Source organism: Sorghum bicolor, chromosome 1, assembly GCF_000003195.3.
Source record: "Sorghum bicolor cultivar BTx623 chromosome 1, Sorghum_bicolor_NCBIv3, whole genome shotgun sequence".
Lineage (NCBI taxonomy): Eukaryota > Viridiplantae > Streptophyta > Magnoliopsida > Poales > Poaceae > Sorghum > Sorghum bicolor.
In genome coordinates, this window is record NC_012870.2 from 19,043,032 (window position 1) to 19,182,838 (window position 139,807).

The 139,807-nt window shown below is 43.6% G+C and overlaps 15 protein-coding genes, 1 long non-coding RNA gene and 1 pseudogene across 21 annotated transcripts; 6 read left to right on the top strand and 11 right to left on the bottom strand.

The window, feature by feature from the left end:
- LOC110431966 lies at positions 1,419-5,075 on the bottom strand. 3 transcript variants are annotated; one of them, XM_021451834.1, is made up of 9 exons: positions 4,924-5,074; positions 3,960-4,263; positions 3,565-3,838; positions 3,372-3,468; positions 3,155-3,285; positions 2,942-3,011; positions 2,742-2,856; positions 2,512-2,666; positions 1,419-2,415 (listed from the first exon to the last, which is right to left on the bottom strand). In XM_021451834.1, exons 2-9 carry the CDS (start codon positions 4,245-4,247, stop codon positions 1,920-1,922), a joined length of 1,626 nt encoding a protein of 541 aa, XP_021307509.1. In that variant the 5' UTR covers positions 4,248-4,263; positions 4,924-5,074; the 3' UTR covers positions 1,419-1,919. The 3 variants fall into 3 exon arrangements, with proteins under 3 accessions (XP_021307509.1, XP_021307510.1, XP_021307511.1); XM_021451835.1 differs by having other exon boundaries at positions 1,534-2,415; positions 3,960-4,250; positions 4,924-5,075; XM_021451836.1 differs by having other exon boundaries at positions 1,534-2,415; positions 3,960-4,266; positions 4,924-5,065.
- On the bottom strand, positions 6,999-14,388 carry LOC8065820 (alpha-galactosidase). The gene is made up of 15 exons (XM_002466975.2): positions 14,061-14,388; positions 12,423-12,481; positions 9,987-10,043; positions 9,869-9,903; positions 9,366-9,469; positions 9,136-9,211; positions 8,961-9,019; positions 8,815-8,880; positions 8,646-8,729; positions 8,500-8,564; positions 8,324-8,406; positions 8,142-8,232; positions 8,013-8,062; positions 7,750-7,890; positions 6,999-7,374 (listed from the first exon to the last, which is right to left on the bottom strand). Exons 1-15 carry the CDS (start codon positions 14,285-14,287, stop codon positions 7,291-7,293), a joined length of 1,281 nt encoding a protein of 426 aa, XP_002467020.1. The 5' UTR covers positions 14,288-14,388; the 3' UTR covers positions 6,999-7,290.
- LOC8065821 (alpha-galactosidase) lies at positions 23,854-26,833 on the bottom strand. 3 transcript variants are annotated; one of them, XM_021451890.1, is made up of 13 exons: positions 26,808-26,833; positions 26,564-26,726; positions 26,389-26,450; positions 26,193-26,249; positions 25,768-26,054; positions 25,593-25,694; positions 25,373-25,438; positions 25,192-25,275; positions 25,004-25,068; positions 24,814-24,896; positions 24,607-24,697; positions 24,270-24,463; positions 23,854-24,184 (listed from the first exon to the last, which is right to left on the bottom strand). In XM_021451890.1, the coding sequence occupies exons 2-13, from the start codon at positions 26,589-26,591 to the stop codon at positions 24,083-24,085; spliced, it is 1,221 nt and encodes a 406-aa protein (XP_021307565.1). In that variant the 5' UTR covers positions 26,592-26,726; positions 26,808-26,833; the 3' UTR covers positions 23,854-24,082. The 3 variants fall into 3 exon arrangements, with proteins under 3 accessions (XP_021307565.1, XP_021307566.1, XP_002467021.1); XM_021451891.1 differs by lacking the exon at positions 26,808-26,833 and having other exon boundaries at positions 25,768-25,843; positions 25,916-26,054; positions 26,564-26,719; XM_002466976.2 differs by lacking the exon at positions 26,808-26,833 and having other exon boundaries at positions 23,919-24,184; positions 25,593-25,651; positions 25,768-25,843; positions 25,916-26,054; positions 26,564-26,741.
- LOC8065822 lies at positions 33,729-37,622 on the top strand. The gene is made up of 6 exons (XM_002464393.2): positions 33,729-34,671; positions 35,370-35,489; positions 35,597-35,650; positions 36,032-36,195; positions 36,871-37,047; positions 37,135-37,622. Exons 1-6 carry the CDS (start codon positions 34,108-34,110, stop codon positions 37,349-37,351), a joined length of 1,296 nt encoding a protein of 431 aa, XP_002464438.1. The 5' UTR covers positions 33,729-34,107; the 3' UTR covers positions 37,352-37,622.
- LOC110431927 lies at positions 39,209-45,027 on the top strand. Its single transcript, XR_002449402.1, has 2 exons — positions 39,209-39,565; positions 44,599-45,027. It is a non-coding gene; the product is annotated as an uncharacterized LOC110431927 (long non-coding RNA).
- Positions 46,075-47,428, bottom strand: LOC8067104 (aquaporin TIP3-1). Its single transcript, XM_002466977.2, has 2 exons — positions 47,115-47,428; positions 46,075-46,996 (listed from the first exon to the last, which is right to left on the bottom strand). The coding sequence occupies exons 1-2, from the start codon at positions 47,260-47,262 to the stop codon at positions 46,344-46,346; spliced, it is 801 nt and encodes a 266-aa protein (XP_002467022.1). The 5' UTR covers positions 47,263-47,428; the 3' UTR covers positions 46,075-46,343.
- LOC110430881 lies at positions 47,441-53,371 on the bottom strand. The gene is made up of 5 exons (XM_021449060.1): positions 53,340-53,371; positions 52,676-53,265; positions 51,417-51,516; positions 47,734-47,815; positions 47,441-47,632 (listed from the first exon to the last, which is right to left on the bottom strand). The coding sequence occupies exons 1-5, from the start codon at positions 53,369-53,371 to the stop codon at positions 47,441-47,443; spliced, it is 996 nt and encodes a 331-aa protein (XP_021304735.1).
- Positions 54,819-57,558, bottom strand: LOC8065823 (probable inactive receptor kinase At2g26730). The gene is made up of 4 exons (XM_021457552.1): positions 57,336-57,558; positions 56,286-57,301; positions 55,795-56,202; positions 54,819-55,710 (listed from the first exon to the last, which is right to left on the bottom strand). Exons 2-4 carry the CDS (start codon positions 57,232-57,234, stop codon positions 55,100-55,102), a joined length of 1,968 nt encoding a protein of 655 aa, XP_021313227.1. The 5' UTR covers positions 57,235-57,301; positions 57,336-57,558; the 3' UTR covers positions 54,819-55,099.
- LOC8065824 (protein TIC110, chloroplastic) lies at positions 65,692-74,300 on the top strand. The gene is made up of 15 exons (XM_021451974.1): positions 65,692-66,322; positions 66,844-66,903; positions 68,194-68,317; positions 68,449-68,517; positions 68,602-68,700; positions 69,051-69,117; positions 69,316-69,380; positions 69,637-69,725; positions 70,608-70,732; positions 70,819-70,919; positions 71,384-71,597; positions 72,078-72,232; positions 72,356-72,478; positions 72,618-73,595; positions 73,697-74,300. Exons 1-15 carry the CDS (start codon positions 65,787-65,789, stop codon positions 73,946-73,948), a joined length of 3,057 nt encoding a protein of 1,018 aa, XP_021307649.1. The 5' UTR covers positions 65,692-65,786; the 3' UTR covers positions 73,949-74,300.
- Positions 74,628-75,377, bottom strand: LOC8067105 (ubiquitin-40S ribosomal protein S27a-1). Its single transcript, XM_002466979.2, has one exon. The coding sequence runs from the start codon at positions 75,206-75,208 to the stop codon at positions 74,726-74,728; it is 483 nt and encodes a 160-aa protein (XP_002467024.2). The 5' UTR covers positions 75,209-75,377; the 3' UTR covers positions 74,628-74,725.
- Positions 75,515-77,386, top strand: LOC8065825 (PIN2/TERF1-interacting telomerase inhibitor 1). 2 transcript variants are annotated; one of them, XM_002464395.2, is made up of 4 exons: positions 75,515-75,687; positions 75,780-75,833; positions 76,472-76,591; positions 76,928-77,386. In XM_002464395.2, the coding sequence occupies exons 1-4, from the start codon at positions 75,652-75,654 to the stop codon at positions 77,060-77,062; spliced, it is 345 nt and encodes a 114-aa protein (XP_002464440.1). In that variant the 5' UTR covers positions 75,515-75,651; the 3' UTR covers positions 77,063-77,386. The 2 variants fall into 2 exon arrangements, with proteins under 2 accessions (XP_002464440.1, XP_021307651.1); XM_021451976.1 differs by having other exon boundaries at positions 76,931-77,386.
- On the bottom strand, positions 78,337-79,196 carry LOC8067106. Its single transcript, XM_002466980.2, has 2 exons — positions 78,819-79,196; positions 78,337-78,733 (listed from the first exon to the last, which is right to left on the bottom strand). The coding sequence occupies exons 1-2, from the start codon at positions 79,158-79,160 to the stop codon at positions 78,386-78,388; spliced, it is 690 nt and encodes a 229-aa protein (XP_002467025.1). The 5' UTR covers positions 79,161-79,196; the 3' UTR covers positions 78,337-78,385.
- On the top strand, positions 81,681-82,871 carry LOC110430903 (rRNA 2'-O-methyltransferase fibrillarin-like). Its single transcript, XM_021449114.1, has 3 exons — positions 81,681-82,044; positions 82,339-82,422; positions 82,537-82,871. Exons 1-3 carry the CDS (start codon positions 81,681-81,683, stop codon positions 82,869-82,871), a joined length of 783 nt encoding a protein of 260 aa, XP_021304789.1.
- Positions 92,831-93,987, bottom strand: LOC8065826. Its single transcript, XM_002466981.2, has 2 exons — positions 93,583-93,987; positions 92,831-93,463 (listed from the first exon to the last, which is right to left on the bottom strand). Exons 1-2 carry the CDS (start codon positions 93,955-93,957, stop codon positions 93,125-93,127), a joined length of 714 nt encoding a protein of 237 aa, XP_002467026.1. The 5' UTR covers positions 93,958-93,987; the 3' UTR covers positions 92,831-93,124.
- On the bottom strand, positions 108,310-109,244 carry LOC8065827. Its single transcript, XM_002466982.2, has 2 exons — positions 108,830-109,244; positions 108,310-108,744 (listed from the first exon to the last, which is right to left on the bottom strand). Exons 1-2 carry the CDS (start codon positions 109,166-109,168, stop codon positions 108,406-108,408), a joined length of 678 nt encoding a protein of 225 aa, XP_002467027.1. The 5' UTR covers positions 109,169-109,244; the 3' UTR covers positions 108,310-108,405.
- On the bottom strand, positions 114,828-115,681 carry LOC8065828 (annotated as a pseudogene).
- On the top strand, positions 138,478-139,071 carry LOC8067108 (putative ripening-related protein 4). Its single transcript, XM_002464398.1, has one exon. The coding sequence runs from the start codon at positions 138,478-138,480 to the stop codon at positions 139,069-139,071; it is 594 nt and encodes a 197-aa protein (XP_002464443.1).

Below are 139,807 nucleotides of genomic sequence, written 5' to 3' on the forward strand. Positions count from 1 at the left end.
GAAGGAATATAAGGAGTGTATCCTCTGCTGCAGCAATTTTATTGAAACAGCATGAGAAAAAAACTAATCGCTCCCCTCCTCTCATTTTATTCAAGAATAATATCTATTTTTAGGTACTACTACATCTGATTAATATTAGCATTAATTGTCTTGCATGTCTCAATGAATAGGCAGTTAGGTACAGTGGTAGAGCGAATAGCCAGGCACATGTGTTAACCAATATTTGGTTGAATCACGTATGTTATATTGTATTTATACTAATATCAGATATAATTATTACAGCCTTAATGGTAAAAGGATCGTATAGGAAAATATACAAGGTTACTTCTCACATGACAAACATGTAAGAATTTTTCTCCACAATTTGTATAATTCACTGTAAATCAAATGATCAAAAATCACTTAATACTTCCACTGTTCCTGAATAAACATATTTCTAGCACAAAAATTATCTAGAGATAGATTAATCTCTAGGAGATTAAATGGTCCATTATCCCATCTTTTTGGAAAAAGTCTACGTAACTCCCCCAACTATTGAGGGTGGACTACTTCACCACCCAAAACTATAAAATCGAATTTTTTTTACCTCTTTAATTTTTCAAAAACAGTCAAATAACACCCCCAAGCGGTTTTGGACAGTAGTTTTGCTAGACGGTGGTTTTGTCTTTTTTAACTTATTTTCGCTGAATCTTTGAAAAAATATAGTACATTATATAAAAATCATAAAATAGAAAATCTAAATTTGTTGGACTCTACATGAGTAGCTCTACACAATGAACATATAAAATGGTATATTTTAGTACCAAGTTTTTTCTGTAGCTTTAAATCTATGAATTATTTTAATTAATTATAGAAAAGCATCGATCAAAAGCTACAACAAAACTTTTATACTAAATCATACTATATTATATGTTCATTGTGTAGATCTACTCATTTAGAGTCTAACGAAATTGGATTGTCTATTTTATATTTTTTTTGTGATTTACTTTAATTTTTTAAAAATTCAGTGAAAATAATAAAAAAGAAAAGAACAAAACCACAGTCTTTGTAGCAAAACCACCATCCAAAACTGCTTAGGGGGGGTTCATTGACCGGTTTTGAAAAGTTCAGAGGTAGAAAATCCGGTTTTATAGTTCAGTGGGTCGAATTAGTCCACACTCAGTAATTTGGGGGTGGACTACTTAGGCCTTGTTTAGTTTGTAAATTTTTTGGTTTTTGGCAACCGTAGCACTTTCGTTTTTATTTGACAAATATTGTCCAATCACGGAGTAAGTAGGCTCAAAAAATTCATCTCACAAATTACATGTAAACTGTCAATTAGCTTTTATTTTCGTCTATATTTAATGCTCCATGCATACGACTAAAGATTCGATGTGACGGGGAATCTTGAAAATTTTTGCGAACTGAACAAGGCCTTAGTAGCAGTAACATGTCCACAAGCAAAAACACTCTGCTAGACTGCTACTGTATAATAATATTTCCGGATTTAAACCATGAGCACCGTGTCGCACAGGCACTAAGAAAGCACGCTACTCAACGAGAACCAGATCTGTTACCTAGCACTGACACCAGATCGATAAACAGAGTTCTTAAACAAGTTAAGGTCTGTTACCTAGCACTGACACCCGATCGAGTCACAGGACATAGCAGTAGATACAATTGTTCCCAGGTACTAGAAGAGAACATGACCCATCCTAGAGGATGCATTAACCTAAAGTACGCTAAATGAGTCACAGTGTCTGAACTCTGAATGTGAATGTGGCCCGACGAGTTAGTTGATCCAGTCATCCCCTCGCAGACGCTTGTTAGGCTTCTGGAGACGAGTGGACTTCAACCTTGCTTCTCCCGTGACAGCGCTGCCCTCAGGGACAGGCTCCTCCTCCTTGCATTGAGTAGTTGTTGGCAGAGGGACTGCAATGTTAACACTGTTCAACGAATGGCTCCTCCTTGCATTCATGTTTCGTGGTTGGAGCAGGGACTACCATGCTAAAAGGCTCCTCCTTGCATGGAGTCATGGTTGGAGCAGGGGCTGCCATGCCAACACTGTCTTCAAGGACAGGCTCCACCTTGCATAGAGTAGTGGCTGGAGAAGGGAATGCAGCGTTAACACTGCCCTCAGGTACACTCTCCTCCTTGCATTGACTAGTGGTTGCAGCAGGGACTGGGACGATATCATCGTCCATGATTGCATATACAGAGAAGCTCCCGCTTAGGTGCTTGTCGAATACTTGGAAGGTGCGGGTCGATCCAAGAAGATCCTCGATTTCTTCTGGCAGGGTGTACCACTCCTCGTCATCCTCGATCTCATCAACGAGCTCCTCTGCAGAGACACCAACCAGCTCCTCTGCCACCTCACAGAAGATCATCAAGGTCATTGTGCCTGTGGCATCTTTCACCGTCGTCTTCAGCTTGTACCTTGCATGCCCAGAACAGCAGTGTGGTAATTAGCGACTTACAAATTGAGCAACAAGTACAAATTGATGATCAATTGAGCAACAAATGGCAGCATACCAGTTAATTGGCCTCTTAATCGGGCCACAACGGCTGCACCTGTACTTTCTTGGGGCCCTGCCCATTGACTTTTGGCAGGTATCGCATCCAAGATAACACCAACCACTGGTGCAATCTATATCTATCAGAGAGACTCTGCACAGAAACGTGGTATCCTACAAGTGAAGACAGGTATGTGAGTAAAACAGATAAGCTTTGCACATCATGATAAGAGCAGCCTCTTAATTAACCTCGTCATAATCCTTTGGATCCAAGCGTTTTATCTGTTCAATTGTTCGCCAACTCTCAGCTAACTTCTGAGCTTCACTTTTTTCTGGAATAGGGTTTTCTAGCTGAATGTGCAGACTGCATGAACACGAACAGTTAGCCATGTACTAATACATCATAGATCAATCATAAATGTAGGTATGAACTTATGAAGTCCACTCACTTCGCACAGAATTCTTGAACCTCTGGTATTTCCAAATCTAGATAGTACTTTGAACATGTTGTAGAGCAAACTATAACGCAAAAGATCATGATTTCAGAACAAATGGCACCAGAATATCTCAGTACACACTATGGTTGCATCAAATGATAGAGATTAACGTTTTACAATAAAACAAAGAAATATAATTTGACAGTATACATGATAGAGATTAACCTGAATGTGAGCTTTCAACACGCATCCCTGCAAAGACAGCAACAACTGAGCCTTTTTGGCCTTTCTTGAGCATATCTTCAGCAAAACCGCAAGCAATATCTCCATATAATGTGACACCCAGTTTCCTTCCACTGTAAACAGTAACTCCAGCAGTGAGGAGCTATCAAGGGACATCAATCATCCGAAAAGGAGAACTGTATAGTCTGTATTCAATTACCTCAAATTCTGAATTGTTACGTTGCAAATTTCTATAGTGCGGGATTTTTTCTCAACCTCCTGCAGATCCCCAACATATACTATGTGGCCCAAGACATCTGCGTAATTTATATCCATGTATGTAAGAGGGGGAAAAGAGATAGAAATGCGGCAGGTCTAACTCTGATCAAATTTGCAGTTCCAAAAGAATCTACCTGTCAATACGCTATTGTCGTCGCACCTAGAACGGAGATTCTTAAAATCAATGAACTCAAAGCTGTGGAGGGGTATCGAATCAATATCTCCTTCTATCTCATTGACCACTGTCTGCCTTCCAAAGTATATAGTGAACTCATTGCTACAGGTCATGTAGCTTTCCCTAGTATCACCAACTGTAAAATCCGACAGGGCATAGACCTTCCCTTCAGTTAGCTGCTCTTCAAACTGGTCTATATCGTCAGGAAGTACACGTGCCTGCATAGTTTCACCCTACAAGTGAAAAACAAGTGGAAAAATCAGTGTATTGAAAACTCAAAGGATGGTAATTAACATTAGTAGCAAGCAATGTGATCAGCCATTTGGTTTTTTAACTTGGTAGGGAATGCATCACCTCATCATCAATCAGAAGACAGTCAAGGCCAAATGATATGTCATTTTTCGGATTGAAGGATTCCCACAGCCGTGAGACGCGCACCCGGACTCTACATTTGTTCTTTCCGACGGTCAACTCAGACAGTCGGGTGAAGTCATCCTCAGATGAATGCTCAGACAGTGAGGTTAAGTTATCCTCAGATGAACCCTCAGACAGAGCGGTGAAGTCATCCTCAGATGAACCCTCAGACAGTGCGGTGAAGTCATCCTCAGATGAACTCATTTTGTCCTTGTTCGCTTGAAGCATATGCTACATATACATTCTGCTGCAAGTTAGCATAGAGACAAAAAAAAGAAATAGTGACCAATCTTTTGTACTATATATACCTGTTAATCCCATCCCATAAATGGATAAGTTTAAAATACCTAATAATAGTTTGCACCATGAATCTGAAAATCTGAAACTTTATGGACTATGGTTGCTTTCCCATCATAAATTGCCGACTAAACAGGTGTTTTAACTTATATATTTTAACTCTGAAATTTCTGAGTTTTGTGTTTTTTGTACTGATGAAACGGCATCAGTTGTAAAGCTATTCGGGATGAAATTTGTTCAATTTTTCGTGTAAATATTGGCATTGATTTCACATCAGATTCTGAGCTACGCAAAGAAGAAAAATGCTAATATGAGTTCAAAAATACTGTTGCCATTTTCTGGTGTACAGAAAAATTGGAAAAACATGATTTTCAATCAACGGATGTCGTTATATTATCTCAATGTGGTACGACATCAACCAGGTACGGACCCAGTAAAAGGACATGGGTGCACACATGTACACCCGAAATTTTTTGGAGAGTACTCGCATAACCGCATAACACATGCATATACACTTTAACTAATCAGATCCGATTGCAAATAGTAAGTTAGGGTTTGGGTGCTCGGTTTCGCACAGCAGGAATAGAAGACCAAGGCGTGGGCATACCTGGTGGTGGCCGTCCCCGGTGAAGGCCCCAAGAAGACCTGGGCAGTCGGCACCCGGCGTACCTAGGTCGGCAGCGACGGCATGCTTGGAAGAAGAAACGGGAAACGGCTGTGTGTCGGCGTATAATAGTCCAGAGCAAACTTAACGAAGAAGTCTACGGGGCTCAACTTTTAGGAAAGTCTCTTTTTCATCCTGAACTTTAAAATCGGGTAAAATACATCCCTCAATTTTTGAAACCATGCATATTACGTCCCTGATATGGTTATGAGCGGTTTTGAAGACAATTTTGTCTTTTTTATTTTTATTTATTTTGGCTGAATATTTTGTAAAATTAGAGTAAATCACATAAAATTCATAAAATAGTAATTCTGATTGTGTTGGACTCCAGATAAGTAGATCTACATAGTGAACATATAATATAGTATGCTTTAGTACAAAATTTTTATTATAGCTTTAGATTTGTGTTTTTCTATAACTAATTAGAATAATTCATAGCTATAGTTTGTATGGTGCAATTGTGGTGAATTTTTTTTATGTTAGACTAATTATTATATGTTTAAACTATGGTAAAAATTTCATACTCATTAGATCATGTATAACTTAGTTATAGATTTATTATAATTTAACAAGCATAAACCTAAATAAATCTATAACTAAGTAATACGTGATTCAATGAGTATAAAATTTTTACTATAACTCAAACATAGAATAATTAGCTCACCATATAAATTTCATCACAATTAGACCATAGAAAGTGTATCTATAATTAGTCTAATTAATTACAAAAAAACATAGATCTAAAGATGCATCAAAAAAATTGTACTAGAACATACTATATTATATATTCAATGTGTAGATCTACTGATCTAAAGTCCAACAAAATTGAGTTTTCTATTTTATGATTTTTATGTAATTTACTGTGATTTTTCAAAAAATTCAGCCAAAATAAATAAAAAGAAAAAGGTAAAACCGCTTTCAAAACAAGGTCAAGGATGTAATGTGCATGATTTTAAAAGTTGAGGGATGTATTTTGTCCGGTTTTAGAGTTTAGGGATGAAAATCAGACTTTCGCGAAAGTTGAGGGACCTAAAGTAGACTTTTTCCCAAACTTAAACCAGGCCATGGTTTGGGCCAAAACCAGTTTGTTATCTTACTGCGCTGATTCGGTTTGGAAGGAAACCGGTTTGTTATCTTACTGGGCCAAAACCGGTTAGAGAGGTTGGCTGATTTGGTTTATGTAATCTGTTTGAAACAAGGTCTTATTTAGGCCTTGTTTAGTTCGTGAAATGAAAAGTTTTCGAACACTGTAGCATTTTTATTTGTTTGTGGCAAATATTATCTAATCATAGATTAACTAGGGTCAAAAAGATTCGTCTCGTAATTTACAGGCAAACTGTGTAATTAGTTTTTGTTTTCGTCTATATTTAATGCTTCATGTGCCGCAAGATTTGATGTGACGGAGAATCTTAAAAACTTTTTGGTTTTTTGGGTGAACTAAACAAGGCTTTAGTTGGTGAAAATTTTTGCAAAGTGTTATCGTATCACTTTCGTTTGTATTTGATAATTATTGTCTAACTATAAATTAATTAGACTTAAAAAAATCATCTCGTAAATTATAGGTGAACTGTAAAATTAGTTATTTTTTATCTATATTTAATACTCTATGTATGTGTCGCAAGATTCAGTGTGATGAATAATTTTCACTATTTTATAAAATGGTTCAGGAACTACCAAGTCATTGTCAAGGCCTGACACAGTGACACTCGCGCGGCCAGGGTTTGGGAGAGGTTCGCGGCCAGCCGCCAGGGAAGCTGCTCGGCGCCGCCCGCTCTCCCACCACCAGCAACGTCCAGATCAAGTATCCTGCGGCTGCGGCGCTGCTCGTCCGGCTTCAGTTTTTGGTATATGCATCGTTTGTTTCTGTTCTGCGTGGAACCTGCCGTTACAGTTTTATAGCGTACGAAAATCCTCCCCTGAATTCAGAATTTCAGGTGACAATGAGCGATGCCTGTGGTGCTTATTGAGTGGGAGAAGAATCATTGAAATCGTGTTGGCATTCCATATTCAACGAAATGGAACTATGATGGGTATATTTCTCCCGCTCTCTGAAATCCGTTAACATGCTCGTAAAGAGAGTGGTGGGCAAGCCAATTTTATTGCTGCAACTTTTGTTGCAAACACTCAGAATACAGGCACCGACATTTGACGGCTCCTTAGATACACTTACAGATTATAAATTATTCCCCCCACCACAACAATGATATTTCGTTTCCTTATCTTAGAATCCTTGCCTGCATACTCATTTTCCTGAATCTTGATCGAATGGTTGCATCCCACACTATGGACTCCGCTCATGTCTTCTATAAGTTAATTTGGTGTCAGGACATACATCTTGCAGTCATGAGGTGCCACTGAAGCTGATAATTGGCCCTGAGCCGAGAATGATGAGTGCTGCACAACAAAATGGAATATGAAATCTCAGTCCAAGGTTCTGAGCAGCAACCTTCATTACTCCCTCCGTCCCAAATTATAAGTCATTCCAAGAATCTTGGAGAGTCAAAGTTTTTCAAGTTTGACCAAATTTATATAACAGAATAATAACATTTTTGGTACCAACCAAGTATCATTAGATTCTTTGTTAGTTATATTTTCATAGTATACCTATTTTATGACATAAATCTTTATATTTCTCTCTATATTTTTGGTGAAACTTAAAAATGCTTTGACTCTTCAAAATTCTTGAAATGACTTATAATTTGGAACCGAGGGAGTACATGATTACGATATGGAGTATGCAATCTGAAGAAAGAAAGAAGGCAAGCGTACCGCCCATAGATCACGAGCAGTGACAGCAGTGGATGAAGCAAGCCCGATGCTCGACCATTGTGCGGTGATGGTTGCCTGGTAGCCCTGCCGGTTCCAGAGCACCACGGCCTTCCTGTTGTTGCTGAGTGGCCCAGCCCAAACCTACAAAAGAACACAGGACTCTCAGCTTCAGAAATCAGAACCATACTAAGCCGTTTCATGGTTTTGCTGTGGAAAAAACTGCTTCATGGAAGGTGCTAATGCTGAGGTTAAGGAATGCTTACCTCCAAGCCATTGTTGGATTGCACTTTCTTTCCTTGGACACCAAGACTATCTGTTCAGGAATCTGTTGCATCAGCACACTGAAACGCCATAAAACCATCATAGTTAAAAATGTGGAAGGGAAGTCTTGCCTTGGTTCACAGCGATGACTTCTGAGTTGCTGAGTATGTCCTTTGTCTGCTGGCTCATCGACCGTACGTCGCATCCGATCAGAAGAGGAGCCTGCATAAGGCAAGACAGGTTTCCAGTGATGAAACTGCAGAACATTTTATATTGCAACAGCACTGTTAACATGCAGAAAAATTCTTAGTACCTTGGCAAGTGCCCAGATGCTGAAGTGAGAGCGGTACTCCGCCTCAGACATACCACCGTTGCCCACTTCAAGCATATCAGGATCTGATGTTCAAACACAAGAGAATCTATTATGCATTGGTAAATTTTCAGAAGTGTTTAGGCACGAACAGAATCGTCTGATGTCTGAACTCTTACCGTTCCACCCACCAGGTCCGGCATAGGAAGCCCATCTGTCATTCTGGTCTGCACGAGATGTCATGCTGAAATATCACGGTAACTGTGATTAGTCCTGTCAATTTCAGTAGCTATCCAAGGGAGACTAAAAATGAAATGAGCAGCACCTGCCCCAGTTGTCAGCGATATCATCAGTTGTTCTCCAGCTGTTTCCCATGCTGCCTGCCCAGGTAGCAGGATTTTCTCTTCCCCTATGTAGTAGAGGCACAGTTGAAGAAATTAGTATCAGTAACATTTCTTTCCTCTGTACAGAAGTGTTGCTAGGAGAAAACTCACCATTCACACAACGAGAAGAAGATGTTCTTTCCATAGGTTTTCATAGCATTGCTCATTTTAGTATATCTGCAATGGCCATAAGAAGTACTCAGCAATCTGGCATGCATCAATCAAGATGTAGTTTTTAAGGTATCGTTCTTGTTTACCTCTCCATTACACTCCTGCCAGCATCATTGCAGTTGTCATATTTCAGATAATCAATACCCTGGAGTTGAGAGAAGAAGAGTTAGAAGAACATCAGAAACTCAATCAGATGTCAACCACTTTTGTCAGTGTTGATTTCGCATCAGTCATCAGGTAAGGAACAGAAAGAGATTTTACCCAAGATGAAAATGTTTTCACATCCTGCTCTTCATGATCAAGTGATCCTGGCATTTTTTGGCTGCATGTTCGTGTCCTGCAATGAACAGTAGCAGTTCAGTTTAAGGTTTTCTGTTACAAATTATTATTTTCCTTGGGCATTGAGGATTACAGTTGCTCTAGGATCAGAATGAACTGGCACTTATATATCATAATAAAACTGATTTTTGATAGCTAGCAGCATAGCATACCCAGCATCACTGTAGATGCCAAGCTTCAGCCCTTTTGCGTGCACATAATCTGCGAGTGCCTTGATGCCAGAAGGGAAGTTTTGTCTATGTGCAACAAAGTTTCCCTGAGAAATAAAAATGCAACTTTGTCAATAGCGACAGACCGACAGTACTAAATTGTAGTCAGGTCATTCTATAAGATGAAAATAAAAGTATAGTATGTTTTGGTCACTGGATCACAAAAGTTTGTAGAAAAACTACAATTACTTATTATAGCTGCAATAGTCCATGTACTAGTTCTGTATTTATTTACTATTTAAATCCTCATCATCGTATATATAAAAACAAAGTTTTAAAGTTCTCTATAAGCTACTTATTGATGAGTTCCCCTCCATTTACTTTTGTGCTTTCCAGAAGTTCCTCTCCACATTTTTCTTTGATTGAACTGATGTTAATGCTGAAAATGATTGGGGTGGTTAGGGGTTAGCGCGTGCTGCAGCTGTAGGCAAATTTGATCTTCTTACCTGGTAGTCCCTGTCAGATTCTGCCCAGCAATCATCTGAAAGAAGATACGGAAAACCTTTCAGCTAAGGACTAATTAATGTATATTAAACGAAATGAGGTTTAGATCATAATCCATACCTATATTAACATACTCATAGCCCAATTTCGCCAGACCAGTGTTGACCAGTGCATCAGCTGAAGAAAAGAAAAACTGTTAGAGCAGAATTGAGGATCTCACACGATCTCTCCAAACCAAACATGTATGTAACCATGGAAGTTTATGAATGAATATTGTTGATAGGAGAAGTTTGACAGCATAACATCTTCTTTGCGTTATTCTAATATACAACAAAGTCATGACGAGGCATTTCTCCTGCTTCAACCACCCATAAACATGGAACTGGTGACTAAGTGGTTCAGTACTAATCACAGTTATAGGTCAATGGAGACAGTCCAAGAGGAGCAGGTGCATGATCCACATCTGCCCCTCTCCTATTAGAAACTGGTTAGGTTAGGCTGCACCAATCCTTGTCTGACCCATCTCTTTGTTGGCCCAGACGTCCCTTTTCTGAATGCTTTCGTCCATCAACAACCACATAGATTTATAGACCATGGTGACACAATGGTCAATTGATTTGCTATCCTATTCATTGGACCACAAAGACCATGATTAATGTATCCGGTCACAAAGACCGCTGTCTAGATTTATTCATAAATACGATATCTAGATTTATTCAGAGATCCGCCAGCACATGTCGTGGGGATCCATGATTCGTTCAGTTTTCAATTCAGGCCTCAAGGGACAAGAGGAGGAGGAATCCGTGAAGCCCTTTTGTCAGTGGATCATGAGCTTTATGGGTATGGGTCGTCATGACTAATGAACATAGAAACCTTCCCAAGGACACTCTCTGCCAATCCCTTTGTAACTCTTCCCTTTTTAATACAAAAATGAAATGTTCTCTGCATGTTTCTGCCACAAATTTTAGCTAGTATTTTGTTTCTCTCGGGTGTCTGAAGTGTGTGTGTGTGTTTATTTATTTCTGGTCTGTGCTCTGAACTTCTGCAGTAATCAAGCTCTCAGCTGAGTCGTTGGGCCAGACCATCTGCGCAGGAGTTAAAGGCGAAAACATCTCTGATCTGATCTGATCCGGTGCCGAAAGAATAAAGATCGGCTAGAGGCTTGGATGTCATGAAGCGCGAAAGAGAGTGAGAGAAGAATCTGGCAATGTGCGGTGCAGCGGATCTGGTATGTTCGTCCTCTCCCTCCATGGCTTGCACTTCGATTGGCTGCTTGCAAGGTGCAAGCTGTAACAAACATCCAACAACTCTGCAGGAAGTCAGGAACTAGTACTAGTAGATAATTTTCGCCGGCCGACATCGGTCGCGCCCCGGCGGTGGTGATTGGCGAACTCTAGTTGTTGCGGTATCCTATGGCCGGTCGGCCGGTCCCCAGTGCACAAGAGCACAAGCACAAGCCTCGGTGGGCATCTATCTCTGCCTGCACAAGCCTTGTGCTCCGCCGCGTTCTGATCGCCTGGTTTTACTACTAACCAGGTCGCGTTTTGGATGGTAATGTAGTTTTTTTAGTTAAAAAAATGGGTAGGCGTACATGAGCTGAAATTGTCCCCCCGGACCTGGAATTCACGTGCCTCCAGCATTTTTTATTTTACCTGTTTGTCAAAACTACTGTAATAGGTGTGGAGCCTACACACGACTACACCTCGTGTGAAATCCGGAAAGGAGATACAAGATTCCCACACGACACACTCCTTGGAGTGTTGTGTGTTTCTGGCTACCCTACACTACACGATCGGTGATGTCGATGCAACTTGCACACAGGTAGCAGCACCATGGTTGACAGAAGCGGATCTAGAATCACCATCTAGGAGGGGCTAATTAGTAAAGAGCTGCTTGGACTGGTTGTAGAATGAGCTATCTTAGGCTACACGTCGGAGATTTTTATAGGCTTCAGAAGACCTACTTATAGGAAATTTAGACTACACAGCCCCCTAGCCCGAGGCCTGGATCTGCCCTGATGGTTGATTTGGTTCTAACCCAGACAAGCTAAAAAAGGTTGCATTGCCTGTCCTTTTTAAAGCAGGAGGACGATTGAATGAAAAGCGGACAGAGACACACCGAAACCCTCTCTTGACTCTTGTGCGCATGCAAGCGCATCGCCGAATTCGGTGACGCTAACATGCCACCCAAACCACACAGGATGCTAATGCTTTGCTACGTACGTGAGAGAGAGCCTAACCGACGCACCGACCGATGTGATGTGCCGAACTCGACCGCATCGCACCCAAAAGCTGAAAGGGAGAGACGCGTCGCGCGGCACGGACTCCACCTCTTGTGCGTTGCCAATAATAATACATTTTCGCCCCGAGAACATGCAGCAGATACGCCCGCGCGTTTCACTCGTATTTTCTTTTTCTGCTCCGCGAGACCGCGATCGAACACGCAAAAGACTACTCCTAGCAAAAGCAAGCGGCCGATCGAGAAAGAAAAGGGCTAGCTGCTTGAGATGGAGATGGAGTGGGTATAGTAGTGGGGGAGGAGCAGCCGTACGCGTACCTGTCTGCTTGATGAGGTTCTCGTTGATCCCGCAGCCGAAGTGGTTCCAGCTATTCCACCTAAACAAACACAGCAGTGCACGCACGCACATTTCGTCACCGGACTGACCGAAAAGTTTAATACGAGTAACTGACAGCAGCAGCAGCAGCAAGGTAAACACGTGATGATATATGCAAGCATACGAGTACACATGTTGCTTTGCTTGACAGTACGTAGTAGCTGAAACGCCTAGCAGACGCGATGGCATCATCGCCTGGTATGCTTACGTGCGTCATGCACGGCAGCGAGAATGGAAAAGTGTTGATTTTTTTTTTTTTCACACACGGACAGTGGCGGCGAGTCGACAACTTGCCTTGTGCAGTTGAATCGTGCCGGTACGGTTGATAGTAGACGGAGCCAGGCACGAAAGCGCGACAGGAGAGTGGAAAACCGCGAAACAAAAAAGCAAAAGAGCGAGAGTCTCTGCCGTCAAAAGCAGCGAAAAATAAAATAAACAAAGGACGGATCCTTTGGCCATTTCCGTGGACGTACGTGCTCCCGACCCTGCCAAATTTCACTTTCACCGTCCCAATAAATAGCTCCATGGGATTTCATTTTTCAACCGTAATCGACATTTAAAGTGAGAGAAATATAACCGATGTGGACAGCCTGTAAATTTCCTTTGCGCGCATTCCATGCATCGGACTTTGCTGGCAATGGATAGAGAATTTTCTTTTTTACAAAAAAAAATGAAAAATTAAGTGCAACAACCACCCCCTCGACCGCGTCCTAGCTAGCTTAGCTGATTATTTACTTCCAAAAAAATTTATAAAATTAACACCATACCACTTTTATTTATAATTGATAAATATTATCTAATTATAAACTAATTATGTTCAAAAGATTCATCTCATAAATTACAGTTAAATTATATAATTAGTTATTTCTTTTATTTATATTTAATATTTTATAAATGTGTTACAAAATTTGATGTGACGAAGAATTTTTAAAAAAAAAATTGTAATTTTTTTTTAAAAACTAAACAAGGCCTAGAGGAGCAGTGGCAAGTAATCCTGCCACTCACGCAAGGAGAAATAAAGAATCTATCGGCCGAGACGCCACGGAAGAAAAGCGTCGCGCGCGTAGGCGGCGCTACTTGAGCCATGCAGGAAGGCAAGGAACAAAAGGGGGGGTCAGCCTCGAGCTGGCCATGATGAAAGCCAACACCAACAACGCCGAGCAAAAAGCTGCTGCTGCGCGCGGAAACGGAAGGGATTCACCCCGCCGGCCGCCCGTCTCGCTTCCGACGCAAGCCAAGGACATGTCCCTTCCCCCTCCCTCCCGCGCCCAAAAAAAGTCACGATTGCGTTTCAGTTTCCCTCGGCGCCTCCGCCCCCCCAAAAAAAGAAAAAAAAAACTTGTTTGGTGTTGTTGGACTGTTTGTTGGTGGTGCCATTCGGTGACCACGCGGGTCGTGCAGACTCAACTGGCAACAACATGCCGATGGCGCGGGCAGAAAAAGCTACCGGGGAAGAAGAAGAAGAAGAAGAAGAGGAGGTGGCCGGGCGGCGGTAATGGCGCCGCCGCCGCGGGGATATTATTATATATACTAGTTGCTAGCACACTACTAGCATCGACGGCGAGTGTATATGTACGTACCCCATCTGCGGCGTACGGCCGAGGCCGTTCTCGAACGTCCGGCGCCGGGAGCGCCACCCGTGCCGCTGCCGGGCTCGCCTCGTCGTCGCGGCCCCGCGCAGCTCCTCCGTCCAGTTGCCGACGGCGGGCACCCTGATCGCCTCCGACGCGGTCACGGCGGCGACGGCGGTGGCCACGATGATGAGCACCAGGACGAGGGGCGACGACCAGCTCGGGGCGCGCGCCATGGCCGGCAGGCGGCCGCTCTGCTGCTGGCTCTGCGGCAGAGTGCAGAGCAGCGACGCGGAGGGCCGGGTTGGGTTGGGGGGCCTTGTTTCTCGGACTGGGGACGCGCTTACTGGGCCGGCCTTTATATATAGCCGCTGCCACGGTCGCGCGGCGGGTCCCACCGTGTCAGTAAATTTTGCTCCTTTTTTATCTCAAGTATAATACTACTAGTTTCAAAAAAAAGTATAATACTACTGGAGTACAGTACAGTATTTATATTGTACTAATACTCTTCAGCTTGACTTGTGTCGCCGGCAGCCCGCCAATTAGCGATTAGAACCAGCTACTACTAGTTGAAAGGAAAATATATATAACTGACAAAATATATTCAAAATATATTGAGGCTTTGTTTTGTTCGCCCAAAAACTTTTCAAGATTTTCCGTCACATCGAATCTTGTGGTACATGCATGAAACATTAAATATAGTTAAAAATAAAAACTAATTACACAATTTGCTTGTAAACCGCGAGATGAATCTTTGAGTCTAGTTAGTCCATGATTGGACAATAATTATCGAATAAAAATAAAAGTGCTACAGTGCTCAAAATCAAAAAAATTGGAAACTAAACAAAGCCTAAGCATATTGTATTGGGTTTTATGGACTGATTATATAGGTATATAGGATTAACATCTCACGTGGGTACACAATATGGTATTATTGCTATTTACTCTAACATCTCCCACAGTCACAGCTGGAGTGTTGCAGGTGGTGAGAGAAAAAGCTGACAAAGCTAACCACCCCCCCCCCCCCCCGCAATCGTAATAGTCAATACGACGTGTATGTTGTAGTTGGAGAATAAACCGACGAGTCCTCATGCAAGACGGTAGCATATTGTGCCAATGTTGAGGTAGCCGAGCATGAGGACGCAACCGTAGTCGAAGAAGTCATGCTAAAGATGACCGAGGTCGACGTAGTTGTGATCGGGTTGCCATGTCAATGGAGTTGCAGGACAAAGATCTTGTGCAAACGGATGGCCCAACAGGGATTGCGCAACACAATTGTTGATGCACGGGTGACGGCGAAGGAGATGCAACGACGAAGCAAACACATAGACGGTAGCGGCGGCCCAGCGATGGCGATGATGTAGGGAAGATCCTGATCTGCTGCTTAACGACGACGACACTGACAGCCAAATCAATAGGATCGGACGGCGTAAGGCGTCCGGTGGGTCAAAGGCGCCGACACAGATCGACATAGTAGAGATAGGCAATCCGCCTGACAGCAGCAACACACCAGATCTGGCTGCCTCCATGGGAGCGTAGGGTCAGGTCTTGTGGCCAGTCCGGGCCGACACCACGGCGGAACGGGACGGAGCAAGATCCATCTACCTTCATGCAACGAAGATCAGGTGTTAACAGCGATGGTGATGACGTAGGAGAGATCCCAATCTGCTGCACGACGACAATGATTAATTAGGCTTGATAAATTTGTCTCGTACTTTTCAAGCAAGCTATATGATTTATTTTTTTATTAATATCTAAACCCCCAATATCCTTGCGACACATCTCATATGATAGCTAAAAATTTTCATTTCGCGAATAAACAAGGCCCAAGTGCGTGTCCAAAAGTTGTTAGACAAAAAGATGGTCATGGTTGTTTAGTGAGTAGGTGGCATCGCTGCACTCCCTCCATCCAAAAAATTAGAGTTGTTATTAGAATTATATTGGTCAATTTTTTTTAATTTTGACTAGATTTATAAAAAAAATGCGTGTGATATTTATATCTTCAAATAAAGTTTGTGCCATAAACATTAATATTTTGTTAAATATATCTGGTCAATATTTAAAATTGTTATTTTTTTGGAAGCCGGAATAACTTTTTTTGACAGAGGGGTAGCTAGTTCACGATTTCTTATGTACTCCCTCCGTTTTAAATTATAATTCATTTCAATAATCTTGAAGAGTCAAAACGTTTTCAAGTTTGACCAAAAATATAGAAAGAAATGTAAAGATTTATGACATAAACTAGGTATACTATAAAAATATAATTGACGAAGAATCTAATGATACTTAGTTGGTACCAAAAATATTATTATTTTGCTATATAAGTTTAGTCAAACTTGAAAAACTTTGACTTGTCAAAATTCTTGCAATGACTATGGAGGGAGTATTTGCCTTCTCGCGAATCTCATGGTTAGTGACCGAGTGCCAGACAGTGCGTGCGTTTGTTGTTAATTCGGGGAATGCAGCGAAAAGGCCACCATTCCTCACCACTCAAAAGCAGCAGCAACGATTTTCCATGTCCTTGTTTATAAAAGTAAAAAAGGACCAACAATTTCTGTCCTTTTTGCTAAAAAAAAACAATTTCTGTCCTTTTTTTCCCTTGCTTTGTGGCGCCATGCATGCACGCCTTTCTCCCTGGCCTTGTTTACTTCCACCTAAAAATACAAAATTTTTCAAGATTTTTCGTCACATCGAATCTTTAGACGTATGCATGGAGTATTAAATATAGACGAAAATAAAAACTAATTGCATAGTTTGGTCGAAATTGACGAGACGAATCTTTTGAACCTAGTTAGTCCATACTTGAACAATAATTATCACAAACAAACGAAAGTGCTACAGTGTCACGAAATGTTTTCGTTCAGGAACTAAACAAGTCCTTGATCTTTTGGAGAGGACAAAGTGGTCCATTAAGATATCCTACTACAGACATTTTATTAGGTCGCTGGATATTCGGGAATCAGAGTACTAGAAAAGTTAACAGAGATGCGATCCAATGGTGTGGTGAGCACGTCCTAACTATTCTCATTTTAGGCCTTGTTTAGTTCGTCAAAATTTTCAAGATTTTCCATCACATCGAATCTTTGATCACATGCATGGAGCATTAAATAAAGATAAAAATAAAAACTAATTACACAGTTTACCTGAAATTTGTGAGATGAATCTTTTGAGCCTAGTTACTCCGTGATTGGACAATGTTTGTCAAATAAAAACGAAAGTGCTACAGTAACTAAAAAAACCAAAATTTTGCCAACTAAACAAGGCCTTAACATGCTCGGGTGGCTATAAAAACGGCTCATACTCGTATCGATACTATTGCTGATTTGTTGTGACAGAAAAACATTCATAGCTAGCTGTAAAATTCTAACTTATATACAAGTGGTTATTAATAAAGACAAAAGTGTTGCGAACAGGACCCCGATTCGTGCAGACTGCAGAGCAGGACCAAAAACCATTGTGGCTGTTCGAGTGGGCATATTCGAGTGGGCATATACGGCGCGGAACATGGGCATGTAGATGTAGAACCGGATGTTGACTCACACCAAAGCGACAAGACCACTCTATCTCCACTCCTTCCAGGCCTCCAGCCATGAATGAACGATGAAATCTGGATCCGACCTGCTAATTGATCCTTGGGAGCGCGTTCAGACTTTCAGACGGTGTAGTGTAGTGTAGTGTAGTGTAGTGTAGTGTAGTGTAGTGTAGTGTAGTGGCCCTGAGAGAAATTGGGAGCTCGGCGCTCGGCGTTATCGGTGGACAAATGCATGATGGGTGGTTTCGTTGGGCACATGCGGCGGCTAGTGGAGTGGACTTGGATAGTGATAAATGATGATCTCTGCCTCTTCCTCCTCTCGTCGCCGTTTTCGTGTGTCATTAGTGGACGATGTCGTCATGTCACCTGATCGCTTGGGCTCTAATTAATCCTTTCGCCATTAACAATTCTAGTAACCATATCGAGTTGCTGCATGATGGTCGTCGTAGTGGCTAGACCCAGGACGAAGGAGTCGGTGTGCCTGACGTGAAAGGAAATGAAATGGACAGATTCGAATAAACAGAAAAAGAAAAAAAAAACAGAGTTGGCCAACAACACCGCGGATAGAATACAGCGTCGTACCACTGGCCTCTGTTGGGAGAGATTGTTGACCTTGTTGCGTAGTGGATCGTTGGATCGGAGGTCCCATCGCCAGCCGCAGAAATTCAGATAAGATAACATCGGATTGGGTGGTTTAATTTTAATTTGTATCCTGATGGAACTGGAAAGATTTGTACTCCATTGGGCAATAGCAAAACTGGGCCAATTGTTTCCTCCTGATAGTGATATATGGTGGTGTGATCAACTCGATCCATATCTATGCATGCTTATCGTCTCCCTCAAAGAAATGCAAAAACAAAAGGCTTGGTGATAACTATATATGTCCCTTTTATGATACACTACTTTAACAAACAGTATTTTCTTCTCATAGCATTTCAGTGTAAGCATCAACATAAGCTCAATTTGAGTGATCTTGTAGATTTGACGATTTCTGAACGCACTTGCACTAACTGCATGGGTCGGCTGGCAGGAGGATGGACAGCGAAACGCGTGATCACCAGCCATTGGAGGGTAGGATCGTTGGCTCCACGATCTGTTCCCCACATAATCCCGGTCCTGATTTTAAGCACCAACAAACAGATACGACGACCGCCCGCAAGAGATGGTAAAATCTGCTGGAAATTGCAGCAACGCCGAAGTGGCGGCCACGCTCGACCAAGAAGGCGGATCTTTATCTTTATTTTCTTGTCATCAAGCTAGAGCGGATCACATTAACCCATTTTCTATATAATCTTCCTTAGACAGGACAGTACTGCATCCGTTCCGTGTGCATTTGAGCTGCACCACATCAGCGTAGAGTATGCAATGCAATCCGGCCGGGAGGGATTAGCTTTATCCCCCGCGAGAGGAGTCAGCTCGCTAGCTGGCGGCCAAACGCAGCCGGGTGACGAAACTGATGCCGGTGACTGGAAGGAGGCTAGCCTTGCTTGCTTGCTCGCACGGAACCTAGAAGTGGCAGGCAGGTGGGACCGTGGGAGAGGCGATCGATTGTTCGTTTAAGCTTATCAACCAAATCTATCAGTATTTAGTATTGTTTGGGCTCCGATCCTGCCGACTAGGTATACGGTGGTGTGCCGGCAGCGCATCGATCGAAACGGCCACCCAAACCCGCCGGGATCCCGCAGTTCACGCGTCGCGCCGGCGCCGCGGCGGACTGGGGACCGGCTGGGGACGACGCATGCACCATGCTCAGGCCTTGTTTAGATACACCCGAAAATCCAAAATTTTATAAGATTTCCCGTCACATCGAATCTTGCAGCACATACATGAAGTATTAAATATAGATAAAAAGAATAACTAATTGTACAGTTTAACTGTAAATCGCGAGACGAATCTTTTAAGTCTAGTTACTCTATAATTAAACAATGTTTGTCAAATAAAAACGAAAATACTATAATGTTAAAATTCAAAAAACTTTTTACATCTAAATAAGGCCTCACTTGACTCGATTCGATTGACTTGTTCGACGCAAGCTCCACATCATCAGTCTAACTCCTCATCGCTAGTACTCCTTATCCACACACAGGCCCGGCCCTGGAGGCGGGCAAGCGGGGCGGCCGCCCTAGGCCCCCAATTAGACAGGGCCCCACCCCCAAATATGCAAACCATACAATAATCTTTAATGTATTTGTATATTTATATGAATTGTTGCATATGAATATTGCTTTTGCATGTAGAGTTAAGTATTTATGAGTATATACAAGTACTATTCTACACCTCCGAACTATTATATTAAACAATGATATTCAACGTTGTTCAATACTATTCAATATTTTTTCTGCTTAGTTTTGGCTTACGATGTAGAATATTTAGGTCCTATTTGGTTTCCCCTGCTAAATTTTAGCCAGCTAAAACTATTTTAGCTACTCTTGGGTGACTTGTGTAACTAAACTATTTTAGCTCTTTTTTAGTCAGTGTGTTTGAAAATTTAGCTATTAAAGTTACTAAAATTTAGCGAGGGGAACCAATCAGAATAACCACAACTACAATCTTGTTAGTTTCTAAAATTTTTTAAGATTTCTCATCACATCGAATTTTTAGACGCATGCATGGAGCACTAAATAAAGATAAAAGAAATAATTAATTACACAGTTTACCTGTAATTTGTGAGACGGATTTTTTGATCCTAGTTAGTCTATAATTGGACAATATATGCCAAATATAAACAAAAGTGCTACAGTAGCTAAAACCAAAAAAATTTCCTTAAGCCTTGTTTAGTTCCTAATTTTTTTTTGTTTTAGGTACTGAAGCACTTTCGTTTTTATTTGGCAATTATTATTCAATCATGGACTAACTAGGCTCAAAAGATTCATTTTGCGATTTACAGGCAAACTGTGTAATTAGTTTTGCTTTTGACTACATTTAGTGTTTTATGCATGTGCCGTAAGATTCGATGTGACGAAAAATTTTAATTTTTTTTTAATTTTTAGGAACTTAATAATGTATAAAGGGCTCCAAATTTTTTTTCCGCCCCGAGCCTCAAAAAATTCAGGGCCGGCACTGTCCACACACACATATTCAACGACTTGGCAAACCGTAGGACGTCGTGCTCGATCGACCTGATGTGCGCGCACTGGTCCCAACCTGGCCTGCCCGCCTCCCTGGCTCCATGCGCCTGCTCCGCGTGGCCCGTATTTACATTTTCAGTGTCGAACACTCTGCACTGCAGCTCGTAGCGGCCTGCCTACCATACCAATCATCAATCATGCGCATATTGCACGTACGGATCCATGTTTCTAGCCCTGCAGAGATGGTTAATTAGTCGGAGCACAGCACCGTCGCCGCGCGACCTACCTCCACACATAAACGTCACAGACAGGCAGTGATCGAGCAGATTGCATGCGTATAGTGACTCGACAACTGTCGACGGACTGTGCGTGTACGTGTAACAGCAGCTGAGCCCATGATTTCATCGCACCGGCCATGGCTCCATGGCCAAGGAACGAAGGATACACGTACACACCTGCGGCGCCACCTCCATGTGACTTTTTTTTTGTGACGCATGATCGGCGGTGACACCGGGGCTGGCTAGTAGTGTCGGCGAACAAACGCTCTTTGGATTGTTCTGGACGACGCTGTTTGGAATGGCTTCGAAGCTGCACTGCACACACCCCCTGTGCTGTAGTCCCTGTCGAGCACAAGGGAACGGAAAAAAAAAGGGTTAAATGATTGATCAACGCCGGCCGTGTCTTCTTCCCCTGCGTCGTCGCTGTCATTCAGCTGCAGAGAGGCTACCTAGGCTACGTAGCAGTAGCAGCAGCGCTGGCATTGCTTGTGACAAGCGATCGGTTATGGATTGATTAAGCTGCTGACAGGAAATCAATTCATCCGTCATATCCGTTCAGTGTGGGTAATTAACTACCCAAGGATAAGTATCATCTTCCTCGGCCAGCAACCGTGATGATTTGACGATATGATCTCTGCATGCACCTACAACCGCTCAAGTGGTGATCAAGGAGGAGGTTTTTTATTCAATAAACCCAGTGCTAACTACAACTGCCTCCTTTTGATTTGACACTAACTGGCCCTTCTGCTCTACTATATATACAATGCACAAGACGCCTAGAGGTTAGGCTACTGGATACATGGAAGAATTGAAGGCACTAACCACCATTGCGTTTGTCTGCCATTGCCATGGAAATGCGGTGGCGCCCAAGGCTGTTCAACGCAACGCATGTCTGTGGTTGTTTACTTGAAAAGCAACGGGGAAGCAGACCAGAGTCCGGAAATCTGCAGCCTGCTGCTTGTATTGGAAAGCATGCGCTGATCAGTGATGTTCCGGCCGGCCGGTATGCCTTCCCTGCTGTACAGGCAGTGGGATTCCTTTTTTTTTTATTCTTTATCTCGGCAACGGATCTAGTGCAAACTCATCTCCCGTGCAAACTGTGCAAACTCTAATCTGGACCGCACGATGTTGATCCAAGGGGGCACATGAGAGAGGTGGAAGGAGAGGTTTGTAAAAGTGTGATTAAGAGCGGGCGGTTAAGTGCAAAATTACCCAATCTATCCGTACCCCTTGCATCAACATCCTGTGGTCCAGATTAGAGTTTTCACAGTTTACACGAGAGATGAGTTTGCACTAGATCCGTTGCCCTTTATCTCACCTCTAATTTGATCTCTTTGCTTAAAATGTCAGGAGCGCCAACACAACAACTTGTCCTGATTGCCTCCCTGCGTTGTCTTTCCACCATCGCGGTGGTTGGCAAGTCACGACGCGGCGCCGTTTGGTAGGAATAGGACCAGCGTTTTCTCTTGGGCTTGTTTAGTTCTTAAAATATTTTGCAAAATTTTTCAGATTTTCCGTCACATCAAATCTTTAGACGTATGCATGAAGTATTAAATATAGACGAAAATAAAAACTAACTGTACAGTTTGGTCGAAATTGACGACACGAATCTTTTGAGTCTAGTTAGTACATGATTAGATAATATTTGTCAAATACAAACGAAAATGGTACTATTTATATTTTGCAAAATTTTTGGGAACTAAACAAGGCCTCATTCAAACACTACTAGCAGTAGTTACTACTGCTGATGTGCTTCATGGTCAGGAGATGGAGGATGATCCATCCATGTGGATGTGGTGGTCCGTGGTCGGCAGCGATCGGACGGTGAACGACCACACGGCCGCCACGTGTCGGATCGAGAGCGCTCGGTCGACGCCATCGCGCTCGCGGTCTCATCGATCGTCTGCGCGTTAGCTAGCTTCCATGCATTTCGCTCGCCTTCGATCCGTATCCCGCTGTGTCGATCGCTTGGGACAACAACGCTGCAAAGGGGACACACATCACCGGGTCGTCTTCAAATCCTCCAGTCTCTATCGTTGAACGTAGCTGACACGGGCTTTTAATTTGCCTGTGACAGGAGATGAACAACAGAGACGACTGGATTGGCTAATCCTATTCCTATCCACGCAATGCAAGATTAGGCCACTGCTGAAGACATGCATGGCCACTACACAGAACTGTTGAAGTGATCAAATCAAGGAGATGAAATTTCCAGTGGGATGCTGCAACTTCCTCCTCCTTCGAAATTTATACCATGCTTTTGCTTGCTTATCAGCTTATGCACGGTAGGCAGCTGACTTAGGCTACCGGACACATGATAGAAGGCACCAACAGACAACACTAGACAGCCCTGTTAGCTTTGGCAGTTGGCTCTGGCACACAAGAGACAGAAAGAGAAATGCGGTGCTCCCCCTCCCCATTGTCTGGTTTAATTTGCAAACGGAACGCAGTGCAATACGCACTTGGTCTGGTATGATGATGATATGAGGGATCAGCAATGACTGATGGCTTTTGTATCTCTGTATCTCAGACCCAACAAAAAAAAGTGATATTCATTATATCTCCTGCCATTAGATTTTCTAGTGGCAGAGCCGGCTAGAGTTGTTTCCTTGATGTTACTACATACTGTACTATCATGCATAGGCATCGTTTGTAGAGTGTAGACTAGTGAAACTGTATCTGTAGTGGACAGTTCAGCTTCAGCATGGTTCGTTTCCTTGACCTTATTAGGGAGTACTACGTAATTCCGACGCTGTGCACGCAATGCGGTTTGGAACTTTGGATGGCAAACCTGCCTGGGCCGGTGCGGTGGATTTCGGTTCCAGTTGGGCTGGGCTGGGCTGGGCTGGGCCGCGTTTTGCTCTCCATTGGTTCGCTACAACATGCCGACAGGCCACCATGAGGGCCCAGTATCTCAGTTTGAGTCGAGAGCATCTTTTTCCCCATTCAGAGAAAACACAAATGCGTGCACGGGCACAACAACAAAAGGAACAGTAAAACACTCTTGGTGATTGATTTTGATTCCACCCATGTGTATGCAATCAGCCTGCAGTGCAAGTGAATCGCCTGCAGGTATGGTATCACCGGTGGTGATGTCGTCGCCATGAAGAGCCGTACGTACGCGCGCGCCCCGGCCGGCGCGGTGTAGCTAGTTCACCGGATGTGGATGTTGGGCTTGAGCACGAACATCCTGCACGAGTGCGGCGCGACGTCGAAGCTCATCGTGTCCGTGAACGTGGCGTCCACCGTCTCGTGCTGCGACGCGTCGACACACACAACAAGTCAAGTCAGTCACGGCTCGCTCGGTCGTTCGCGGACGGCAGCGCGTACGTACACGTACCAGCCAGAGGTCCGTGGCCTCGACGGGCGTGCCGGCGGGGAGGCCGATGTCGTCCCAGTGCGCGGTGATGGTGGCCTGGTCCTTGGCGTGCCGGTTCAGGAGCACCACCGCCGTCCGGTACTCGGAGAGCGGCGCCGCCCAGATCTCGCTGCTGCCCTCCATCCGAACCTTCTTCCCCGGCACGCCCAGCGGGTCTGCAGTACGCGGCAACGCCAACGCCAACGCATGCCGCCGGCCACAAACACAACAACAGAAAACCGTCCATCGTCTCCCCGTCAGTAAACTGAAACTGGGAAGGTGACTGTGAGTGGTCACGCTCGTCAGCGCGCTCTCTCACCTTGGTTGACGGCGATCACCTCCTTGTTCGCCAGGATGTCGTACGTCTCCTGCGACATGTGCCTCACGTCGCAGCCGATGATGAGAGGCGCCTGCATGCACATATTCATTGGACAAGTTCAGGAAAGAAACTCTCTGTCTGTACTGCCTGCAACAAGATGCAGAGAGAGAGCAGGTTACAGGTATGTATGTATGCGTGCAGTCTCACCTTGGAGATCGCCCAGAGGCTGAAGTGCACGACGTACTCGCTGTTGGTCATGCCCCCGTTGCCCACCTCCAGCATGTCCGGATCTGCACGCCAAACCACCATGCATATTGGAGGAGTACGAACATGGAAACACGTTTTCGGAAGACGATTTAGGATCCGGCAAATATTGGTGATGATGCACTGCACAGACCGTTCCAGCCGCCGGGGCGCGCGTACTCCGCCCACACCTCGTTCTGGTCCGCCGTGGCGATCATGCTGGAACAACGCCGGCAACGACAGACGACAGGTATCCCCTTTCAGTGACAATCTAGAACAGGGACAACGGCGGCGACGCCGCAACGCAAGAATGCAGGCAGTGTGAGTGAGAGATGTTGTGACCTGTCCCAAGTGTCGGCGATGTCGTTGGTGGTCCTCCAGCTGTTGCCGTAGGCCGCGCCCCACTTCGCCGGGTGCATGTCGCCCCTAGCGATACCCGATCGATCGCCGGCAAGGCGAGAGAGAGCAGCATGAGTCACTGACTGGTCACGAAACAACCGATCATGGTGATCAAGAGCTGTACCATTCGCAGAGGGAGAAGTAGATCGGCCGCCCCACCTTCATCAGTGCTCTGCTCATCTCCGGGTACCTGTGTTGTTCACGTGAAAACCTGTCAGGTAGGAACATTTTTACTCGGCTGCCTGCAGCACCTGCCTCAGACAGTCACGATGCCGATGCGATCATCGCAGCAGGCAGGGAGGAGACGTTGAGATGGACAGGGAAAGGGCATTTGTGAGCCTGACCTCTCCAGCGGCTTGAGGTCGCCGTTGTTGCAGTTGTCGTACTTGAGGTAATCCACTCCCTGCGTGATGCCAATGAACACATCACAAATCACATGATCTTCCCTTGAAGAAGAAAAAATTGGTATCAGATGGGGGCAGATGCTGCTGCTGCTGCGGCTGCTGCCTTTGAGCTCACCCATGCCGCGAAGGTCTTGGCGTCCTGCTCCTCGTGGCCGAGGGACCCGGGCTGCACCTTGGCGCAGGTCTGGAACCTGCAGAGACAATTTGTTCCCCCGAGTGGTGTGGGCAAGCAGAAGCAGAAGCAGGGTTGTCTTGAATCTCACCCGGCGTCGGAGTAGATCCCGAGCTTGAGCCCCTTGCTGTGGACGTAATCCGCCAGCGCCTTGATCCCCTGCGGGAACGTCTTGGTGTTGGCCACCAGATTCCCCTTAGCATCACGTTTTGGCTCTGCCCAGCAATCATCTGAGAAAGCGAGATAGGAACAAGAACACGTATGATAATCCAGTTCGATTTTCTTTTGGGGGGTTATCGTTCAGAAAAGAAGAGGCATCAAGAAGTAGCTGAAGAAGCCGGGAGACTAGAGCGAGTGAGCTGGCGCACCGATGTTGACGTATCTGTAGCCGAGAGCAGCGAGTCCAGTCGACACGAGTGCGTCAGCTGAGTGAGGACCATCCATGGCATGGGCGGCAACCGAGAAAGAAACAGATAAAAGAGCGAGCTCATCTTCAGCTGCTTTATTCAGTAAGCAAAGCTCGAGTGCTAGAAGGAAACTGAAGAACAGAAGTAGTGAAAGTACCGGTCTCCCTGATGACCACCTCGCCGTTGCCGTCGCACTGGAAGTGGTTCCAGCTGTTCCACCTGCGTTTGCGCGGTCGCTCAGAAATCAAAATCACAAACCAGACACACTTGGCAACATCTCATCACACAAGCTGGGGTGGAAAAACCCCCCAGAAGAGACTGAGTTACCCTACCCCATGGGAGGGGCCGAGCCGAGGCCATTGGCCAGCATGCTCCGCCGGTGCGCCTCCTCCACCTGCACCACCTTGCCGCCGCCACCCACGACCGCCACCGCCATCAGCAGCAGAGCTAGCCTTGCCGGCGACGAACCACCGCCGCCCGCCATTGCGCCGCTCTCTGAACCAAAAAAACCTTCACTCCGATCCGCACGAGACCAATAATTTATAGCCTCATCACGAGTCACGACTGATGTTGTACCTGTTGAACTTTGTTGCCGGTGCACAATTTTTTTTCCAAGCGCAGATGCGGACGGATGTGTCGCGTTCGTCTTGTCGGAGATGGGCACCGGAGCACAGAAGCGCCCAGAACGCCACACTGCCTCTCACTACGTGGTTGGGCGCCACAGGGTCCACGTGGGCATTTAAGCAGCTCTGGGCCCACTCGGCGTGGACACAGCCTCCGCACGAGCGCGGGGGCAGGCCGGCCTGTCAGGCTGTCAGCCAGAGCCTCCCGCCGTGCTGGTCCGCAAGAATTGGCCCACCAGAGAAGCGGCCCGGTACAAAGGACGAATGGAATGGATCGAACCGGATGATTCGCGATTGGCCAATCCGAATATCCCGATCAACGTTATTGACTTTATTTATTTTCCTAGGGTTATCCAGAGGGCGTGACGTGATGTGGACTTGTAGAGCTGGTTAACTTTAATGGAATATACAGTTGTTATTACTAATATTTATTATGGCGTAAACGGTTAACTATCATGTTATTATTAGGCATCTCTTTGACAAGGTCCTCCGATCCGCTCCCAGTCCAGGCAGGTATACTAATCAATTCATTTTTTTGGTGGAATCATATGTTCATTTCTTACTAATTGTTTTCAATGCTGGTTGCTTCCATTTTTTAAAATATTAATGAAGCTTCAACGCATGAAAATAATTTGATTTTTTTTGACTTATCAGTAGTGGAGAATAATTCCATATAATATCTTACAAAAAAAAAAGCAAAGTAAACGGATGTTGACCTAAACTACAAGCATGCTAAAATTTTTATTTGTCTTCCCAAACAAAGTGCACCTATACAAATATAAAAGCACAAGCATGGCAAAATTATGATATATATCATAGAAAAATGCAAAAGTAAACGGACGTTGACCTAAACAATATATATAGAAGTACAAGCATGCTAAAATTTTTATTTGCCTTCCTAGACAAAGTGCTCCTATACAATATAAAAAGCACAAGCATGGCAAAACTTTTACTCCGTTGAGTATTTGCCTTCCCAAACATAGTGCACCACCACTCCGTTGAGTACCTTTTCAGTCAACTCAAACGTCCGATGAACATGCTACTTTAGCCTTTGTTTTATTCGTACAACGTTTCTCTGAAATTAATCTAAATTCAGCAATGCAGGAAATTCTTCCAATGTTTCCTATAACTCTAATCAAAGTTAATCAATTTTATTTTCATAAAATCTTAAGCAACACTCTTTTTAGGACGAAAGGGGTACTCTGTATGCATGAACATGATTTGTTGCTTCATGAAATTACTGGCACATCCCCAAATAAATCAACCTTTTTAAGTTTTCCACCACTATTCTAAGTCAATTTTTATAAGTTTAATCTAGTCTAGGAAAAGAATATTAATATCTGTGATATATAATTGGTATCTTTAGATATCATGAAATATAGTTTTCTTAGTTTACTTATAAAAGTGTGACTTATGATAACTCTGAAAGTTTATTTGGGTACCAAAGAAAGAAGCTATAGTAGTTGCAGAATTCGAACAAAGTAAACATGGCTCAATTGTGATTTTTTTGAAACAGTCAGGGTCCATATCCTCGTGTGCTTGTATTTTATTAGAATTATTTTCACGATTTAGTATTTCTAATCTTTCAATGATAGACAAGGTGCCCTTGATAGCGAGATGTTTTGTGATGATTTTATAAACTTCATGATTTACTAGTCCAATCTTTTATATATGTTCATAGGAATACGGCTTGTACACGTGTTGTACGCATCTATGCTACGTAACCCCTCCGCCCCATAAAAATATCATTCTTGCTTCCAAAAAGTATATATTTTTAATTTTGATTAAATATATATAACAAAAATATTAATATTTATGATAGATAATCAGTATCATTAGATAGACCATTCTATCTATTTTCGTAATAAACTTGTTTGGAGGTACAAATGTTGATATATTTTTTCAAATATAGTTAAATTTAAGAAAGATAATTGCAGAAGTTGAGGAGGTTTGTATTAGGAATACGCAGACAAGGCAGACTGTGAGTGCGTCAAATCACTATCTCGTACGGAATCTTCAAGTCTTTGGGATTGGTGGAATAGCCAAAATAGATCCCCCACCTTTCCTCTCAGGTTTAGTTTAGTCCTTCAACTCTCAAAATTGCCAAACTATTCCCTTATCTTTCGATTTTGGTTTAATTTTGTCCTTATGCAATATGGCGCTCCATGTTGCATATGTTGGTCGTTGTAGTTAGCAAAGCCTAGTGGTGGCCATAGCTTTGGATAGCCTGGCAGCCATACAATGCATTAAAGCTAATTTCACATGAATTGCATTGGTTCTAGCCATGAAATGGAACTTAAAGAAGTTATTCAAATTTTCATTGGATCGATAGCATACCCCTCCTCTAAAAAAAGCATATTCCATCTATTCCGAAATAAATATGGTATTTTGTGTTAGACTTTCTTAAGTTTGACTAGATTTAAGGAAAATATTAATAATATTTGTGTCTCTAAATATGCTTATTGTGAAAATAGACTCAATGAGATATGATATAATGTTGTTCAAACCAAACTGCAATGAACTTGAGTATGAAAGTAGGAAGTAGATTTACCTACACTAGCAATGCCAACTACAGCACTCAGCCTATTTACCAACACAATCACATTTGCTCAATAGGGCTGCTACAATGGACTGCCATGTCAGCACAAAGAACGATTTTGGACAAAAAAAATTAAAGATGAGGTACTGCTTTGGCCAACTTTGAAGTTGAGGGACTAAATTGAGCCTTAGATAAAAGATGAGGGACTAATTTGGCTATTCCACCTAAGATAGCATAAATATAGAGAATTTTTTCAATGTCATGGAATCTATATTATTCTTTCTATGGTGCTGAAAATATATGAGGTTTGGTTTGTATAATTAGCCCATACTTTATGAGATGTTGTATCATGAGTTCACCCATAAATTTTGATAAAATTAATTTATCATCATGCATATACTATTCTACTCCCTTTATCAAAAATTATAAGTGAATTGTAACTTTTCTTGAGAGTCAAAGCATCTAAAGTTTGACTAAATTTTTATATAGTAAATTAATAATATTTATGATACTAAATAAGTACTATTTGATTTTTTATTATCTTTATAGTATATCTATGTGATGTCACAAATCTTTATAATTTTGGTTAAACTTGAGATATTTTGATTGTCTAAGAAAATTAGAATGATTTATAATTTGCCAATCTAATCTATACCTATCTATAAAGAGGGAAAATTTCAGTCTGTCCACTTTTTTTCTGCCGCCACCTAAATCTATGGTAGACTCGGAATCGGCAGTAGCTTCAAACCGGTAGAAGAGAAAAAAAATATAAGTATTCCGGTTTCTAATGCAAAATCAAGGCCACGCCAAAGAGCACCAGGCCGCCGTCCATCTCATCCGCCGCGGCGCCAGACCCAGACCAGCCGCCGCGCCCCGTGCGCTTCGGCATCCTGGGTTGCGCCTCCATCGCGCGCAAGCTGGCGTAAGCCATGCTGCTCGCACCCGGCGCATCTTGACCTCCGGTGTGTACATCTTGATGGAAGGGATGTGTCAGCAACGCTAGCTTGCTGGCTTGCGCGTGGCAGCGATAGCAACGCTAGCTCGCTGGCCGGCGGCCTATCTGGCAGGGGACGTGTCGGCGAGGCCAACGTGGCAACAACGCTGGCTTGCAGGCCTGCCTGGCAGGAGACGTGGCGGCGAGGCTGGCTCGCGAGCCGGCGTTGGCCTGACTCGCAGGGACGTGGCGGCGAGACTGGCTCGCCGCGACGCTGGCTCGCTGGCCGGCGCTGGCCTACCTGTCAGGGGACGTGACGGCGAGGCTGGCTCTCTAGTCGGCGCTGGCCTTTCTCGCAGGGAACATGGTGGCGAGATTGGCTCGCTAGCCGGCGCTGGCCCTAGCTCACGTCGCAAGGGGCGGACTTGGCAGCTTGCGCTGGTCGTGATTTGGAGAAATTGTTCTTTGTTTTTTTTGTTTTTTTTTGCTTTGATCTCTCTATGGCTGTTTATATAAAATATTTGTAGTCCTATTTAGATTTGGACATCTATATTATAGCTATTGTAAATTGTAAAGAATACCTATACGGACTGGAGATTGGCAAAAATCCTATACGGACTGCTAGGACAAAACCTATACGGACTGGAGATTGTGGGACGGGTTGTCCTATACGGACCGGAGATTGTGGGTTGTAAAGAATACCAGATTGGCAAAAATCTTATACGGACTGCTAGGACAAAACCTATATAGACCGGAGATTGTGGGACGGGAAAAATCTATACGGACTGGAGATTGGCACAAAGTGACAAGTGAGAAGACACATAATTGTCGTTGATTTCGATTTTTTTTTTCTTTTTGGCGCCACCGGTGTGAGCGTTTGCTGGGACATCCGACACGGTCGCCGCTGTCTTGCGGAAGGGGCAGCGATGACCGTGTAGGCGTGTAGTACTAGCACACCGCGGTTGCCAACTTTATCCATATCCAAATTATCCAAATAAGATAATGGGCTAGGTCGGGAATTTCGAATCCTAATCTTAAGATTATGATGAATTTATCAGGTTCCTTCACGCTTAGGAAATACAACCGCGCGCAGGCTATCATCACATCAGGACTCGACGACTCGTTCAACGTTTTCCCGGAGTGTTGTAGTCTGTACACGTATCCGGGAGAGTTTGCGGGCAGATCCCGAAGACCCGAACGTATCGGGAATCGTCAGCCTTTTTCCGATAAGATAGGATAAACTATTGCTCGAGTCATTGTGATAAGATAGGATATATAGCCATCGGTTTGGAATACCCAAATTAAGGCCTTATTTAGTTAAATTTTTTTAAATGGATATAGTAGTATTTTCGTTTGTATTTAACAGATATTCAATCATTGATTAACTAGATTTAAAAAATTCGTCTCACAAATTACAGACAAACTATATAATTAGTTATCCTTTTTATCTATATTTAATACTCTATATATGCGTCATAAGATTCGATACGGTGAAAATTTTGAAAAAAATTGTAAAATTTTTGAGAAGTAAACAGCCTAAAGTGGAACACTACCAAAATTTCAAACGCGGTATCACGTGAGCGACTCCCAATACCTGGTGCTGCTGGTGTTCAAGATTCTTTATGCTCGATTCAAAGGCAGTACAAATAAAATAAAATAGAATAATCTTTTAGACAAAAGAACGACTTTAGTGCAAAATCTTTCACAACATTGGACCTACGGAGTATATGTTTCCCTGTTGGTGGATCAAGTTTTTTCTCCCCTCCGAAAGCTCTCATGCTTCTAGAAGCCTTTTTTCGTTAATATTCAAAACAATTATTCTCTTCATTTTAAATATTTGACATTATAGGCATATGATTTTTTTAGAAATGAAAAGATATGATGCGCAGAAAACAAAAATCAGAGGTACAGATATAAGAGATGATCTAGTGCGGAAAGACAAAGATATATTTGGAAGAAATAAATGAGTATTGGAATGTTATAGGATCAAATATTTTGATAACATCTATACCTGTAAGGTCAAATATTTTTGGGACAGGAGTAAACTGATTTGATATAAATCATAATGTTATAAACTACTTTAAATATTTAACCATGAGTATACTTGTAGCTATGTCTCTCACGATTCCACTTTGTCTTTCCCATTTTAAGTTCGATGAGAAAGATCTCGGCATCTTTACTACTTACATGTATATATCTGTATTTATATCTAAAAAAGATTGTAATATCATTGTGTACTCAATAATATCAAATCTGGATCCTTGCTTATGCGTCTGTATCTCATACATTATCCTTTATTTAAAGGTCACAAGTCTATTTGTACTTAATTTCAGTACATAGACTAAGGCCTTGTTTAGTTCGTAAAAATTTTCAAGATTCTCCGTCACATCGAATCTTTAGTCGTATGCATGAAGCATTAAATATAGACGAAAATAAAAACTAATTGCACAGTTTACCTGTAATTTGTGAGATGAATCTTTTGAGCCTAGTTACTCTGGGATTAGATAACGTTTGTCAAATAAAAACGAAAGTGCTACAGTAAACAAAAACCAAAAAATTTACGAACTAAACAAGGCCTAAATCCATATGTCCATGTGGACAATCGTAGCCTCCATGTAACGCCCGAATATATATTCTGTAAAGTTACATAGGTCTTGTCAAAAACTTTTCAAGATTTTCTATCATATTAAATCTTGCGGCATTTGTATGGAGTATTAAATATAGATGGAAACAAAAACTAATTACACAGCTGTAAATCACGAGATAATTTTTTTAAGCCTTTTTACTTCATGATTAAACAATATTCGTTAAATAAAAACAAACAAAAGCGCCACAGTGTTAAAATCTAAAAACTTTTCAACACTAAACAAGGCCATGGACAGAATTTGACAACACGGTAAACGCACCTCCTTCCAGAATCCAGATGTATGGGACTCGCGCACGAGGATGTGAACAAACTCGTGCGGCAATTCAATACTCATGCCAGCCTTGACAGTCTTACATGCCCCTCCAAACAATAATAACCTACAGACAGCCCCCCAAAAAAGGTTTACTTCCTCCGTAGGAAACACGCCCTGTTATTGGCTAAGGCCACGCTTGCAAATTGCACAACGCCTCGTGCCTCGATGGGGTTGGCCCTGGGAGATGGCATTGGCGCCGGCGCCGGCGCCGGGTCCCACACTCCGTCCCCATCCATCCACACCGCTAATCCGGCCCTCCGACGGTTGCCAAGCAAATGACGCCGTGTCAGCGCGCGGTCGCGCCGCGGCGGCAATGATTAAGAGGCCCGCGCCGCGATAACCATCACACGCCCCCCCTAACTATGACCCGGACTATGATTATTTTATTACCATCCACCCCCCGCGCTGTCTCGCCCCCCACCCACCCGTTCCCATCCCATTCCCATTCCCATTCCCATTCCCATCCCCGCGCCGCTGCCGCTGCCACGTCGGCGCCCACCAACTCACCGTCACCGGCGGGCGAGGTTTAGCACGGGAGGACACCCAGCCAGCGCATCTCGCCGCGGCGGATGCCCCCCCGTATATATCCACCACCACCACCGCCCCCTTCCTCTCGCAAATCACCAAACTGCCCCTCGTCGTAAAAGCAAGGAGACGGACGGACGGACGGACGAACGAACGAGGCAGGCACAGGCAGGGGAAAGGGGAGAAGATTTTTCAGATTTTTGCGGCAGCGACCTACCCCAGCTCCGCGAGAGAGACCGACCGCCCGCCCGCCCGCGAGCGGCAGCAGCAGCAGCTACCTTCCCCCGTCCCCGACATGACGCCGCATCTACCCGCCGCCGTCGCCGTCGCCGTCGCCTGCTCCTCCTCCTCCGCCTCCTCCACGCCCACCACCACATCCCGCGCCGCCGCCTACCACCACCACCACCACCACCACCTGCTCGACGCCGCCGCCGCGCCTCCGTCGTCCTCGCCGCAGCACCAGTACCGGAGGCGGAGGCGGCGCCGGGTGCCCGGTTGCCTCCGCCCGTCGCGCCCCTCGCGCGCCGCGTCCGTCCGCTGCTGCGCCGCCGCCGCGCCCGCGCCGCAGGCGGCGCTGCCCGCGGCGGCGCGCGCCGAGGCGGAGGCCACCACGCGGGTCTTCGTCGTCTCCGACCTGCACACGGACTACCCGGAGAACATGGACTGGGTGCGCCGCCTCCCCGCCGAGGTCGGCGCCGGCAAGGGCCACGGCGTCGACGCGCTCGTCGTCGCCGGCGACGTGGCCGAGACCAGGGACAACTTCGCGCGCACCATGGAGGTCCTCAGGGAGCGATTCGCCGCCGTCTTCTACGTGCCAGGGAACCACGATCTCTGGCTGCGCCGCGAGGGCGGACGCTACGTGAGTCCATTTCCTCGCAATCGCATCACCTCCATTTTGTCCCCCCCTCGGTGCATTTTGTTCCGTGTGCTGCAAGCCAGGTGTTTGACGAAATGCCTCGCCGTATCTATTACGGCATATTATGCTGTTTGGTTAGTCCACTCTGCTGGTTTGGGCTAACCCAGTGATTCCACTTAATTTTTTGATCCAATGGTACATTGCAACGCTTGCCTACAGCCTGGTTAGTGTGTCTCCCTGTTTTATTTAGGGGGCCTAATTTTAGACGCACTGCAGTGCAGAGTTTACCAATGAGGTTTTCATTTTGCTCATTGGTTTGTAGCAGCCCCGTCTATCTGAACTGCATTTCAGTTGTAAATGTTGTTTTGTGCTTGTAATATTGTAATTCTACTGTTTCTTGACGGAAGGATTACCATGGCACTCAGATTAGTTGTTGCTGGCTGAGTCCTTATTTAGTAACTTGTGCAAATTATTAGCTGCGTAGAGTCCACACATGCTGCAAAGCGCTGTCTCAACTGAAAAAAAGGGAATGTGGGGTTGTATTGTTAGATAAAGCATAGCATAAGTGACAGTACATCACATTCTTCTTGGAGTACATCATTCAACTTTTCCTTTTTGACGAAATCATTACAGCATTAACCTTATTTTCCAATATATATCATTGGTGAGGCTCTCTCAGTTACTCAAATTATTCCTTCCAGATGGATTCGCTGGAGAAACTGACTGCATTGCTTGATGCGTGTAGTGAGCTGGGTGTGGATACAGGCCCAAGAACAATAGGTGACTTGGGAATCATACCTTTGTTCTCATGGTATCACAAGGTTGTTTATTTTTCTTGTTTCATTAACATTTAATGTTTTGTCTGAATTATAATGCACTACTTTCCTAGAATTATCCCGCTTTCTCATCTTGCTTAATTGTTCTGCAGAGCTTTGACAAGGAGAAGGATGTTAACAGTGTGCGTGTCCCTTCGCTAGAGATGGTAGGTTGGTCTTTCCCTTAATACCTACTTGTTTGCAGAACACCACTGACCACTAGTTACCAAGTACTGTTACTTCGTGCAGTTTAAGATTCCTTGAATTATATACTCCATATGCTCAAGGGGTTTGCTTGTTTTTTTTTGTTGCAAAATTAGATATCTGAATATCAGCTATTTAAATCATGAGCCAAACTAACAAACTAGATCTCCAAACTATAATGTTCAATGAGAAATGTAGCATGCATACAAGCCATAGGCACAAATATTTAGTGGTGTGGACAAGCAAAAACAATCGTGCGCTCTTTCTTATCTTTCTTATGTAGAAAATTGCATGATTCCTCTTGATATCGTTGAACTGATAGGTTTACGGTTTTGTATGATCAGGCCTGTAAAGACTTCCATGCTTGCCAATGGCCTTCAGACCTGACAAATGATGACGAGGCTCTTGCTGTTTACTTTGACAAGCTGAATGACAAGAATCATGATGCTATTGAAGAAGTGAAAAGAAGCAGCAAACAAATATTAACATTTTCACACTTCGTACCAAGGTGCATTTTGCTCCTCCTACCTAGACCTTCCATTTTTCTGAGCTTCTGTTTGACCTTTGGTTTTGGGTATGCTTGACTAAATTACTTGTTGAAATGCAATTAATGATAGCCGCCCAATAAATACCTTTTTTGCTGCTTCCATTCCTCCTATAGCATCCCAGTTTGTCTGTTGCATCTCATTCTTGCTTTGTCAGTATCCTAAAGCATTTATATTAATTATTATTGGTAAGTGTGTTTCATTTCATGTTGCATTTTTATGATAAAAACACCCTCAAAGAGAAACCATCTTATCAATCAAGGTTAAAGGGTGCCAACTTGGAAGCAACGTTTGTATCTTAGTATCTGCACTAGTGACTTAGTATTTGACCCCTTTTTCACCCCCAAAGGAAGATATTTTGTGTGGTTGTGTAGCATTTCAATTGCAAATCACATGGAGGAAAAGTGGAAAACAGTGGTTTTCATACTGGCTGTCTAATTATAAGAAATTGCAGATACACCAGCAATTGTGAATCTGTGATGGAGGCTATCCTTCTTTACCTTACTGGATTGTCTTGCCCCTGCTGTATTTATGTTCTCAGTGTTGTTTTGAAATTGCCCATTAAACATTTAGGATGTCTTAGTACGCATTCATGAAACTTCAAGCCCAAAACTGATGTCTTCTGTATGACACTGCAGGCAAGAGTTGTGTCCGGAGAAACGTATGCTTTATTACCCATACCTTCCTAAGGTCATTGGTTCTGATTTTTTGGAGAGGAGGCTCAGAGATATACACAGCAACAGAAAAGACGGAGCAGCTTGCCATGTTTTTGGGCACACTCATTTCTGTTGGGATTCTGTGGTTGATGAGATCAGGTACTGATCTGGTGGTCTGGCCATTTCTGAGATCAAGATGCATGATGGTTATTCTAACTCTAACGGTATAAAATTCCTCCAATGCAGGTACGTGCAAGCCCCTCTGGCATACCCACGAGAAAGAAAACGCCGGATGAACAGTGAAGGCTGGTTGCCATTTTGTGTATACCGTGATGGTTTCAACCCAGAAATATACCCGGCATTGTGGTCAGACTACTACAACAAGAACAAAAGGGAACCCGAGAACACTCAGCTCGCGCCATGGGTTGCCAGCCATTTCGCGAAGTACCATAAGTTCCACTGACCCTTTCTGAGTTCCCTTGGCTTTTTGCTGGAATGGATGCAGTTCGTCTGTTCAGGATTGTGTTGAAACCTGCATTTACCTGGGGAAAAGGAGATATTGACGTTTTACCTGTACATGATCTTTTTCTTGTTTCCACTCTTACCATAACTTTTGGGCAAGTAAGCGCCAGCTTCTGTTCGTTGTATGTTGCAGAAATCTGAATAATGTGTATAAGATTCTTCAAAGTCTTTCCACAGAGATAGTGAAATATAGCTGATTCTGTTCATCTAACAAGCACCATCTGTCCATTTGGATTCTCTCTACTGGCGGCTGCCTAGCGTGGGGGGGTATAGAAGCAAGAGTTGGGGGGACAGTTCAGAGTTCAGACAGCGAGTGAATGTAAATAAACAGTAGAATAGAATGAACCAACAATGGATTTCATGGATCATAGTTCGATATATAGGGTATGTTTAGTTGACTATATGAGTCAGCTTGGCTCGTGAGGTGCAAGGAGGGGCTATTTGGATGTCTGTATATTGACTTGAACCAGGCAGAGCATATGCAAGATTCTCCATCGACGTAGCTCTGCAGAAATGAGATTGAACTCCGCTTCTTCTGGCCTTGGTTGGCATGATGCAACTTGGCTACTTTTAACATCACTCGCGGAGCCTCTTAGGGGGCACCTCAATGGTATAAGTTAGTTACAGTTTGCAAATTAACTAATTGTAAATTAACTTGCAAATCTAAAAACTTTTCAAGATTTTTCATCATATTAATGCTTCATATATGTGCCGCAAGATTTAATATGATGAAAAATCTTGAAAAGTTTTTAGATTTTGAGACGAACTAAACAAGGCCTAAGATGTGGTTAGGGAAGAGAACGAAACACGACCATACAGGGTGAGAGGAGGTCGCCTAGTTATTTGAACCGGACCGATAATCCAACCGGTAAAAGACCGAACTAGAGCCTCTACCGGTCCGGTCCAGCTTAGAAGACCAGTAAACAATCGAACTGCATAAAACCGGCGAACTGGCGGTTTTTCACAAAAACCAGTATAAAACCGGGTAATGAACCTGTGAAAAACCGAGCAATGTGGAGCAGAGCGGGGGAATTGCAACGTGAAAGGGGGGGAGGAGAGGAAATGAGGATAAATTGTCTAAAAAGGGGTGGCAGGGAATTGAACCCTGGTCTCTTGTGTTTGAACAACATTCCTTACTTTATTTGAACCGATCAAACTGGCGGTTCAACCGGTTAGACCAATTAAACCGTGAACCGACGCCTCAAGTGGTTCGATCTCAGGTCCGGTCCTAATAATTATGATGTACAGTGGTCGTTTGAGATGTGCGACGTACGCTCATGAGTAACTGACCGAGATGCGCCTCTTCTCTTGAAAAACAAACCACATGCACGCGATGGGGATGAGATCATCCTTTTACAAAGGATAATCACAAATATTTGTAACAATCCCCATAGATATAATCAATCAATAAATTGTATTAATCCTTAAATATTAAGTTCTTGTAGGATAAAAATGAGAAAAAAATATCGATAGTTATGTCATTAAGAACTTAGAGAAGTTTATGGAGCACATGATGATTATTACTTATTGTGAACTTATACGAGAAATCTGTTTTAGGTTTTGTTTTGATGTTATCGGATTCACCTCAATCCACATGTTTTGAGACAGATTGGGGTGAAATTTAGTTCAAGTTCTACTACAACACATGCCAAATATAAATGATATGAATCCGATTATGTCCAAACAAAACCTTAGGCAGAACTCATCAATAATAGTTTAGATAACAATACATGTCCTTGATTAATGTGCTGACATATATACAAGTATGATAATATATTATAGTATGTCAACACATACATCCATGTTTCATACTAATTGCATATATAATTCATAATTGATGTGAGCTGACCTGTGAACTACATGAGCTCAGACGGTCTCCAAGAGCTTACCTATAACGTGACCCAAATCCAAATTGCGTCGTTCACAGTGTTTGTGGAGAGAAAAAAACGCTCTCCAACGGACGAGGCAAACAAGATACCCATTTTACGTCTGAGCCAATGCGGTACCCATATATGCGTCTTCTCTCTCTGTCTCTCTCCTCAAGCGAAATATCTGCGGCACAACCGTTTCGTGGGAGACGGAAAGACCAGGAAAGCGCACTCGGCGATAGGGAAGCTTCGCCATCGGCCAGATCTGCACCGAGCAAGCTTGGCAGGTATGGATCTCATTCCAACCTCACCCTTCGTCCCCGCTTTCATCTCTCCTCTCTTCACGGTGGATTTGGCCTCGGCCGCTCGCACCTGGCAAGGCCACATGGCGCCGCACGCTGCACCTAAATCCGGCCACGCCGCTCGCTGAATCCCCCTCTCGCTCCCATCTGCCACTTGCCTCGCTGTCGTTGCCTCAGCCGCTCTGGCGCCTGTTTGCATGCCTGCACGCCCGGCGGCTCCGAACGGCAAGCCGATAAGCCTCATGTGCCTACAGGATGCAGTCGCCCCTCAGGGCTCAGACCTCTGCCTCAGCTCTTGTGCGGTTGAGACCTTGGATTGTGGCTGTTGTGATTTTTGGTTATGGTTGGGGAGGACATGATCGGATTGTTGCAAGAGGATTGATCGGATTGCATATGGATTGGTTCTCTGACAGGAGCGTTTCTGAATGATTTGGAGCATTCGTTCTTGGTCGGGGCGCTCGCGTCGCTCCGGATCCTGGAGCCAGAGCAGGCCACCGTCAAGGCCTCGAGTCCCTTCACGTAGCCAGGGCAGCAAAATAAACACGCCATCGAGGAACCCACACTGCCGCACTAGCTCGCAGCTTCGTTTCCCGCGAAAAAATTCACAGTGCGCCCGCGAAGCAAACTGTCTGTGCTCGGGATTTTGCGTTTGGGCCAGCTGTTGGAGAACGAAAGGTTTGGCTGCCTGACTCTCTGTTCGTGGGTGACCTAAATCAAGAATACATCTCGTGTTTTAGGTGAGGACTGTTGGAGACAGTCGCATGAGCTAATATGCTGGTTTAGAGTCACTTCCGGTGAGTCGGGTGAGCACGAGCCTAATGCTATTTTTTATATATAAAAAAGGCATTTGGATATATGCTATTATACTTATTTTAAAAATATTTGTAGAAGTTCATTTACCTAAGCGGCGCCACAACCATGTAGATGTCACAAACAATAAAGATGAATTTGATCATAAACTATTTGAATCAACACACGATGATTGGGACAGTGATGAAGATACCATGGAAAGCGGACATAGATTGCACAACAAAAACTTATATGGTCAATAAATATGTACAAGGTACTACAACAACATTTATAAGTCATGTTACAAATCCGCTAAAATAAATATGTATTTGCATAGAGCATATTTATGTATTAATTAAATTAATATGATCTCTACAATGTCTCGCCAACAGATCATGATTATGAGTCATATCATGTGCTTCCAGAGGGCCCAGCTGCAATAATGTATAATCATACCACTTTATCAGTGCTCATATATAAGTCTGGGCAAATTACCCGATACTCATTACCCATACCCAAATTACCTAGACCCGAATCCGAATTACCCGAACCCGAGGTACCCAGTCCTAAATTCGGATAGCGATTTTGATTACCTGAAATTAGTTTGAATAATTCGGGTAATATCCCCCGGTACCCGAATTACCCAAACATATATCTATGTCTTTGTATTTATCATGTGTTGTTAGTTAAATATTAGAACTTATCAATTTATTAGAACATAATTCTCTTTGTTTGAACAAGTGATAGTAATATATTATTGTCTACAAAATGCTATTGAAATTCTATACAATTTGCTGCTAAAATTATATATAAATTGCTATTGAAATTTTGTGTACTGTGTTATTTTCTGAAAATTTGGGTAAATCGGGAATACCCGAACCCAAATTATCGGGTATCCAAAATTGCGGGTAGTGTTTTTTCGGAACTAATATCGGGTAACAATTTTTATTACCCGAATTACCCGACCCGAAAAAATCAGGTAACCCGAATGCCCAGGCTTACTCATATGAATATATATTGTTAGACGTGTGCTTCATACTTTTATTTTGGGCATCTTGGTAAACTATTTTATTTTTACGGGTTAATACTTAATGGTTTATCGTTTGTACTATCTAGCTTCAAGTGAATTTTCTTGTACCAAGATCCCTGATATTCATGTCGTCTCCTAGCCTAACAACTAATTTTTATCAGTCCTATTAAGTAAAGCTTTTCTGTGATTTTAATCAGATTTACACATTCGAGTTGATTTCATATTAAAACAATAAAACATATTATTTTATTGTCTTTTAACCTTGTTGTTGTTTGGTTAATTGCCAAAGTAGTTTGTGTTTGCAAACATGGAAGAAGTTTCATTAATTCCTTAAAGATCTCCAAATCGTAATTAAAGACTTAGACAGAACGTAACTTAGATGTTTAATACGAGAAATAATTTTACCATTCATTCTTATGCAAAAGTGTTTTCAGATTGTATACATGTTCAAATACAATTATGTAAAACTTAAAATATAGAACAAAACCATTGATTGTGTTTTATGTGCATCTCTGAAATAAAACTGTGGCATTAACACGGGTATTATACTAGTAATTCATAGTTGATGTGAGCTGACTTGTGAACTACATGAGCACATGAGCTAATATGCTGGTTTAGCTCGTTGAAAAATATAAATGAGCCAAACCGAGCTATTAACGAGTTGAGCTGAGCGGGCTGCCCAGTTTTGTCGATCCCTAAGGACGTGCACTTGGTAGTCGTCCGACACATGCGACGTGCACGATGCACCGTCCCAGACCAGACGTACGATATGTGGGCAACCGGCCGAGACGGGCCTTTTCTCTCGGAAAACACCCGCGCATATACACCGCACGCAGCCGCGGAGATAACACACCCGCAACAACTGTCGGAAGCTGGCTAGCTGCTATTTCTACTGTGGGCCTGTGTATTTGTTGTTGGGCATTCGTTCACTTCACATATGCTTTGCCTAGGCCCAAGGTTACCTTCTTGATTAGGAAAAAGTCTAGTTTAGATCCCTCAACTTTCGCGAAAGTTAGATTTTCATCCCTGAACTCTAAAACCGGACAAAATACATCCCTCAACTTTTAAACCATGCACATTGCATCCTTGACCTGGTTTTGAAAGCGGTTTTACCTTTTTCTTTTTATTTATTTTGGTTGATTTTTTTTTTGAAAAATCATAGTAAATCACATAAAAATCATAAAATAGAAAACTCAATTTGTTGGACTTCAGATCAGTAGATCTACACATTGAATATATAATATAGTATGTTCTAGTACAAATTTTTTTGATACATCTTTAGATCTATGTTTTTCTGTAATTAATTAGACTAATTATAGCTACATTTTCTATGGTCTAATTGTGATGAAATTTATATAGTGAGCTAATTATTCTATGTTTGAGTTATAGTAAAAATATTGAATCATGTATTACTTAGTTATAGATTTATTTAAGTTTATGCTTGTTAAATTATAATAAATCTATAACTAAGTTATACATGATCTAATGAGTATGAATTTTTTACCATAGTTTAAACATATAATAATTAGTCTAACATAAAAAATTCACCACAATTGGACCATACAAACTATAGCTATGAATTATTCTAATTAATTATAGAAAAAACAGTTCTAAAGCTACAATAAAAATTTTGTACTAAAGCATACTATATTATATGTTCACTATGTAGATCTACTTATCTGGAGTCCAACAAAATCAGATTTACTATTTTATGAATTTTATGTGATTTACTATAATTTTACAAATATTCAGCCAAAATAAATAAAAATGAAAAAGATAAAACTGCCTTCAAAACCGCTCATAACCATGTCAGGGACGTAATATGTATGGTTTCAAAAATTGAGGGATGTATTTTACCCGGTTTTAAAGTTTAGGGATGAAAACAGACTTTTTGCGAAAGTTGAGGGACCTAAAGTGGACTTCTTCCAAAGGAAATGATGTGCCGGCACCTTTGACACCACGACGATAGCCCAAGGCCCACGGTTTGGGCGGAAAAGACACCTTACAGCAACGCAACTCCAGCCCACCTCGTAAACAAGTCTCTATTCTAAATCTAGATTTGATTAAAAAAATCAACTTCAACCCGTCTCCTACTTGGGCTCCCATTTTCCATGCCCTCCCAAATTATAGTTTCAGCACCTTACATCGAGAACCCCCTATCCAGTGGGTCCCACCCACTTTCCTCTCCCCACCCATAAATTAAGACAAGAATTACAAATGGTGGAGTTAATGTAGGATTTGTTAATGACAGGTGGATCCCATGTGAGATAAGGACTTGGTCTGTTTTTTCCATTGGAGTTGGGTCTTTATTTGAGCCCCTATTTTTTTTATCATAGCCTGTAAATAAAAGTTTAAGAGCTTAATTTAGGGATTTGGACTGGAGTTGCTCTTAGGCCTTGTTTGGATATATAATCCACATATGTTGAGGTGGATTGGAGTGGAATTTGAACTAAATTCCATCCAATCCACACCAACACACATGGATTGAAGTGAATCCGACAACATACAAACAAGGCCTTAGGGCTCATTCATGTTTCCCAATCCAATGGTGTGTGTGGGTCAATGAGACTTTGACAAGGAGCAATGCACACAAGCTCATTTTATAGTAAACTCAAGGGATAATTAGTTGTAGGGTCCTGGAAAAATTTTGTCTTAGATATATAATTCTTTTTTTCGAATTTGGCTCGGTACCCTTAAAATAAAAAAAACAAAGTTTATTGGTTTATTGTATATATATATATATATACATAACCACACTTTTTTTTGCTAGAGGTAAACGGTCTTTTTACCTCTGACTTAACATCGTTAGCTGTCCAAAACTGAAAGATCATAGAGCCAAATAAATTTTGTTCTGAGACCATAGAGCCAAATTCAAAAAAAAGAGGGTCATATACCTAAGAAAAGTCTTTTCCAGGGCCATACACTAATTCTCCCTAAACTAAACTGTTCTGCTGAAAAAAACTAATTGTAGTTGTTTGAACGTGCTAAAGTAAAAAAAATCTTAATAGAATAATATAACAAATGCATGTATTGAAGTCAGTTCTTATAGCATATTTTGAATAGTTATTTAGGTATGATATAATATAATGTTGGGGGTTTAACCTTGGACAACGTAGTCCTCGAAGTCACTTAATGAATTTTAGCTAATACAACGTCGAATTTGCAACTGTATCTGCTTTTATGATCACCTTTGCGGAAGCATTCAAGATAGGAGAACCTTCAGACAAGAACGATGAAGACCAATGAGTGAAGCTAACAGTAGGTACGAGAAGATGAAGTTAAAGAACACGGGACTGAAGGCGAACGACTCACTTTGGGATATATGGCGAAGAGAAAGCCAGACGAAACGAAGACAACATGAATTTGACTCACAAAGATCCCTCTTGACCAGAAGGTTTACATCATCCGACGAAGCTAGAGGAAGGGTGTAAAAATGTATTTCCCATTGCACAATGGCAAAATTGCCCTTAATTGTAATAGGGGCTAGACTTAGATGTAATAGCAGAACTAGGACTAAAAGCGGGATTGTATAGAGATAGCCAAAGGCTACACTATAAATAACACCCTAACTTGTGCCTTTTTTTCAAACATAAATTTTTTATTCAATCAAGTTAAATCCACTTATTGATGCTTGTGTGATTACTCACCAACATATAATGCAAGTGACAATTTGATAGCCTATCACATGTCCCCAAGAGTTGGACCAGAACCTAATGCTTGGACCCAAGCATGAAGCCTCTCCCTCCCTCTACCTCTCCTCTCCCTCAACCTACATATATCCAAGTCATTTGCACCACAATGCCTACTATCGTAGGGACAACTATCTCGACACCCATCTATGTGCTTTACAACACAAGTATAGGGACATTGTCAAAGAAATCCCTCTAAGAACCTGACACCAACCTTCTTAGAGAAATTTATTCTCCACACCTTAACCCAACCTCACTCGAACTCGAGAAGCCTACTGGAATTAGAGAGAAGGGTAAAGAGACCAAACAATAAATTTTGGGTGTGAAGTAAAGAAAAAACATGACATTACAGAGGACAATTCTAGACAAGAATTGCTAGATGTATGAAAACACATGTAGTGGTGAGATTTCGAGGACAAGTACATAGACGGGTGGTCTAGCTGACATGCGCACTGCAAAGTAAAGTAGCAATGGCTAAATTAAATTCAACAAAATCTGATATGTTCGTGGCGAATTCATTCTTAATGGATCCAACATAATATACGGCCCAACGGCCTAAAATATAGTGACTTAGCAGCACTGGCATTGAAACAAAGATTGAGACCAACTCAGATAAGATTTGTGCATGGGATCATGTCTTTTGAAAATAGACTGATAAGTTTTCTACGAAGTTCTAAAATATGTCCAAATAAGAGCGCGAGTTCTCTTATTTTTCTCTTCTCTATCATTCATAAACAAAATAAGAGTGCACATGTTTTTTTCTCAAAAAAAAAAAGAGTGCACATGTTTCTATTGCCTACATATAAATAGGACACAAGCTTAAAAACGGACTCATCTGATAATTAATTTACATGTTTCCATAGCCTAAATATATACTATCAACGTTTTCGTCATGTTCGTGCTTAGCTAAGCGGACGTCCCATAGCTGAGCCATCGATGTGCTAATGAGAAATGACTATCAAGTAAACGATAATCAGAACTACATATGATACTATACAAGTCCTGCCATTTTTACCTGGAATTTATTACATACACACTAGTAACAAGTTGAGATGTACATCATCTGATTCACCGTCTCCAACGCTGTGGGGCGACCAAACAACACGTATGCCCCCCTTATTAACCACTCCACACGACACCACAAACATAATTTCCGACACGTGCATACATAACAAAACATGACGACAACAGGACGTACTGGGTCCAACTAAGGAGACGACGCCACCGGCGCCGGCCACCCGGCCGACTTGACTAGCTAGTAGTCCTCCGGCGCGAGCGGCTGGTGGTGCGTGCTGTGCGGCGGCGCAGCGTCGGCGGACGGGATGACCAGGTACTCGTACACCAGCCCGGCGAGCCCGGCGCCGAGGAAGGGTCCGAGCCAGTACACCCAGTGGTGCCTCCACCGCCACCCGACGAGCGCGGGGCCGAAGACCCGCGCCGGGTTCATCCCGGCGCCGTCGAACGGCCCTCCGGCCAGCACGTTGGCGCCGAGCATGAACCCCACGGCGAGCGGCGCGATGGTGCCGACGTGGCCGCGCTTCGGGTCGACCACGGTGGCGTAGTAGGCGTACATGAGGCCGAACGTCATGGCGGCCTCCAGCAGCACGGCGTGCCAGTCGCCGACCCCGGACGCCAGCGCGAACCCGGGCGGGCGGGCGCCGCCCGTGGCGAGGCGGAGGAGGAGCGTGGCGGCCACGGCGCCCAGCAGCTGCGCCACCCAGTAGAAGACCGCGCGGACGAGCGAGATCCGGCCGCCGACCAGCGCGCCGAACGTGACGGCCGGGTTCACGTGCCCGCCCGAGACGTTGACGGCCACCGCCACCGCCACGGCCAGTGCCAGCGCGTGCGCCAGCGCCACCGTCACCAGCCCGCTCGCCGTGCTCGCCGTGTCGTGGTAGTACATCTTCCCTGCACACAAACACAACACAACACAGATGAGATGATCGACGAACATGATTCATATGCGAGACTGATCTGATATATGAGGTTGACGCGCGCGCGGGCGGGTCGCGGCGGGCGTACGTACCGAGCGAGAGGACGGAGCCCTCGGCGGCGAAGACGAAGATGGCGGTGGCGATGAACTCGGAGATGGCGGCGCGGATGGTGTCCGGGTGCGTGGCGTCCTCGCTCCGGCCCACCGTGAACCGCCGCCCCGGCCGCGCGCCGGTGCTCATGATGTCGCCGCCGCCAAAAAAAGCTCAAAAAACGCAAGCAAAAACCTGCTGCCTCTTCTTGCAGCCTGTAGTAGCCGCGTGCGTCTTCGTTTCAATCTGCAGCTGCGGCGGTAGCGGCGTTAAAGAGCAGACGACGAGTGTGCAGTCAGGAGGTGCGGCGACGGCCGTCGCGCGTGGCTTATAACGTGGCCGAGCCGGGCGCGGCGCCGCGCCACGTGTGGGCGCAGCGGGCCAGCGGGGCGGCACGTCCCGTCCATGCGTACGCGCCGCTGGACGCTGGTGCGTGCGAGCTCCCGTACGTGCTCATCTCTATCCGTGTTCCAGACTGCCAGGTCACGGGCACATTACGGCCAGTACGTGTACGTTTTCCCTACGGATACATATATGGCATGCATGCGAAATCGCTGTCCTGGCTAGTCAAACAAGCCGAAACTACTCTCTGGCCAAAACAAATCCTTTGCTAGTACAGACCCTGATCGGGATTTGGCAACGGCCCACAGGCCGGTTTTCAATCGGGGGTCCAGTATTGGGTTGGTCTTTGAACTTGTCTGGCCTGCATGCTACAGATTTGTTACAGATCAGCAAACTGTATAGGCAATTCCACGGAATAATCAAATTAGGAAACTAACTGCTCACTATCATCAAAAAGACAAACACTTTAGGTGTATGAACAGTAATGAAAGACATTAGAATTAAGGTATTATTGAAGTTGACAGCATTAGCATTATAGACCGTAGAGTAAGATTTATAATATCTAAGCTCTCAAGTAGTGCTATTCACCAAGGCTAAGTGCTATCACATACAAACCATAATGTTTAGATTTGAATGTAACAATTACCAATCTACCACATAGAATATTTTGTATTTGCAATTTGCATTGCACCGTTTGCACGGAGCTTCCGAATAAATTCAACAAACTCATCAGGTGGAAACTAGCTAGCTAGTTAACTCATCTACTATGCACTAAAACACAGCAAACAAGAGACATGATACTCATATATACACTGAGATGAGAGTGTCAGAGAGCAGAAGTTAGATCGCAACATAGGTTCTTCAACCTAGGAAAAAAACATGGTAAGATTTGTAAATATCGTATAATAACTTATCAATTTGATAAGATTTGTAAATATATGTTTTTTTATGAGACCAAATTGCAAACACAGACGCTCATACACGAGCACATACTCACCCCTATAAACGTACGCACGCACACCCTACCTCTATAAGCACCTCCGAAGAACTAAGTTAGACCGACAAATTTTGAGATTGACGAAGTCACCAAATGCGCCTCACTGTCGGCGGGCACGTCATCTACTAAGCTACCACTGAAAAAAGCATTGTTAAATCTTAGAATAAATCCAGCAAAATATGAACACCCGTATCAAATCAAGGACTTAAATCTGGATAGACAAGTTTCACGACAAGAAACTCAACCAGCTGCTACGCTCAATTCGCTGTAATATACTGTTTTCGTTGATGTATGAGATCGTTTGATGAGTCGAACTAGTTTTTGCGGCTATACGCAACTAGGATCATGTGTCGTGCTCTAGTGGAGTTTGCATATCGCATCTCAACTGAGTTGGTAAAGAGGATCGCACTCAAGTTAGATAGGTTAATTTGGGCCTCGGTCCTTGTCAAAAAGAAATTCAAGGCCTGGTTTAGTTCTAAATTTTTTTATAAAATAGACACTGTAATACTTTCGTTTGTATTTGACAAATATTGTCCAATTATTAACTAACTAAGCTCAAAAGATTCGTCTCACAAATTACAGTAAAACTGTACAATTAGTTATTTTTTTATCTACATTTAATGCTTCATACATGTGCCGTAAGATTTGATGTGCCGGAAAATCTAAAAAAATTTGCAAATTTTTTTAGAACTAAACAGGCCTTGGCATGTCCCTACAACTTCGATAGAAAAAAATACCCCCTTCATCCTGGAATAGAAGACATCCTACGAAATTTAAAACAAATTATTTTTGAAATTTGGTAAAAACAATTGACACATTTATCCTCCCTTAACTGTGAAGATACCATGTGTTTAGCATATTTAGTACTTGTGGTACACGCACAGGTATGCATGTGATTTGTGATTTAAAGAGTTAGTTCAGCTAGGATACTTTATAATTAGACAATGTTTAAATGCTTTATTTATAGACTGAGAAAGTAATGTTCTATAGGAAACCGTAGAGAAAGAAAATCTTTTGGGCCAGCTATATTTCAGGTGCCTATTTTCTGTTCGTTGATCTGAAAAGTCATGGCTAAAATTACTGTTGACTGATTTATTATGAGAGAAAAACACTACTAGCTAGCAGAAAAGTATCGCTGATAAGACAAGCGAAAGGGCTGGATTCCAACAGCAAGAATGTGAGTCATTTCTGTACACAACCAGCCCACACATGGCCTGAACAAAACAACGAATTTAGGCAATTGACATATAGGAAATGTGAAAAACTTTCAATGCAAAATACCTTCTACATCACTACCAAATTAGTAGAATTCTCCTAATATTTTTAATTAGTAATAAAACACTAATACTAGTCATAACACTAGGAAATCTTCACTAGGAGACATTTACTAGCGAACGTTTGTATTAAATTTTGAATGCTAGAACACTAGAAGAAGTCCATATGACTAGGAGAAGTTGAAAATTTTAGTTGTGCATGAAACTAAGGCCTTGTTTAGATCCAAAAACTTTTTGGATTTTGACACTGTAGCGCTTTCGTCTTTATTTGACAAATAGTATCCAATCTTGGAGCAACTAGGCTTAAAAGATTCATCTTGTGATTTACAGGTGTGGCAGAACCACCCTAATTATATGGCCCACATGCACTTGACATTGTCCTTAAGGCCTCTGACTACTGCACATGAGAGTCATATAACTTGGATAGTCTGTCGGGTGCCCTCGGAGGACCCCGAATGATTCACATTTTAACTCATACAGGATCAACATGGAGTTACCACAACATTACCATCTTTGTTACAAAAAGAACTTACATCGGAGTGCGGAAGATTTATAACTTAATTTACAAAATATGATGAAGTACAACCTTAACTAAATTTCCAAAAGGTGTGTAGAGTAGCGGAAGCAACTTAGGTGAAGCTTCTAAGGTAGAAGAGGTGGACAAATCATGTCGTGCCCACCGACATGACCTCCATTAGCAGCATAAGTCAGCACCTGCAATAGGGGTTATAAAACCCTAAGTACAAAAGTACTCAACAAGACTTAACCGACTAGAAAATAGGTGAAGACTCAGGTATGCAGGCTATAGGGATTCAAAGTAAGGCTTTAGCAAGATCAAAGCATTTCTTTTGCATAAAAGTTTATTAAGAGTAAAACCTACTTTCAAGTTTTAACTCAAGATCATCATTTATGACTAACCAAAACTATTATCAAACTTTCATAAGCATACCACCTCTTTCTTATACCAAAGATCCATTTATTACTACGATGATGGGGTGAGGATTGAGGCTCCATATCTGAGGAAACACGACGATTCGAATCGATTAAACCCAGCTGGGGATTCAGTACCACACGACATATGTAGAACTTAATCTTGCATATGTCAACCTATTTCTATAGATCCTCCCATACAAGAACGGGTCCAGCGTCACCCGGGAGTACAGTACACCACCATCCTACAGCCAATCTAGATGTTTCCCGGTCATCTCAGATCCGTAAGGTGGGTACACGCTACTCCCGCCATCTCTCCACTCCCAGTACGCGGTTAGCCGTTCTCAAGTATCGGAATAGCTATAGGTAAGGCTTACCATCGCATGTGGGCTGTACTCAAAGGTCTCAATCACAGCAGGCCATCAACGGAACGGTCCTTAATCGTCACAGTTGGAGACACTACTTTAAGACTCCATTCTTAAAGCAAGTCCACCGACCGGTCTCAAGTTGAAACATTATTGACCGTAAAAGTATTCCACAACAACCCTTCAAACTTTCTCATTTGAAAACCTATCTAATAAGCAGGGCTAAGCATACTAAGCATTTTCATAAACAGGTATCAAAGTTAATATAAGAATCACCAAGGTAGGTAATGCAGCAAATAGGATTCATCCAACTCCTATTTACCTAATGCATCATATTAACTCAAGTGATATAAATAACTTTATGAAAATACAAGGATAGGGTTTAATGTCTGGGGCTTGCCTTGGTGGGAAGGGAAGTCCGGCAACTCAGAAAAACCAGATGGATCCACAAACTCAGAAGCAACCCACTGAGGATCAGATTCCTCCGGAGCGTAGTCTACACGTAGAGGTGCATATGCATGATCAATGAGATACTCATGACATGATAAAGACAGGTTACATGTTCTTGGATGAAAACAACAAACATAACTATCTCGAGTACAACTTACCTTCACGGTATAGAAACAAACTAACTTAGTTATCAAAACATAGATTACTACTAAACAAATTTTATCATCTTCATTAAGTAATGTTGTGTAGCTATTAGACAACAAAGATCATTAATATGAAATAATCCATAACCAGGGAGCATATCATGCCAAGTAACCACTAGTTGTCAATCAATCCCAAAGATCAATCAAAACCTAAAATGATTAGGTTTTCTATTTATCTTATTCAATTCTTAATTAAATATTAATGGCAGTAATTAAGTATTAACATCAAACAATAATTAAGTGCCAAAGGTCATTAAGGTTAATGACCTTAGGTCATCATACAATCCCAAAAGCACTCAAACCCTAATTTGAAAAAATAAGCTAATTAATTTATTTAGGTAAATAGACAAAGTAATAACCATGTATCAAAAGTACACAGTAAATTCTGAGAAAACTACAGCAGCTCATATATGTTCTCCAAAGTCTACTGTATAAATTTCATGCCATTTGGATAAGTATAGCAATTTCCATGAAAAAGATAAATTTCCATCGAAAGAAAGCATGTAACAGCAAGATAAATAAGAAACTCAACATTTTCTACAAACACATAGCTAAATTATGTATCTGTATGATATAACAACCTCATATAAAGGTACAGGAACCATATTTTATATTTATTAATTTTTTTAGTTTAATTATAGACAATTTAATAAGCACTAAACAAGATAAAATAATAACTTAACCATATATCATCCACTAAACATGAAAGTTTTACTGCAACACTCACATAACATCATGAGAACACCATAAAAATTTCAGGCCCAAAGGAGCTACACAGAAAGAGATATGAATTTCTCCTTTTTAAACATAATTAAAAGGCATAAATCATAACCAATTATTTTACTACAAAACATGGTCATTTTCATATTTTTAATAAAAACTAGACAACTCAAGGAGCACAACAAAATTTGGTTCACCAAAATTGGAGTTACCAAACTCCAGATATGAATTTTCAAATATTCAACAAAACATCTACAAACAAGTCCTTATAGCACTATTCACCTGAGTCACAGTCTGTGCAATTAGACCCCTGGAGAACATCAAATTGTCGCTCGAAGTCCCTGGTCGCGAACTGGAAACAGGGGACCTCGCCGGAGATCGTGGTTTCGGCGTTGGAGTGCTCGTCGGCGGCATTGTAGCAGCGGGGAAGCTTGCCTGGACTAGTGCGCACCTGTTGGTGGCCGTAGCTTGTCCCGCAATGGCTCGAGGTGGCCTGGCCGCGCGGGCAGCGGCACCGGAAGCAACGGTACGGTGGCGCAGCGATGGGCCGGCCACCATGATGCAGTAGAGATAAAACTAAAGCTACGAAAAGATTCAGAAGCTCACTTCGAGTCTGCTGAGCCACTTGGCAGCTACGGGGAAAGTTGGAGGAGCTCTGGCCACGGGCGGCGATGCTTCTACCAGAGTTGGGGAAGAAGGGCTCAGCCAGAGCTTTGAGGGAGGTAGGGGATGGTTGGCTGGGTGCTAGGGCAGCGAAAGCGCAAGGCGGAGTTGCTGGGACTCTCAACTTGACTCGGTAGCAAGTGGGTGAGCGGACTTGGGGCAGCCGAGCAAGTTCGCCGGCGTCAAGCCGTGTGCAGAGAAAAAGGCGACTGCAAGTTTAGGACGGTGGACAGGACTGGAGAGAAAAACGCCTTCGACTCGTCCATCTCATGGTGACATCAACTAGGCAAGCAGCTGCGTGCCAGCCATGCCCATGGCAACGTGGGGGAGCAGGGGTGCTGGGCAGGGTCGCGGTGCTCTGTTCCTAAAGCACTGTAGCGTGTTCTTATCCCCTTCTTCCTTATTTACCAAATTACTTTTTATTTTGTGTAAAAACTTAGAATTCTACCAAAACAGGAAATGTGCAGCACAAAATTTACTAAAACATTCCTTTTAGGTTCAAATTCAGATTTTGAAAGGAAAGTGATAAATTTGATCAAAACAGTTTGAATTTCAAATTCCAATTTGGGGAAAAATTCCAATTTGAATTGGGGCAGAATAGAAATTCCAAAATTACTTTTGATTTTTCTGAATAACTTGAAAAAATCCCCAAATAAAAGTTGTCCAAATTGAGGAGCTCTACAACTTTCATGTTGGCCACTTTTCAAGAGTCCAAACAGAATTTGAATTGGGGATTCAAATTGGAAAAGGGGACAATTTCTGGAAATCTGTATTTTCAAAATTACTTTAAATTTTGTGTTGAAACTTCAAAAACTCAAAACACCAAAGTTGTACATATTGACATGATCTACAACTTTGCTTTTTAACTCATCCCCAGGTTTTGCTTAGTTTTTAAGTTACACAAAAAGGGGTAAAAACTAGGGTTAAAATTAGGGGTTTTTCTTAGCTGCCTCCCTACAACCCTCCTTAACTAGGGATTAAACAACCATCACAAGCATCACTTCACAAGATAAACACACTTTAATTCCCTAAGCACAATCAACCAAAATAAACTTATTTTAAGTTGATGCATAATGATGTGCTTAACAAATATGCTTTGCAATGCTTATGATGACATGATCCAGTTTTAGTGTTCGTAACATCAAGGATGTTACAACAGGTAAACTGTGCAATTAGTTATCTTTTTATCTATATTTAATGTTCCATGCATGTGCCGTAAGATTCGATGTGATGGGGAATCTTGTAAAGTTTTGGGTTTTTGGGTGCATGCCTTGCTTAGATGCGAAAAGTTTTTGGATTTCGCTACTGTAGCACTTTCGTTTGTTTGTGGTAAATATTGTCCAATCATAAACTAATTAGGATCAAAAGATTCGTCTCGTGATTTACAGGTAAACTGTGTAATTAGTTTTTGTTTTTATCTATATTTAATACTTCATGCATGTGCCGCAAGATTCGATGTGACGGGAAATCTTGAATTTTTTTTTGTTTTTGGGTGAACTAAACGAGGCCAATCTTCCGCAAGCGTAGCAATTGGATGAGCACAGATAAATCACATCAGCCTAATTCTGTAGCTTGAATGTGCACGACTATGATGCAAGCATGATATCTTTGATCTGATGGTTGATGCACCAGTGTACCTCATGCTAGTTTCATCATCAAGCAAAGAACGTTCTCCTTCGTTCTAGACCTACATACAAAAAATGTCTGGAACTAAAATGCGCACCAGAGCTCACTCATCCCCAGCTAAGCACGAAATTAGAGATGCAACTCTAAGAGCCTCAAATCACCTGAGGTATAAGTTTCAGTGCTAACAGATACGAACTTCACGAGTTCATGGTCCTTTTCTCTGATTGCACCAGAGAAATCGATCAGGGAGCATCGATGCAGTACTTCCTGCTCGATTGCAATGTTACAATTGAAAAGGGAAGAAAAACTGAAAGCGAAACGATTTTGTGTTTTTGACATACAAATCAAATAAATTCGAAACCAAGAAGATCATGTCGACCAGCCCACACCCTGCATCGTCGTAGTCATAGAGCTAGCTCAACGACGATCTAGCTCTGATCCGTCGCCGTCGGCGATCTCGTCGATCATCCTGACGGCGTCCTGCACCTTGGGCCGCCTGTCGGGATCGACGGCGGCGCAGAGGAGAGCGACCTCGGTGAGTCTGAGCATGTCCCCGTGCCGTCCCCGGTCGCCGACGATCTCCACGTCGAGGATGTCCGTGGACCACTCGTGGCTGAGCGCCAGCCGCGCCCACTCCGCCAGGTCGCCGTCTTCCTCCACGGGCACCTTCCCCGTCACCAGCTCCAGCAGCACCAAGCCTAGGCAGTACACGTCGGCGCGGGACGACAGCCGCCTGCCGCCGCGGCGCGCGAACTCGGGGCACTTGGCCGCCGCCAGCCGGTGCGCGTGGTGCGGGAGCAGCGGGTGGAAGCCGTGGTCCGTCAGCTTCGGCACCGCCTGCTTCTGCTGTCCGCCATTGGCAGCCGCCGAGAAGAAGACGAGCACGTTGGACGACTTGAGGTTGCCGTGCGGCGGCCGGTGGAAGTACGGCATCGACTTGTGCAGGTACGCCAGCCCGCGCGCCATGCCCTGCGCTATCGACAGCCGCGCCGGCCACGGCAGCGGCGTCCTCCCCTCGCCTCTGTTTCCTGCAAAACACAACAAAGCAAAGCTTTCTTCATGGCGACCATCATCTCAGCCGACACGACACGCACGCGTCCCGGACGACGTACCATGCAGGAGCTGGAAGAGGCTGCACCCGGGAACGTGCTCGTACACGACCAGCTTCTCCTCCTTGGAGTAGAAGCACGCGACGAGGTCGACGACGTTCTCGTGCCGGAGCTTGCCCAGGAGCTGCATGGTGTGCGTGAAGTCCCTGCGCGGCACGTGCGACATGTTGCGCAGCCGCTTCACGACGACGACGGGGCCGGCCTGGAGGGTCACCCGGTACGTGATCCCCAGCCGCCCCTTGCCGAGCATCTCCGCCGTGGACCGGAAGAGCTCGTCGAGGTCGAAGCTGGCTTGCCCGTCCTCGCGGAAGAACTGCAGCTCGCCCCCCTTGCCGGACTCCGTGCTCCGGCTGCCGCTCCCTCGGCCTTGCTCCACCTCCACCTTGTCCTTGATGTCCTCCGCCGCCGTCACTTTCGCATTGTACAGAGAACAAGTCCCCGTCAGAAACAAGAAGGCCTTTGCAGAGGAAAGAGGAAGTGATCCGAATTGTCACCTGCGGCACTGGCACGGCCGCCGAGACGGACCTCCTGGCTTTTCTTCCTGTGGTGCAGGAAGATGAACACAGCCGCGAACGGCACCAGCGCCGCGATGAGGGCGATCGCCACGACGCTCCACGCCGCCAGCCTGAACCGCGCGTGCTTCCGTGCCGCCCGACCGCCGTCGCCAGCCGGCGGCCTCACGACGACCGGACTGCTGCCGCTGCTTCCATACGCTGGAGCACCGGACGACGTCGTCGGGCCCTCCAGGCACTCGGCGTTCACAACCTCGCCACAGAGCCTGAGGTTGTGGTCGAACGCGCTCGCGGGGAACCGGCGCAGCGCGGCGGTGCCGGGGACCTCGCCCTGGAGGAAGTTGTAGGAGACGTTGAAGACGACGAGGCCGTGCTGCTCGAACGCCGGGAGGGTGCCGCTGAGCAGGTTGTCCTGGAGCTCGAGCCGCGCGAGGTCCCGCAGCGACGTGGCGTACTGGCGCGGGATGGGGCCCGAGAACCGGTTGCTGGACAGGTCGACGGCGCGGAGCCGCGGCAGGCCGTCGAGCCCCGGGAGCGCGCCGTGGAGCGCGTTCCCGCGCAGGGACAGCGCCTCGAGGCGCGACACGGCGCGGAGCGCGCCACGCGGGAGCGTGCCCGTGAGCTGCGCGCCGTCGAGCGCCACGCGGACCACGCGCCCGTCGCCGTCGCACGACACGCCGCGCCACCGGCTACGCTCGCCGTGGCACGGAGGACCCGTCCAGTTGGAGTGCAGGTCCAGCGCCGACCGCAGCGTGTCGCGCAGCACCAGCAGGTCGCGCCGCTCGTCACGGCGCTCCTCCAGGTCCAGCTCCGTCACCTCCGCGGCGCCGCCCCGCTGCAGGAACACCGCTAGAACCCACGAAGCGACGAGCCACCACCGCCATGGCCTCCACTTGCGTCGTCGTCTGATGTCACACTTGCTCCCGTTCATGGCGGGGTCGATAAACTCGCGTCAAGCAGGCAACATGCATGAAAAGAAGTCGATTTTTTTCCACCGATGAGGGTGATAAACAGATGGATCCTTGCTGGAGGATGCTTGCCGAGATGTGCAAGGCAAGGGAGCTAGGCAGTGGGCAGGGGAGAGAACCATGATAAGATACGCGTGGAGACGGAGGGACGCCGGGTGGTAGTAGGCGGCAGTGGTGCGTGCTGGTAGCAGGAGGGCGCTGGATTTTTGGTGGATTCGACGTGAACATCTGGGCAGTTCGGTCGCGGCTGCAGCGACGGGCCAACCGATCCGGATGGACGCAACTGCAGTGTGGGAGAAGAGCTGAGAGCTGTTAAACCCAAGTGGCCGAGTGCTGAATTGGTTGAGACCAGAGAAACTGACGCAACCTACGTGCCCTTTACTCTTTTCTTTACATGACGTCAGATTCACCTTAATCCATATATGTTATGTTAGAGTGGATTGGGGTGAAATTTAGTTCAAGTTTCACTCCAATCCACTCCAACACATGTGGATTGATGCAAATCCGACTATACCCAAACAATACCTTATAAATCAGTATATACATGGCGGTGTTTGATTGCTAGTCACATTTTATCCTAGGCGAGTTTGATCAAATGTAGCATTGGTTATTCACAAATAAATTGAATTAATATTTTTTTTAGTTTTATGTGTCGTAGTGTAAAAAAGCATGATAAAATTTCTTTTGGCATTGTTTTATAGCTTGCCACACTTATAGTTATCCTAGACTATAGCTAGGACCAATACACCCTCATATGTTGTGATGTTGTTTGCTCACAACATGATGTGCATGTATGACATTTCGTTTTTTTACTACTAGTAAATATGTTCGTCCGTTGTAAGGGGATCTAGTACATTTAAAATCAGATGTCGTATTATCACTATGTGTAAGTCATTCTGACACATAAGTAAGTCCCAGTCACAATGGGACATGGAGGGTGTAGAGGTACTTTGGGAATAAAAAACACATGTTGGAAGAAACCTTTATTTTATTATTGATATAGATATAGATATTATTTATTAATAAAGTTTTAGATTTCACTTTGTTTTTTCCCTAACAAATATGATGGCACCTGGTGCAACATGGCTACAGTCTATAGGTGTCAACAGTGGCCTTGCGCTCAATGTAGTTTTTTTAGCTTGTAGCTACATTAGAGCGACATTAGTCAATTTATTTTTAAAGGAAAAATATCTCCAACACTCTATAAACAACTCTATAAATTTAGTAGCTCTTCATCTCACTTTATTTGCTCTCTACTTTTAAATAGTATATCTCTCGCTTCTAGCCTCTTGTGCGGTCGGTGTTTCATGCTTGCATGCTTTGTTAATCGGCTACCCTGCATGTTTTGTTGATTGGATGCTAGTTGATGGAGTGGCACTTTTGAATATGGAGAGTCCTGTTTTTACAGAGTCTGGTGTAGTACTCTAATATTTTTGAGTTAAATATATTTTAGAGAGTAGCTAAATCAGTAAAGTTGGCTAGTTTTCTTAGTCAATCTCTTGGAGATGCTCTTAGATATGCTATATAGCCGCTTTAGAAAAGCAGATGTTATGACTAGATCTAGGCATTTTGCGGGGTAGGATAAAAAAATGATTTTAGACCAAAAATGCTTCCTATGACCATCCTAATACAAAAATCATATGCCAACGACCCAATCGACTTTACGTACAAAATCACCTCATCTCATAACTCAATTCATGAAATAAAAGGTCACTCAAAGGATGCGCAGAAGCCCATGGCCGATGCAAAGTGGACCTAGAACCCGAAGCTAATATTTGAATAAGGCCTTTAGATGAGTTTTTTTTGTCAACATTTGTCAAATACAATTTGGCTCCTTGTTATACAATTAAAGACAATTATTTTCAGTCTACGCCAAAGAATCCAACAAGTCAGGGTTAAGAGTTGATTTAGGCAGCTAGGGTCATATAATAAGAGTGGTGCACTGAGGCTTTCATTACATTTTAAGGTATGTTTGGCTGGTTTAAACATTTTCTGTTTCTCATTTGAATCACCAGAATTGGCTCCAACAGGTTTCTCAGACTAAAAATCTAAAAGGAACTTAATGGTTTCACGTTTTCTTTTTCTAAGCTCAAAACACCGATGGCCTGGTTTCGCACTGTTCCACTCCTCCAACCTTTGGACCTCTCCTCTCTTTTGATGATAATCACAGGTATTGCCACAATATTTTTTGCTCATGGTTGTAAATGCTTTAGTTTGTTTTTTTAGGAAACAGGAGCTGTGCTTTTATTGATATAAACAAAACAGAACAGTACAAATATCTTAAAATGCTTTAGTTTGTCCTGAAGTAACTCAAGAAAAAACTTGCACTTTGGTCTATTCCACCACATTCTTCTCTCTTTCAAAATCGGAATCCAACCAACCAGCTAAATGGTTTGAGGAAGCGATTCTATTTCTCAAAGAAACATTTCTTAGAGAATCTAAAATATGTTATGGATCTCTACTAAACAGACTTTTAGTGGTGTGGCAGTTGCAAGAAAAAATGAATGCATGAGTGAAGAAGACAGAAGTTGCTACTATGTGCTGCTAGAGATGGAAGAAGGAGCCACGATATATGCATTGGAGGGCTAACATATTTGAGTGTTGTGCCTTCTACATCTAGATAGCTTTATAGAGGTCTAGAGTCAAAATGGCAATGGCTACCCGAAACCCGAGTACCCGACGGGTTTTATCCGATAAGAACGCGGGTATGGAATGGATTTTATACCCGCGGGTACGTTATTGGGTGAAATCTTTTACCCATCGGGTATGGCGGGTACGGGTGTGGAATAGTAGTACCCATACATGCGTACCCGTGGGTAAGAAATACCCGCAAAATGATTAAGCAACCTAAGTAATTTAGCCCATATAGCCCGTGAACTGATTGGCTGAACGTGAGAAGTGTTGAGCGACTGATGTGCTACTAGTGCTGCTATTAATTTGCTGGAAGTTGTTATGTTTAATTTCCTAGAAGTTGTGATATTTAACTTGCTGAAAGTTGTTATATTTCTGTTGAACTCGGGTATATTTTCGGGTATGGAATACCCGTCGGGTAAGAATTACCGTCGGGTGCAGGTACGGAATGAATTTCTTACCCGTCTGCTTTCGCGGGTAAACCGATAGAATAGGTTTTGATCATACGAGTGCGAGTACGGGTGGCCAGTACCCATCGGGTACGTACCCGTTGCCATTCCTAGTCTAGAGTCTGAGAATTTTTTATCTATGTGAAAACGAAAACGATCTCTTGTTGACCATTCCACTCTTAGGCGCAGATGGGGGAACATGATTGCTTCGGTACCCTCATGTAAAATATTTACTAAAGATTTCAAGTATTAGTTACAAAGTGGTTAAAAAGAACAAAGATATAAAAAAAGAGGAAATGGGCTTTTGCACTAATTTGAGAGATGATACGTCGTAATCATTAGAAGAGTTTGGCTTTGATACATTTTTTTATGTGGAGGGACCAATATTGAAGTATTCCCTCTATTTTAAATTATAAAATGTTGTGCCTTTTTAGATACATAGCTTTTGTTATGCATCTAAACATATAATATGCCTAAATATATAGTAAAATATACAAATGTCTTAATTTGGAACGAAGGGAGTAGATTACGATGTTTCATGTTAGATTCAATATAATTAATTTGATAGTGTAGATATTAGTGTATTGTTCTATAAATCTAATCAAAATGAAGAAAAACCTAAGACAAAACTAAAGCGGTCTATATTTGCAATGGAGGAATCCTTACAACCACCAAAAAAACATGAGATATTTCAACTGGAGGAATCCTTACAACCACCAAAAAACATGAGAACCAAAGGTCATAGTTGTACCTCGTGCCCATCTAAGACTAAGATGAAGTCTTTGAATTGACGCCCTGCCTCCGAGGCGGCTCTTGGCCCAGACAGCTTTCCCAGGCGGGGTGGTCATAGGCTCATGGCTGCCTTGCCAACAGTTAGTAGAGCAACCAAACACGTCATATGTTTTTTTTTAATACAGCTACTATATGTCAGACACCATGCTCATGAATATTGATGTGCCTACAATAGGTACAATCTTTTGGAGTTGTTCGCAGGAATTTACATATTTATAGAGTTATTTCATAAGGGTGCATCTATGTGCACGAAGGTTTACATCTCTCTTGTGTTTCAAAGAAAAACTTATTGCTTTGATTAATATTTAGTCAACTTTGACCACTCCAGAGTATTGAAATTTTAGTTTGGCAGTATAAATGCTACGTATAAAATTATCACAAAGAGTATTTACTAGTCTCATACATTTATTTAGATGGTATTTCCAAATTACAGATGGAAAATCATAAAAGCTCAACAGCGCAAAATGTTTTGGATAATACGCAGGTTCTCTGGTTGATATATCCCTGGAGAAGATTTAGAGATTAGAGTGAAGCTGCTCACTCGATTGAGCAGTTGCACCAACCGATAGATGGTGGGCCGGAGAAATTGGACGGCTGCGATCTGGTATGAGACCTGGGTAGCTCGTGCTCGACTGACGAGACGCACCGGGACGCCGACCTTTACTCTTTCTGTACAAGCCATCAGCGTGTAAAGAAAGAGGCGAGGCAGCCTTCACACTTTGGTTGTTGGCTGGTGACCAAAGAGTGCAAGGAATCAGAAACCATCTTCGTCTTTATCTTTTTTGCTCTCCTTTTTTTTTTCTTTTCGCAGTCTTGTCATCACTTCTTTAATTGGAGCTTCAAAGAAGCAAACAGGCTCTGTGATTGCGTGGGTCTTGAGCAGTTGAGCTTAAAGGCTTAATAAGCCCCTCAGTCAGAAGATTATTAGGGCGTAACTCACTGTCTGATCTTTAAAAAAATGGGGAAGGAAAAAGAAGATACTGACACGGACACTGACGCGCAGCTGCGCGTCTTGGGTCTGAAGATCGCGAGATCCATGCTGAAAAGATCGAAAACCGGAGATTGCAGGATACAAAAATATGCAGGTTCCACTGACAGCCTCCTTCTGAGCTTAATATCGGTGGCGGAGCTGGGATTTGAAAATCGAGTATTCTATGTCATAAAAAAAGTCAAATTTATAGGTTTAAAATATAGCAAATAGTACTGCAAATCAGCAACTTTAAAAGAATCTAGATTTCTAATTGAAATTCTATTTTTTTTTACCTATTTTAAGCTTAAATGTGAAAAATACTATAAAGTATAGCATTATACATTCATATATATAGTATATACACACATATGTACATAAAAATATACCAAAATAGTTAGGTATTCCCAGAAATACTGGAAAATACCCCTAAATCTGCTCATGCTTAATGTAACATTTTCTTAATTAAAGAATAACAACATTTCAGCCTCCTACACACTCTACCAAGCGGTAGCACACAAAGACACACATGCAACTCTAGAAAATCACTCGTGCCTCAATCCTAAATCGATTTTGTCATCCCAAAGTACCTAAGACTTAAAATACTCTCTCCTCTGTTGTACGACAACCTTCCTTCAATGATAAACTTTGTTATTTGTCAAAAAAATTTGATAAACTTTGTTTCTTTTTATATAATTGTGGGCAGCGCCTGATCCAATATATTATTCTGAAAATACTAATACAAGAACAAATGAGTTATAGTCCTTTATTTAGAATACAACACCATTTCTGCTCAACCACACAACCTTGCAAATAGTCACTCCTACTAATTAAGGTCCTGGAGCTCTAGCTCCGACTGCTCATGTGGAGTTAAAAACATTTGGCAAAAAAGGCTTCAGTGATAATTTTACAATAATTTGTACTAGGTTTTGTGAGGAGGAGATGGGAGAAGCCAAGAAGCCACATTTTTTTTTGCTGTATCTCCTATTTGCAAAAATGACTTCGACTCCTCTGAGTTTGCCAAAATTCAATGGCAAATATTATGATTTGGCAATTCCCTAAAATATATGGCAAGTGAAAAAATGGACTCTCTTCAATAGTTTGCCATTTTAACTTGGTATAATTAAAAAAGAGACCCACAACAGCAGCATGCACGACAATAGCAGCATGTACGGCAACAGCTTATGGCCTCCAGCATGCACGAAGAGATGGATATGTGAGGGAGGCTGATGCCCAGGCGATACGCGCGCGCATATATGCATGTGTGGCTAATTGCCAACCTCATTTGCCAATCCGTTGGAGACTAGAATTTCTTGTTTTGCCAAATTATCAAGGATGACAATCTAATTTGGCAAACTCTTGGAGGTGTTCTGAGGAGCTATTTTTTAATAGACATTTGGTAAGGCTTCTTACAATGAGCTATAGAAGCGAGCTAGAGTCTCGCTAAATGCAACCTAAAATTTGATTTCAAGTTTTGAGATAAGCTTGTCTATCAAAAAACAATAAATATTATATAGTAACATGTGGTTAAATACTAAGTGATAAATACTGCATTCCAAATATATCTTGTAATAAGTAATTCAACAAAATAGTTGTTGAATGGTTTCATCTAATCTACAGAACCAACATTTAGTGCACCAAGTGTAATGTCTTTTAACCAAGTTATCTTTGGTCAAAATAACGCCTACCTTTAAATTCTAAAGGAAAAATGATTTAAAGGTAACTTTGCCTTCCAAATTCAGAACTTCTTTAGCACCCTACCTCTTTGTAAACCGATTGTACCGAGAAAAAGCCATTTCTACTTAAATTCCACACAAACACATCCTCATCCTCATTTAGAGAAATCGACACAACTAGTATAAGGTCCCCAAATGCAATCAAAACACCAATTTCTCACTAGTTAAAGTCCACCTAAATGACTTGTTTAAAGGTACAATACTTAGTAATTGACAAAAAAACAACATTGGTTTTACTAACACCGTCTTGCTCTCACTAACAAATGAACTATTGTGGATGCTGGAAGATATTCCTTTCCTAAAAACTAGAAGATACCCACATATTGATGTGGCATTATGAACAATTTAAAATGAAATTAAGTGAAGATAATATGGATAGTTTGCATTAAGATGTTAGAAGTTAGTGGGATGACATGGCTATTAGAGAAAAGATGATGTAAGGTAGTGGAGAATGATGTGGACTTGTATGTTGAGATAGTCTTCTAGTGAGGATTAATTTCATAAGAGATATACCCATTTCCACTGAAACCGTATTGAATCCCATGACCAGTTTACTTGAAGTTTGCATTACTGAGGAAAAAAAATAGTCATCCAATTTTATTAGATGCCAATGTCTATACATCACAATGCTTGAAATGAAAGGGTTTCGTGCTTTTACATAGATCTAATGATTTTAATCAGTAGCATTTACAAGCTTTTGTAATTGTCCATGCTAATTGACAATTAAGTATCAAATTATTTGATGCATCAACAAGCTCGAGGGATGTAAGAAACAATTGTAAGATGAATAGCTAAGTCCAAGCAAGTAAAGACGATGCCGATAAAAATGAATTAAATACAAAAAAGAAGATGGCTCTACAACGATTTTATATATGAATATAAGATGAGATATAATAAATCCTACATCATACATGACACAAGATGACATTATGATTTAATCAAAATCCTTCCTAGATAAACATACTACATACTTCATCTGTTCCTAAATAAATGAATTTCTAAAATCGGTGCCAGCCAAACCATTTTAAGTTTGACTAACTTTATAGAAAAAAATAACGACATATATAATATAAAATAAATATATTATAAAAATATATATTCTATAATAAATCTAATACTAATTTGATACTATAAATTTTAATGTTTTTTCTAGGGATCTATTTATTTAGGGATAGAGAAAGTAACAATCACCATGCTCATGCCTAGCACATGACTGAGGAAAAAGTTTCATAGAGTTTGGATTTCTAAGTTTCTAACTATTACACTATTAGTAACAACCACCTACCACAATATCAACTAGAGAATGTGCAACTAGCTCAGTCTCATAGAACAATCACACATGCTCATATTCCGCCGAACACACGAAAGTGAATGAAACCAAGAAAACCCCGAAAAACCTCACAGACGCGGACAGGCAATAGTGCAATACATCACACATGTAGATGGCACCGACAGCAACCGCGAGACGCGATAACCTTAGACGCCGGGAAGGAAAGGAATGTCACGGACAGAGAGCCGCGGAACCAGCAAAGCGAGCGAGCAGACGACCGTGTGCCACGGAACGACAGGAGAACGAAGTCGCACGCCTGAAATAGGCGAGACGGATCACGGCGGGACCCGTCCGTGTCCGCGCCCGCGCAACCGGCAAGCGGCAGGCAAGGCAAACCCTTGTTGGTCCAGCCGGCCCTCGCCCCCGCCCCGCCGCACCAATCCCACCACCCCCACCCCCCCCCCCCCCCCCCCCCAACGCTATCCGCTGCTCCTCAGGCTCGCCCGCGCCGCGCCCCCCCTCCCCCTCCTCCTCCTCCACCTCATCCGCCACCCTCCCCCCAATCCATCACATCCCACCCCAACCCGCCGGCCCCGCCGCCCGCCGCCGAGGAGAAGGCGCCCGTCCCCACCCCCGTCCGCAGAGGAGGCAGCAGGTACCTATCTCGGGCATGGAGCTGGCACTCGCCTCCGCGAAGCCCTCGCCTCGGTCGGCGGCGGGGGCCAGCCCGCCGCCACTTCTCTTCTCGCCGCTTAAACCCTTCCCGCTCCTCCGCTTCCCGCCGCGGCCGCGTCGGCCCGCCGCCGCGCGGCTCCGGCTCTGGCTCCGTCTCCGTCTCCGCGCGGCCGCCGCGGGCGGCGAGGCCTCCTCCCCTGGGGGCGAGGCGGTGTTCGGCGCGCGGAGGGAGCTGACGGGCATCCAGCCGCTGGTGGAGGCGCTGCCGCCCGTGGCGCGGACGGCGGCCGAGCTGGCCGTCGCCGCGGCGGCCGTGGCGGCCGGGTACGGCATCGGGCTCCGCGCGGGCGGCGGGTCGCGCGCCGTGGCCGTGGCGGGGGCGGCCGTGCTTGGCGCGGCCAGCGTGGCGGGAGCGGCCGCGGTCAACTCCGTGGTCCCGGAGGTCGCTGCCGTGGGGCTGCACAATTACGTCGCGGGCCACGACGACCCCACCAACCTGGAGAGCGGCGAGGTGGAGGCAATCGCGAACAAGTGAGTTGCTCATTGCTCTCGTGTGTTGCTGCGGCATTGGGTTTTTATTGGTGAAATGGTTCGACCTACTGCTGTGCTGCTCAAATTATAGGGCTAGTCCTGGTAATCATGTTTGCCTCATGGTCTGAACGAATGGTCGTTATTCTTATATTTGGTAGTGACCTACCTGTATCCAATGAAGTGCCCCTTAGTTGAGGTTTTTGTTTTGTTCGTAAACTAAATATTAGTATATTAGTACTCGCAATATAGATAACAGTGATTTGATTATCTCAGGCTTTTATTGTGATATCCACTTTGCCCCAATAGTCTTGCACGCTTGTTTATTTGGTTACTTAGTTTTAAGCCCCCATAGTTGCATTTATTGTTGGAATGCAAGTAAATATGGTTTACCTAGTTATGTATTATGCTAAAAGAAGCTATATATATAATTTCCATATTTTTTTGGGTCTCTTCTGGAGGCTAATTATTGATGCTGCTGTTGCTCCTCTTCATATTCTTATGATGTGCAATTTTAATTTTAGATATGGAGTTAGCACACAGGATGAAGCCTTCAAAGCAGAGCTCTGTGACTTGTATGCCAGGTGAGCTTTTTGTTCTCTTTTTTCCCCCAGCTGGCGCATTGTATGCATTAAGTTTTCTTAAATTCTTAAGGCGTTATCTTGCCTCACGCTTTAGTTGCTTAAGCGTAAGGTGTTAGTCAGTCGTCACCCCTCGCCTTACCGCCTTGATAACCATGGGCATAACTGGTGTTGTGCTACTCACTATTCACTACCTGTTGCCCCCTGCATACTACTCCAGTTGGAGGCATGAAAGTTTCTGCAAACAATTGCAAGAAAAAGGAATAACCACAATCTTCTAGCTGCAATCATACTATTCCTTATATATTAAGGAGCAATTGGTCTCTGGATGTTTCTAATCTATATAAAGGAACTTAGGCAAGCAAATCAACTATTGCTATTAGGCATGGTCACTCAGTTTATTCTGTGTTTTGGGTTCAGTATATTTGGTGAGCAAAAGTTTCAGTTTTCAGAATAGAAAAACTGGAGTTTCTGCCTCAAACCAAAACACCACACATTTCGCTGTTCAGTGCTGTGTTGTGTTTTCCGAAGAAACAACATGGTAGCGAATGCTAAACAAATAAAGGGGAAAAATGACGAGATGATGCATACCTCAGATATGAGGCAAGTTTGATATACACAACTGAGCAAGCAAAGCATTCAGAAAGCTTGGCATGGGGGCCTGGCCATACGCCTCTGTCTGCTTGTGTGTGAGATGGTCATAGTGGCCATGGTCGCATACTTGTCATTGTCCGTGCACTCGCTGAGGTTAGCATGCTGGTGGGTGGCTGTTGTCAACTCATGCGCTCGTCACGGCCGCCTGCATGTCCATGGAGGCGTGTGCCCATGATGTGGAGTGGATTGTGACGCAATGTGGTGTCAGCTGGTCCGGTTAGGGAACAAAGTGTTGTTTTCTGGACAGGGCCAATTCACATGCCTAGTGAGCTTCCTACTAAAGAATCATTAATCCTACATATTCCTCATAAATTTCATTCTTTGACTGGAGCTAATGTGCACAACACAAGCAGATACCAAGCTTGTTTGGTGGTGTTCGTTGTGAAATTTGTATTTGTGCATTTGGGTGGTAACTTTTAATTACAGCCTTTCGATTTCGTGGATGGGTGTCAGCAATCTTGCCTGGATACACCTGAGCTCATGCTTTATTGTTAAAAAACCAAGTAAACTCTATGATACTCACGTAGTCATTTTCATGTATCAGCATTTAGGTCAGAAGAGTATATTATTCCTCAAAGGTCTCACCCTTCTAAATTTCAGTTATTTGCTCATCCTTGTCCTGACCATGCTTTGATGCAGGTATGTTTACTCAGTACTTCCTCCAGGAGATGAAGATCTCAAAGGTACGGAGGTTCAGGCAATTATAAAATTTAAAAGAGCTCTTGGGCTTGATGATGTAGATGCTGCTAACATGCACATGGAGGTATTGCCTCCTGATCCAAACCCTTTTATATTTTGTCATCTATATCCCTCTTATTGTTTTTGTTTCTGTTTTCCGCATTCGCTATGTTTATGCCAATAAGTATACCTTTTCCTCTTTGCTTGTTGTACTAGATTGGTAGACGCATATACAGAGAGAGGCTGGAAACAAGTGATCGTGATGCTGACATGGAACAAAGGCGGGCAAGTGTCTATGCTTAGATATATGAATGAGATACTTAGAACTTTCTGTTGGCCCATATTATAACCATGTCAAATTCTTTGCAGGCATTTCAGAAGTTAATTTATGTGTCCAATCTTGTTTTTGGAGATGCATCTGCATTCCTACTTCCTTGGAAACGTCTTTTTGGGGTGACTGATTCTCAGGTAATTAATTATAAAAATACCTGTTAATTTTCTGCATACCTTCTCTCAGTTTTATGCTTTGATCTCACGGAGAAAGTACTTTGTTCGGAATTTGAAGTTTAGTTTCATCGTTTTCTGGCAATATTGCCTCAATGGATGCGAGAATTATTTTAAAGTATGATGAAATTGTCCTTTGCATAGTTGTCATGCTGCTCTTGATGCAGTTGATATTTCAAATAGTTTGGACAAATGTTCGTAAAGTGTTAAGGTCACTAGTTCACTACTCTGCAGTCCAAATAAGAACGTCTTTTTTATTTACCATTGCCTTAAGTATCATTATTAGATCAATTTGACATTATGTTTGTTTCTAGATTGACATTGCTATGAGGGAAAATGCCAAGAGTTTATACTCAGTGCAGCTCAAGTCTATTGGAAGAGGTACAGCTAGAACACATAGTTTTGTTTAGGTGTTAGTTCAATTCTGAAGTTATACTATTATTAAGATTTGCTTTATCAAGTACATCATGTAGTGTGCTGTAAAGACAGCAATGCCATTTTCTGTTGTTATATTCATTGTTTAATATGTCTCTTATTACATCTCAAGAACATTCTGAACTCAAAATGCTCTCGTTTTAGGTCTTGACACAGGCACGCTCATTGATGTAAGGAGAGCGCAACTTGCATATAAACTATCTGATGAGGTAATTCTTCTTCTAAAAGTCTGTTGCTGCCTATTTGCTTTTTCATCATTTGGGCTGAAATCTACATCAGTACGATAGAACAATGTCATTTTATATGCATGCTATGATGCATATACACTAGTCAAGACTCAAGAGTTTAGACAAAATAAACGGTCACTATATTTATCATTGGTGTTGATCTAAGTTTGCTTGAAAAAGATAAATAGAGTAATCCAAGCATGTTTTGCTGTTAAGTGACATTTTAAATTTCTTGCAGATTGCTGCTGAGATGTTCCGCGAGCACGTGAAGAAGCTAGTTCAAGACAACATTTCATCAGCATTAGACATCTTGAAGTCACGTATTCCGTATGGAACATACTTACCCTTTGAGAACCATGTTACCAGATTTCATTATTAGATGTGCATAGAAACCTGAGTGATGTTCTAAGCTAGATACCCTGTGGTTCAATGGAGAGAGCATAGCCATTTTTCTAAATCCGGATATATTGGTTTGCAATTTGGTAGATATTTTGGCCATATAATGGAGAAAATATACCTTGTAAGTAGCAACAGGTAATAATCTGTCTTTCACACCCCATGTTTAAAACACAAGATGATCCATCATGTATTTATGCGCCAACCTTTCTCACACATGGCCCTGCCATGTTATGGTTGCGGCATTGTCTTGTCTACCATAAGCAATGCCATAACATTATCAAATCTCTATTTAAAATATAAACTTTAACTCCACTCATATAAACTATCAGGTAGGTGTGCCGTTAATAAATTTGATGAGTACTTTTGGTATATAAATATGCTTTTACTACTAGAGGGAGTATTTAACTTCCATTAGTAGCAGCCAAGACACCTGTGCATTTCTGATGGAGCATGAAAAGACCATGATGATGCATACAAAATTCTTGACTTCTGACCAGTAATAATTAGCAAAAGCATGAATCCAGAATGGCGGAGCTTGGCAGCAAGTTCAGCAGACAGACAGAGAAATTGGCTAGATTAATTAAGTAGGAAAGAGCTTGCTATTTTTAAGCTGATAAGTAGACACTTAATGGACATCACAAATGAGCAGGAGGGGCCATGACCCATGTTGGTCTCAATGAAGCTCTGCCCCTGCACGAATCCTTGTGCAGGAATGGTCAATCCTCTGAATGTTGGCATGCTTATAGATTCAGACTGTACCATTTCAGAGCATTGGTGGATTTACCTTACTGCTGAACCATGTGATTGCAGGGATAGTCTAACTCAGGCTGTGGAAGAAGTGAACATTGTTATTAAATTTAATAGTTTGCTTACAACATTAAGCAAACACCCTCAAGCTGATCATTTTGCTCGTGGTCTTGGCCCTATTTCATTAGGTATAAAACGGTTAAATTTTTTGCAATCATACTTTTAGTGAGATCAACCTTGTTTAATAATTTTTTTTGGTGCATGTCATGCATAGCTGGAGAGCATGATCACGATAGGAGAGCTGATGATCTCAAGATACTCTATAAGGCCTATGCTACAGAAGTACTTTCAGATGGAATTGTGGATGATGAGAAGGTGATTTAATTTCTAGTTTACTGATGGTGCTTGTTTGTGTGATGACAAGTTAATATAACCCCTTTCTAGTTCTTTTTTTTGAGGGGAAATACAGTAAGGGAGGCCCCCTACTGTGCATTTTATTAAAAAAAGAATGAAGAGGAGTTACAGAAAATGAAGACAAACCTGCATAGCTGAAAGGTAGAAAAGGCGGCATGCAACAGGCAGCCAAGAGAGAAAGGAACACAAAAACTAGTCAAATCGAGCTTAGCCTTAAATAAATTGAAGATCTGGCAAATTGGAATAGGCCCCATCAGAAAATTTATCTTGATTTTAGCCGATCAGTTCAGTTTTGCATCAAAATAATAGATCACCGTCAGCTTGTACCAGCATCTTGTACTGTCTTTCACATGCCTTCTGACCATAAAGATGCTATTTATTCTGTACTATCTCAACAAAAGTTTTTCTGTGCTTAAAAAATGCAGCTTTCCCCTCTGAATGAACTGAGAAACATATTTGGACTGGGGAAGCGGGAAACAGAAGGAATCTTGTCTGATGTCAAAGCTCACATATACAGAAAGACACTTGCTAAATCATTTAACACTGAATTGGCTTCAGTCCCTAGCAAAGCAGCATTCCTCCAAATTCTTTGCGAGAAGTTACAGTTTGATCCTGAACTGGCTAGCAAGATGCATGAAGGTACCATCTCAGACAATTTTTTTTTCTTCTTGCAACATTTCCACAGCACAGCTGTCTGCTGTGGTAAATAAGAGGTTTTGCTCAATGGCAATCCGTTATACAAGGCATCTTTACACTGTAATCTCTGTGCTGTCATGCTGATACTGCTGCATTGGTGTTTTAGACTATTATGTTGTGTTTTGGAAAGGTAACTTGAGTTTGGTTCATATTGAGTGTATGATTATGGTCGCGGATGAAATTCACCAACAAAAAAGTACGTTACAAATGTTTTGACCAAAAGAAGCCTCACATCTATTTTCATAATACTACTAATAATACTAATGCTAATACTATAAATTGTATGTATAAGTATATTAATACCATGCAAACTAGGCCATTCCGAGTTATGATTTTAGATTTTAATTCAAAAAATTTCTGGCCCTGCCAGTATTCAGTCTGTATTCAGAATATCATGCTTATTAATTCCTCTTCAAACTTCAGAAATTTACAGACAGAAGCTTCAGCAGTTTGTAGCGGATGGAGAGCTGAGCAAGGAGGAAGTGGAAGCTCTGATGGCATTCCAAGTGCGTCTCTGCATCCCTCAAGAAACTGTGGATGCTGTTCATACTGAGATCTGTGGACAACTGTTCGAAAAGGTGACTCTAAACCTTTTTGATTGAACTCCTTTGTAGTTGTTTAGATTTTGTTCCATATCTTGTTCAGGCAAAGCTGATGGCACGTTCTGTATAAGTGCTCTTACATTTGTTAGGACATTTCAGGTTGTCAAGGAAGCCATTGCATCTGTTGATGGATATAATGCTGATAGACGAGAGGCTGTTAGGAAGGCAGCACAAAGTCTAAACCTGAAAACGGAGGCTGCCATGGCGATCTTTAGTAAAGCAGTATGTATATTTCCTTTGAAAAATGATACCACCTTATTTTCTCCTGATCTTCTCTGATATATGTTATGTGTATTCTTTTATATATATTCCTTCAGCAAAGCTAGTTCACTATTCTAAGTTGTCACATTCAAATGATCAGGTACGGAAGTTATTCTTGAGCTACATTCAGAGAGCAAAAGAAGCTGGGAACCGCATTGAAACTGCAAAAGAGCTGAAGAAGTTAATTTCCTTCAACATAGTTGTTGTTAGCGAGCTTTTAGCTGACATTAAAGGAGAGATATCTCCAGTTGCTGAAACTGAAGCATCAAGTGCAGCATCAGAATCTGAGGGAGAGGATGATGAACATGAATGGGAATCATTGGAGACACTGAGAAAGACTAGACCTGAAAAAGAGCTCAAAGAAAAGCTGAGAAAGTCAAGCCAGAAAGAGATAACTCTCAAGGATGACATTCCATTGAGGGATAGGGCTGAGCTGTATGAAACATACTTGATGTTCTGCATCACTGGGGAGACGACTAACGTATCATTTGGAACAGCTATCTCTACAAAGAAAGACGATTCGGAGTTTTTAATGCTAAAGCAATTGGGTGACATACTTGGTTTAACTCGCAAAGAAGCTCAAGATGTTCACATTAAGTTTGCAGAGAAAGCTTTTGTGCAACAGGCGGAAGTAATTCTTGCTGATGGGAAATTAACAGAGGCTAAGGCTGACCAGCTTGCTAAGATTCAAAAGCAGGTTGGTTTGCCTACTGAACATGCACAGAAAATCATTAAGGGTATTACAACTACAAAGTTATCTTCTGCTATTGAAGCCTCTGTTGCTCGGGGTCAGATCGGTATACAGCAGGTTCGAGGATTGAGAGAAGCAAACTTCCAACTGGATAGCTTGATTGGGGAGCCGCAGCGAGAAAGCATTTATAAGAAAACTGTTGAAGAGATCTTTTCTTCAGGTAAAGGGGATTTTGATGAAGAGGAAATGTATGAAAAGATTCCAGCTGATCTCATAATAAGTTCTGAGAAGGCCAAGTCAATTGTTCAGGATATTGCAAAGGTTAGGTTGGAGAACTCCCTTGTTCAGGCTATTGCCTTGCTTCGTCAGAAGAAGAGAGATGATGTGGTATGGTACTAAGTTCCCCTTTATATGCTCTTTGAAAATCCAGTTCTGGAAAACTAATGTAATTTTGGTACGTGCACTAACTATAAAATTTCATATTGCAGGTTTCATCACTGAATGACATGCTTGCATGTGACGCTGCGGTCCCTGCATCAAAACCCTTGTCATGGCCCACACCAGGAGAGCTAGATGATCTATATGCCATCTACCTAAAGAGCATTCCAAGGCCTGAGAAGCTATCAAGGTTGCAGTACCTGCTGGGCATAAGCAACGAGAAGGCCAACAAGATCCGGGACGCCGCCTCAGAGGGATCGCTGCCAATTGCAGCTGAAGAGAAAGAGGAGTTGGCCTTCTAGGAAGGGGCACAGTTTTGTTAGGGTAGCCACCAGAGTTGAGGTCCCTTGCCAATGAACGAACGAACTTGGTGCTGTGGCCAACAGCTGCTATTGTAGCTAGGCGCATACATGTTTTTGGAATAGGAAAGCGACGTGTGATCCTGACATATTGCATAGCTATCTGTATAGACGAGTCAATGACACCAAAATTTGGTGAGTCTTCATTTGCTGCTGCATTCCACCAGACCACACTGAGCCTTTTGTTTTCTGGTTTATTGTTTCTCTTTTCGTTCAACAATGTATCACAGCTATGACTGCAACCCTTGCTTATAACCTGTATTTGTTGTTAACCTACCTGGGATACTTAAGATCAGCCATCTGTTTTGCAGAATGTGAAATGTGCATGGTGTTTCAGCTCGTTAGCCAAACGAGCTGGCTAGCGAAGTTGGACGCATCTATGTAGTGAGGGAAGATGCCACCCGAACACTACAATCACACTCAGAACGACCTGATTTAGGGTGTGTTTGGTTAGCGCTATTAAAGTTTAATGGATACTATAATATTTTTATTTTATTTAGTAATTAGTGTTTAATCATGAACTAATTAGGTTTAAAAAGTTCATCACGCAAATTAAGCTGTGTTTTTAGTTTTATATATCGTCTATATTTAATATTCGTTCAAATATTTGATGTAATGGGAGTTAAAATTTAACAACGCCAATCAAACAAGGCAGTGGTTACCAGATTGAATGTCAGACAATAACAACTATAAAAAATATTTTTTTAAAAAGCCAAGCATTCATAAGAAAAACATATGGTTCTCGACGACGACGTAGGTGAGGCCGCACCTGCCGCAGGCGTGCCTGTCGGCGTGCGCCGCCATGAACACGCCAGGGCCGCACTCCGCGTTGGGGCATTCCTTGCGCAGCCTCTCCACCTTCCCCGTGGCCTCATCGACCCTGTACCGCCCGAGCACGGCGTCGAGCCCGGCGCTCTTGTGCTCGTGCTTGCCCTTCTTGGGGGTGGTGAACGTCTTCTTCTTGCGCTTCTTGCCGCCGCCGAGGAGGCGGAGGCACAGGTTCAGCATATCCTCCTTGTGGACGCTGTAGTCCGCCAGCGTGGGGCCGTCCTTCAGCTCCTTCCCCGCGAAGATGAGCCGCTGCTCGTCCGGCGGGATGCCCTCGATGTCCTGCACCTTGGCCTTCACGGACGCCACCGTGTCCGACGACGGCTCGACCTCCAGCGTGATCGTCCTCGTCAGCGACCTCACGAAGAGCTGCATCTTGGCCCGCGATCCCTGTGACTTCTTCTCCGCTTTCCGCGGCGGCCGGAGTCGATCGAGATCCCGGCGTGCGGCGGCGGTTTTGTGTGAACTTGTTTTTGGTCTGTGGGCCAACAGCCGTGCCGTGACCCGTGCGGCGGATATATATATGGAGGCCGGGATCGGTCTCCTGTGCGGGTGTGCGACGTCCGATCAGAAATGGACGGCCGTGATTTAGTCTGGGAAGATACCGACTCGTGACCCCAGGTCGGCGCACGAGTCTGAGCCGCGCACGGCACGGCAAGGGCCCCGAGCCCGGCCCGGGACGAGGAGACCGGCCTCACACAAACAGGCGCATCGTGGTTGTATCGCACAGGGCAACGAGACGCCTGACGGCCTGACAGAGAGGAGCGCAGCGGCGCGGCGACCCGGGCGCCGGAGTCCGGAGGGGAGGGGAAGAGGCGATGGCGGCAATCGGGTCCTCCAACATCGGATTCCAGGTACGTGCGTCGCCCCATGTCCCGCATGATGGCTGGTAGTTTCGGGCACCCTGCTGCTTTAGGGTTTGATTCGTTTCTTGAATTTGCTTCAGCTGCTGAAGAAGTCTGGTTGGAAGGAGGGCACTGGCCTTGGAGCGCAGGAGCAGGTCTGTGTCTGGATCCTTGATTACTCCCGCGTCACAATTTCATATTTTCATTTCCCCCAAATTTTAATGTCGATCGATTTTAGTGGTATTTGTTATAGTTATGGTTATGGTTATGGCATTGTCATCTGCGTATTGATGCCTCATTTGCCTTTCTGCACACTAATTGCAAAATAGACAGTCTGAATTTTATAGGTTTTTGACAGATGAGTTCAAAGGGCATGGGGAAATAAATGTTGTTTGTGGGTCACATGGATTTTTGTAATTTAATAATTCATCTCCATAGCTGGTAACTCCAAATGTTTAGGGTCTGTTTGGAATTCGGGAAATTCCCTGTTCCTGCGCTTTTCCTGTGAAATTGAACTAATTCCTGTAAAATTCATTTTTGCACGATTCCTGCATGCTTTGAAGGGTCCTGTCATCCTGTGTTAGCTAAGTAGTAGTATAGTTTTGATTGATTCAGTTATCTTCCTCATCAATGCACTTTAATCAAGAGTTACAGTTTGGCGATCTTATTTAAGAAACTGTGTTTATGTGACACACTGACACTTGATCAAGCCAGTGTACAGTGTAGCACAGTTGGTCTATTTTGTTTGTTATTGCTTACTCTGTTACTGACTAGCCTCAACTGTGTGGAACAGGGAAGGTTGGAGCCTGTAGAAACTCGTGTTAAGAATAACAAGCGTGGTTTGGGTTCTAAAGAACCAAAACCAAAGCCTAAGGTTGAGGATGATGTTGAAACAAATCCTCAAAAGCCCAAGGTGAGCTAATGACCCGATTGTTTCAAGTTTCAACCCATTTATTTTTTTTCCTTACTAACAGAGTTGTCCTAATCCGTTTTTTGTTTATCTTGAATTTATGTTTTTTGTAGTCTGCAATACTGCTGACTTCATTGACTTACTGAATGGCTATTTTTTTAATAGACACCTAAGCCCTCCTTTCATTGCCTTGTTTAATATTCGTATGATTTAGTAAATAATAGACATTACTGTTTATTTCTTTATTAAGCCTTTAGATACCTTAAAATGTCTACTTTTAGTCATCACATTGCCTGATGGGGGTTCTAACTTGTTGTTTCATACATGTCACTGTTGCAGCAGGAGGTGCCGTCAAAGAAAAGGGCAAAGTTAGCTGCAAAGAGGATACGAAAGATGCAAGAAGAGGAGAAGCGCTTGAAAGAGAAGGAATTCGAGATGGCTTTTTTCAGGGAATTTTGGCCTGATAATGTGTAAGACAGAAACTTCAAAAATTGACATTGTAGCTGCTGACCTTGCCTGATATGGCGAATGTATGGCTTGCCAAATGCTTAACAAGTTTTGCAACCGTTGTCATACTGTCATCCCAGTTGTGCTGGCCACCAAAATGTAGCCATCCAGTCCGTGGATGATTTCGCACATGATTTGTGGCTAGGTTGGCACATAGCTATTCATCCATGTAATGGACAAATCCAGTGTAGAATTTTTCAGACCATATGATCTTCTAATTTTTGTACATGATAAATGCTGTTCTTTTTTCACAATATTTTGCCTTGCCAATACAAAGTTTTATATGGCTCAGAGATGTTCACTATTCGTTATGGGCTTTTCTTATGTGTACTCCATTACCCATGTTTCGGCCACTATTATGTCGATGCATCCATGGAACTAATTCGCAATATTACGTCAACACATGTTTGGGAAGTTGTTGATCCCCTTATTCTTGAGAGGTCATTTCACCTGTACTCCATGACCTACTCCATCTGTCCCAAAATAGATAGACTTCTATAGTTGTTTCAAGTGAAAACGTAAAAAAGGCTGACTGAATTAGTCATAGATGTTGGTACTCTTCTTTATATAAAAAATAGCATCAATACTTATAATACTAAATTAGTATCAGCTATACAAGGTTAATAAGATTTACAAAGATAACTGTTACACGAAGCCCACTTTTAGTTTTATGAAGTCAAAATCAACGTCACTCAGCTCTATCCGATGAGATATTCAGCCTGTTACAAAACATACTCTAACTTTAACTTCTTATTTTTATAAAAATATTTATGAAAAAGTGGTATAAATATATTTTTATGAAAGTATTTTTTAAGGCAAATCTATCCATATGGTTTTTATATTTTTAAACTCAACAACTTAAAAATTATTTATAATTTATATTCTCAATATTTGACTCAAACCTTTTCCAAAACGACTTTTCTACAAGTATGGACGGAGTATACATGTAGATTGTTTAGGTTTATCCTAAATGAAACTTTCTAGTTTTGATAATAAAGTGTAGAAAAATACTCCCAAATAATTGGCCCTTCAAGACATTTTTTTATTTGAATCTAATAAATACATTTTAGTGATATAAACACTGATGCATTTTTGTATAAACTCATACTAAAACTTAGAACAAATTTTCATTTAGGACAAACTAAAATGGCCTACAATTTAGGAAAAAAGAGGGAGTAGCTCTCTATTATTTATACGTCGTCCATGAAATCAAATTGTACAACAAGGTTAAACTCGTCGGGAGAGCTTTCTTAGCTAAGCAATACTACATATATATATCGAGTCATTCGGTCACTGATGGCCCCCGTATTTGGCCTTGTACTCCTGCCACAGCTCCTGCACGCACTTCCCCAGGATCTGCACGAAGTAATCGTCGCTGTAGCCGTTGATCAGCTTGGCGTTGAGCAAGGCCACGAAGCCCGGCCGGAGCGAGTCGCAGTAGTCCAGGAACCTCGCCGTGACGTCGTACCCTTTCTCCCAGCTGCTCCCCTGCCCTGGCTGCACCCAGTGCGCCGGCGCGTAGCCGGCCCGCAGCCGGACGAAGTCGGCGATCCCCTCGTAGACCCACCAGTACACGTCGTAGTCCTGCAGCCCCCACTGCCACACGTGTACCGACTCGTGGTACAGCACCCCGGTTACCTGCACGCACGCACGCACGCACGGATGTCATGGAGGGGTTGTACGAAGGCATTGTACTTGTACGGTAGGTAGGTAGTCGTCGTACCTCTGTCTTGACGTCGCCGGTGTAGTTGTTGACGTAGCCGGCGTTGAGCACGATGGTGCTGCCGTCGGTGTAGGCGATGCCGTCCATGGCATTGACCACGAGGGTGACGTGGTCGACGGGCCGGCGGTCCGCGGGGCTCGTCTGGTTGAAAACCGCCCAGATGAAGCTGGAGGCGTCGGAGAGGACCTGCGCCGCGTAGCTGACGCCGTAGTCCTGGTCGAAGCGCAGCCCGCCGGGGGTCGTCGTCGCGTTGTTTATCACCTCGAAGGTGACGGCGCCGGCCGTGGCGGCAGCGGCCAGGAGGAGGAGGAGAGAAGCTGTGCCCACTGCGGCGAGCCTCATCTTGTGCTAACGCCTTGTGCTAGGCTAGTAGCGTGCAGCTCACGTGCTTTGTGAGGGAACGTGATAGACTGATATATAGGTGGTCAGGTCAAATTTATAGGCAAGTCATCAGGATCATATTTTGATCTGCATGCCAGAGCTTTGGTATATATACGGTTGTTTTATCTTTTTTGGTTGTTCAAATTCTAGTATCAAGCTTGCATTGGCTCGGCGCCAACACAGCTGAACGAACTGATGCTTACCGTACGCAGCCGACCGATCGTCGTTACATCCGTCGTTTGTCAGTAGTAGATTGTCATTTGCAACATTTATATTATATAAGAAACGCCACAGTGCTTACAAATGTCACGCTGTCCTGGATTTGTCCTGTGGCTCTTGCCGGCAATATGCACCCGTGAATATGTAGATTAGGAGTAAAAATGGGGTTGTTTGGTTGTCTGCATCCGGTGAAAGTAGGCTGGCTATATGCAGGGCAGCCTTGTTTGGTTGCTTGATGACATTGTTTGGCTAGGCTCTGGCAATGCACGAAAGGAGGCCGTGGCCAGGCTTGGCAGGGCCAGGCTCGCTGGCTGTAGGCACTAAACTCGTTAATAATATATTAGTGTATGATTAGTAAATATCAAGTGATATTAATATGTTTTAAAGATGTTTAAGACATAATTAGATAAAACACGAATTTTTAAAGCATATTTGTAACAGAATAAAAATCATAATCATGACTTTTTATATATTTTTATCTCATGTAATATATCTTCATGCAGGTAACGAAACAATATCTCTTCTTAGCCAGACTGAATAGATACAATCAATCAAACACAATTACGTTATATCTCCTCAGCTTGTCCCATATGAGCCTGGCTCTTACATACGAGCCAGGCTCTACTGCTACGTGAACCAAACAAGCCCTATATAACTAAGATAATGTATAAGTTGGTTGTAGATTGCCACGATAAAGTTAACATGTCCCGGGTGAGTGAGGAGGGAAACGAGGAGAGAATGGAAGAAAAATAGATGATCTGCCACCGATCCGCATCTTAATTAGAATGAGAGAATAGAGGTGCTCTAGGTGGACTAGGCAATCAGTTTAAACCAAAAGTTTGATTCGGTTGTCAAAAAATTCAGTTTCACCGCCCATTGATCCACCTTCATCGCCTATCTAGTCGCCACCTCGGTCATCCCTCTAAGGCCGAAGGAGAGCCCCAAAGCTGAAAGCCGGACCCTAACGTAAACCACCTCTGCCTTGGCCTCGACTGCTGCCTGCAATCGGTGGCAAGCTCGCCACGTCGTCTACCTACACACCACCTGCATCGCGCCATCCACCGGCCTCTCATAACGTCGCGGGTCTATTGTTGAAGACGATGACTACAAATCACATCTTGACGTGTGTCTGTGTGTCGCTTCCTCGTCCCGATGCACACATGGCAAATAAGGATTTGGGGTGCAAGATGCAAAGTGATGTGAGGATGGGAACATATGAGATAAGGAAAGACCTATGCGAAGAGATAAGGAGAGAGCATGAGTCCTATGATAAGGTAACCACCAGTTGTCAATTTCTAGTGGCGGTTCTTGGCATCGTGCCCTCTTGGTCTAAGCAACTCATTACCAAGTGCTAGTAAAAATGGTTTCTTAGTCCAGTGATAACTTGATTTGAGTGTAATAACTACTCTGACTCTCGAAAGCACATGGAGAGAACAAAAGAACGTCATTGAGACGATAGTTTTTTTCGATGAAAGACTATGACATAGTGTAATGAGTACCTATATATATAGGGAAAGATCAAAGATACACGACATAGCTAGCATAGATCTTGCTTTATTCTTATTGACTATCCGGCAATCAAATCTCAGCTCCTATTAGAACAAAGGCAGCTTCAGCCCAGCTTTATAGAAAAGCGGTTTTCGAGGATACCATTACACGAAGTGGTCGCCGACTCTACAGCACACCAAAAGTGACAAAAAGCTCTAACAGGATGGGAGTGGGACTAAAGCTCTATCACCATCTATATCTGTTCGGAGGAGGAAGAAGGGACTTGGTCCACCATTTGATAAGAATGGTCGGAATTTTAGTTTTGCTGTTAAGGATGAAAACTTCCCGTTCAGGGAGGTGGAAGAAGATGCTCTGACGCTGAAATTTGCTCCGATCAAACTTTGTTGGCTCAAACGTAGTAATAGCTTGAACAATCTGGGCAGGAGAGTTATCGCAGGCATCCTAGGGCCATGCCCGGGAGTGGGTACACGCGGCATCCATCCGCAAGGTGGTGAGGGGAAAGAGGTGGTTGACCTCGAGTCGAGGCACCCCCCTCTGGGATCCTGATATCTAATCCGAGGCAGAGTCGATTGTCTGGATCACGCAAACCCTAAGGAGATAAAAATCCCCAAATCTTCCAATCTCACACGATTTGTTAGTCACCTGTGGAGAGGAGCGCCTTCCAAATCTTTTGCAGCGGCGGTGAAGACAGTGACCGCACCTACGGTCGCTGTCATGCAGCCTCGTGGTGAGGGTCGCGGTGGAGGATTCGGAATGAATCGTGGTGGATTTGGATACAACAGAGGAGGTTTCAATAGGGGAACTTTCGGTCGTAATCGTGGAGGTTTTGGAGGTAGGGGTTTTGGGCCGAATCGTGGTGGTGGTGGGAGACAGGGAGAAGGAGGAGGCCAAATGGATCTCAGATCAAATTCATGGAAGCGCAAGGAGGTAACACCAGTTGGGGAAGAGAAGTTAAAGCCAGTTGAAGAAGGGGCTGCGGGGGAAGATCGGCAGAAGCAAAGTCAAGACTCAGATCTGTCCAACTGGGAGAAGAGTCAAGAGATGCCACCAGAGAAGCAGAGTTCATGGGGCTTGCAAGGGGCAATTGCAACTGGTGAGGGGGATCAGAAAGAAATAGGTAAATCCACTGGGCTTCCTCGCACCAATCCTCAAAATCAGAAGTTAGCTTGTGAAAATTGTGGTTTGTTCAATCATAATACTAAAGATTGCAAAAGGAGTTCTTGTGAAATCTATGGTCTTAGCAATCATTCTACTTTTGAATGCAAGAACTGTTTAGCTTGGAACTATGGTCCAAAGTTGTGTGCTACCCAAGTAGAGGATCAAAGTTTCTTCTTTATTGATGAGTTGATTGACTCTAGGGTAGCAAGGGAAAAAGCTTGTACTGTGGTTATGACTGTGGTCACTGGTTCAGTGAATGCTAAACAGATAGAACATGAGTTCATGAACCTGATTGGAGCAGCTTCATGGAGGTGGATTGCTAGGCCTGTAGGAGAAGGCAAGTTCACAATGAGATTTCCTACTGAGAAGATGGCTCAGGAATGGAGCTTCTTATAGAATCTGAATATGAGAAATGGAGCTTAGATTAAAATTGAATCTTGGTCCCCATCAGTGGGTGCTAAAGGAGTTCTACAGACAGCTTGGTTTAGAGTTAGGAAAATTCCAGCTGATCAGAGATCTATTCTAACCCTTGCTAAAGTAGGAGGGCTAGTTGGAAAAGTCATGGAAATAGATGAGGAATCTCGATTCAGATATGATTATGTCAGACTGAAGATTGCTTGTAGAGATATTTCCAAAGTTCCAAAAACTGCAGAAGGAACTCTAGGTCTGTATATTATTGACTTTGAATTTGAAAGAGAGATCCCTGATGGAAAAGGTGAGAGGATGCTGAGAAATGGTATTAAAGTTGGGGAGGATGCTCAACCTCCACAAAAAACCCAAAAGTGATGAGAAAGCTGAGAATCAAAAACTTGATAAAGAATCCACAAGATCTGATGGTTCCATTCAGGATCAAGGAGATCAATCTGGGAAACAGGTACAAGCTATGTTTTGGTCAGCACCTCCTAAGATTAGTTTTAACAGAAGATCCCAAACTAAGCTGATGGTTGATGCACAAAAGGCACCCAGTGATGGTGGTGACAATGACAAAGTTCATATTCCTGATACTTTTGAGGATTCTGATACATATAGTGATTCTTTTATAAGAAAGATCAAACAACTCACTAGTGATGAAGTGGGTCAATCTTCTAAAGAGGGTCAAGGTGATTCTTCTAAACAGATTTGGTTTGTCCAAACTGATTTGTCCAAAATAGTTGACAATGCAGTTGGTTATTCTGTGGATCCAATGGGAAAAAATGAATTATTTTGTGAGGGAAAAGAACAGTCAGCTGGTGAAAAGAATTGCAAAAGGAAAAGCCAATCTCCAGAAATCTTTATGTCTGATGACAACATTGTCAATACTCAAGATAGTGTGCAAGAGGATAACAATCTGATCAACAAAGATGGTAGGCTGAATGAACATGGTGTAAATACAGGAGATATTGGTGTTGTGCCTGAACAAAAAGCTTATAAGATTCAAGAGAGAAGGAGTGAAAGATTGAAGAAAGACACAAGGATGACGACTATGGAAAAGATTGAGAAGGCTGGAGCTAAAAAGAATCTAGAAGGTAATTCAAAAATAACCAATTCTTTTTCTATTCTTTCTGTAGAAGATATTATTCATACCACTGCTGATATGGGGATTTTGGTAGACAGTAATAATTTTGATACTTTTGACCTAATAAATGATTTAGAGAATGCTAGAAATGATTTATATCATAAACAAATTGAGCAAAAAAATAAATCTCAAACTGATACAGTTGAGATTGATAAAAAAGATGATGGACAGATACATGAGTTAGATTGGTTACATGAGGAATCCTCTAAGACAGAGGATTTTATTTTGGTGGAGTCCAGAAAAAAGAGGAGAGAAAATAGGAAGAAATTAAAAATCTCTCCATCAAAGCAAGTGATTAATCAGGACCAGGAAGTTCCTGGCCTGATCAAGAAGAAAGGGAGGAAGCCTTGTAATGCTTCTGTACCTAGAAACACTAGATGTAAAAAGTCATAATAAAATGCAAGGCCTTATTTGGAATTGTAGGGGCCTTAGAAAGAAAGGGGTCTCTACTTTTCTTAAAGATCTCATTTATCAATATAATTTCCACTTTCTAGGAATTCAAGAAACTATGATTAAAGATTGTGATGAAAAACTTTTGAGGAAATTTGATCCTAATCAGGATTACTTGTGGTTGTATAATTCAACACATGGAAAATCTGGGGGTATTCTTGTGGGGGTTAGGAAAGAATGGTTTGATATTGGCTCATTCCAACAAGGGGATTTTATGTTACAGGTGAATTTGTGGGATAAAATGGAAAAGATTAAATGGAATCTTTTGATAGTATATGGAGCTGCTCAGGAGGAACATAAAATGGATTTCTTAGCTGAATTATCAGCTTTCTGTACTAGAAATCAGGAACCTATTTTGGTTGGTGGAGATTTCAATATTATCAGATTTGCAATAGAAAGGAATAAGCCTGGTGGCACTTTGAGATATTCTGATATTTTCAATACCCTCATCAATTTTCATGAACTTAGGGAACTTGAGATGTCTGGGGGAGTATTCACTTGGTCAAACAATCAAGTCAATCCAACTTTGGAAAAACTTGATAGAATCCTTATTTTCAAAGATTGGGAGGATATCTTTCCTAATGTTTTAGTTAAAAAATTACCTAGGGAGGTCTCTGATCATAATCCTTTGATTCTATTTTCTGAAACTATCCCTAATCAGAGACATATTGAATTCAAATTTGATCTGAACTGGTTAAATCATCCTGAGTTTATTCCAAAGGTTAGAAATATTTGGACCAAACCATGTAGAGCTAAAACCAGTCTTGATAAAATTCAGCAGAAATTGAAGATACTGAAACAGTACTTCAAAGGCTAGGGCTTCAATCTGCAAGGTGATCTTAAAAAACAAAGATGTTCTAACAGTGAGGAAATAAAAAAATTGGAAGTATTAGAGGAAGTGAATGGGCTTAATGCTGAACTAGCTGAGATGAAAACTAGATTGATTTGTGAAAATTTACTTCTTTTGGATCAAGAGGAAACATACTGGTACAATAGATCTCATGAACAATGGTAACTAAAAGGAGATAATAATACTAGTTATTTTCACAAAATTGCCAATGGCAGGAAAAGAAAAAACAAGATCATAACTTTTGAATGTGATGGAAACATTATTGAGGGGGATGAAGATCTTTTGAAGCATGCATCTGAATATTATGCTGAGTTGGTTGGTCCTGAAATAGAACACAATATACAGATTGACCAAAGTTTGTGGGATGAAATTGATAAAGTGTCTGATTTGGAGAATGAATTTTTATGCAGACCTTTTTTTGAAAGTGAGGTTAAAGAATCTTTGTTTCAAATGGAAAAAAACAAAGCAGCTGGCCTAGATAAGATACCAATTGAGTTTTATCAAATGTGTTGGGAAATTGTGAAAGATGATATTATGCAATTATTCTTAGACTTTCATGAAGGAAAGGTAGACATTAGTAGATTGAATTATAGGGTGATTACTCTGCTACCTAAAGTTAGTGATGCTACTAAAATTCAACAATATAGACCGATTTGCTTACTAAATTGTTTGTACAAGCTGATTACCAAAGTTTTGACTGTGAGATTGGAAAAAATCGCTGAAAAACGTATACATCACAATCAAACTGCTTTTATGAAAGGAAGAAAATCATGAGTGGCATTATGATTCTGCATGAAATCTTACATGAAACCAAAAGGACTAAACAAATTGGGATCATCTTAAATTAGATTTTGAAAAAGCCTATGATAAAGTGAAATGGAGTTTTCTCTTCAAATGTTTTGAGGCTAGAGGTTTCTGCCCCAAATGGTGTGAATGGATAAAAAATATGGTTTCCGGGGGAACAGTTAGTGTTAAGTTGAATGATCTAGTTGGGAGATACATAAGAAGTTACAAAGGAGTGAGACAAGGAGATCCTTTATCTCCTATTCTATTCAATTTTGTGGCTGATGGCTTGACTAGAATGATTCATAAGGCCCAAGCTAATGATCTATTTCATGGGTTGGTGGATCATATTATAGATAAAGGAGTTGGAGTATTACAATATGTAGATGATACGATTTTATGTTTGAAACACAACATTGATGATGCAAGAAATTTGAAGCTGCTGCTGTACATGTATGAACTAATGACTGGTTTGAAAATAAATTTCCTTAAAAGTGAGATTCTTACCATTAATGATGAGGAGAATTGGGCTAATACTTATGCTGATCTGTTCAATTGCCAAATTGGAACCTTCCCTATAAAATATCTAGGAGTTCCTGTGAGTCCTAGTAGGCTTCATGTAACTGACTGGCTTCCTTTAGTGGATAAAAATGCTAAGAAGTTGGATGTTTGGCAAGGTGGATCATTATCGATAGCTGGTAGTACAACTCTTATTAAATCCAGTTTGAACAATGCCCCTATATATCACATGTCCATTTACTTGTTTCCCAAAACAATACAAAGTAGGTTGGACAAGTTGAGAAGGACTTTTTTTCTGGCAAGGTGGGGGACAAGGAAAAAGTATCATCTTGTTAGATGGACTAAGATTTGTAAGAATAAAAAGAAAGGAGGGCTTGGAATTAAGGACATTTCTAAAATGAACATTAGCCTTTTGTGTAAATGGTTCTGGAAACTTGAAAAAGAGGATGGGATGTGGCAGCAGATCATTAAATTCAAATATATAAAAAATGCCTCAATTTGCACTGTGAAACACAGGCAAAATGACTCTGCTATCTGGACTGATTTGTTGAAAATTAGAGAAATATATTTGCAAGGGAGAAAAATTATAATTGGTAATGGGAAATCAACTCTGTTTGGGAGAGATACATGGTTGTATGATAAACCGTTGCAATTGTTATTCCTGATCTGTTCAAAATTTGTGTGCATCAAAATTTGAAGGTATATGAAGTTAGGCAAAACATTCAAGTAGTTACTTTCTCAAGATGGTTAGTAGATAAATTACGGGATGATTGGATCAGCATTATGGAGGACTTCAAAAAAGTTATTTTTACTGATGCTAATGATGATATTTCTTGGAAATTTGGTAAAAGTGGTCGTTTCTCTGTTAAATCCTGTTATGATACTATGACTACAAATGATTCTGGCATATATCATAAAAGGATTTGGAAAAGTGCGATACCAGCGAAGATAAAAATATTCTTGTGGCTTATGCTTAACAATGCTGTGTTGACACCACTTGTTATTTTTGTGATAAAACTGAAAATTTATCTCACTTGTTCTTTCAATGTAGTACTGCTAAAGCAGTTTGGACAATAGTTGCTAAATGTATTGGAGCTGATAATATTCCTTGTTCTTTTGAGCAATGTTGGAATTGGTGTGATGTTTGGATACCTTCAGGAAAACAGTTTCATGCAACTGGGGATTGCAGCAGTATGTTGGGCTATCTGGAAAGCCCGAAATAGAACATGTTTTGAGGGGAAACTCCTATCAAACCCAATCTCTATTATTTGTCATGCTTGTGCTTTAATGAAATACTGGGCAGGTCTTTTCAAGGAAGTAGACAAGGAAACCTTGGAGAATGGAGTAAACACGATGCTCAAGATCGCTACCTCTCTTCTTGCTAAGAGGAACAGAGAGGGAGAGCTGCTGATGAAAGACAATGATGATGACAACCAAGAAGAGTAGAAGACCTCTTGTCAAGTACCTGAAGAAAGCGTCCAGCTGTGATGCGATTTGGGTCTATCTTGCTTTTGTGTTTTGTAATCTGATCTGTTTTCTGACTTGTCATAGTCAGATCGTTGGAGAAGTAGGTTTCAATAGCTTTATCTCGATGGTAGCTTTTGTAGTAGTGAGGTTTCTCTGGGTTTTGCTCATTCTGTCTTTCTATATTGCTTCCTAAAGACTTTGTATTTCCGTTAGTGATAATGGAAATGAGGTTCACCTTGGTTTAAAAGAAAAAGCTAGCATACAAAGATAAGGGCTCCGTCTCGGGACATAAAAGCTTGGCGACCAATATTATTATTTGTGGAGATCGAGCGAGCTGCTCTAGGCTGATAAATAAAAGGATATGAAAAAACTATTAGTCCAACTGTTGTCGTGATATCTGTAACTGCATCAATGATATCATTGTATCATATATGATTCATAAAAACTAAGGACTTATTTCGATAGAGCCCTGGGCCCTGGCCTAGGCGTTCTCTTACCCAGCTAAGTGCATCTAGCTAGGCTCGGGTGCTCAAAGTGAAATGCATATATTATATATATATATATATATATATATATACATATATATACATACACTCTGTAGCTAGCTACAAAATATCATATTCTGTAGCCAGGCCGGTGTACGCACTCAGCAGCGCGTTCGACGCACCCAGCAAAGCGTTCGAACTGACCGGCAACGAGCGTGCGTAATTTGCTGCTGCATGTCTGCATGCACGTCATTATTATGTGCTAATTACCGTAATCATTATCCTGCAGCTGAGGCATTTTTCACTGAGGTCAACGCATGCATGTTTCCAGGATGCACCCTTTGCATTATCATAATTTATTATGGTAATTCTTCCTCCAAATTATCGTAATTTAATAAGAGAATTACATTAATTTGAATTAATAATGATAATTTACTAAAAATAATATGTAATTTGGAGAGAGAATTACCATAACCTACTATTGTTATAGTAACCGGTCACTGGAGTAAGAAATATTTTTTATAACTTTTTGGTCAACTTGGGTGAGATTTACCATAATTTAGTATAAAACTATTTTAAGATTACGATAATACTTGGTCACGAAATAGTTTAGTATTAAGCAATTTTGAGTTATTAATTACTATAATGTCAGGATCAATTTACCCTACAATGTGGTTACTTAAGGTACCACTTACTATTGACTCGGCCAATTTTCGATGAACCAATTACGATAATCAGAACAGGGAGTTACGATAATTTGAAATCTGTTTAAAGAAAGTTTTGAAACAACCATAATATGTCTTTCCAAAGACATGTACATTGATACGTTTTTCTAACATAACAAAATAGAAGTGTAAATCGTACAAGACACTGTCCCCACATATTTTGAACCATGACACGAATCAAAATCCTGTGCGCCAGCATAAGCATCCCTACTGGATCTGGATGCCTATTTTGCAGCGGCATAAGCATCCCCAGATGCATGACCAATGGCCGGTGGTCAAATTGAAGTTGATGCAGAACACATATTAATAGCTGTCCTCAAATATAATGAAGTCAAGCAGACATGGCCTAATATTTGTTCAAATGCCTTTCTCGCTTGAAACATCATGATAAGAATAGTAAGTATTATGGTTTTCTCTGGAACCAGGACATACAGAAAATTGTAGATCGGCATAATGACCATAATCTTTTCTCTAGTATCTCTTTCAATTAGATTCTTACGTACATAAAAAGTAGAGTATATGTGAAAATAGATCATCATGCCACACCTATTTAAATATATACTTGATTGTATATTTAAAGGCTTCAGAAATGCAGTTTCTGTATATCTATAGTGCGATAGATTTAGCACTATGATGATTAGAACGAATAATGAAAATAAATAGGAGTTACCAAAATTTGTTAAACGTTTTACTAGAAAATATATGCCATTGTCACTATAATTTATGACTTGCTATCCTTGTGAATTGACAACTGATTTACAAGAATTTAGCGCATGATTTACAAGATTCAACCTTGCATGTGAATTACTATAATGCATGCCTTCCTGTCCTTGTGAATTTGACATTATGGTTTACGATAACTTCATACATGATTTACGGAATCTATGCTCTTGAAATTTTAGAGTTGTGTAATTTAACATTGTCAAACCTGCCATGGCACAAAATTGTTCAGATGTTATGATCACTACAACAATTCCCAAATCTCCATGCCTAACCAGATCAGCAAAAAAACACTAATAAAAGTTGATCTAAGTGAAGCAATAATATATGGCAGTCAACTTAAATGGACAAAAAATCCAAACTACTCTGGCCAGCGAGGTATTAATTTTCAGTACCCACGAAAGTGAGAAATAAAAAAAATCTCTCTATGAGAAATACTACTACTACTTAGCAACATAGGATCCATTGCTGGTGGACAAGTGAAGCTTACGACAATTTCGTTAATCTCCTACAGAATCATGATTGCATTCCGATCGCATACAGTTTAATTACTCACCAGCTCTGATGAAAGAACCTATTAGAAATACAGAACCCAAAGCATCTTGTGCTATGCAATAACAATTTCTACTCATCAATCCAGCCAAAATATTATGATGAGCTATATCACGATCAGATATGAAACAAAGGTGTTCGTTCAAACAAAAAAGATCTAAAACAAAATAAATTTATTATAGGATTAGTGCTAGTATGGAGCGGCTCACCTGGATAGGCTGCATACATTTTTCTTCACAACTGTTCTCGGAAGCTTGGAGCAGTGCGGTTCGAGCCTTTGAGGTATTCACGACATAACTTACACAGGTAACAAATGGGTATTATGAATATAAGTTTTTACGGAAATTTTCGACTATGGTTGACGGTAAAAATTAATAAGGATGATCAAAATTACCATAATGAAGATAGGGAGCTACCAGAATTTAGGGTCATGGTATTCTGATGCTACTCAAATCAGGAGCACAATAGGCTGTTAAGTAATTACAATAATTGGAATCAATAATTTAGTTAGGGACTAGCCAAAAATTTTCCTCAGATGATATCGATATATTACAATATATTTATGTCCTTTATATATGAATCACTATAATCTATTCTGATTATACTATATTTGTTCTCTGTTCATAAATAATACAAAATCAAAGGATCTGACATTCAAAAATTTGGTTTAAAAAAAAACAGCCAGCTAACACAACCTAAAATCAATAGGATCTACAAACCTTCACACTCTAGCTAATGTGGCCAATAGATCTGTAATAATAAACAATATTTGAACCTACGGGAGTCACAAACAGCTACCACTACCAAAACCCAGATGGCTAATCGGACAAATGGAATTAACTAAGTGACTGATGAATAATTAATCAAGAAATTACCATAAGAAATCGACGGTCTTCCTAAACTCGTGACTCTGATTCAGACAAAAAATATCATAAATACCTCTCTGATTTACGACAAACAAAGTTACAATAATTAAGTAGCATGAATAGGAACATGTATTGTGCTTGATCTAAAATACGGTATCATTTAGAATATTGGTTGTGGGACTATTAATAAAATTGCTAAAACCATGCACACTGAAAGAACTAACAGGGTTCCTGAATCTGAATACGAACCAAAATTGTGTAATCTGGTAAGGTTGATTTTCAGAAAACATGAGTAGAACATGAACTCCAGAATGGCACCGGAAGAGAGAACGGACGCTCCGTCGTCACCGGGGAAGAAGCTGCCGTGGAGCGCAGGGCGAGCCACGCCGTCGCCTCAAGCCCCATCCACCACTGGTTGGGGATGGGAAGCCACGCACGGCCAGGGGCCGCCATGCCCGCCGGTTGGTCGTGCCGCCGCGCCCGTGGGGAGCAGATCAGGGCGGGGAGGCGGAGGGCCGGCCACCGACGCCGCCAGGAAGGTGAAGGAGCCGCCGCCTCACCGGGAAGGTGGAGGAGCCGCCGCTGCGACAGGGAGAGGTGCCCGGCCGGGGGAGGGCTACGCCAAGTGGGGTGGCGCTACGCCCACGGTGCCGATTCGGCGGATGAGAGGGGGGAGCTCCGGCGCCGATGTGCTCGGTGGGTTGCGGGAGGACGCGGCGAGGTGTGGGGGAGAAATCCCAATGTGTTCGGGGGTGGGCAGATGCGGGCGAGGTGTCGGTGTTGGATTGTTGAGACCGGACAAATCAACGTGATTAATTATTGGATATTGGGTTGTGGGACCGGCCACAGGCTCAGCCATGCGGGAGAGAGATGCATGGTAGCGAGATTGGCTCAGTCGGATGGCCTGGCTACAAAATATATATATATATATATATATATATATATATATATATATATATATGGTGGTTTCACCCCTTCCGTTCCATCAAAAAGTGAAATGCCTATATAGTGGTTTCGACCCCTCCCGTTCCATCAAAAAGTGAAATGCCTAGAACAGATTCTTGTGTCGGAAATCAAATTCTCCTGTTCCATCAAAAAGTGAAATGCCTAGAATAGATTCTTGTGTCGGAAATCAAATTGACCCAGCATAGTGCCAAGCCAAAGGATCCCTGACTTCCCGTGACATAGCTAGGCCTCCACCTCAACCTTCTGTTGTTATTGTTGTAACATCCGGGTCCGGAGTTTAATAAGATTAATAGAATATTTATACTAACAAGTTGTAATTTCTTTTCTAGAAATCTACCTCCAAACGTGCTTGATCTAGAGCAATTTTAGGATAGGTGATCGAAAGTTCTTTTCAAATGCACATGAGTGAGGACAAACTGTATAGAAAAGACTACTGTTGGTCTATGAGAACATTCTATGTCTAAAAAAACTGCCAAATATAAGCGGGTCTGACGTCAAAGAAACATGATGTTACAGTTGTCCACCCCATGCCTCCTCTCTCAGCACCACATTTCTCTAACAATATATCCTTTATTTTTTTTTTAAAAAAAAAGAACAATGGAAGAGACTTCCCACTTCTGTGTCACCGCACACACTGTTTGCATTATTATATAGTTTCAACGAAATTGTTGAAGATAAGTCAGGCGAACAAAACACAAAAAACATGCATGACATAATCGTTGAATCTATTTTGCATCTTTAGTCTTAGGCTGAAGAGTAATTACCCCAAAATTTAGACTAAAGGGCGGTAGGCATTCTTCATAAAAATAATCGAAGAACGGCATCAAATCCTCCTTTATCACTTTCCAGAATAGTTCAGTACCTGGAGCTTTATTGTGTTCCATTTAGAACAAAGCCTCTTCGACCTCTGAGTAAACGTTGTTACGTTGATGTAAGCATATCATATAGTTCTTTTTTCCCCCCAATACAAGCTAATAGTACAAATTAGTGAATGCATGCATTATTGATTATATATATATGATCGGATAGTCGATGCCTGCGCTGATAAAGATCCATCTTTCTCGTCGCATGCACTAGCACTTGTAGCTACACCAACACACATCAGCCTCCGTACTTGGCCTTGTAATCCTTCCACAGCTGCTGCACATTCTTCCCCAGAATCTGCGCAAAGAAATCGTCGGAGTAGCCGCCTTTCATCTTGGCGTTGAGCTGCGCGACGAAGCCCGGCTTCAGCGAGTCGCAGTAATCCAGGAACCTCGCCGTCACATCATACCCCTGATCCCACCGGTCTCCCTGCCCCGGCTTCCCCCAGTGCCCCGGCGCGTACCCGGCCTTCAGCCTGACGTAGTCGGCGATGCCCTCGATGAGGCCGCCGTTCGCCTTGCCCTGTCCGTCCCACTGCCACACGTGCGTTACCTCGTGGTACAGCACCCCAGCCGCCTGATGGAACATTCATATACATGTCGTGTGTAATTTCTTAAATCTTTTTGTTAAAAAAAACCCCAGTTTAGTAAGCTTTGTTCACACAACAATTAATTAGCGGCCGATGTTACTGTTACCTCTGTCTTGATGTCACCAGAGTAGCCGCCGACGTACTGGGCACTGAGGTGGATGCCGTTGCCGCTGGTGAAGGCCACGCCGCCGATGTCCTCGACGACGAGGGTGACGGAGCTGACGGGCTTGCGGCTGCCGGGGTTGGGCTGGCTGAAGGTCTTCCAGCAAAAGGAGGAGGCGTCCGAGAGCACTCGCCTCGAGTACGCGACGCCGATGTCCCGGCCGAACCGCTTGCCGCCCGCCGTGCTCGACGCGGCGTTCGTCGCGCTGAACGTGACCGCGCCGGCGGCCGCCACGCCGGCCAGGAGAGAAGCGAGCGCTACGACGACGACGGCGGCACGCCTCATCGTCGTCATGTCGCTTGAGAGTGTAGGCGCCATGGAACGAACGGGATGGTGTGTTGAGGGTTTAAATAGATCGACGGGCAACCTGTGGCAAGATATATAGATAACGTGCGTGGCGTCACCAAATTAATGATTTGTTGGGTGCGTGTGAGGCAGCATTTTGGTTGACTCGATCGATCGGGTCTGGGGTCAAGCACTAGTTGGGTTGGGAAATTTGACGAATGGGTACGTTGCTCAATGCTCTCCTGCTGCCGCCTCTCCACGTCCACGAAGACAGCAGGTCTACGACGACGACGCCGTATCCGTATGGACGCGCCACGTTCCGCGCCTGCACGCGTCCGTCCGGTGCTCTGCGTTAGTGCTGGCTGGTGGGTTGGGTGCCTGCGTTGTTGCGGTGTTCGTCAAAAGCTGTGGAAAAAAAGAAGGCGCGCGCGGGATATGGTGGATCGCAGCGTAATGAGGTTGTCAATTTAGATAAGATCTTAGCTTAATCATAAGATTGTATAAGTCGTAAAAGTAGTCAAATCAAATTCCTTACTCACTCTATCCCAAATTATAAAATATTCCAAGAATCAGTCAAAGTATCTTAAGTTTGACCGATAATATAATAATATTTATTATACCAACTATGTATTATTAGATTCTTTATTAATTATATTTTTATAGTATACCTATTTAATGTCATAAATCTTTATACTTCTCTCTATAATTTTGGTCAAACTTAAAATTCTTTGACTCTCTAAGATTTTTAGAATGTGTTAATTATAATTTAAAATGGAGGGAGTATTAAGACCGTAAAGATGAAAAATTCTAATGCCAAAACCATTAAAATTTAATAACTATGGGTACTACTCCCTCTGTACCTGGAAGGTTCGACTTCTACAATATGTGCCAGTCAATTTTTTTAAGTCTGACCAACTTATAGAAAAGAATATCAATATATATAATATAATATAAATATCTTATGAAAATATATCTATAATCAATGTAATGGTATTAATTTATTACTATAAATTTTAGTATTTTTTAGAAATTCGGTTAAAATTTTAAAAGTTTGACTTAGGATACGAAGTACTGGTGTCCTGATGACATGATCAACAACTACCTTATTTATTTCCGTCACATCATGCTAGATCATTGACGTGTTGATCATGTTGTGCCGTTGCCGTTGTGTGATAGGCTAGTACGGTTTTATGATCAGGGACTGGAGCACGTTCGGATCCTTTGGTTTTGCTAGAGCTCGTGTCCTTGATGAGCAATATAGTTGTAATAGTGCATGTAGTTGGATATGCATCGATGCTCATAAAAATAAATTTGTCCAATCTATTAGATATTCAACGGTGTTTTTCTATTACAATAAATTAGTGAACGATACTTTCTGTTATGATTTATCAGCCAAACCAATAGAATTCAAACGGTACCTTCACCTTACCAGTTAATTAAGTTAATGCGAGCATGGAGGGTAGGCAAGCCAAAGGAGCCCTAAGGGTCTCCCCAATATTAGGTAAGAATCGTTGGTTGATGTGGACATAAAAAACAATTAAAAACAGAAAAAAAGTTAAATCATGCAGCTGAGCTAATAAAACACTCACAATGCAGACTTTATCATAGAGTTTAAAATTATTTATTAACTCGAACAATATGGACTTAGAGTCTTATTTTTTCTACCTCTTTCTTCAATAAATATGCTGCCACATGAACAAAGTATCATAAATACTACGTATTTAATTGTCTTGTACTCTATGATAGATTTTTGTATTGTGAATGTCTGTCAAAGACTAAAAAAAAATCTAGGGAGGTGCGCGAGCTAGGCGCTTGAGCGCTCGATAGCGTGGTAACTTCCCTCCTTCTAATTGGTTCCCCAGTGATTCCAATCCGAGCTAGCGATTTTAAGACCGTTGGGGATGCCCTAAAATCTGGAATACCGAAGCAACATCCGGTTACTTTATCGAACTGATTTACTTATCAATCCTTTTATTTCCTTTATTTATTTTCCAGGCACAGTGCAGACGTCAACAAGACATTTTCTTTTTGAACAATCAGTTCTAGTAGTAAGTGTTGACACCATTTTTGGGCACGTGTCTAGGGTGGCAGGATAGGGTGACAGTACGATGCGGGTTGCTGATGAGGATGGTTGCCGATGAGGGAGAGGTTGAATGTGACTAAGTCCACAGGCAGTAATATGGTGCCGATGGCTGGATAAAAAGGTCTGCCGATGACTATGGCAAGGGGATTGCCGATGATGCGAAGGAGGAGTCCGGAAGCTGCCAGTTGTCATGTGGAGGAGTTTCGGTTTGTCACGAAGGATAGTTTTATTATTTCCTTAATTATTTGCATCGTTTTGTATACGGATTCCGTGTAATTTGGAATTCGAATTCTAATCGTGTCTGGTTGTAGCTCTTTGAGCAGGGTATAAATATAAACCCTAGGACCTTGTAATAATCAATCAAGAAATCAATAAAACACACGTTTTTACTCATATTCCAGCATCTACTTTTCGACGACTTCGTCATACTTTTTTCTTTTTATTACGAGTTCTTAGGAATTCGTCGACTTAAGCTCGGCGTGTTCTCGAGTTCCGCGTGAGTACCTCTTAGCCGTGACATCCGGGCGCATCGCTGTTGTCAGGACTAAAGTATTCGAGTTATCACCTTTGCCGATAGCAAGGTCAAATCGGCTGGCACGCCTTAACGTTTGAATCGGGTATTAGCCCTTTGTGTTTGCAGATCAGTTTTGCATCAACACATCTTTTGGCACGCCCGGTGGGACAGATTCAAGATCAAGATCAACATGTCGATCTCTGACCTCGATCAAGAGAACGTCATCCCCGTGACGGAGGCCAACCTCAAGGATGAGCAAAAGCAAGCTATTGCCCAAGCCATGGAAGAGTTCAAGCAGCAATGCCTGAGGTCTTTCAGCATAAACAGGAGCGGCGAAGTGGTCCAGAAAGATGCACTGCCGGCACCACGGCAGGTCACCTTTGACGCCAATCCTGGCAAGCTTCAAGATATGGTTGACAATGCCATCAATCGAGCGTTGATTAACCAAGCTGGTGTACTGTCTAATACGGTTTTCAACGCCGTGGCAAGAACTTTCAAGGAAGGACAAATCCCGCCAGATTATGTGGGGCCCTCCCATCATCAGCCAACGGCACCAGAGGTCACGGCTCCATCGGCTGCCTTGACGAATGCAAGTACACAGTCTGCCGTCTCTCCAAGTACATTGGGGACTACTGGTGCACTATCTATGCCGATGGCAACCAACCCACAAATTTCAGTTGGGCAGCATAAACTGACAACAGATATGTTGGCATCGGCAATGTCAGGGTTGACTCTTCCTCCCAACTGGTGGGGTTATGGTATGCCTCCAGAGTTGACGCCGGGAACATCACAAATAACTGACATGAGGGGCAAAACTCCTATGACATCGGCACCTCCCAATGCGCCGGTGAACCAGAGTCCTCGGTATACCACAACTACTACTGCAAGGCCTCACACTGGGAATCCTCAAGATTCAATGTTTCAGATGCCCAACGCATCGGCAGAGTCAATGCTCATGCAACAGAGGCCTATGGCCCAGTCGGGGTATGTCAATTCAACGACGGTACCCAATTACCAATCATCAGCAGCACCTATGCCGATGAACGCTAATAATGGATGGCTTGGACAGCAAGCCTTTCCACAATCGCCCCAGCAGGGTTATCAGACTACAGGGTTCCAGCAAGGGCAGGTCTATCCCGGGTTCCAAGGTCAGGGGATTCCCAACCAGCCAATAAATTTTGGACAGCAACTCGGAGGACAGCCAATCGGTGGACAGCAGTTTGGTGGTCCGCAGATTGGAGGACAGGTGACCAATACAATGTTCCATGCAGATCACGTCCCGAACAGACACGTGGAGGTTCGCCACCAAGTGCCAGATCCGCAGCCGCCTCATCGGCAAGATGCCGATGCGTATTGGGCCGATAAGATTGCTGAAGTAATGAGGGAACAATTTGGGATAAAACCCAAAGTCAACACTTATTCTTATCGGACACCGTATCCTCCAGCGTATGATTTGATCCCGCTTCCACATCGGTACAAGGTACCGGATTTTACAAAGTTTTCCGGACAGGACGACACGTCAACCATGGAGCATGTCAACAGGTTCATTATTCAATGTGGAGAGGCTGGTAACAGGGATGAATTGAGGGTTCGTCTATTTTCATCATCATTGTCTGGATCGGCCTTTACTTGGTTCATATCATTACCTCCCAACTCAGTAATTACTTGGGCCGATCTAGAGAAGCAATTCCACAAATACTTCTTCTCGGGGGTTCATGAGAAGAAGATCACCGACTTGGTCAAGTTGAGGCAACGTAATGATGAGTCGGTTGAGGGATTTGTGCAGAGGATACGAGAGGTCAAGAATAAATGCTATAGCCTGGTTCTGGATGATCGGCAGCTAGCCGATTTGGCTTTCCAGGGTTTGTTGCCACATATCAGGGATAAGTATGCCTCTCAGGAGTTCGAAAGTTTAAGTCATTTGGTGCAGAGGATATCTGATCAAGACATCAAGCCTTTCGAGCCTAAGAGGGCATGGAATAAGAAAGTGTCATTTATTGATGAAGCAACAAGCTCAGATTCCGATGAGGAACCAGTAATCGGTTTGGCAGAGTGGGTAAAAAACAAGAAGCCGATGTCTTGTCCTTTTGGGCAGAAGGAACCAGAGAAGTTTGCCTTTGACACCGCCAAGGCCGATAGGATATTTGACTTTCTACTTCAGGAAGGTCAAATCAAACTGTCACCTAACCACGTGATCCCATCGGCAGAAGAGTTGAAGAGGATGAGATATTGCAAGTGGCATAATGCAACTTCACATGACACCAACGAGTGCAAAGTATTCAGACAGCAGCTGCAATCGGCTATAGAGTCAGGGAGAATCAAGTTTGACAGTTCCAAAGCCCAGAAGCCGATGAAGATAGACCAACATCCTTTCCCGACAAACATGTTGGATGCTAAGGGGAAGGCTAAGGTCTTAACGTCGGAGACAGCTGAGAAGAGTGCATCGGTAGATCCTCAGCATCAAGTTACTACTGCCGATGCAAGAAGTAAGGGCTTGGTCCAGGAAGGAACTAGCTCAGGAAGGCTTCCTCGATCTGGTATCGTCATAACTCATAGGAGGCCTCGAGAAAAATGGCAACAACGGGAAGATCGGTATCGGCGCCAGCAGGAAGATTATCAACGGGAAGAAGAAAGACGCCGACAGGAGTGGAATCGGCACAGGGATCATTGGAATTGCCCATTCTTCATCCATTGTTGGGAGGAAAATATCAAGCTTCCTACTGTCAGAGACTGCCCTGAATGCAACGGTTATGATCGGTACGATAGGAACGATCGGCGTTATCATGATGATGAACGGCGAGCTAATGGGCCGATCAGAGGAAGGGTGTCAGTTCATGACCGGCTGGGGGGCAGATTCAGTGGGCACAACAGACTTAGTGACCGTGTCCAGTATTTTCCCAGGAACCAAGAGGAGCTCGAAGGAATGGCTGATGCGCGGGTTCCCGACGAATTCATATTTTGCAGGGATGCTAACACGCATCGCATGGAGTCAAGGGAGAACCGACGCCCGACGGCAAGGCAAAGGCCACTTCCTCCATGGTGCCCTCGAGGATTAACCAAGACACAGAAAAGGAGATTGCAACGAGAAAGGCAAGAGGAGCTAAACAAGGGAGAGAACTCTGGAAGTCGGCAGCCGTCAGACACTAAGAGGGAAGGTCCATCGGCAGGCGTCAACATGGTCTTCATGTTGCCGATGGAGTTTCTTGCACCAGCCAGTGACGATGAGTTGGAATTTTCTGATCAGATAGCTCAGTTGGCTCTGGATCCGATGACGGCTATCTTTGAGAAACCTGCCGATGACGAGAGGCAGCATCTTAAAGCTTTGTTCCTCAAAGGAAGGGTTGATGGGCAACCAATGACCAAGATCCTAGTTGATGGTGGAGCTGCTATTAATATTATGCCGTATGCAGTATATCGGAAGCTTGGGAAAGGGGATCAAGATTTGACCAAGACCGATATGATGCTCAAAGACTTTGAAGGAAACGTGTCTCCAGTCAAGGGGGCGATATGTGCAGAGTTGACCATCGGCAGCAAAACCTTGCCGACAACTTTTTTCGTGATCAGCGGAAAAGGTGCCTACAATTTATTATTGGGGAGAGATTGGATTCATGCCAATTGTTGTGTCCCATCTACAATGCATCAGTGCTTGGTTCAGTGGGTAGGTGACAAGATTGAGATCGTCCCGGGAGATTCTTCTTATGTTATCGCATCGGCAGAAGCGGATACTTACGAAAGGACCAGGTGCATTTCAGGAGAAGTTTGGGAGAAAGATTTTCTCAAAGTTGCCGATTATGAGATTCCACCGATCCAAGCAGTCGGTTCTGACGACGGTTTTTAATGGATAGATTCGCCGATGATGGAAAATTAGGCCAGGGATTCACATCGGCCGATGATTTGGTAGAAGTAGATATAGGTAGTGGTGATAAGCCTAGGCCTACTTTTATTAGTGCTAAATTAGATCCTGAGTGTAAGCGACAATTGATTAGTTTGTTAAGGGAATATAAAGATTGCTTTGCTTGGGATTATACAGAGATGCCTGGTTTAGACCGATCAATTGTCGAACATCAGTTACCCATCAAGTCTGGATTTCGGCCACATCAGCAACCAGCCCGCCGATGTAATCCTAACATTCTACCTGATATTAAGGCCGAAATCACTAAACTTATTGAAGCTAAGTTTATTCGGTAGTGTCGGTATGCCGAATGGATTTCCAATGTTGTTACGGTTTACAAGAAGAACGGGAAGCTTCGGGTGTGCATTGATTTCAGGAATCTCAATAAAGCTACACCGATGGATGGATACCCAATGCCTGTCGCCGATCTACTGGTTGATGCTGCGGCTGGCCATCGGGTCATCAGCTTCATGGATGGTAATGCAGGTTACAATCAAATATTCATGGCAGAGGAGGATATTCCAAAAACCGCATTCAGGTGTCCTGGTCATGTTGGACTATTTGAATGGATAGTCATGACTTTTGGGTTAAAGAATGCTGGTGCTACTTATCAAAGGGCTATGAATTTTATATTTCATGAGTTCATCGGCAAGCTCGTAGAGATTTATATTGATGATGTGGTGGTTAAGTCTGGAGATTTCTCAAAGCATCTTGCCGATTTACGAAAAGTGTTGGAGTGCACAAGGAAGCATGGATTGAAGATGAATCCCAACAAGTGTGCATTTGGCGTATCGGCAGGGTAGTTTCTTGGTTTCATGGTACATCAGAGGGGTATTAAAATTAGTCGAAGATCTATTGATGCCATCAATAAAATAGTGGCCCCTACCAATAAAACCGAGCTCCAATCCTTGATCGACAAGGTGAATTTTATCAGAAGATTTATATCGAATTTATCTGGGAGGATTCGTGCTTTCAGTCCTCTTCTTAAATTGAAAGCCGATCAAGAGTTTGTTTGGGGAGAAGAACAGCAGTTGGCTCTGGATGAAATCAAGAAGTATCTAGTAAATCCTCCAGTTTTAGTTCCACCTCAACAAGGGAAGCCCTTCAAATTGTATTTATCTACCGATGGATCGGTTATCGGTTCAGCTTTAGTTCAAGAATTTGAAGGGAAAGAGAGGGTAATTTATTATTTGAGTAGGAGGTTGATTGATGCTGAAACCAGGTATTCGGCCATTGAGAAACTGTGCTTATGCTTATATTTTTCATGTATCAAGCTGAGACATTACCTGTTATCGGCCGAATGTGCTGTTGTTTGCAAAGATGACGTGGTCCGATACATGCTATCTATGCCGATTATGAATGGTAGGATCGGTAAATGGATTTTAGCGCTGTCGGAGTTCGATTTGCGTTACGAATCGGCTAAGGCAGTCAAAGGGCAGATTATGGCCGATTTTGTGACTCAGCATTGCGGTCTAGTGGAAACCTTGGAAATTGCACCCTGGACGCTCTTCTTTGATGGATCTACCTGTGACCGGGGGGCAGGAATCGGCATTGTATTAGTTTCTCCTAAGGGGAGGAAGTATGAGTTTTCCTTGCCGATTGTTGCTACATCAACAAATAATCAGGCTGAGTATCAAGCTCTGATCAAGGGATTGGAGTTGTTAAGAGAAGTTCGTGCTGATGCTGTTGAAATATTCGGGGATTCTATGTTGGTTATAAATCAATTGGCCGGAAGCTATGAATGCCGAAGTGAAGTTCTCATAACCTATTTTGAGAGAAGTATGCAACTGTTAAAGGAATTCAAGGACTTCCGATTGGAGCATGTTCCCCGATTGCATAATGAAGACGCTAATCGGTTAGCTCAGCATGCCTCGGGATATCAGCCAATGATTAATGCGACATCGGCAGTCGGTGCCGGTGATTGGAGGAAAGAAATTATTGATTATCTAAAAGATCCATCCAAAAAAGTTGAAAGACGGGTTCGATTTCAGGCAACCAAGTATGTGCTCCTTGAAAATGAATTGTATTATCGAACTATCGACGGAATTCTTCTCCGATGCTTGGGTGATGATGAAGCCAGAAGTTTGATGGGGGAAATCCATGAAGGAGTGTGTGGAGCGCATCAGTCAGCTTTTAAGATGAAGTGGATGATTCGAAGGAATGGATATTTTTGGCCAACCATACTTGAAGATTGTTTTAAATATTTCAAGGGATGTCAAGGTTGTCAAAAGTTCGGTAATATCCAGAGAGCACCCGCATCGGCTATGAATCCTATAATAAAACCTTGGCCGTTCCGGGGATGGGCCATCGATCTGATCGGCCAGATTTATCCACCATCTAGCAAAGGGCATAAGTTCATTCTAGTTGCCACTGACTATTTCACTAAGTGGGTCGAAGCTATTCCTTTGAAGAAAATCACATCGGCCAATATGATTGATTTTGTGAAGGAGCATATTATTTACCGATTTGGGATTCCCCAAACGATTACTACCGATCAGGGCACCATGTTCACGTCGGGGGAGTTCGATGAATTCGCAATCGGTATGGGAATTAAAGTGTTGAATTCTTCTCCTTATTATGCTCAAGCCAATGGGCAGGCCGAAGCGTCTAACAAAGGAATTATCAAGCTTATTAAACGAAAGATTGAAGAAAATCCTAGGCGGTGGCATACATCATTAAATGAAGCATTGTGGTCTTATCGGATGGCTTGTCACGGATCGACCAAGGTATCACCCTATCAATTGGTGTATGGACATGATGCCGTGTTGCCTTGGGAAATTAAGGCTGGATCTAGGCGATTATCTTTTCAAGATCAATTGACTTCCGACAATTATGCCACTTTGATGACCGATGAATTGGATGATCTAGTAGGGCATCGGTTAAAAGCTTTAATGAGTATAGAAGAAAATAAGAAAAGAGTTGCTAGATGGTATGATAAGAAAGTGAAGGCTAAAGAGTTTGCCGATGGGGATTTGGTATGGAAATTAATTTTACCAGTTGGGACCAAAAGCTCGAAGTTTGGGAAGTGGTCTCCTAATTGGGAGGGTCCTTATCGGATAAGTCGATCGGCTCCTGGTAATGCCTACATTCTAGAAACCCTTGAAGGAATTGAATTTCCCAGAGCATTAAACGGCAAATATTTAAAGAAGTACTACCCCAGTATATGGGTCGATGCATAAAAGTTTAGGTGCCAATAACACTCCTATCGGCTGGAGCCAAATGCTTGGGGACAGAACTTGGTGTTTCAAAAGTTTAGGCGCCGATAACAGTCCTATCGGCTAGACTAAAAGTTGAGGAAGCAGGAAAGCGTAGATACAATGCCGATGGAAACTCTATGTGTTAAGCAGCGACTGGATAGCCGATATAGCACGTAGCCGAATTTGGTTGGCTGCTTCTATCTCCTTGATGTCATCATCGGCAGAACCTTCTATCGGCTTTAGCTTCTTCTTCAGTTGGAGTGCCTTGCGACCATGAACATTTCGCTCGTGCTCAAGAAGCCTGATGGTCTCTGGTAATTGGTTCTCTTCCTGTTGGGCTTGGGATAAGGCGTTCTCCACTTCCTTGAGTTCCGCCAACAGGGATTCTCTTCTTGCCGATAGATCGGATATCTTCTGCTTCAGCGCATCTCCTGAAGATTTCAGGATACCGATGGTCTTGTGCTTCTCATCGGTCAGGAGTTTCTCTTTCCTCATTTCATCGGAGAGTTGAGTTTGAGCGGCTCTATCGGCAAGACGCCGAGAAGCTCTCTGGTACTGCAGCTGGCGACTCTCCAGATGAGCGGCTTGGAACAGGATTTCTTCGACGTCGGCTGGGATTTGGCCTCTGAGAGTTCTGAACAGGGTCTTGGTAGGGTCAGAGTCATCGACCAAATGCGCTGTATCCTGGTGAAGGAGAACTGACAATTCTTCCAGCCTGGCCCTGGTCTCTGCCGATGTAATGCCAACTGTCTGGGAAGAACTTGCTTCTTCGCCTTCTTCTTCAGAGAGATCGATGGCGAAGGAAAACAGGCTATCAGGAGAATCTTGTTCCTGGGAGGGAAAGCAAGGTTAGCTCATATTCGGAGAATCGGCAAATGGTGCTGGCGGTAAACAGTGACTTACTTGCTTCAAGGCGATCTCTTGCCTTGGACTGGGAGGTGCTGACGGAGCTGCGGACTGACCGGCCAAAGATGCCGATGGAACTGCAGGTTGATCGGCTAAGGTTGCCGATGGGACGATATCGATTGAAAGAAGACAAGAAAGGTTATGAGACTAAATGAGAATGAGTTCATCGGCAACGGTATTGTTAAAGTATGTTACCTGGAGGGGGAACAACGGTTGTCTGAATCGGGAGAGCCGCCGGTGATATAATTGGACCCACCGGACCAGTTGCTTGTTCACCCACATCGACTGATGTACTTTCTGTTTGAGGCTCTTCCTGCTGGGATTCTTCCATCTGTGGTGCATCCTGCATTGGTTGGGGAGATGGCACTTGCTGTGTCTGGACTTCTGGAGAAGAAGGAGAAGACTCTACTGGGATTGGAGATACCGGAGGAGGAGGGGGAGCTGCCACTTTTTGGCGTTTCGTTTCGGCCCTGGTGCTCTTGACACCCTTCCTCTTTGGCTGGCTGGACTGGGTGGCATCGGCACCTTGAAGTGTGACCTTTGCCGATGCACTGGTTTGCTGCAATAATGAACAAGGGTTTGTAAGTATAAATAAAGCCGATATAAAGATAGTCAGCGTAAAAGATAAAGATTTGACAAATTGCCTTGAAAGCCCGCGCCAGAGTAGGAGCAGCTACCGTTGGTGATGTCTGGGTTCTCCTGGTAGTAACTTTCCTGAGGCGCGCACCCCGATGCACGATGGAAGCCAGAGTGGGAGCATTGTGGCCGATTGAGGAAATCGGGCCTGATGGAAACAAGTCAATCGGCTTGCCACTCCTGCTAACCAATGGAGGAATATTGTCAACCTGCAAAAGGAATACAAGGGTAAGCTGCCGATAGAAGTAATAGTGAGAAAATGAAACGTTAGTTTGAGTTACTTACAGTGTCATCGGGAACTTCGTATTCGGGGTCAATCATGCCGCGGTATGAAAGTGCCGATCTGCAGAATAGATGCTCTTTCCATTCTGCCCACCATAACTTGTATGCCTGAGTGATAAAAGCAGCCGGAACCCATTCTGACAGATCTACATCTACATCGGCGTTTGGTGGTAGTTGGGCTACTCGAGTCCACTCAAGAAGGTTGTTGATGGTTTCTCTAGGTTTTATTACATCGGCATAAGGAAGTGCAATCGGCAACTGGCCGAAAGCTAACTGGCGAGCTAATGCCGATGGATTGTAAAATTCGTAAGTCTGGGGAGAAGTTTTCGTGCTACCGAAGAAATTCACTGGAATGGCTCTGGGAGTCACAATTGCCATCATCGCCTCATTGTCCCTGTCGAGAGCTTCATCAAATGGATTGAAGGTCAGAGGGAGCATGCTATCTGGGTCATCATAAGCCAGCCATGGTCGTTCATCTCTGGCCAGACCCTCATACAGAGTCTCGAAGAATCGGCCGATCTGATCCGGATTGTTCCCTGAACCGGGTAAGACTATAACGGCTTCGCCAAAGTTCAAGGGGGCACGCGTTGCCGATTCCTCTTCACCCAACACATGATTTTCGGCTATATCTCTTGGGAAGTGCCGTGAGAACAAGTTGAAATCAAGGCGCTTATGCAGGTGCAGATTGAGCCACATATTAATAAACCACCAGGGGCCTCCCAAGTTGCCGATGGATTGGCCAAGCAGGAGTTTCTGGGCTACCTGATGAAGAAGGTGGTAAACAGCGCTGAGCAAATATCGGCCGAGAGGAAATTGGCCACCGTTAGCCAGTCTTTCTGCTGCCGATAGATAGACAGAAGTCGGTCCTGCCGATCGACCACAGAATACAAACTTGTCCAGCCACATGTTCAGAAAGGTGGTTTGCTCCTTTATGGTGACAGGCCCTCTCCCGCGGTACTTCTGGATGTACCCTGACCAACCGCCGATAGCGCGAGTCTCCACTTTGGCACTGGGGGCAGTATCAAAAAAGTGGGTGCTATCGGCAGAAGATATATCTAGCCCAGTGAGCATGGCTACATCGGCAAGGGTAGGAGAAGCAGGGCCGTGGCCAAAAACAAAAGCATTGAGAGTGTCTGACCAAAAGTAGGATGCAGCTATCAGCAGTGACTCGTTCCTGTGCATATCGGCAATGGATAGCCTAATGCATTGGGCTAGCTTCCTCTCACCCCACTGGACTTCATAAGAATTGCTGACCCTCAAGAACCAGTCTTTCCACCCTACGGTAGGGCTGGGCCAAGAGCGAAAAGTGTCTTTCCATAGATCTATAGAAAAGTTTTCAGCCCTAAAGGGGATTCTATTGGTTTCTGCGTTGATAAGATTGGTTGGATCTGAATCCCCTAGAGGACCGAGACATTGAAGGTGTGGTTGATCGGTGGGGATGACAATTTTATTGGACAACTCCTAGTGATTTTGGGGGAATAAAAATACAAAGAAAAAGGAAAAGGGGAATATTCAGTAAGATGAATCGCGGATGAATAGGAATATACACAGAAGATGAGATGGAAGTCTGACCTCAGAGACGACGAAGCCAATGGCCATCTTGTCGTGAAGAGGACGTTGGAGGGCACCGGAGTTGATGAAGAGGAGTGCTTGTCGGAGATCTTGAAGGTTGTAAATGGCGCCGCCACTGGAAAAGCAAAGTTGGATAGTAGAATGGTGTAATGGGGGAGGAGTACCCAAGAAGGAACTATTTATAGGACAAGATGGGCAAGGGCAAATCCGACTTATCTCTTTGCCGCATCCGAGAAGCCCGAGGGTACTCAGGTGGATATGGTAACTGTTCGCACGGTAATCCAGGGATTGTGCAGGTGATTTGACGGGAAGCGGTCATTATCTGAAGATATTTTACTGTGCGAGATCTCCTGGTCGGTCCATCGGCGATATTCTATAACGGTCATCTTGCCGATGGGCGGATAGAGGGGAGGTAACCGTTTTTGCGAATATCCTGGTCAGAGCATCGGCAGATCTTTGTAACGGTATTGTTGCCGATGTACGACCAAGAAAGATGCCCGTTTAGGAAGTTGGGGATTTCGAGGAATCTGCGGAGGATTAGGATCAGAGTTGTCCAGATTGAGGTTGTCGGTTACCAGATTAGGAGCATTAATTGCGGAGAAGGCATCATTACTGCAGAGAATTTCGGAGCATTAATAGTTTTATACTCCGAAACTGGGGGGCATGTGTTGACACCATTTTTGGGCACGTGTCTAGGATGGCAGGATAGGGTGGCAGTACGATGCGGGTTGCTGATGAGGATGGTTGCCGATGAGGGAGAGATTGAATGTGACTAAGTCCACAGACAGTAATATGGTGCCGATGGCTGGATAAAAAGGTCTGCCGATGACTATGGCAAGGGGATTGCCGATGATGCGAAGGAGGAGTCCGGAAGCTGCCAGTTGTCATGTGGAGGAGTTTCGGTTTGTCACGAAGGATAGTTTTATTATTTCCTTAATTATTTGCATCGTTTTGTATACGGATTCTGTGTAATTTGGAATTCGAATTCTAATCGTGTCTGGTTGTAGCTCTTTGAGCAGAGTATAAATATAAACCCTAGGACCTTGTAATAATCAATCAAGAAATCAATAAAACACACGTTCTTAGGAATTCGTCGACTTAAGCTCGGCGTGTTCTCGAGTTCCGCGTGAGTACCTCTTAGCCGTGACATCCGGGCGCATCGCTGTTGTCAGGACTAAAGTATTCGAGTTATCACCTTTGCCGATAGCAAGGTCAAATCGGCTGGCACGCCTTAACGTTTGAATCGGGTATTAGCCCTTTGTGTTTGCAGATCAGTTTTGCATCAACAGTAAGCAACACTACCTTGCGATGATGAACAAACACCTTATTCAATTATCTCATCTTATATCAGACTAATAAAAGCATTGACGTGTTGACTTCGCACCACCTATTTGCATCATCAGCCTCCGTACTTGGCCTTGTAATCCTTCCACAGCTGCTGCACGGTCTTCCCCAGGATCTGCGCGAAGAAATCGTCGGTGTAGCCGCCCTTCATCTTGGCGTTGAGCAGCGCGACGAAGCCCGGCTTCAGCGAGTCGCAGTAGTCCAGGAACCTCGCCGTCACATCATACCCCTGATCCCACCGATCTCCCTGCCCCGGCTTCACCCAGTGCGACGGTGCGTACCCGGCCTTCAGCCGCACGTAGTCGGCGATGCCCTCGATGAGGCCGCCGTTCGCCTTGCCCTGCCCGTCCCACTGCCACACGTGCGTCGTCTCGTGGTACAGCACGCCGGTGACCTATATAGGATGGCACACGGCGCACAGAGATGATGTGTTCATTTAGAAACGGAGACGCTTCCTGATGAATTTATGATGAATTTACCTCCGTCTTGACGTCGCCGGAGTAGTTACCGACGTACTGGGTGCTGAGGTGGATCCGGTTGGCGCTCGTGAAGGCCACGCCGCCGATGTCCTCGACGACGAGGGTGATGGCGTCGACGGGCTTGCGATCGGCGGGGCTGCGCTGGTTGAAGGTGTTCCAGATGAATGTGGACGCGTCGGAGAGGACCTGCTTGGCGTAGTTGACGCCGACGGCCTGGTCGAACCGCTGCCCGCCGGGGGTGTTGGACGCTGTGTTCGTCGCATCGAACGTGACGGCGCCGGCCGTTGCGGCGGCCAGCGCCAGGAGGGAAGCCACCGTGGCGACGTGAAGCTTGTTCATCTCTTGTGCAGCTGGAGCTGCTGCTGGGGCTTCTTGTTGCTAAGTTGGTTAGCTACTTTGCTGTGGTTGGGAGTTTATTATATAGAGCGTAATAGGTAAAGATGTGACGAGATTTTTTATGTTTTTTGGCGATGGTAGGTGATGATATGTTTGTGTAGAAAGAAAAGATTGAACCTTACGTAGGGTTTGGTCCGGTCAAATAGCTAGACTGACTTAGACTTGTTCCTGTTTGGATATGTTTTTATTTCTATGATCTAGAAACTTGGTGTGGAAGAATTGAAAGCCATGTGCCATTTTTTTTCTCTCCATGTGAGGCAATATATAACTTCTTTGCTGTTAGGACATTCGCATTACTTCACAACCACAAGGGTTTGCATGTTTGCCGACATAATGAGTAAACCAATACGTCCACACAACCAAGCATACACACGGGAAAATGGTTGTAAGTTTGCCAAAATGAGTCATTGAAGAACGCTCACAATTTCTTGTTTTGAGAATTAAAGTACGACATATACACCCACAACATACACACATAATTACCCCTATAAACACAAATCCTATTTATATAAGTACCTTCAAAAGATTGAGTCGACAGATCTCGAGTTCACCTCGCTATCGACGGGGAACTCAAGATCTGTCCGCTCAATCTTTCTGGTGATATGATTTTATTTCATCTATAGGCCATGACTGTGTTGTTATGTAAACATATATTTTTTTGGGGGGAGGGGGATCTGTCCTTTTCAAGGTCGATAATGCATGCATGACGCGGTCACGAGTAACATTTCGTGATGCAGACGGGCCTTGAGTAAATAATATTTCTGGTGCCGAAACAATACTGGGAAATATCTGTTCGTTTAGCTGGGCAAAAAGTCCACAAAGTGATGACTCTTGGGTCTTCAATCTTAGGCTTCAACTGTCAGGCTGGGCATTTTTGAACCGTAAGCCGAAAACCGAACCGAACCGAGCCGAACCGAACCGAAATATTAGTTTTCTCGGTTTTCGGTTTCGGTTTCGGTTTCTACAGCTGGGAAGTTCGGGTGTCGGCTTCGGCTTCGGTTTCCGAGTGCAGCCGAACCGATAAGCCGAACAACCCGATTAAGTATGCTAGTGAACGCCGAAGTACCGAACTACAGACACTAGCAAAGCACCAAAACGAGCAGTCAGCTCCTAGCGCCCAACCAAGTGCCACCAGGCCCACCACTCATGCATAGCAGCCCAACCCATGATAGCCCACCGATCTGGTCTCCAGAAGTCCACATAACAAAAGAGCATAGCAGAGCCCCCAGTCATATGCTCGCATCAAAGTTGGAGCGGTGCCTCGCTGGACAAGCGAATCGGCGGTGGCGGCGGCATCAGGCGGCAGCAGCGCGCTGGGCAGGTGAATCTGTGGCGGCGCGGCGCGAGCAGGAACCTGGAGGCGAGACTAGAGTGGCTCGACACTAGTACTGTACCACCTGGGAGGCAACAGCGACCCGGCCGCGTGAAGCTCACGGAGGACCTGCGATGCGATGACATGGTCTCGAGCGGAGTAGGAGGCCATGGCCATCAGAGCTGCGGTGCGAGCGCGAGCGCCGAGCAGGTGTCATATGGCTGCATGCAGCGGCATTCTCCTCTATTCTTCTTTCTAATTTTTTCTTGTCTGCTAGCTTCGGATGGAACCGAATAACCGAGCCGACGAAACCGAAACCGAACTGATCGGTTTCTTGTTTTATAGCAAACCGATCGGGTGATGATGTCTGGAAACCGAAGTTTCTAGCAACCGAGGAAACCGAACCGATTTGTCGGTTGAAACCGAATGCCCACTCCGATTCAACTGTATGTGTTGATCAGATCCGTTGGGTGCCCAAAAAAAATGACCATGTAAAAAAATTCAGTTATGCAACATAAAAAAAATATTTTCATCTACTCTTTACGATAATAGTGATTTTTTAATGGATACTAAATACATATGTCAAAGCATTGAAAAAATTATTAAGACATAAACTTGTAGGAGTATATATTGCATTTAAGAAGTGCTCATTATATTGCTGGGCCCTCCTTAACCAAAAGTCATGGATCTGCCACTGCTCCTAAATTGCTGCTGAATGTATCAATCAATCAATACTGCATCAGAGGCACAAAATCAGCACCGACACAACCTTTGGACTAAGTCACAGTCATGAGATTTTGTTTTGGGATTTTAAAGTGTTTTCTCCTTTGTGGCTGCGCTTCTAGGATGGACTGTTTTATTGTGCTATTGTTGTTGAAAAAAAGTACTGCATTGTCTCGAAAAACATAGCATTCTAGGTTGGTCCTAAAATCAAATAATGTTTGTAAATCTGTTCGAATTTATTTAAAAATTTGGGGATATTTATAGTACCAAATGCGAACTATAAGATTTCTCGTAATCATATGTTATTGGAGTCCAAACAGGTTTTAGAACAGGACTAAGCCCAAAATATGAACTTTGAAGTAACTTTGGGCTCACTAATTGTCGGTGTCTGGACTCATGGTCTAGTCACTCACGAGTAAAGTAAGTTTGCGTGCCCCTTTAAGCTAGATGGTGATGCAGGAATAGAACACAGAAATTTATACTGGTTCAGACCAAGCGTGCCCTACGCCAATATGAGGAGAAAGTTTGTATTATCCTGCACCCAAGTGCTCATAGTAGGAGATACAAGCGAGTTGCGAGAGTGAGAGCGTGTCCCAGAAGATCGTGCTTGTGGCGTTGCTGACCAAACATGTGGTCTGGTGTTGTATTGTGAATTGTGTTGGGCGTGTCCCTCAAATGAGGCTCTTCCCCCCTTTTATAATCCAAGGGGAGTCGAAGGGGTACATGTGTCTGTACCGTAAGTCGTGGTGTTGGTCTTGATCATGAATTTAGAACGTGGTGTCATACGGAAGTCAAGGCGGTCCAACCCTGATGTTGTAGTTGATCGTGGTCGGGGCGTGGTTGCTCCTCTTGCTCATGTCGAGCCATGCCCGATGCTGTAGACGAGACGCCCGTTGCTGTCCTTGCCACGCCGAGCCCTGTTCCGTGTTAGGTTGTCTCCCGAGGTCTCTTTCCTTGATCTGTGTTCAGGAGTGCTGATGAGCTTCGTGGCTACAGTGCTCGAGATTTGACATTGCCCACTTTTCCTGTCTCGGCCGTACACATATAGTGATAGGAGTCAGGTACGGTGCTGCAGTGATAGGAGCAGGCAGCCCAGTGAATGCCATACTCTGCCTACATAGCATGGGTGCAAGGATGTGCCCCACGTCCAATCTATTATACGATAGCCATGCGCAAGAAGCCGGAGTACTGTGTTTGGGAGAGGGGATTCGAGCACGGGCTTGGGCGAGGCGGAAGAATCAGTTCGAGGCTTAGGTTTCAGGCGAGAGAGAGAAATCATCCCGTAGGCCTGCCTTGGGCTCAGGAGGAATGGTTTCAGCCCAGTTTGGAGGTACCCTTTTGGCGGCCCAGCTATCTTCCTTTCCCAGGGTTAAGTGTTTTGGGCTTTGGCCTTTGTTTCGAAAAGGATATTTGGGCTTTCTACAATGTCGGTCTAGGTACCCCGGTTTACGGTACCCGACACTACTCAAACCTAGATTCTACTCACTTCCGTCATGGAAAAGTGGCATCAACGCACGCATGTGTATAAAGTGTGTAGGTTGTATACATCCAAGTTATACACGATAAAAAAACACTAGTGCCTGCCAACGCGCGATTGCATTGCGGCATGGGCCCTTTGACGTGCAGTCGTGAACGACAACTCTGGATCAGAATAACCGAGCCGACGGCATCTACATACTGCCATGTGTTCCAATGTATGTAGTACGCCTTGACGAGCTCCGCTGATAGAGTTGTAGTGTACTACAGACTCATGTCAGCCCTACCTGCTCTGTGATTTTGTACCGATGAACTCAAGTGGCGTTTTGGCATAGGATTAGGTCATCTGGGATGTATTTCTTTGGACAACAAGCAAAGTCCATAAGTTTGTTGGGCAATACGATAGATCTAAACATCGTATTAAATATTTCGGCACTAGGATGGATTTGAACAAAACAAAATTATAGACTATAATGTTTCCCATAGTGGTTGTAAAAAGCTCAAGACTTACGGACTTGGATAACATTGAGACATGTAGGTTGAAAGACCGTTCATAAATTTTACTCTTCCAGAAAACATACAATGATACAATTGGGTCTTTAAATTAAACTAGGAAGTGATACCGTGGGATCACAGTATCATGATTACTTTGATTGCGAGAATTATTTGTATGACACTCTTAGACACAAACATGTCATTTGGTTCAGAAGTCTTTACCTAGCCCCAATTTTTTTATGGTGCAATGATCTAATAGGACCTAACTTTGCATTTTGGAATGATTTGTTTCCACGAATTGCAAACATTGTATTAACTCGAGAGCAAAGATGTGTTTCGCTAGAATCCTTGTGCCAAACACAATTCTCGATAAAATTACACTATATAGTCTGAACACAATTCTCAATAAAATTACACTATATAGTGTTGATGTTGTTGATGCAGTAAGATGTCCCAATGCAATACTGAAAAAAGTCTATGAAAACTCAAAACCCCATTGAAAAATAGTCTTTCTTCTACAGTCTATGAAGGGTGTTTTCTAACAAGAGATAACTTACCTAATAAGTGCAATTGGCAAGTTAGTACGAACTGTGGCTTTTGTCACAAAGACAAGACAGTTAAGCACTAGCTTTTGGTTTGCCACTTTGCGCATACAGTTTGAGCTATTATACAAGCAGTTATATCTCGCTACATCTTATAGTGTGTTGGATGTTGAGTAGTTGGCTATGGGGAACTAGAAAAGGGTTGTAGTTCGTTAGTCCTGCTAGTTGCGGCGGACATTTGTTGGCCATTATGGCTATGCAAGAATGTTTTGGTGCTTCAAAGAAACAAGTTTCTTCTCCTTAGTAGGTTATTGTTTTATTGATCCACTAGCTTGGTAGTTGGGCTGTATTACGCAAGATGGCCTCCCGAGATTTGGTTTTAATGGTATGTCACCAATTGGGAGTTTGGGACATGTAGCTAGGGTGACGATTTGGTGTTTGTTGTATAATAAGCCATGTGTATTCATATATGTAGAGGCAGATAGTGCTTTAATAATGGTGTATCAGTTTGATCAGGGGCAGAGGGAAGGGGTGGTGCTAAACACCCCCCTAATATTGTTTTTTGAATAGAGTATCTCCTCTATGTAATATACTTTAAGTCAATTTAGATACCCTCTTATGCATATATTAAACTAATCCATATGGTCCTCTGCTATTGGAGATTGATTATTAACATATATTTTATCTTCATATGCAAAATTGTTTGTGTATTGTAGTTCTTGTTACTATCTTTGTTAAAGTGGAGCCAATTTGTGTGTACCTTTTCACTGTTTGTTGTTATCTTGTTTACAATAGTCCTTCTATGTCAAATTTCTTGCTCTGCCCCTGTGTTTGATGTAACTGTCTTGAAATTTAATAAAATCTTTCCTTATTAAAAACATTGTTTTGTGGAAGTATGTTGAGTAAGAGTTATGAAAAACATTCAGCAAAACACCATATTCGTTCAACAAACACATTATTCAATCTTGACATCATGCTAGACATTGACATTTGCTGCTTCTTTTTTCCCCTCATATATAAGCTGGTGACAAGTGGTGCCAAAGCAGGGCTTTTATCAGCTCCCGTACTTAGCCTTGTAATCCTGCCACAGCTGCTGCACGTTCTTGCCCAGAATCTGCAGGAAATAGTCTTCGTCGTAGCCGTCTTTTAGCTTGGCGTTGAGCAAGGCCACGAAGCCCGGCTTGAGCGAGTCACAGTAGTCCAGGAACCTCGCCGTTACGTCGTACCCCTGATCCCACCGGTTTCCCTGCCCCTGCTGCACCCAATGCCCAGGTGCAAACCCTGCCTTCAGCCGCACAAAATCGGCGATGCCCTCGAAGATCCCCGGGTGCGCCCCGTAGTCCTGCAGCCCCCATTGCCACACGTCCACCACCTCGTGGTACAGCACCCCGGTCACCTAGCAGACCACGGTTCACAGATCGAGATGCTCATTTAGAAACAGAGACGTCTCGCGATGGATGGGTGCAAGTAGGGAAGGGAAAAATTTCAACCAAACTATATAATTAGTTTTAATTTTTATCTATATTTAATACTTTATGTATACGTCTAAAGATTCGATGAGATGAAAAATATTGAAAAAATTTTAGAACAACGCCTTGGGTGGGCGCTACGAACCTGTCTTGACGTCGCCGGAGACGTAGCCGCCGACGTACTGAGCGCTGAGGTGGATGTCGCTGCTGACGGTGAAGGCCACACCGCCGATGTCCTCGACGACGAGGGTCACAGCGTCGACCGGCCTGCGGTCGCAGGCGCTGGGCTGGTTGAAGGTGCTCCAGACGAAGGTGGACGCGTCAGAGAGGTGTTAGACGCGGTGATCGTCGCCTCGAACGTGACGGCGCCGGCCGTAGCGGTAGCGGACGCCGCAGCGAGGACCAGGAGGGAAGCGACCGTGGCGACGTGAAGCTCCATTCTTGTGCCGTCGGTATACAGCTCAGCTGTGCACTTCTTGTTCTGGAATTGGCTACTAATGCTCTTGCAGGAAAAAAGGGAGGGGGGTTTGGCTGTCTTGTTTCTCTCTGTACTCTCTTCGTCTTAAAATAACTATCATTTTCGTTTTCTGAGAAATAACTTTAACTAAATATATTTAAAAATATTAATATTTATGTTATATAATTAGTATCGTTGGAAAGATCTTTAAATCTATTTTTTTTAATAAATTTATTTAGTGATATAAATATTGCACGTATTTTTCTAAACCAAGTTAAACTTGTGATACGAAAACCGAAAATAATATTTAATTTGAGACGATACTTTATTGTATTTTAAGAAATGCATCAACAAAGTTGTGTGCATGTAGGTTTATGTATGTAATATTTGTTGTGTATATTGCTACTCTGACCATGAGGAGTCTCGATTTCACCTCTCAGTTTCCAAGAAATAAAATAGAACATGAAATAGGTCTCCTCCCTCACCGGATTATTTCATTATACAGTTTCATAGGCTATTTTAGCTTTTTTTAGGTCGCGTCAACCTTTGCACCAGGTCCCATCAATCTCTTCACCGCTGGTGGATCCCTCGGTCGTGCTCGGCATCGTCGGTGTGCCAAGCTCCTGCCCACGCTCGCTCCTGCGGTCGATGGCAGAGTCGTGTCTGTATCCTCGTACCGACGGCGGAACTCCATCCAGTGGCGGACGGACGGGGGGCTGGGGGGGCTGCAGCCCCCCTCGTGGGCCAAATACGCTTAGAGCAGATTTCAGCCGGCCCATGTAGGTGGTTTGCAGACTAACAGACTAACATGCCACTCGAACACGGACTGTGAACGGCCGCTCGCAAATCGCAATCGCATACGGCCATACGCGGATACGCCCGACGCTCGCCCGCTCCACCGCCGCCGCCAGAGCCCCGACCCCGTCGCTCCACTCCACGCCTCCACTCCACGCCGCCAGAGCCCAGAGCTGAGAGCCCCGACTCCGTCGCGCGTCGCCCCCTCGGCCCCTCCCCTCTCCGCGCGGCCGGCTCCACTCCAGTCTGCACCGTCTCCACGGACTGCGCCGCGTCGCCGCTCGCCGGTACATCCAGGGAGGCCAGCCGCAGCCACTCAGCGACTCAGCGAGGGAGGGTCGAGGGAGCCAAGGAGGCCAGCCGCAGCCGGCCCGCCAGCGGCCAGGCCAGGCGCGGGGGCGGGGCAAACACCAGTGAGAAGATCCCTCTGTGCTGTGCAGCAACAAGGTGAGAAGGTGAGAAGATCCCTCTTTTTTTTTCATTACTGTACTGACTAGATTTAGATTCAAGCTATTACTGATTTATTGATTTGTTTGAATTTATAGAATGGAAAAATATTTTTCTAAAAAAGATGATTCCAGTAAAGAGAGTCGAGTTGAGCAAAAAAGACTCCGTATTGAGCTTGATATGAATGATATAGTTGCTGATCCAGGTCTTAGAAAGCCAATTGATGAATTTCATCCAGATATTAGGGATGATGCTAGGAGAGCATACATACAGATGGGTCCATATCAACCAAATTGTGAGTATGAAAGAACAGGGGGTAAAACTCAAACCAGAGGTTTTGTTAAATCATGGTTTTCTCAAGTGATTTTGATAATGATGCATTCAACAGAGTAGGGTTTAGGAATTGGAAAAAGGGAAAGGCTTCTTTGCTCAAGCATGCTCAATCAATAGATGGCTATCATAGTGCAGCAAGAAAACGAGCAATTGATTTCAACAATCAGAGGCAAAGTCTACAACATGTGTGGACAGTAACAACTGCAGCAGAAGAGGAGGCATATAAAGCTCGTTTAACCATAATGTTAGGCATTGCTAGATTTCTCCTTTTACAAGCTCTAGCATTTCGTGGACACGATGAGTCTAAAACATCAAAAAATAAAGGGAATTTTTTGGAGATGCTTGATTGGTATAGAAAGAAAGACAGTAAAGCTGCACTTGTGACCGGTGAAAATGCTCCAGGGAATAATCAAATGAGTTGTCCAACAGTTCAAAAAGATTTGGTTAGGGCTTGTGCAGAGGAGACAAGTGAATTAATTAAGAGTGAAATTGGAGATCGTTGGTTTGCAGTGCTTGTTGATGAGGCCCGTGATGCATCAATTAAGGAACAAATGGCTGTGGTTGTGAGGTATATACTATATGTTTGTGTATTTCATTTGTTCTTTTTTTGTTCTATTTAATTAACACTATGTTTCTTTTTGTTTAAAAGGTTTGTCAATGATAAAGGAAGTGTGATTGAGAGGTTCCTTGGCCTGCAACATGTTTCTGACACCACATCTTCTTCACTGAAGGAAGCATTAGTTTCTATGCTTGGAAGATATGGGTTGTCTATAGCTAAGATTAGAGGACAAGGATATGATGGAGCCTCAAACATGAGAGGGCAGTTTCATGGGTTACAAAGGCTGGTATTGAATGAAAACCCATTTGCTTTTTACATCCACTGTTTTGCTCATCAATTGCAGCTTGTGGTAGTTGCTGTAGCTAGATGTTGTGCTTCAACTGATGATTTCTTCAATTATGTCACTTTGGTTCTCAATACTGTCAGTGCTTCTTGCAAGAGAAAAGATCAACTTTTGCAAAAACACCATGATAATCTTGTTGAGCAATTAGATAGTGGTGAAATAACTCCTGGAAGAGGGAAAAACCAAGAAACTAGTCTTGCTAGGGCTGGTGATACACGATGGGGTACACATCACAAAACATTAGTACGTCTTATGCTCATGTGGGAATCTGTGCTTGAGGTGTTAGAGAATATTAGTGATGATGGAACTGATGGGGAAAAGAAAACTTTAGCCTCTGGATTGATAGAAAAAATGGAGTCATTTCAATTTGTGTTCATATTGCATCTTATGATTAGAGTATTGGGGATAACTCAGGACCTATCACAATGTTTGCAAAAGAAAAATCAAAACATTATTCGTGCAATAGGATTGATTGGGGCTGTGATGAGAAATATAAATGCCATGAGGGAAAATGGTTGGGATAATATTTTTGAGGAGGTAAAAGCTTTTGCTGACAAACAGAAGATAGACATTCCTAATATGGACGATATGATACCAGTCAGAGGTCGTTCAAAATGTCGTGGAGCCAAATTAGTGACCTACTACCATCATTTTCATCATGGGATTTTCAATGTTGTCCTTGATCAAATAATTTGTGAGTTGAACAATCGATTTCCTGAAAGATCAACACAACTATTGAGATGTGTTGCTTGTCTTGATCCAACAAATAAATTTGCCAATTATGAGGTGGAGAAATTAATTGAGCTTGCTAAGATTTATTATGCTGACTTTAGTGATTATGAGTGTGTGAAGCTAAGAACTGAGCTTCAAAATTTCATGGATGAAGTCAAATATGATGAAGATTTTGACACTTGTATTGATCTTGGTAGCCTTGCCGAGAAGATGGTTCTAAGTGATAGACATACATATTTTCCTTTGGTGTATCGCCTCATTGAGCTTGCATTGATATTGCCCGTGGCAACAGCAACCGTTGAAAGAGCCTTCTCTGCTATGAATATTATCAAGACCGATAGGAGGAATAAGATGAATGATGATTGGATGAATGATAGCATGATATGTTATATTGAGAGGGATTTGTTTGTATCTATTGAAGATGACAAAATTTTGGAGCGCTTTCAGGGCATAAGAAATCGTAAGATAAACTTGCCACGCAAGGTCCCAAGGTGCGTATTGTTTTAATACTTTTCTTTTTGCTTGTTATCTTGATTATTGAAGAAGTGTATGACATTTGCAAATTATGTAGCATTGAGGGTGGCAGTTCAAGTCGTATTGGTTCAAGTGGTGTCAATTCTTAAGCTGGAAGACTCCTTGTATTTGGTACTTTTCTATCCTTAATTCTATGTATCTTTGACTTTAACTACTTTGAATCCATATCAAATTATCAATCTAGGTTATTGTTCGCCTTGTTCTTTAGCCTCCCCTTGATCCGTTTCTGGATCCGCCACTGACTCCATCCGCGTCCTCCTCGTACCAACAATGTCGAGCCCCGACGTCTCGCGTCCCCAGCCAGCATCTCGCACGGCGAGCCCCAGCGCTTGCTGCGGGCGGACGACCTCACAACCAGCGTCTCGTGCGGCAGGAACCCCAACGTCTCGCGTGGCGGGCGGACGGCGTCTCACGCAGCGGTGGCGGCCTGCTCGCGGTGGTAGCCTGCTCGCGGCCAGCGTCACGTGCGGCGGGAGCCCCGGCGTCTCACGGTGGCAGACGGACGGCGTCTCGCGCAGCGTGGCAGACGGCTCGCGGTGGAGGCCTGCTCGCGGGCAGCATCTCGGCGGCGGGCAAACGACATCTCACGTAGAGGTGGTGGGCGGACGGCGTCTCGCGCAGCGGCGGCGGCCTGCTCGCGGTGGCGAAGGAACGACGCCCACAAGCCTTGTGGAGGACCAGTGCTGCTCTGCGATTCCGCTCCTCCACCACTCTCTTGTGAAGTGGCGGATGAAACGCTCGATCTCCCTCAACGCAAGTTTCACACCGGTTCCTAGGATTTGTTTCGTGGGGATGAAACGATCTCCTGCTTTTTTCATGTAAAAAGTTTAGATTTGTTGATGTAGCATACTATTAAATGTGTATAAAACACCCTATAAAACCTCATTAAAACTGGCTTAAGCGGATGAACCGACACAAATTAAACAGACTCCGCATAACAGGTGTAGGCGCGGCATCCCATCGAACTACGGCGTGGACCGTGCGCGTGACGACAGCGCTGCTTATTTTGCACCGTCTCCGACTCATCAGTTTCTCGCCGCACAAGCGCTTCGATGGCCGCAGTTTGGTATAGTACCACACCGGAGCATTTCGCTGGACGCGACCAGCTTTAACGACGTGCCCGGCCAGCTACAACTCGCCGGGCCTCGTAGCGGTGGCCCACGTCATCCCAAGCTTGGGGGCAGAGGTGCTGGCTCGGCGGGGCGCAGAGCATCGTAGAGACTGGATCCGGCACCTTCGGCTCACTGCAGGGTTATCCGGTGTGACGGTTGCGATCGTAAATCCGGGCGGTCTGTACGCGGAGGGTGGCTCGTTCCGTCCTTTGCTTGCTCTCCATCGAACCACCACCTTTTGTGACTTTTTTTTTTCCTCTCTGGTGTGCTCGGTTAATAATTTTCCCCATGTTTTTCGATCACAAGCTATGGTGTTATCGGTGCCATACATTTCAGTTAAACTTTAGATATTTGACTTAGAACAAAATTGAAACATCAAAGCCTTATTTAGATCAAAAAGTTTTTAGATTTTAACGCTATAGCACTTTCATTTTTATTTGACAAACATTGTCCAATCATAGAGTAACTAGGCTTAAAAAATTTGTCTCACGATTTACATACAAACTGTACAATTAGTTTTTGTTTTCATCTATATTTTTAATGCTCGATGCATATGCCGCAAGATTCGATGTGATGGAGAATCTTAAAAAGTTTTTAGTTTTTGGGTGAACTAAGATCTTGTTTAGTTCTAATTTTTTTAACAAAATGAGCACGGTACCATTTTCGTTTGAATTTGACAAGTATTGTTCAATCATAATCTAACTAGACTTAAAGGATTCGTCTCGCAAATTACAAGTAAATTGTATAATTAGTTATTGTTTTTATTTATATTTAATGCTTCATGCATGTTCGATGTATCGAGAAATCTGAAAAAATTTTGTAAATTTTTTTAGGAACTTAACAAGGCCCAAGTTTCTTTAGATAGAGGGAGTAATAGTTACTCCTTCTGTTTGTAATATAGTGTATTTTAGAAATTTTAAGATATATTAAGAGGGAACTAAACAAGAAATTTTATTTTATTTTTCTAATTAGACTATATAGTAGACGTGATTAACGGTGATTGATTGATTGATAAATAGAAAGTATTAAATATAATATTGGTTTTTGTTTTGTAGAATGTATTATATTTGAGAATAAATTTTAAAACTAGAATGTAATGTATTACAGCATGAAGAGAGTAATTGTTAGCTAGGTGGTAGTTGATTTATTAGTTGAGAATCCAAACAGATTGTCAGCTAATTTTTAGCCGTTAAATATTTTTAGAAAAAAACTAACTATTAGTTGTAGAGATTGGAAAGTCCTAAGAAAACTGTTCAATAATTGAGCAGTTCGCCCGGGATGTCGGCGTCGCGTACTCGAGGCGAGTGCTCTCGGACGCCTCCTCCTTTTGCTGGAAGAGATCTTCAACCAGCCCAGCCTCGGCAGCCGAAAACCCGTCGACGCGGTAACCTTCGTCGTCGCCGACGTCGGCGGCGCAGCAGCCTTCACCACCGACGACGTCATCACCCTCAGCGCCCAGTACGTCGGCAACTACTCCGGCAACGACGTCAAAACAGAGGTTGATGAGAGATAGTGCAGTGTGTGTTAATGGTTTAATCCCTCATGCATGTTTCGACTTTGGAGATCAGGCAAGCACCTAACTGAAAGTTTTGGAAGCTAAGGTGACCGGCGTGCTGTTCCACGAGACAGCACAAGTGTGGCAGTGGGACGGCCAGGGGCACGCGAACGGCGGCCTCGTCGAGGGCATCGCCGACTTCGTGCGGCTGAAGGCGGGGTATGACTGTGCAGCAGCTGTGGCAGGATTACAAGGCCATCTACGTGTGATAGTTGTGGAGTGAAGAGCGTGTTGTAGATCATCAGCACACAAAATTACTTCGCATTGCCTACCAACAAACGAGGACTCATCAGAACTAAGTTATATATATATATCCTGTTCTTATGATTCGACTTCATTGTTGTTCGAAAGCACGATATAATGATATGGGCCAACTCGTTTTTTCAGTACAAAGTTGAGCAATGAAGTTTGTTGTAAGAATTGCACCAATTTTCAGCTGGCAATTGGAACGAATGGCCCACTGAATTTTATGACCCCGTTTCCCATTGGGCCCAAACCAATCGTCCCTTTTCCTTGCACTCCCTACGATTTCCTTTGTTTGACACTCTCTGCTTCTCCGGCTCCCTAGTACTTTCTCCCTTTGGATTTTTTTTTTGGCTTTTCTATTACTTTAGTAAATTAAAAAAAAACTAAAACATCTTATAATTTAAAATGAATATACTTTTTATTTGTTTACACCGACCATGTCACTGTTGATGTAGGGTTATGAGGACGTTACGTTAGCTAGAAAATAAAAATTTCGACCTCATAAACCAAGATTAACTCCTAGTTATAGATCATAGGATTACCACTAGACGTGCAGGTGCAGTGGAATCGACTTGATGTAGTTGTGCGCGTAGTACTAGTGTCGTGCAGTTGCGTGGTCGTCTATCACGTCAATCCCTCTCAAGCGGTTCGTCCTCGTGCTCCAGATGCAGCACCTCCGAGGTATCCAACATGTTCACGGAAGAAGTGTCGTGCCTCCAGACTGATAGGTCCACAAGAAGCAATGCGAGAGTTTGTGAGCGGTAGCGGCTGTCAAATGGCGTGAGTCAACCCTGGTCACCCCCACCCTCTCTTTATATAGGCGTCCTTAATGTGCCCTTGAGTTGGAGGTCCATTAGTAACCCTAAGCCCTGTCTAATTCGGGTCCAACCAGAATTAGGCTTCTAGTGATGGGAACAAGGGTGGTCTGATATTTCAAAAGGTTCTGGTAACTCTCGATTTGGTGGAAACGAGACACAAATTGATCCGACTTTCGAACAACACGATCCAAAACCCCGCAATCGAAGCACCACGTGTCAACCGGCGTTGCGCGGTTGACCTCACCAAGAAGGTTAAGTCCTTTGCCTGTGAATCGAAGAACACAAGCAAGAACAAGGAAGAATGCAACCAATTTGTAGATGAAATATTAATCTCACGAGTTGGAGTCTCACAAACCGATAAAACGGTGAAACTGTTCCTCACAGAATAATCTAAGCAAACCCGAAACCTAACAAAAGTGACGGCAGCTAGATATAAAGGTCTAAGGGTCGTCACTACCCATGGACGCGCCACCCTAACGGGCTCAATAACGATACACGGCCCAACAGAAAAAACGGTGACGTAGTACCGAAACAGATTATAAATGTTGGCTTGCTTTGACGTTTTCCAACGACACAGCAGGAATTTGGACAAACCAACGCCATTGGTTTCCTTATGAAATTATCTTTCCAACCATAGGTGGAACGTCAAAAACAGAGTCCGGATATGTTCTAGGCGTTTGTTTTACTCTTCGCTAGTCGTGGACTCCGAAACAGGCTCAAAGTCGACTCGATTTGGATCTCCTCCTTGACTTGGGTGCCCTTGCTGGTCCTCCACGTCTCCAAGCCATACCTTATGCATCCCCTGGTCCTTTCCATGATTTCTAAGCACAATATAATCATTAGGTAGTAATCTATTCTCAAAATCATAAAAAGACTTGCTTAGGAACGAGCTCACCTGTAAATTTAATTGTCATGCTGAGCTCTTGTGATTGGACCTTGGATGTCCAGTGGAGGATCATCTTGTGCATCCAAAGGAGTGATATCCTCATCATCCAGCCTCTTAAGCGTGCGATCCTATGGGTTCACGTATCCTACTCGCCCAATAGTTGATAGCGACCTCTAGCAAGGCGTGACAACTCCTATATGCACGCAAAGATCATATCTGACGAACCACCACAAACACATTAGAGTTGTCACGCCTTGCTAGAGGTCGTTGTCAACTATTTGTTGATCCAATCCCTTGCCACATGATATTTGTTCCAACTCATGGGTTAACACTTAACCCAAGCACGACCACACATTTGTTGATCCAATCACTTGAGTGATCCAGTTATATCTCTCTCACATGGAGAGGGGCAAGTTCTATCTTGATTATCTATGTCTCACAACATGTTTCTCGACAAACCCAAAGATCATCTTTATAACTACCTATTACGAAGTAGCATTTAATAGTCTAGGCCATTTCACATATGGAGTACATACGGCAATCTCAGGTCTAAGGATATAACGTACATGATGCATAAAGACATAATAAGAATATCTCACGTTGGGTCAGTCCAGCCCCATGTCTATAACTTATGAAACATAGTCATCAACTAATACATATACTAATCTAATATTCATGTGTGTCCTCACACGAACTCCGATCAGGGACAACTTTAGAATAACCATACAAGTAAAAGAGTTTCACAAACAATTCACATAATTGTCAATTGATACAAATTTGTCTATAATAGATATTTATTGAATTCATAATATATGTCATAGATACAATCATAATATCATCATTTCTAGAATTACCTCTAGAGCATATTTCCAACCGTTGACACATTTGGGCACCCCCCAACCCCCCCTATTTTTTGCTAGTAGGACAGTGGAGTATCTCGTATAGAAAGTTGATCACCCAACGCCAAAGAATTGAGCAGAGGAAGATGTTAACTCTCTCTCTCTCTCTCCCTCAAATGGTAGGCCAAAGGGGTATATGTAGCTCCAAACTTCCAATATAGTCGTTGCAACCTGTGCAAACTCTCTCTACAACCAGCAAATTGTCCGATGGATGTCGTCAGACTAGTCTGATGCCTACTTGCTAGCTAGCCATTGAGATGATAGTTGCCGATTGTTGGGCTCTTCTGGAACACATCGTCAGATGCCTACGGTTGGACTAGTGGCGCTATACCATATGAATAGACTACTTGGAAACACAAGTAATACTTATCTTGCCCTTGCCAATCATCTTGCTAGGATGCAATGCAAAGGCGCTAGATCATATGATGCTAAAAGATACTACTTGGAAACTCAAATAATACTTATCTTGCCCTTGGCAATGTCCCCTTGTGTGGTATTTATGGACTTAAGCCTCCCCTAACTCCATAGTCCACTTCCTCCCTTTCTTGGACCAATTCCCAATAAGGAATACTCCTTCATTTTCCTTACAATCTCCCACAAACAATACCACTTGTAAACTTGATTTTTTTTTTGAATTTGTGACTTTGGTATTTATTATGGGTTGGGCTTGCTTTTGGTCCTATAAATTCTCCCCCTTTGGAATCAAACACTGAAAAGGAAGACATTAGTAGCACAAGGAGGGTTAAATTTTGTGATCCTTTACATGTAGAATGGAATTGATCACGAAAACTTGACTCTCATAATACGTAGACTAAGATCCTCCTAAGTATATGCATACATATAGTGGATGGCAGAGCATATGCATAATCAGCAATCTAAGCACAAAGGGAGTTTAATCTATATAATGCATGGAGAAAACATATAAAGATATCAATTGAAAGACAACGACTTGATACAGGTTTGAAGTGATACCAAATCAAAGTGGCTCAATTTGATTGATACCATGAATTGAAGTGTGCTACTTATCTCTAGGCACTCCATTTTCCTTGCAATGAGGCTACTACACACACAATAAGCTTGAAATAGAGTTAGTCTCAAAGATGCCAACTTGTTGAGTAACCTCCCCTAAAAGTGTGCATAGAAGTTTGAAATATTTGTAGGAAACATGCACATTAACTATTAAAGTCAAAATACCACTTGAAAGATAATATCACTTGAAGGTGAACATCACTTGCAGGTGATATTTGGGGTAAGGCATCTACAATTTGGACTTTGACGCATATAAGATAAATCAATTGAATACGGGCTATGTGATGTGCTCCTAACCAATGTAAACCATGTAGGTTTGCTCCAAGAGTAAGAGTGAAATCGATCAACCCTATCATATGATTTACCTAGTGTATGCATAAAAAAGAATTTAAACGTGTACATGCAAACCAAGACATAAAAAGAACTAGATGCTAATCAAAATTGCAAGAATTTAACCAGGCTAACATACACCTTGAGATCTATCCAAGCATTTTTTTCCCACGCAATATTTTTTTCTCAAATAATTTTTGCAGCCCCTGATCAGTTGCCTCTCGCCCTCACTGATAAACTCCAAAACACTGAGGTAATTACCTTGGTTAGTTGGTACGCCGTCTGCCATAGAGACTTCCACAGCAAAAAAAAAAAAAAAACGAAGAGAACATTGGAAACTGGGACAGCTGGCGGCCAAAATTGGAAACGGCCAAACGGGTCACCGAAGAGCAGAGCATGTTCTCTTTTCTTTTCAATCGTACCACCAGTATTTTTCTCTCATAATAAATCAGCCAATAGTAATTTTAGTCATGACTTTTCATTTTTCTCTCATAATAAATCAGCCAATAGTAATTTCAGTCATGACTTTTCAGACCAACGAACAGCTTCAATGGAAGCTAATTTGGATTCCTACATCCTCGCACGGATAAGAGACTGCACTTGGATTCACGTGTCTTGAGTGATCAACGTATATACTCATACACAAAACAATATAATTCTCACATTTCAACAAGCCAAATACTTTTAAATTTAATCAAATATATAAAAAAATACTATCATTTATAATACAAATAACTATAGGGCAAATAAATATTATTAGATTCACTATAAATATATATATACTTTTGCAATATATCAATTTAGAGATATAAATATTATTCATTATTTATTTGATCAAAGTTACTACCTTAACACACGTGGATACTATAGTTATATTTTTTCTAGACTGAGAGAGTAGTACCTCGGAATCTCATTTTTGGGACATTCAGACAAGACAAGTGACGTGATTGCTAGTAACACTGTGATGTGATGGTTTCCTCTCGCTCTCACTGGTAAACTCCAAAACGCTGAACCTTAAACGAGGTAATTACTTGGGGCTTGTTTAGTTCACCACAAAAACCAAAATCTTTTCAAGATTCTCCGTCACATCGAATCACAGCTCATGCATGGAGTATTAAATATAGACGAAAATAAAAACTAATTGCACAATTTACCTGTAAATCACGAGATGAATCTTTTAAGCCTATTTACTTCATGATTGGATAATATTTGTCAAATAAAAACGAAAGTGCACTACGGCAGACAGGATCTTTGCCGAGGGCCTCAGGCCTTCGGCAAAGGCTTTGCCGAGGGCTGCCCTCGGCAAAGAGCCCTCGGGAAATTTCCCGTCGGCAAAGGGATCTTTGCCGAGGGCCATTTCTCGGGCACTCGGCAAAAATTTTACCGAGGGCTGACGCCGGCCTTTGGCAAACAAAATTTGCCGTTAGGCCACGGGCTGCAACTGACGGCGTCTTTGCCGAGGGCCCAACGTCGGACCCTCGGCAAAGAATTTTTTAAATTTTTATTTGGATAATTTCTTTGCCGAGGGTTCCCATGCAGACCCTCGGCAAAGAATTTTTAAATTTTTATTTGGGTAATTTCTTTGCCGAGGGCTACCATGCAGGCCCTCGGCAAAGTATCTTTTTTATTTTTTCTGGAGAATTCTTTGCCGAGGGCCTTGACCATAGCCCTCGGCAAACACCTGTTTTCTATTTTTTCTGAGAAATTCTTTGCCGAGGGCTATGGTCAAGGCCCTCGGCAAAGAACAGAGAAATTTTAAATTTTTTTTGTTTGTTTATTTGCATCCAGACAATAGACAGATACATATATATACCATCACACACACAGAGTCCACAACGAGCACATACATCTCACGAACATCACATATATATATCACGAACATCATGTATGTACATCCAGTAGTCCACAAGTTCACCAAATCAAACCAAAGTTCCAAACCGCCGACACGTACACACCGTAGGGCTGCGAGAACTCACCCTCCTCCCCAACCGTCCTGCCTCTGCGTCGAGGGTGGTGTGTCGAAGGCTCCAGGATCCGGTGACGTACGAGGCGGGTTATTGGATCCCCTGTCGACTGAGGCTGCACAAACAGTTAGATGTTTATGTGAGATTGCAGTAATTATTTCTGCACTACAGTTACAAAGAAGAAGTTAACTTTGACACTTACAGTAGAACTAAACGGCGGCGGAAGCTGAGGCGCTGGAGCTGACATCGTGACGTCCACAACTGTATGCTGCCCCAGAGCGGCCAGGACCCTCATCATCTCAGCCATCCTCTGGTCCTGGGCCTCTCGCACGAGACGCTCAGCCTCCAGCCGAGCAGTGAGGGCCGTGATCTGCTCCGTCTTCTGAACGTTGTCGGCCTGCAAGATTACACTCCAATGTTTTAGTAATGCAAATGTAATTCAGTTGCGAGAATATTAATTTACTATGAGTGAACCTAGAATTACCTGGAGCGAAGCTAACATGCTCACTGTCGGAGTCGGCCGTGCACGGATGGGCTGGCTGGAGCTCGTGCTCTGTGCTCTGAGCTGGCTGAGAGTGGGGGTGGTGTTGGGGTCGATGGCGGCGTTTGCTATCCAGGCCCGGCCGTGCTTCCTACCGCCACCGAGCCTCATGACGGCCTTGGCATCTAGTGGCTCGGTGCGAACGTCGTACTCTGGCCCGTGCCACTCCCGTACCGCCGACGTGTACTCCTGGACCTTATCGTACACGTTGGGATCGGAGTACGCCTCGCGAGGGGCAGCTGCGTCCCAGGTGCGTTGGCTTGCAGTCTGGTGAGACGCAGCCCAAGCCGTGAACATGGACACCTCCTCGTCCGGGTGCGCAGCCTCCTACGAGAAAAGCGACAGAGGGTGAGTAATCAAGCATACATTAAACGCGAAACTAAATAGAAGACAAATCACTTACATATGATTTTTTGAAGGCGGGGAGGCTCTTGCTGCCTCGGTGGTGAGTGGCAGCTGGTCTTTGCAGACGCAGTGCCCGCTGAGACTCGTGCCTCTCTAGGTAGTCCTGCGTGAACCACCTACCCACGATCGCGGCCCAGGCATCGGCATGCGCCCGACACCACCAGGGAATCACCTACAAGACAATGAGTGTTTGACAGATATGAAGATATAATTGAATATATTAAATTCAAAAAAGAGACAATCTGAATGTTATTCATCTACCTCCAGGTACTGCTCCTGGGTCATCGTCATCGTCCGCGCCTGAGCCTTCGTGATAGTCATACTACGCGCCGACGCGTAGAAGTCTATCACTGTCTGGACGCGCGCCTCGTGGTGCATGTCGGTGACATACTTCCTACAGGAGGCGTGCACCACAGACTCAGCCAGGGCCACGTCTTCGTCCTCCACCCTGAAGTACCTCTGCACAAAAGATAATACATCCAAATCATTATTTAAAAAAAAATAGATTTTAATGTAATGGATGAATTATTGTTGTGCGAAAGGAACTTACCCAAAACTCGGCCAGTATCCTCTCCTAGGGGTTGCGGTACGTGTCGTCCTCCCCTAAAGCATACCTGTCCTAGGTGGTGGCCGGCTCGCGGGCCCCCGACGCCAACTCCACGAGGCCGGGGAAGTACTTCCGGCACAGGGTACCCAGGATGGTCGGGAGAGCGCGCACGGGAGTACCCGACACCAGATCCCAAGACCTGCACCAGTTAGAAAAAAATAGTCAGTTTCTATCTAAACCCTCAAACCTATCAGATGAGGTAGTTATGATATCATTTAGATTTACTTACTTGGGCCGTACAGGGCGAAGCAGTGCCCGACTATGAGGTAGTGGGTATGGAGGGAGCTTCGCGGGACCTCGCTGGTAGACACCCGACGCCGCGCCTCCCTCGTCCTCGGGCGCCGCGCCGTGCTCCTCGTCATGGCCCTCGTCCTGGCCCTCGACCTGGTCCTCGTCCTGGTCCTCGTCCTCCTGGTACTCCTCCTCCAGCGTCGGAGCCACGGGGTCTGGGGTGGGACTCCGCGGCCTCCTACGCCCCTGGTTGGTACTCGTCGTGGAAGGCCTCCCCCTCCTGCGGCGTCCTGCGGCGGCTGCCCCTGACGACTCTGCCTCACCAGTGAGGGAAGGGCGTCTCGCATAGGCCGAGGGTGTGTCACGTCGTGGCCGCCTGCTCGCCATCTTTGATCAAACACCTGCACACACAAAGAATGAAACAAGACTTATGAGTAAGCATATTAGAGACTTGAAAATAAATAAACAAAACAAAAATGTCAATAATTTAAAAAAGACATAGTATTACATGTATTATGAATAGTCCTCGTGGTTGGGATTATAGGTCTCGTCATCACTGTCAATATTATCCAAATAAGCGACACTATCCGAAGGTCCTACGTCATCGTCTTCGTCTTCATCACCAACGACAAGTAATCGCTCAAGCATTTGTATGTCCTTGGCATTTTGCACCACGTCTCCATCATCCTCGTCATCAACCGTTTCGTTGTCTTCTTCCATTTCGAGGGCCTGAGGTAGGAGTATCTGAAGTGTCCCCGATAGCCCATCTTCTTGATAGAACTCTCCATCATATGTGTTTGTGTTAAAGTTGTAATCGTCATCGTTCGGGGCTGGGAGTTTCCCGTGTGGAGAAACCTGGTGCACAATAGCCCACCCCTGAAGCTCTTGTTTGGCTTGATTCGCATATCTTGTGTAATACACCTGCACGGCCTGTTGAGCCACAATGTAGATATCCTTTCCCGGATATACAGAATCTTCTCGCACCTCGACTAGCCCAAGACTAGGGGTGAGTCTCGTTTCGCGAGGATTAAACCAGTGGCATTTAAACATGACAGGTTTCAGAGGTTTGTCACCATCAAATTCAAGTTGGTAGATGTCCTCAACTCTTCCATGGTAGTTGAGGCCATCAGTGCCGGGAGTACAAACTCCACTATTTGTGGTTTTCCGATTGGGCCGGATATTCTCGTATCTTGTTGTGTGGAAGCGATAACCGTTCACATCATATCCGGTAAATGACTTCACCCTAACTTGGCAGCCGTTTGCAACCTGTTTCAACTCGACACTCATGGACGAGTCGGTCCGGAACTTTCGTTTGAACCAAGAAATGAAATCAGGCCTATCCGCTCCCGGGCCCCGGGATAGAAGGATGTCTTGTTCTTGCGGGGTTGGATCTCTTGGTTCATTCCAAGATTCACGAACAAATTCCCCGATAAACGGTTGCACCTCAGTAAGGTTGTTGAACAAGTATAGCATGATACTGCGCCATTCGTTATTTGTCAAAATCTTCACGGTGGATGCACTTGCGCTACCGAGTTGTCCATGGAAAAGACTTAGAGTCGATTCATTTTCGTCGACATTGTAACGTGGAAGTGGGTTGTGATTGCTCGGCAGATTGGGCTTGTAGTACTGTGTAGTGAAGTTTGCCACCTCCTCCCTCAGGTATGCCTCTGCAACGGAAGCCTCAATTATGGCTTTATTTGTACATTTCTTGCGAAGAGTCTTCAGTACCCTCTCCACTGTAAAACACCAGCGAAACTGCACAGGCCCCCCCAAACGTACTTCAGTGGGAAGGTGCACGATCAAATGCTGCATCGACAAGAAAAAGCCCGGTGGGAAGATCTTCTCCAGCTTACAGACCAACACAGGTGCCTGTTTTTCTAACTCTATAGCGACGTTTCGAGATACCTCCTTAGCACACAACAGGCGGAAGAAATAGCTCAACTCAGCCAACACTTTCCAGACATGCTCAGGGACATACCCACGGACCATTGCAGGGAGAAGCCGCTCAATCCATACATGGTAGTCATGACTCTTCATCCCGTTGACTCGCAAAGTGGTTAAGTTCACTCCTCTGCTCAGATTAGCGGCATAGCCATCTGGAAACATCAAGTTCTTGATCCATTCAAGCACTTCCCTTCTCGCATCTATTTTCAAGACGAAATCCACCTTAGGCTTTTTCCACTTCTTGTTTTGACCACTAGGAGGTTGTCTCTTGTTTATTTCTATCGCATAACGTCGACAAGTCCACTCTAGCCTTAACATTGTCCTTCGATTTCTCTGTGTTCATAAGAGTGCCCCAAAGGGCCTCGGCGATATTCTTTTCAGTGTGCATTACATCAATGTTATGCGGCAAAAGAAGGTCATCAAAATAGGGCAGCCTGGTCAACCCGGACTTATGAGTCCACATATGTTGCACACCATAACCCACAAAACCACCTCCTTCGGCGGGCACAAGAGCATCAATCTGAGCACGAATCTTGGCACCACTCTTGATGTGGGGTTTAGGGTCTGTCACTACCACACCTTTTCTAAAGTTCTTCACGTCCCTTCTGAATGGATGGCCAGCAGGAAGAAACTGACGATGCTGGTCAAACGACGAATACTTGCCACCCTTTTTCAACCAAATAAACCTCACAGCTTCCATGCATACGGGACACGGAAACTTCTCGTGAACACACCAGGCGCAGAATAACCCGTACGCCAGGAAATCATGTAGAGAGTAGTGATACCAAACATACAGTTTGAAGCTTGACCTTGTAGCTCGGTTGTATGTCCATACCCCTTCCCAAGCTTCAATCAATTCGTCAATCAGAGGCTCCATGAAGACCCCCATGTTGCTCCCTGGGTGTCCAGGAATTATCAAGGACAGAAAAACGTTTTGTCATTGGAAGGCAATGCCAGGGGGAAGGTTGAGAGGGATAGTGAACACAGGCCAACATGTTTATGGGGAAGACATCATTCCATAAGGATTGAATCCATCTGTTGCAAAGGCCACACGTACATTCCGAGCCTCAGCTGCTTTCTCAGGATGTCGATCATTAAAGTATTGCCATGCTTCAACATCGGATGGATGGACCATCTTGTCCGGATGGTACCGCTTGCCATTCTTATGCCAAGTCATCTGTTTCGCAGTTTCCTCGGTCATGAAAAGTCGTTGGATCCTCGCCATGAAAGGAAGGTGACGTAACACTCTAGCGGGGATGGTAAGGTGCACCTTCTGGCCATCACCGGATACTGCCTCGAGGTATCTTGAGGCTCCACACTTCGGACAGTACTTTGCATTCTCGTGTTCTTTCCGAAATAGGACGCAACCTTTCGGACAACAATGTATCTTATCATATGGCATCTTGAGCGCACGAAGTAGTTTTTCTGACTCGTACAAGTTGGGGGCAGAATATGATCCTTCGGTAGCATGGTGGCAAACATAGTCAACATCTTATCGAAGCCTTCTCGACTCAGGTTCAGCTCGGCCTTCAGCCCAATCACACGCCCAATGCCATCCAGCTGAGAAATAGTTGTATGCTCGCGAAGGGGTTTAGACGCCGACTCCAACATTTTGTAGAAGGCTTCTACGTTTGCCTCCATGTCCTCCTTGTCACGTCCTTCAGCGAACTGAGCTTGGTGAGTGTCGTCTAGCATGTCGGCTACCCCAGCATCATCATTAAACGGCTCAAGACGTGGTCTCACCACCTCCTCTCTGATACGGTCTTCACCATGGTAGATCCACCGGTAGTAGCCCGGCGTATAACCATGGTACACCAAATGTTTACCCATGGTCTCCTTGTTCACCCTCCTCTTGTTGTCACAGTGGCTGCACGGACACCAAACTAGCAAATGCCCTCTAGCTACAACCGCGCCAAATGCGTGGTTCAAGAAAGCATCTGTCCTCTTCACCCAATCCATGTCGTAATCATTTCGGCTTCTTCGCCCGGTGTACATCCACTAACGGTCCTCCATCCTTTGACAAATACGACACCAAGTAACGTAACCACCTAGCTGGTATTCCTACTGTCTAATAGGTGAGGATAGGTCCTAATCCCACCCGCGTATGCGTAGATGAGGTCAGTTTCCATGCTCCGCTACGATCCGAGACAGAATTTCGGCAGCACCTCCCCGCTGTTCTCCCAATACACGTCCTGCAAAGGAGTTTGTGTATTCGGAGAACAATGGAAAGGTGATGCCGAAATTCTTGCCAAGATCGGAGCGGAACATGGAAACTAACCTCATCTACGCATACGCGGGCTGTCCAAGAAACATGGACAATCCGAAACAGATACGATCGTATACACACACTGATCTATATGCATCCAATCGTATCTCTTTCGGACGGGAGACGCCTAACTCGTTTACGCATTCTACGACAAAGACAAAGGAGTAGAGCTGGTTTATACCTAAGGTGGCGGTGGAGAAAGGGTAGCGAGGCAGTGACGAGTCGGGGCAGTGGCGAGTCGCAGCGGTGCAGGCAGACCAGCAGCACCGACGTAGACGATCAGCTCCTCCGAAGCTCCTCTCACGTCCTCTGCTTGGTAAAATAAAAAAACATTAGTTAAAAATTTTGACAGAACCTCCCCTGTACGGGGAGGTTCCCAAAACCTGCAAAACAAAATCGACTCGATGGCCGACACACAGAAACACGTCACGACGACCGATATATTATCAATAGGAGGCACGAAGGCCATCCGCATCAAAAAAACGGCGCGATGGCCGAGAACCTACTACTACTACTAAAAATAAATTTTTGAACCTAACTAAAATTTCTAACTATACTAACAAACTAAAAATTCCAACTATACTAACTAACTAAAATTTCTAACCTAAGGCCTTGTTTAGTTCTCCCTGAAAACCAAAAAGTTTTTAAGATTCCTCGTCACATCGAATCTTGTGGCACATACATGAAACATTAAATATAGACGAAAACAAAAACTAATTACACAGTTTAGCTGTAAATAACGAGACGAATCTTTTGATCCTAGTTAGTCCATGATTGGATAATATTTGTCACAAACAAACGAAAGTGCTACAAACAAGACCTAACTAACTAACTAACTAACTAACTAACTAACTAACTAACTAACTAACTAACTAACTAACTAACTAACTAAACACCCTAAACCCTATATACTAAATCAAATAAACAGAGGGGCTTACCTGCTGCTCAGGGAGGGAGATGGGGCCGGGCACCACCAGCGGCGGGGTGGAGCTTGGGCGGCCGGCTGCGGGCGGTGCTCGGGCGGGCGGGCGGCTGGCGCGCGCGGGTGGCGGGCGGGGGGCGCGCGGGCGGCGGGCTGGGGGCGCGCGGGCCGACGCGGCGCGCGCTGGGCGGCCTGGCGAGCGCAGGGCGGCGAGCGCGAGCAGCCGTGAGCGGGGCGGGCGCGAGCGCGGGCCGCCGAGCGGCGTGCGGCGAGCGGCGGCGGCGGGCGAGCGGGCGCTGGGAAGTCAAATGACCCCCAGCGCCCGCTCGGGCGTTTTATTACGGTCGGCCTCTTTGCTGAGAGCCTAGATCCAGGGCCCTCGGCAAAGAGTTCCTTATTTTTTTTATTAATTTCTTTGCCGAGGGCTTAACCTAGGGCCCTCGGCAAAGATTATTTTTAAATTTTTTTTCCCCGAGTTAGTCTTTGCCGAGGGCCTTGAATACGAGCCCTCGGCAAAGATACTATCTGGTGCCACGTGAAAACTCTTTGCCGAGGGTCTTTCTGTAGCCCTCGGCAAACAATTTAATATTTAAATTTCTAAATTCTTTGCCGAGGGCTACAGTATGGCCCTCGGCAAAGAATTTATTTTTTTTATCTAGTTTTTTTCTGTGGCACACCTACACTATTCTTAAGTATATGCCAAAGTTTGGTTCATTTTGAAATAACTTTGTATATTTTTTGGATTTTTTTGAATTTGTTGAATTTTTCAACAAATTTCAAATTCAAACTACAGGTGCATTAAATAATAGTATTTAATTATTTCAATCTTGACATTTATGATTGTTAGTGCATTTCCGTATGCAGAAAGCCACATGAAATATCGAAGGTTTATCCCTCGAAACATGTGGACCAAGTTGCGTGAAATCGTTTTTTTGAATATATAAAATGAAAACAAACTCAGAAAATCACGAAACTTGGCAACATAACATGTTATCACATGTGGATGCTATGATAAAAATTTCAAAAATTTCTGAGTTAGTGATCACATGTGAGATGTTTGGGTTTTGTGCACCAGACGTTACCACAGACTCAGAATTTTTTGAAATTTTTATCATAGCATCCACATGTGATAACATGTTATGTCGCCAAGTTTCGTAATTTTCTGAGTTTGTTTTCATTTTATATATTAAAAAAACGATTTCACGCAACTTGGTCCACATGTTTCGGGGGGTAAACGTTCGATATTTCATGTGGCTTTCTGCATACGGCCTGGAAATGCACTAACAATAATGAATGTCAAGATTGAAATAATTAAATACTATTATTTAATGCACCTGTAGTTTGAATTTGAAATTTGTCGAAAAATTCAACAAATTCAAAAAATCCAAAAAATATACCAAAGTTATTTCAAAATGAACCAAACTTTAGCATGTACTTAAAAATAGTGTAGGTGTGCCACAGAAAGAAAAAAACATGGATCCAAAAAAACAAAAAAAAATTTGCCGAGGGCCCACTCCAGACCCTCTGCAAAGAGGAGAGTTGCCGAGGGCAGGCTGGCGGGCCCTCGGCAAAGTCTGACCTCCGGCAGAGCTTTGCCGAGGACTTAACTACGGGCACTCGGCAAAGCCTAACGCCCAGAGCCGCCGTTACTCTGGGCCCACACCGCCGAGCGCCCTCGGCAAAGATGGGCCTTAGCCGAGGGCGTTTCTCTGCCGAGGGCCCGGCCCTCGGCAAAGAAGCCTTTGCCGAGGATTGGCCCTCGGCAAAGATGTTCTTTGCCGAGTGCCCGAAATCCGGCTCTCGGCAAAAAAAAAAAAAAAACCTCGGCAGCGTTGCGCTTTCGCTAAGGCCTTGGTTATTAACTGGTACGCCATACACTGCCATAGAGACTTCCACAGCCAAAAAAAAAACACGTACTTGGGACAGCTGGCGCCGGCCAAAATTAGAAACACGTCACGGAAGGAGCTCGGGGAGAAGACAAATGGGCTAACTTGGATTCCTATATCCTTGCACAGTCGCACGGATAAGAGACGGTACTTGGATTCACACGTCTTCCTTGGAATCTCATTCACTCGGACATTCAGACAAAGAAGAGGGACGTGATCGTTTGCAACGCTGTGAAGCTTCTATGCGATTTGCATACAATGTTCGAGCCAAACAATGTTCGCTGCACCAGTTGTGTGCGCGTACGGTTGCACCTGCAGCTTCATCTCTGTTTAGAATTTGGACGAACAACAAATGGAGTTCGCAAATATGCACAAATGACAGGAGTATATTTGAACAATAATATTCAGGACTTCGGTACAGGTAATTTTTAGGACAACTTATTAGACCCGACAATGGTCCGTGCAGCATAGGGAGCTACGAGTAGATAAATGTCATCCAAAAACTTGTTCTTTTTAGCAGGACACACTAGTTGTGATTTTAGGCTCGGTTGCAGCGCTCGGACAACAGTAAATAACAGATTCTTGATGCTTACAAGTTACTAGAATCGAGAGCTAAGAAGCTCTTTGCATCGCATGGATGGTCTTCACTTAGCGTCTTGAACTTTAGCCTCCGTTTGAAGCGGCTCCACTTCACTAGTGAAGCTATTTTTTGAGGCTTCAGCTCCATAAATAGCTCTATCGGTGGAGCTGAAGCCATTTTGGTAAATCGTTTAACAAAACAGCCTCTTTCATAAAATGTGCTCTCACATAACACTACGTAGGATAAGGTGAAGACGGGAGAAGCCATTATTTTTGGCTCCTAAAACTACGTAGTATGAGGTGAAGCCGGAAGAAGCCACTATTTTTGGCTCCTTCGTATACTAAAACTCTGTGAGAATACGTTTTTAAGGACTTAATTGGTAGAGCCATTTCATTTTATCATGGCTCCAAATGGCTTCTGAAACCGCTGGAGAAGCGCTGCTAAACGGTGTCTTAGTCCTGAACCTATAATACGGTTTAATTATAGATGCGCTATTATAATAAGCTTATACTGATGCTTCTTTTTCTTAAAAAGAGAGAGATAGCCTTACCAATACACGAGTGTTCAATGTACGTATAGTCTTTTCACCGCCCAAAGTCACGGTCTACTGTAAACCAACCAATCAAACAACATAGGGGATGCAAAACCAAGGAATTAATCAAATGGGGCTGTTTTCACACTTCTAGTTAAAACGAACGCCATAGGAATTGGTGTTCCTTGAGCTCTATATAAAGCAACCCGGTCCCATAGACCACAGCCACCAGCAAGTGTGTCCAGTGCAATCCGAATTCAGCACAGCAGCTAGCAACCAAGCATGGCCAGCATGAAGCTGCTAGTGTTGCTTGCTCTCTTGCAGGTCCTGCTCCTCCACGCCCACGTCTCCGAAGCCAAAAAGCATCACAAGCCGGGGACAGCCGCCGCGGGCACCTGCAAAGCCAGCGGCGTCCTCCACGGCAAGGCCGGAAACTGCAAGAAGTTTCACGGCTCCGACTGCTGCCGCGCGGGCGAAAGCTACCCGCAGTTCCGGTGCTCGCCCCCCGTGTCCGCCAAGACGCCGGCGATCCTGACGGTGAACAGCTTCGAGAAGGGCAAGGACGGCGGCGGCCCGTCCGAGTGCGACAACAGCTACCACGACGACAGCGAGAAGGTGGTCGCGCTGTCCTCCGGGTGGCTGCGGCTCGACGGCACGAAACGGTGTGGCAAGAAGGTCCGTGTCACCGCCGGCAACGGGCGCTCCGTGGTGGCCAAGGTCGTCGACGAGTGCGACTCGGTGAACGGATGCGATGACGAGCACAACTTTGAGCCGCCGTGTGCTCCCAACATCGTCGACGGGTCGCCGGCGGTGTGGAAGGCGCTAGGGCTCAATGAGGACATCGGTGAGGTCAAGGTCACTTGGTCAGATGTCTGAGCCGTGAAACGCTGAGATAGCCAGATTGCTGCGTGAAGAGAAAGAAGGTACACGCGCATAGGAGTGTGTTCTTTTAACTTGCATGCACATGTGTCATGGGATTTGTGATCAGTTACGCTAGTACTAGTCTTGGCCGTGATGGAATAGTAGCTACTAAATAAACCATCACTTGATATTTGTCGACGTCCTTCCTAAAAGTACGACCACACACTGTTCTCGTTTCCCTCCTATATATAGTTCATGCTTCATGTCACTCCCGAAAAAATTTGTGCCTAATTATTCAGTGTATGTCATCACATTGTGACATATTATTCCTGTGTTCTAGAAAAGGCCATCCTCAATTGAGTTTAGCAATAGGATTTGTTATTGAGGGTGGTTCATAATTTGTGCTCGCAGCTGCATCGTGCAACCCTCTTTTTCTTAAAAAGGAGTTGTTATCAATGTAGCTAGACCTTTTTCCCTCAACGTTGAAAACTGGGAATTTCTTAATTAGGTATACTCTGTCTGGACTATATATTAGTAAAAAAACAGTAACACGGTTCTGATGTAGCAAACGTGGGCATCGACCGTGAATTTACAACATGCATGTGTCCATGCGCGCTCACTCGTAGTGTGTAGGAAGAAGTAAAGGAGACAGTGGTGGAATTGGATTGGAGCTATGGTCCAAAAAGAAATTTACAGTTTAAATGAGTTTTAGATTAGGTTTTGAATTTGCTTGATTTTCGATTCGTTGTTA

Coding starts and splice junctions, on each gene's coding strand:
- LOC110431966 (XM_021451834.1), bottom strand. CDS start 4,247: ATGCTTCAAGCGAACAAGGACAAAATGAGTTCATCTGAGGATGACTTC. Junction 2,857..2,941: donor GTTCAAGAATTCTGTGCGAA/GTGAGTGGACTT, acceptor GTGTTCATGCAG/TCTGCACATTCAGCTAGAAA. Junction 2,416..2,511: donor ATTAAGAGGCCAATTAACTG/GTATGCTGCCAT, acceptor TGGGCATGCAAG/GTACAAGCTGAAGACGACGG.
- LOC8065820 (XM_002466975.2), bottom strand. CDS start 14,287: ATGGCGCGCGCCCCGAGCTGGTCGTCGCCCCTCGTCCTGGTGCTCATC. Junction 8,881..8,960: donor GGCAGGAGTGTAATGGAGAG/GTAAACAAGAAC, acceptor TGGCCATTGCAG/ATATACTAAAATGAGCAATG. Junction 8,233..8,323: donor GCATCTGGGCACTTGCCAAG/GTACTAAGAATT, acceptor TGCCTTATGCAG/GCTCCTCTTCTGATCGGATG.
- LOC8065821 (XM_002466976.2), bottom strand. CDS start 26,715: ATGGCGGGCGGCGGTGGTTCGTCGCCGGCAAGGCTAGCTCTGCTGCTG. Junction 25,844..25,915: donor GGGATCTACTCCGACGCCGG/GTGAGATTCAAG, acceptor TTGTCTCTGCAG/GTTCCAGACCTGCGCCAAGG. Junction 24,897..25,003: donor GCGCCCCGGCGGCTGGAACG/GTCTGTGCAGTG, acceptor TTTGGCGTGCAG/ATCCGGACATGCTGGAGGTG.
- LOC8065822 (XM_002464393.2), top strand. CDS start 34,108: ATGACGCCGCATCTACCCGCCGCCGTCGCCGTCGCCGTCGCCTGCTCC. Junction 35,490..35,596: donor TGTTCTCATGGTATCACAAG/GTTGTTTATTTT, acceptor ATTGTTCTGCAG/AGCTTTGACAAGGAGAAGGA. Junction 35,651..36,031: donor GTGTCCCTTCGCTAGAGATG/GTAGGTTGGTCT, acceptor TTGTATGATCAG/GCCTGTAAAGACTTCCATGC.
- LOC8067104 (XM_002466977.2), bottom strand. CDS start 47,262: ATGAGCACCGGCGCGCGGCCGGGGCGGCGGTTCACGGTGGGCCGGAGC. Junction 46,997..47,114: donor GGGCTCCGTCCTCTCGCTCG/GTACGTACGCCC, acceptor GTTTGTGTGCAG/GGAAGATGTACTACCACGAC.
- LOC110430881 (XM_021449060.1), bottom strand. CDS start 53,371: ATGGGCATGGCTGGCACGCAGCTGCTTGCCTA. Junction 53,266..53,339: donor GGCACGCAGCTGCTTGCCTA/GTTGATGTCACC, acceptor CTAAACTTGCAG/TCGCCTTTTTCTCTGCACAC. Junction 51,517..52,675: donor TTGCACAGACTGTGACTCAG/GTGAATAGTGCT, acceptor CTCTACGTGTAG/ACTACGCTCCGGAGGAATCT.
- LOC8065823 (XM_021457552.1), bottom strand. CDS start 57,234: ATGAACGGGAGCAAGTGTGACATCAGACGACGACGCAAGTGGAGGCCA. Junction 56,203..56,285: donor CGGCCGTGCCAGTGCCGCAG/GTGACAATTCGG, acceptor ACAATGCGAAAG/TGACGGCGGCGGAGGACATC. Junction 55,711..55,794: donor CCTCTTCCAGCTCCTGCATG/GTACGTCGTCCG, acceptor TGTGTTTTGCAG/GAAACAGAGGCGAGGGGAGG.
- LOC8065824 (XM_021451974.1), top strand. CDS start 65,787: ATGGAGCTGGCACTCGCCTCCGCGAAGCCCTCGCCTCGGTCGGCGGCG. Junction 72,233..72,355: donor GTGGACAACTGTTCGAAAAG/GTGACTCTAAAC, acceptor AGGACATTTCAG/GTTGTCAAGGAAGCCATTGC. Junction 72,479..72,617: donor TGGCGATCTTTAGTAAAGCA/GTATGTATATTT, acceptor TCAAATGATCAG/GTACGGAAGTTATTCTTGAG.
- LOC8067105 (XM_002466979.2), bottom strand. CDS start 75,208: ATGCAGCTCTTCGTGAGGTCGCTGACGAGGACGATCACGCTGGAGGTC.
- LOC8065825 (XM_002464395.2), top strand. CDS start 75,652: ATGGCGGCAATCGGGTCCTCCAACATCGGATTCCAG. Junction 75,834..76,471: donor GCCTTGGAGCGCAGGAGCAG/GTCTGTGTCTGG, acceptor TGTGTGGAACAG/GGAAGGTTGGAGCCTGTAGA. Junction 76,592..76,927: donor CAAATCCTCAAAAGCCCAAG/GTGAGCTAATGA, acceptor TCACTGTTGCAG/CAGGAGGTGCCGTCAAAGAA.
- LOC8067106 (XM_002466980.2), bottom strand. CDS start 79,160: ATGAGGCTCGCCGCAGTGGGCACAGCTTCTCTCCTCCTCCTCCTGGCC. Junction 78,734..78,818: donor CCGGCGACGTCAAGACAGAG/GTACGACGACTA, acceptor GCGTGCGTGCAG/GTAACCGGGGTGCTGTACCA.
- LOC110430903 (XM_021449114.1), top strand. CDS start 81,681: ATGAATCGTGGTGGATTTGGATACAACAGAGGAGGTTTCAATAGGGGA. Junction 82,045..82,338: donor GGGGGATCAGAAAGAAATAG/GTAAATCCACTG, acceptor TCACTGGTTCAG/TGAATGCTAAACAGATAGAA. Junction 82,423..82,536: donor TGCTAGGCCTGTAGGAGAAG/GCAAGTTCACAA, acceptor GGTCCCCATCAG/TGGGTGCTAAAGGAGTTCTA.
- LOC8065826 (XM_002466981.2), bottom strand. CDS start 93,957: ATGGCGCCTACACTCTCAAGCGACATGACGACGATGAGGCGTGCCGCC. Junction 93,464..93,582: donor CTGGTGACATCAAGACAGAG/GTAACAGTAACA, acceptor ATGTTCCATCAG/GCGGCTGGGGTGCTGTACCA.
- LOC8065827 (XM_002466982.2), bottom strand. CDS start 109,168: ATGAACAAGCTTCACGTCGCCACGGTGGCTTCCCTCCTGGCGCTGGCC. Junction 108,745..108,829: donor CCGGCGACGTCAAGACGGAG/GTAAATTCATCA, acceptor CATCCTATATAG/GTCACCGGCGTGCTGTACCA.
- LOC8067108 (XM_002464398.1), top strand. CDS start 138,478: ATGGCCAGCATGAAGCTGCTAGTGTTGCTTGCTCTCTTGCAGGTCCTG.